At 42.9% G+C, this 144,179-nt stretch overlaps 1 protein-coding gene across 1 annotated transcript; it reads right to left on the reverse strand.

The window, feature by feature from the left end:
- Nucleotides 1-59,654: 59,654 nt before the first annotated feature.
- Nucleotides 59,655-60,125, reverse strand: LOC133088541 (large ribosomal subunit protein uL23-like). The gene has a single exon (XM_061186527.1). The coding sequence runs from the start codon at nt 60,123-60,125 to the stop codon at nt 59,655-59,657; it is 471 nt and encodes a 156-aa protein (XP_061042510.1).
- Between the last annotated feature and the right edge of the window lie 84,054 nt (nt 60,126-144,179).

Genomic DNA, 144,179 nt, shown 5'->3' on the forward strand with positions numbered 1-144,179 from the left:
TAATTCACCTACTGCTTAATTTGCTGGAAGCCCTATGAGTAATTAGGCTGCTGACATCTTCCAAAATTATATTCTTAATTGTTACATTCTTTTGCATCACAATGAAGCTGCCCAGTCTTCCTCCTAGAGTGCCTTCCTCCTCTGCCTGCCAGAGCTTGGCTCTGGGAAAGGAGTGAGTTTGCATTTAGCACACTACCATCCTGCACGTAATTAGTGGGAAATATTAATTAGAAACACAAGACCACCCTGGAGATCCAGCAGAATATTTGAAGCAATGCATTTGGTGGTTATCTTTCTTTCTTTCTTTTTTTTTCTTTCTTTTCTAAATCTGGTCCTGAGCCCTGAAATCCTACAGCTGTTATTTCACGAGGGTGAGCTCCTATTTCATGATATTGTTTTGCAACAGTTTCTAAGTGCTTTACTGGAGCGGTGCTGCCTGGCTTTGGCTTGTAACCCACAACACAATATTTCATTCTTGAGATGTTGCATCCATTTGTCATGGTAAATGTGTGTGTGTGTGTGTGTGTGTGTGTGTGTGTGTGTGTGTGTGTGTGTTTATTTTTATGCTTTGGGAAAGAGAGGCATCTTCCTTACTCTTCCTTACATAAATAACACTATTCTGGGGAAAATGTCCACTGAGCCATTTCCCAGAGAACAACCGCAAGCACATTTTGGGCTCACTGTAGCTAGATTCTCTAATTGCTTTGATTGTACTTGAGTACTTGAGGATGGCTTTGAGGTGATTATGAAAGAATAAGGAGGCTTCTACAAGGAGAATTTAGAAAGAAAATGCTCAGGAGACATTCTATTTGCAAGTTTCTGTATGAGCAAGTCTCTACTTGCTGATGAGTGGCAGTGACAGCCCTTCCACCAGAACAGCGGGACTGGGATCCTCCTTAGTGACTCTTATTTTGGTACAAGTTCAACTGTGCCCTCACTGCCTTGCTCTTTCATTGCCTGGGAACCTCTGTTACTCTTGCTGTCCTGGCAGCTGGAGGGCTGTTTAGCATTCATGTTTGTACTTCGGAAGGCAGTTCTGCACCCAGGCTGTGTTCTCTTCTTCTCTGTCCAGTGAGTTCATTGGCCGCCTGGGATTCCCATCATTCGATGCCCAGAATATGTTGGCCAGATTCCCACACCCACACCCCGCCCCTTGAATTTTCAAAGTGGCTTTAAATAAGGAGATTGCTCCTGTGTTTGGGAAGGGACGCTTTCTGGTCGTCACTCCACCACAAGCTTTCTGCATGGGTTCAAACTAGTCATTGAAGCCCTCAAGCATTCTGTTTTTATTTAATATGTTAAAGGTCCAGGCTCTTCTCAGCTACAAATTGTAGTGAATGTGTGCACCTTGTGTGTCAGAAATCTGACTCAGAGAGATTGAGCATTTGAAGGATTATCTCTCTCTGCATTTTGCTTTCCTAAGAGAGAAAACACAGTGACCTAACTGAGTAAGAGAATGGGCAAGAGGCTTCAGGGCACAATGAAAGAGGTGGGATTTGGAGTCAAACAGACCTGGCTGCAAACCAGCTTCACAACTTAAGAGCTCTGCGACCTCAGGTCCCCCTCCTCTGAGCTTCCATCTCCAAATCTTGGCAAAACAGGGCCGTAATACCTACCTCAAGCCCAGCCGCAGAAATTAAATGAGAAAATGTTGGTAAGAGGTACAAAGACAATGCCTGGCACACACAAGACTTTCAAGAAAGGTTAACTCTCATCCCATACTCTGTTCCATCCTCTCTGAGGGAGGAGGTGCCAGAAGAAGTCATAAAAGAGAAACTAAAATCAGTCCCCAGTAGCAGAAGGCAGTGCTTGTAAAGAGCAAGTGGGGAGGCATCTGACTTCATGATGGTAGAGAATTTTGCTCTCTTGAAGGTAGCTTTGGGAAGACGAGGTATATACCTTCTTCCTCTTTGGCAGCAGGGTTTCTTAAAGATACTAAAACCACAATGAAAATACTAACATGAACCTGCTTTTTGAGTCAGGCTTTGGGCTTGCTGTATGATGTACATAGACTAGCTCCAGTCCTGACATCAGCTTGGTGTTGCATTTTATAAAGAAACAGACATAAAGTCTGATACCTAAGAAGGAACAGAGCTTGGGCTTGAATGGTTTGATGATAAATCCACCACTCCTGTTCTACCACAATCATATATAGACTAGAAAAGCACAATGGTCATTTAAGTGAACCACATGGTTGATCCTTTTGCTTAATATTGGCACTTTACCTAAAACAGGTTCTGGTCTAAATGGCAATTCACCTTTGCATCCCCAGCATGCGGTGCATGGTAACTGCCCACAAGTGCTAAGTAAATAAATGAAGGAAGGGGTAAATCGAACTTAAGTTGGCCACCAGGATAAACCCGCAACTCACCTGAGCAAAGAGCCAAACTCTTTGACCTGAAATGAACTTTTTTATTACCTGGAAGTGCTTCCTGGTAGGTGGAATACGACACCATCATCCAGGGCTCAGGGACAAGAAATGAAGGTTGACTTCCTATCACAGAAGAAGAAGATTTTCCATTAACCACAATTAATTCTTGGGACTGGATTTTGGCCTGAATGCCAGAGTTAGCTCTCGCAGAGGGGCACTGGAGAACTTCCAAAGAGAAGATGCTAGAACTCGAACCTCACCCTCCTCTGTGCTCAGACCTCACAAACCCATGGTGGCCAACATTGAGTTGGTCAGTCGCCTTTCTCTGTGGACCAGTGTTCCCATCACCAAAAGCCTGTTGACAGTTGATCCAAATGCACTATGTAGTTAGCTGTTCCAGAGAGGCCAGTGACAGGATGGGTTTTCAGAGCCACTTCTTTTACTGCCAGCCAGTTTGGACATTTTAAAATAAAGCAGAGAAGTAAGTGAGGCAACGGAAAAGAAACTTATGTTCATTGAACAGTATTATGTTTTAGGCACCACCCTGGGCATCATTAATAAAATAACTCATGTAATCTTTACCAAAAACTCATGACACATATTGTACCCATTTTACAGATGAGGACAATACTGCCTGTTCAGTCAACAAGGTTCATTTGCTCAGTACTGAATTCATGTCAGAGGACAATAGAGATAAAGGAAAATTCTAATGTGGTTTGCCATGTTTTTCAGGATAACCATGATACTGTTTGGGCAAGGATGGGCACACACAGACAAAAAATATACAAAGCCAAGATATTGAAGAATTACAATCCTCTACACACAAATACGTGGTCTCATCACTGAGGTATAACTATTGCTAACAGTAAGCACTTCTTCTACCAGCATTTTTCTAAGGTTTTTTTTTAAAAATGTACTAGATGAAAAAACAGCCTCTTCAATAAGTGGTGCTGGGAAAACTGGACAGCTACATATAAAACAGTGAAATTAGGGCTTCCCTGGTGGCGCAGTGGTTGAGAATCTGCCTGCCAATGCAGGGGACACGGGTTCGAGCCCTGGTCTGGGAAGATCCCACATGCCGCGGAGCAACTAGGCCCGTGAGCCACAACTACTGAGCCTGCGCGTCTGGAGCCTGTGCTCCGCAACAAGAGAGGCCGCGATAATGAGAGGTCCACGCACCGCGATGAAGAGTGGCCCCCGCTTGCCACAACTAGAGAAAGCCCTCGCACAGAAACGAGGACCCAACACAGTCATAAATAAATAAATAAATAAAAATTAAACTTTAAAAAAAAAAAAAAAGAAACACCATGATGGTAGAGAAACAGACCCTTGGGAAAAAATATCTTTAAAAAAAAAAAAAAAACAGTGAAATTAGAACACTACTTAGCACTATACTTAAAAATAAACTCCAAATGGATTAAAGACCTAAATGTAAGACCAGACACTATAAAACTCTTAGAGGAAAACATAGGAAAAACACTCTTTGACATAAACCACAGCAAGATCTTTTTTGACCCACCTCCTAGAGTAAAGGAAATAAAAACAGAAATAAACAAATGGGACTTCATTAAACTTAAAAGCTTTTGCACAGCAAAGGAAACCATAAACAAGACCAAAAGACAACCCTCAGAATGGGAGAAAATATTTGCAAATGAAACAAAAGACAAAAGATTAATCTCCAAAATATACAAACAGCTCATGGAGCTCAATATCAAAAAAACAAACAATCCAATTAAAAAATGGGCAGAAGACCTAAATACACATTTCACCAAGGAAGACATACAGATGGCCAAGAGGCACATGAAAAGACGATCAACATCGCTAATTATTAGAGAAATGCAAATCAAAACTACAATGAGGTATCGCCTCATGCCGGTCAGATTGGCCATTATCAAAAAACCTAGAAACAATAAATGCTGGAAAGGGTGTGGTGAAAAGGGAACCCTCCTGCACTGTTGGTGGGAATGTAAATTGATACAACCACTATGGAAAACAGTATGGAAGTTCCTTAAAAAACTAAAAATAAAAAAAAATTTTTTTAAATAGAACTACCATATGACCCAGCAATCCCACTACTGGGCATATACCCTGAGAACACCATAATTCAAAAAGAGTCATGTACCACAATGTTCATTGCAGCTCTATTTACAATAGCCAGGACACGGAAGCAACCTAAATGTCCATCGACAGATGAATGGGTAAAGAAGATGTGGCACGTATATGCAATGGAATATTACTCAGCCATAAAAAGAAATGAAATTGAGTTATTTGTAGTGAGGTGGTTGGACCTAGAGTCTGTCATACAGAGTGAAGTAAGTCAGAAAAAGAAAAGCAAATACCATATGCTAATGCATATATATGGAATCTAAAACAAACAAACAAAAAATGGTACTGATGAACCTAGTTGCAGGGCAGAAATAAAGATGTAGACATAGAGAATGGACTTGAGGACACGGGGAGGGGGAAGGGTAAGCTGGGACGAAGTGAGAGAGCGGCATGGACATATATACACTACCAAATGTAAAATAGCTAGCTAGTGGGAAGCAGCCACATAGCACAGGGAGATCAGCTCGGTGCTTTGTGTCCACCTAGAGGGGTGGGATGGGGGGGTGGGAGGGAGACACAAGAGGGAGGGGATATGGGGATATATGTATACGTATAGCTGATTCACTTTGTTATACAGCAGAAACTAACACAACATTGTAAAGCAATTATACTCCAATAAAGATCTATTAAAGATGCAAAAAAAATGTATTAGGTGATGACTGTACACACAATCTGGAATCCTACTTTTTCACTGATCATTAATTCATTTTCCATATTATTAATTCAAACTCTGTAAACATAATGCTTAATAACTGGTAATATTATAACCAGTGGCTGTCTTTTCTATTTATTCTCCTCTTCCTCCCCCAACTTCACCACGACCACCTTCTCCTCTCGCTTCCCATTCCCTCCTCCTCCCCCTTCTTCCTCCTCCTCCCCCTCCCCTCCTTCTCCCCTCCTCCTTCTCCTTCTCTTCTTCCCCTTCCTCTTCTTCCTCTTCTTCTCCTTCTCCTTCTTCTTCTTCTTCTTTCTCCTCTTCTTCTTTTTCTTGTCCTTTCCTTCTCCTCCTCCTCCTCATAATACTACTACTACTAGTAGTACTTCTAGTAGTAGAACTTATTCTTTAGAGCTTATCTTTATTAAGAGCTTTTGGTGTGTTAGACTCTGAGTTAAATTCTTTCTTTACAAAATCTCATTCAATTCTCTACTAACTCTATGAAGTAGGTTCTGCTATTATCTCTATAGATACAAATATAGAGATGAGACAATTAATGCACCTAAAGGTTAAATAATTTTCCTAAGGTGACACAACTATTAAGAAGTAGAGCTAGGATTTTGTTTTCTCTGATTCTACAACTGAAGTTCCTAACCATTGCCACTGAAGTTCCTAACCTTATTGTTTGGTATTTAGGCTGATTCCAATCCTTCCCTGTAATATCTCTGTGTGTGTGTGTACGTGTGTGTGTGTGTGTGCATGCATGTGCAGTCACTTTTGATTAATTTCCTAAAAGAGATTTACAGAAAAGGACTAATTAAGTAAAAGAGCGTGAATATTTCGCAGACTTGTAATACATACAGCCAAATTGCTTTCCAAAAGTTCCATCCACTTAGATTTCTGCCAGCAATGTATGAGAGAGCCCATTTCATCAGACGTGTCAGAAATGAAAAGGGAAACAAAAGAAGAAGCAAATGACCCTACATGACTGAGAGTTTCAGACATACACAGTTTCTGAGAGTTCTGGAGCTCCTGGCTATTATGGGTTATGAGTGTCTTGGGGAAGGTAGAGAGAGAAGCAGCAAAGGATGGGGGCAAGGAAGTGTGTTAGAAACATTTAGAATCAGAATATTTGGGCTTGAGACCCATCTCTACTACTTCCTAATTTTGGCTCTGAAATTTCAGTCTCCCTGTTTGTTAATTTACTTCATTTATCCCAGTTGTTGGGGGCAGGACATGGGTAGAGTGGAGATTTGGGAAGGCTTTGGAAAAGTAAGGGTGGTTCACCTGGACCTTGGATGGTGGGGTGGGATTTCAGTTGATGAGGGGGTAACAGAAGGGCGTTCCAGGTAGAGGTGACTTCTGAAACACACCTGGAGTCCATGGCTTGTTCTGGCAACAATGGGAGCAATGAATACTCACAGCAGGGCAGTGGCCGGAGTTGGGGTTGGCATGGCAAGCTTGGGTAGGACCTCAAGAACCTTAAATATCATTCCAAGGAGTTTGAACTTGACTTATAGGTAAAGAGATTCCATCAAAGTTTGCTCCTGCTTTTGCTCTCAGGGGAGTGACTTGATCAGATTTGTGTTTTTAGGAGACAGCTCTGAGTATAGGAAAATAGGAAACAAGACTGGACAGAAAGGCAATAGTTAGGTAAAGTCAAAATAATCCAGGCAAGATAGGAGCAAGTGCTAACTTTTAGTTCAGAAAATGGAGTGACTGTAGCTATAATAAAAGTACATATATTTTAGGGGGAGCCCGGCAGAGGGATTAATCAATTTCTACATACAATAGGGGTAAAGGGAAAGTGTTTTGGAGAAATGAAATGTATTGGATGGGATGCACAACCATCCTCTAAGGAGGATAATATTATCTCCATTTTACAGGTGAGTGAAATGAGACTCAGGCGGGTCAGTCAACCTACTCAACATTATGCAGATAGAACGTGAAAATGTTGCACTTAAAGCCAAGTGTAACATACCCTAAATCTCACTCCTGTCAAGGCATCCTAGAGGAAGTGGCCTTTCAGCTGAGCCTTGAAGAAGACACAGTCTATCTCCAGATGGACGATGATGAAGAGAAGTCCAGGCAAGGAAAACGGCCTGATCCAAGGCATTGCAGGAGGAGAGCCTGTGGTCCCTTTCAGAACGTGCAAATCTGCCTTCAGAGATATGTATACACTGGAGTTAGTACTCACTGAGTATTTACTAGGTACCTAGTCTGGTTCTTAGCGCTCACCACTTACTGAATCTTGCAATCTTGTCTATTGCTTCTATGTAGACACTTATTATAGTGCCCACTTTAGAGAGAGTCAAGCTGAAGACACACAGCACTTAAGTGGATTTCCCAGATTCATAGAGCTAGTTAAGTGGCAGAGCCAGCCTTTCACGTAAGATGCCCTGTATCCAGAGTTCTTAACCACTTTGCAATATGGCCTTTTATGTACAGTGTGGAGGCTAGGAGCCATTCTTCCATGGCATCAAAGTGGAAGGAAACAGTGGAATCAATTTATTTTTTTTTTTCTTCCCCTGAAAAAAGACATGGATGCCTTTGATGAAGACAGAGATCAACCAGGGTGACCTGGATTAGCACTCTAGTTTTTCATAATGAGTATGACAATAATAAGGACAGCTGCCACTTCTAGAACCATGCTGTTGACCAGACACCATGTGTGATGCTCTGTACATCTTCTGTCCTGTGCAAACCCCACTGGGAGGAGAGGGTGTGTTGCACCAGGAAAATGAAGACCAATGGGCACATAGGATGCTGGTGTGGAAATGGAAAAAGAGATAAGCATTGTCAATCATGCTAAAGAATGTGGACCTCATCTTTAGGGCAGTGGGGAGCCCAGGAAGGCTCTGAAGACAGTGACTGATAAAATCCTACAGAGAGTTAATAAACTCCATCTCTGGTGATAGTTTGGGAGAGGAAAGGGAAATTGATTAGGAGGGGTTAGGACATCAGAGGCAGCTGATCATGGTAATGATCAGACTGGAAAGGGCCTAGACTAAAACAGTGGCAGTGGGAATGGAGAGAAGGGAATGATCTCAGACTCAACAGGACTTAGTGTCAAATTGCATGTGAAGAGTCAGGGAAGGAGCCTTTAGGGATGGCACCTGACTTTCTATCTTATCTTACTAGAATCCACAGATTACTTATTTTCTTGCTTGACTGGAAAACTCTCTCTCTATAAAGAAATGTGTCTCATGTTGGGGCCAGGAGCAATACGCTTGTTTTCTTTTTCCCGAGCAGAGAAAGCTAAAAAAGTGTCACTTACTGATATGTACAAGTAATAAAAATCCAGATTCCCTCCTCCCCTCCCCACTTAAGGAGAAAAATTATTTTGCTCATAACTTGTATGAGCTTGATGAACGTTCGTATAGCATCCCAAGCACGCAAACCGCCCAGGCTCTGGGGAAATTATTAATATTTTACTGGTGGCCTAGGTTGAGCAAACACAATAAAAACAGGCCTGGTGTCACTGCACGCTGGAAAAGCAGATGGCAGTCAGAAGCAAAGCTGCATCCGGCAGTTTGAAATTTCAAATTACATCAATTCGAAGCTTTGCTCCTGCTTCAGGCAAGATTTCCCCTCAAATGAAGGAGACGGGAGGCGAACCCTTTATTCCTGGGCTGGGTGGCAGTGGCTGCTGACTTCTATAATTTCTTTGATGCTGGGTGACCTGAGAGATGGAAAGGAGATGGGCTACTTTCTGTCCCAAGTTCCAGAGTACAATCCAGGGGAATGAAAAACAAGAGAAGTCCTTGGGTCCCTAGGATCTCATCAACCCAGACCCTGTGGTCTGGGGCATCTAGTTTCAAGACTGTAAGGGCCTATATCTGGGGGCCTTGGTGCTCTCTGACTTGGTCTTGACAAGAAGTGGCCCCAGCTTGCCCAGGTCAGGAGTTCAATGGATAGTGACCCAAATGAAGGAAAGAAATCCAAGATGTTAACAGTGCAACAGTTCTCAGAACTATTACTGACTATCGTAGTAGATAAGAATGAAATGGAGGTTGCCTTTGGAGTTCTTAAGCTTGTCCACATTTGCAGTTTTGTGGACTGGCTAGCTTGGCTTCTGTTCCTTCAGTCCCTTTATTTCTTTTTTCTGGAAGCCAGCAGTGTGAGTTCATCTAGATGAATGGTTCTCAACCCTGTCTGGTTAATCATCTCGGGGGGTGGAAGGGAGCTTTATAATAATACGTTTCATCAGGCCCTGCCCCTGGAGATTTCAGTGTCATGAGTCTGGGATCTTGTTCTCAGCTGTATTCTTAGGAACCAGCACAATGCCTGAGCCATGATAAGCAGTCACACTTACCTGTTGAATAAACGAATAAAATGAGTAACATGCAGGTCCCTGTACAAACCATATATTCAATATATTCTTGCATATTTTGTTCCCATAACCTCAAATACTCTTCCCCTTTTCATTCCCTCCTCCCAACCTAGATAACTTCTACCCTTTGGATATACACTTTAGATCATACAAGGTGTTGTAGGAAATGGTAAGGAGATTTATTGGGAATAATTGAGAAACCATATTGGGAGGGTTTAAAGTAAGAGAGTAACATAATCCCATTAAGGATTTTAAAAGACCACTGTGGGTGTTGTTTGGAGAAGTCATAGGGAGGCATGAAAGGTAGCAGAGAGACTGGAGGCTAATCTAGTAGTCTGGGAAATATGTAGTAGTGACTTGAGGAGGATGGTTGCAGGGGAGGTGGAGGGAAGTGAATGGATTGGGGATATTTTGGAGGTAGATCTGGCAGGCCTGGTTAATGGACTAAGCAGGTTTGAGGGGAAAAGAGAGATTGAGTTTAACACCTGGTTTTTGAGCAACTAGGTGAATGGTGGTGCCATTTTCTAGGGTATTTATAAGGGGGGTTTTCAGGGAGATGTGTTTATGGTGTATAAGGGCTTTGTGCATTTAGAGTTGATATACATTTGATATGCCTGTGTAATGTATACGTGTAGAATATGTATTGAGGAGAGGTATATTATATATGTTTCCTGTGACTGCTGTAACAAATTGCAACAAACCTGGTGGCTTTAAAACCACAGAAATGTATTCTCTCAACAGATTTCAAGGCCTTAAGTCTGAAATCAGTTTCACTGGGTAGGAATCGAGGTATCGGCAGGCCTGCAGTCCCCTGGAGGCTTATGGGTAAATCTGTTCCTTGTCTCTTCCAGCTTCTAGTGGTTGCTAGCATTCCTTGGCTTGTGGTTGCATCATTCCAATTTTCAAGGCCAGCATCTTCAGATCTCTCTCTGCTCTGTCTTTACATCACCTTCTCCTCTGTGCGTGTGCGTGTGTGTGTGAAATCTCCCTCTGCCTCCCTCTTATTAGGATTTATGTGATTGCATTTAGGGCCCATATGGATAATCCAGAATAATCTCCCCATCTCAAAATCTTTAACTTAATCACATCTGCAAAGACCCTTTTCCCAAATAAAGGAAACACTTACAGTTTCCAGGAACGAGAGCCTGTGTACATTGGGGTTCAAACCATACAGAGAAGAGTCCAGATTATAGCTCAGTGGTGTGTGTGTGTGTGCGTGCACACACACACACACAAGTCACATGCACACGTGGCTGTTTAGGACTGTATGTGAATGTGTGGCCCTCTCTGTGTGGTATGCACCTCTTCTCTCCTATGCCGCCACATCAGGAGACTCTGTCAGTCACTTGGTTACTGCTGAGAAAGTGTTTATATACAACATCGGTCTTTCTTGCTTTCCCTGCAAATCCACGTTAACATTATATCCTCAGGCTACCCCAAGAGGAAGCCTTCTGTTTTGACTGTATAACTGGTTATGCTTACTTATAACCTTTGGGTGTCTAATTTAATTTTGAAAATATTTTAGAGTTGTTTCCCAACATCTAAGTTTATGAAGCCCCCCTTTAAAGTAAAAAATGATGTGTTGCCCCCTACCACCATAAGAAGAGCTGAATGTGCTTAGTGGCCATTGATTGAGAACTCTACACTAACAAAAAGTTAATATGAATTTGCTTATGCTTTTGAATAAATGTATACTTTATTAAATCATAATGGCATCTACTTACATTTTAAAATACTACTATCTGGATGTACATGGCATTTACAGGTGATAGGTAATGTTTGGTATTATATGTATTCATGTTGTATTGAAATAATTCTAAAAACCCTTGGGGGATCTGTAGCCCATGATTTGGGAGATATTATAGTGGAAATGGGATTCACAAACTGGTGTCCCACATGCCCAGTTTGACCAGCAGATGTGTTTGGATTGGCTAGCAGATGATTATTATTGTGTAATTAAAGCATAATGCCTTTGATGGGACCATCAGTCTCCTATGGATTCTGGTCCCACCGCTCACAATTTTACTAAACCTGCCTGCTCCACCCCTTTATAACCTACATGTCCCTTGAAGACATTTGATTTGTGATCCCTGGTATAAAATGATTTATACCTTTGACAGAATGCTGGTATCTACGATTGGTACAATTTGATAATCTCTGACCTCATTTCAGCTTCATAATGCCCACCCCCCCAACCACAGCCCCCTGTGATAGAGATAACATCATTCCTGTCTTAAGATGAGCTAATTGAGACTCAACAGTTTTTTTATTTATTTATTTTTATTTATTCATTTTTGGCTGCGTTGGGTCTTCGTTTCTGCGCGTGGGCTTTCTCTGGTTGCGGTGAGTGGGGACTACTCTTCGTTGCGGTGTGCGACTTCTCTTGTTGCGGAGCACAGGCTCTAGGCATGCAGGCTCAGTAGTTGTGGCATGCGGGTTCAGTAGTTGTTGTGCACGGGCTTAGTTGCTCTGTGGCATGTGGGATCTTCCCGGACCAGGGCTCGAACCTGTGTCCCCTGCATTGGCAAGCAGATTCTTAACCACTGCACCACCAAGGAAGCCCGAGACTCAATAGTTTTAACACCTTGCCCAGTGTCACACAGATCGTAAGTAAAATTGCTGGGGCTGGAATGTAGGCCTCTTGACTCATAGAAAGATGTTCTCTCTTCCTCACCCTGTACTGTTTGCTTTGTAATTTGCCTGAAGTCTAGACAAACCAGCTATTACTGCGGATGGATAGCCATCAAAATCAAATCTGAGCAAACAGGAGTAAACAGCTGACCTTCAATAAAAAACAAGGGAGGAAATCTACTCAATTTCTGCTCAAGACACTCCTAAGTGCAGATAGGTAATACACAAGGAAGCAGATAAGGGAGTTTGTAAACAATAGAAAAATTCTATCCAAGCCAAGAGAAAATCAGAGATTGCTGAAGGCAGAGAGCAAAGAGTAGCAGAAAAAAATACAATTGAAGAAGCCAGAAGATCTAAGCCTTCACTTGCTTGTACCTAGACAAAATCACCTCTCAGAGTATCTGTTCTGTTTTGTTTTGTTTTTCATCTTTAAATAGGGATGATCATACAATACCCACTTCCTTGTGTTGCCATCATGAAGATCAAACAGAATCATGGAGGTAAAAATGTTCTGAAAATAATACAGTGAATAATAACTCTATGGTCTGAAGCCCAGGAAGCTTTCAGATAACTTTTTTTCCTCCATGGGGAATTAATTTTCAATCTATGTAGTCACTGAAGGTTTTCTTGTCTCTCATAGAAAATTGTGGGTTTCTTGGAAGGCCCTGGATCTCTGTGCCAGACCTCAAGGACACTAATAATTTGAAAATTGCATAGTGAGTTTCCCTAAAGACCATTGGCCCAGACATCTAATATAGCCAAGTTCCGGATGGATAAAGAAGTATAAATGTTTACTTTAGGCAGTTAGATTCTGAGAGGTTGGATTTCAAACTGAATGACTGTCTTTGTCCATTCGAGCTGCTATAACAAGCTTCCATAGAATGGGTGGCTTAAACAACAAACCTTTATTTATCATAATTCTGGAGGCTGGGCAGTTCAAGATCAAGGCACTGGCAGATTCAGTGTTTGGTGAAGGGCCACTTCCTGGTTTATAGAGGGTTTATCTCGCTGTGTCCTCACATGTCTGAAGGAGTGATGGATCTCTCTGTGATCTCTTTCACAGGGTACAAATCCTATTCATGAGAGCTCTGCCCTCATGACTTAATCACCTCCCAAAGACCCCACCTTCAAATACCATCACAATGGGAATGAGCTTCAACATATGGGGACACAAATGCTCAGTCTATAGCAGTGACTATGCGCTTTGGATTTGAAAGGACTGTATTTCTTATTCATGTTGAGTAAGGACCAGTATCTTCTGGGTAGTCTATTGATTTTAGCTGAAATGCTCTCCAAAGGTGACAGGTATCCAGCAATGGATATCCTTTTTTTTTGTGCTCTGGTTTCTAGATTTGATTGTGGCTTCAGGACATCTCAGCAAGGAGCCTTGGGAAAGTCAGTGAGAAACATGGTGGAATTTTCTGTGTGTTGCACGGGTTTATGGGTAATCTGACTGGCTAAGCTAAACCTCTCAAAGAGAGGAACATGGGTTGTGATATTCTCTGCCCATACTTTTTTGACTACTTCTGAAGCAAAGCTCTCTCACCTCTAGTTGGGAATCTATTTTTCTTTGCAATCTTAGGATTTATTGTCTATAATCCCAAAGCACAAAACTGATCTAGAATGGAAAGGTAGTAAATTTCCATTTTTCCAGAATCCAACCAGGCGGAGAGGCAACTAGGAAAAATCTCTCAGAGGTGCTCCATGATTATTGTTGATTTGATTGCAAGAATTAAATGAGACAACATATTTTTATGTACCTTGTAATCTTGTATGTAAAGAAGCAGTTCTAACGTATCTTAGACTGAGGACTCCTTTTAACATCAAGAAGTTTTGTGATGTGTAGTAACTATTTGGTATCTATTAGATGAGAAAAGACATGATGACTAAAAGCTACAATGAATAGCATGGTGCCATTTTTAAATGAACTCAGATGTTAAGTATATACAAATGTTAGATAAAGAAACATGCTTACATTAAATTTATGGAGCTATGCACACACATTTGAAAAATACTGATTTATATATTGCCAAGATATTCTTTTTTCAACTTACAGAAATATCTGATGGATATACAGATACTTGAACTCCGTGTAAAAATTTCATCATTTCTGGGCTCTGTTGCCTTCTGGTTGACAAATACTGAATTCTTAAATTAGTTTTGCTAACTCTTTGAAAAGTGAACATTCATGTAAAATATGTACAGTGATTAGGTGAGCAGATTATTCAGTTTATTCCTTAATTATTCCAGATAAATAAGAATGATGGGGACAGGTTTAAGAACTTACATGTGGCATTTCTTTGCCTCCGAGCAGACAAAAATTCAACAGTATGCAAATGACACAACACTTATGGCATTGGAAGGGGTTTGAAAGATGAGAGGTCTTATGATGGAGTGGAAGAATTCAGAAAGACTTAGATCCATGGCTGCTTGGATTCCATTGTTTCCAAGCTGTGCATCTTTGAGGAAATTGAGCCTTCTAAGTCTCAGTGTCCTGATTTGAAATTTGGGTATAAAAATACCCACTTCATAGCATTGTTGTAAGGCTCTGCATATGATAGATACTGACAAATTGTAGCTATATTCTAATCCAACCTCCCTTTTATAGATAAGAAAATTAAGGGTCAGAAAGATTGAGACTTAAAGGAGATTAAAAAAAACTAGTTTGTGACAGCTCAAAGCAGAGACCTCTTGACTCATGCATCTGTATTCTACCACAATTTTAAAATGCATATTTTCATGCCAATTTTCTAGGCTGTAATTGGCAATGGGATGACAGACAGAGGTTTGTTTTTAAAAGAGATGAGAGAAAAACTTGCAGCATCTTTTGTCCAGATTCTCAGAATGGTTTCCAGTAAGTGCTACTTTATCCCAAGAACTCAAATGGTAGGTTTCTGTTCCTCCCGCCTTCTCTGATTCTGTTACTAGTTGGAAAGCCCTGAGGTTCACAGCTAATTAAAGAGAGATGGAAGGAAATTATACCTCTGTTGATGCTATTGTTTTAATCTATCTCAATAGCTTCTTAACAGCGAAGGCAACAAGCAGTGGACCGAGAGGGAGTTCTCGCTGACGGAGAGGGCACAGGAGACCCTAGAATGATTTCCATGAACCCATTATCATTTCATTAAGTGACTTTTATACTTTCTTTTGTTACAGATTCACACAGACACACACACACACACACACAACCCAAACACACATACACATTCTTTCAGCTAATATTCCAGGATCTGCTAAGTCTTAGGAAAACAGGGACTCCCAGAAGAGAATAAAATAACATTTATATTATGTATTTATTATATGTCTTGCACTGTGTTTTCTCTTTTCATTTCTTCATCTAATCATCACAACAAGCCTGTGTCCCCATGTTATATAAGAAAATACCAAAACTTTGTGAAGTTAAGGTCACATAGCTAATAAGTGTCAGAGCTCGGATTCAAAACCATATCTTTATTGTCATCATTATAATCCGTCATTCTAATTATCGTTCACCATCTTCATTAAAATGCCTAAAAACCTTTATTGGGCACTTATGGATTGAGCCCTCTTCTAAATACCTTTAATATATTTATTTAAATACATTATATATGTATTTAACAGTCTACTCCTCACAAACAAACCCATGAAGTAGGTATTAATATTATTCCCAAATTTTCCCAAGGTGATGTAGCTGATAACCCAGCTAGTTTAATTCCAGAAGCTTCACTCTGAATTGCACTGCTCTTTCTGAATCCAAACCAGGTATTTTCCAACTCCACACCTTGTCTCACTAGGGCTTTCAGGACTGAGAGGTCTTTCAGAGGCCTCATGGAAATAAGGGAGCACATCTGCTTGAGAATATGATCCAATTCAGGCATACCTAGATTAAAATCTTCCGATATTCATCACAGTGGGCAATATTGTAGACAATAGTAGGTACTATTCAGGATCAAACAGGTGGGCAATCCTAGGTCATCTGGGTCCCTTGTTGTTTAGCAAAGCAAGACATTTTTAACGTGATTTAGCAGTGTGACCAAGTAACTACCTATAAGAAAAGGACAGTGCTAATTAATCAGAAATGGGCAACACAGTCAGCACCTCGGACAGCTCCAGTGGTACTGTGGCTCCCAAAGAAGACTGAACTGCAATTGGCAGCTCTCTGCTGTGTAATTGGTCCTGCCCTAAAGCTGGAACTTTAAAAGCTCTTGACATTTTTGCCCTAGACTTAAAACAGTGATTATTCACCTTCTTTGTGTATACAGTGACCTAAAATGACAACAATGTATTATTTCTCATGATTTTCTGGGTTGGCTAAGCAGTTCCTCTGCTGGTTTTCCTGGGCTGTATCATGTAGTTGCATTCAGCTGGAGGGTCACAGAGCTGAAGGTCCAAAATGGCTTCACTCACATGTCTAGTAGTTAGTACTGTATGCTGGCTGGGCTGCCTCATTTCTCCTCCATGTGATTTGTTATTCTACAGTAAGCCACACCAGCTTCCTAACATGGTGATGATAGAATAACATTCCTCCTCTTGCGACCTAATCTCCAGAACTCACAAAAAGTCAGTTCTCACACATTCTAATGGTCAAAGTCCATTCTAGTGGCAAGTCCATCACAGATTCAAGAGGTCAGAAAATTGACTCCACTTCTTAATGAAATAAGTTGCAAAGAATTTGCAGCCATATTTAATTTATCATGGCCTCCTTAACTACTCAAGATAGACCTCAGTGAGAAGTAGCAAAAATTTTCCCTGATCCTTCAATACAATCCCACCTTAGCACATTCTCCATATAGCACTGCTGTGCTTTGTATGTACCTCTATTATAATACTAATCCATTGGTGCAGTAAATAAGCAATTATTGAAGATCATCTGTGAGCCAGGCGAGGTGCCAGGTTTTGTATTGTTTTTAGTTTTATGTTAGCTCATCAAGTTATTATAAGACTCTATCAGATTTTATCATTCCCCTCCACCCCCATTTAAAGATGAAGACACTGAATCTCAGAAAGATGAAGAAATTTGCTAAATGCACAGTCAGCACATGGCACTCTTCCATTTTAGTAGTCTATTTATCATTTGCACTTAGCCTGCGGTATTGCAGTTTTCCATTTACCCGTCTACCTCCCCTAAAGATTGTGAGCTTCCTGAGGACGAGACTGTCTATTTCTCCTTTGCATATTACCAGTTCATAGAATGCTGCTAGAGATGGCATGTAGGTTCTCAGTAAATGTTGCTGGATAGAAAGATGAATGGACTTCCAAATTGTGGGTGCTTTGCTCTTTCCTCTATGAGTGTCTCCTGTTTATGTTATCTGAGCTCATATGGCTGAGAATAATATGATGGGAAAAATAATCCACAACATTTATCAAAAAGTTATTATATGCCAGAAACTATTAAGAATCTTTGCATATTTATTTCATATATTCTCACCACCTGTGAGGTAGGTACTATCTTCTTGATGTTACATATGAGGAGCCAAGGGGTTAGAGAATAGATTTAGATTGCCCAAGGTGATACAACTATTAGAACTTGTACTCAAAACTGTCTGACTCCTAAGGCCATGTTCTTCATTGGATTATTCAATTCACCCAACCCTGTTGCCTTTCTGCATTCTTTTCTAGAAGAAAAGTTTACAAGTTTATGTGAACGGAAATTTACATGAGATAGACCTCTGCATCCCCTACTGAATAAAATAGAAGGAAACTCAAGACTCTCCATGATATGGCCCCAAACTGCCTTTCCAGCCTTATTTCCTACTCTGCCTATCAATAGTTCTATATTTCTACCCTATTACTCACTATTCCTATGATATGGCCTCCACTACGGTATCTCTTTGCCTTTACTGATAATGTTCCCTCCATTTTTCGCACATTGAAATTCTTAGTCTTTATGAATAGCTAAAGTGACTCCTCTTTGGTAAAACATTCTTTTTATTCGTCTGGTAGCCATTGACCACCTATTCGTCAATGTTTCTCCAAGCAAATAATGTGTACCTTTATTTAGCGCAGTTCACTGTTTACATGCCTGATTTCCACTGAACAGTTACTCCTTCCTGCCTCCATCTCTCCTCCCTTCCTCTCTTTTTCCAGTAGATTTCACATTTCTGCCCTGTCCCAGGCACTGTGCTGTAGCCTAGAACTATAGAAATAACTAAGACATCAATCCTACTCTCAGGAAACTCACAGAGAAGCCACTGAGTACACATTAAATAAATAAATACAGAAGCTCGCCTAGCGGTGAAGTCAGGGGTATAAACAATTACAATATCAACTCTATACTAGACATATGGGCAGTGCCTCACACTCAAGACGTTTGGTACATATTCATTTAATTACTCTCTCTAATGACATAGGTTCAGATCTTATTCTCACTCTCTTGGTAACTTTGAGCAAGTCCCTTTAACTTTCTGAGGCTCAGATATCAAGTATGTGAAAACAGTCAATAATACTGACCTCGTGGGGATTCCGTGAAAATTAAATATGTAGCAGATGCCTATAGTAAGAGCTCAATATATTTTAGCATTCTAAACTCACCCCTAACTTAAATCCAGAAAGAATATTTAGCGATTCAAGATACATTGCTTGCAACTAAGGAGCCCGCCTGCCGCAACTGAGACCTGGTGCAACCAAATAAATAAATAAATAAATAAATATTTTAAAAAAATACATTGCTGGATGGATGGATGAATGGATGGATGGGTGAATGAAAGAGGCAAGACTTGAGTAAGACTTCAGGACATGATGACACAGACAGACCCTGTGGGACTAGAGAGTATCAACTCCCTTCTTAGGGGCTCTGAACCACTAAAGCCCAGGAAAACACCTTCTTCTGCTACCCTTACCCCCCACCAAGGGTCATGCCACTGCTCCTCCCCTTCACAGGGGGCCCAAACAGCTTGTTTTTCTCCTCTTTGTATGTTGGAGATATGTGATTTTACTGTCAGCATGGTGCTTCTAATGAAAGGCAAATGGTGTCCAATGTGACTTGGAAAAAAACGTACAAACAACAACAAAATTATATGTTCTTTTTTCCTGTAGTGTTCACAGGGAGAATATGTGACTTGTTTGCTGTCAATACCGCTTATAATGACATGGTGCACAGAAGCACTGCCAAATGTGTGCAGCATTCATTATACACATGTATTAAATGTTATGCGATATGAGTTTGGTGGCAGAGCAGATGAGAGCTGCCCTGGGCCTAAGTTGGAGTTACAGCACTTCTTCCCATGGGATGATTAAGGGGGAAAGGGGAAGTGGGCAGCAGCATAGGCATGAAGCAGGGTGTCTCTAAGATCAGAATTTTCTGGTCTGATCCTGGGGTAGGTTGAGAGAAAAACATTGGAGCTCAAAGGGTCCTTAAAGATATAGCAGCAACAGCAACAGAATCATTTAATAATCAATTCTGGAGTCCCTACTAAGTGCCAGGCTTGTAACAGGCTCGGAATAAGATGCTTCACTAGCTTTCAAAAAGTTCACAGATTGGTAGTAGAGAGAGAGAATAACAATATACCATGATACATGCAATAATAGCTACAGACTAAGTGTAATATCAAACTGCAGAGGAGGATACCTCAACCAGAGCAATGTCACTTGTTCTGAGATTCTGTCCCTGATCCCTCCCTATAGGACCACATCACCTTGTTATGTGCTCTCATGGCACCCTGGGCATTTCCTTCATGGCATTTATCATGTTCTAAAGTTAGTTGTATGTGTGATAACTTCATTAATGTCTGTCTGACTTTTAAGACTCCAAGCCCCATGAAGGCAGGGACCTCATTTATTTTGCTTACCTTATGTCTCCAGCACCTAGCACAGTATCTGGCACATAGTAGATGCTCCAATAATGTTTGTGGTTGAGTGAATGAGTGGATACAGTCATATATGAGCTTTATCTTGAAAGACATGGGAGAAATAAGCCAGGTAAGAGGGTGAGGGGAAAGGTGAGCCAAAGGGAGGAGCATAAATCATTTATAGAGGTATATAAAAGTATGGAAGTGAAAAAGTGCAGGACAAAATTAGGAGAAAGGCAATAAGAGTGGACCGTTGAGATTCTTAACTGTAATATTCACATTTTCTCTAGTAAGGCAAAAACTTAGGTGAGAGGCCAAACGTCACTGCTAATGTCTGGGAAGAAACACAAGAAACGCTGGACCTGATGGAGATGTAATTTGGGAGGCAGATGGGAGATGAGACATTTTGGTGATGAGCTAGGCAGTAAAGGCATAGTGTGGCTAATGAACAAACCATGGGAGAAGGAGAGTTTAGCTAAAGAATGTGTAAGAAATTCTTCTCTAAGTGGTGAGATGATAATAGGAAGGGGCACATCCGTCACCTAGTTGATGAAGCTTATTGGAGGAAATAGCTAGACACATTGTTCCGAATGAAAATGTCTCATTAAACGTACATTCAGACCCATGGATAAATAAGAGGAATAATATGAACAGTGACTAATGTTTTTTGAGAAATGATTATATACCAGAAATGTACAGCGATAATCAGCTTCCAAGTGCTATCACATTCAATATTCACAACAAAACCCTGAGGTAGGCACTAGGAAGATCCCCCTTAAAGATGCGATAAGTAGAAGGAGACCTAGTGAGGTTAAGTAACTTGTTCAAGGTCATCCAGCCAAGCAGAGGCATAGCCAGGATTTGATTTGAGATCATTTGACTTCTGAATCCACTCTTTTAACTACCAAGTTGCTGAACCAGACTTTAAGACAGCCGCAACAGTCTGAGTCCTTCTCTGTCTGGACTGAAATGTAAGCCTGTGAACTCAGCATTCAATAAAGACTATGTCTTGCCCATCTATTGACCTTTAATTTGGGTCTTAGTGCCAGTTCTTTATGGACTTCTGATGTGCTTGCTGTCATATCCACCCTCATGATTTGGAGATTTCCAAAAGTTTCAGGAAGTGACTCTTGTAAACCTTCAGGTCTACTATGGTTCAGCATGATGGGGTTGGGGGATGGGGATTCAGTTGGTCAGAGATGGTACTGGAAGTGGGTGAGTCAGATCATGGGAAGCCTGATGTGTCACAGGGAGGACGCTGACCCAACTGATAACTTAAAAAAAAGGAAAGTGAAAAGTTTAGAAGTTAAGGGCTTTCCACAGTACTTTGTAAAAACTATATGTGTATGTATATACATTATATACACATATGTATGTACACATATGTACATATGTATATTATACATATTTATACATACAATATATATTATATATGCACCCACATAATATATATTACATAGACATGGTATATACAAATATACATTATATATACTCATGCATATATATCATAATTAAAATATATGAATACATGTATGTACATATTTACCTCGAATTATACCAGCTAACGTTTATTGACTCTCATGTACTAATACTATGCTATGTCTTCCCAAGCATTATGTCATTTAACCTTCACAACATCCTAAGGATGTAATTGTTTTTATTTGAATTTTTCTAACGAGGAAAACAAGACTCAGAGAACTTAAGGCACTTGCCAAGACCACAGTGTTAGTTACTAGCTGAGCTAGTATTTGGTCCCCAGTCTGTCCAACTCCTCCAGGCCTGTTCCATTAACAGCCACGTGATGCTGTCTCTCTCACCTGCCACTACCTGTTTGCAGGTAGCTCTGCCAACAGGTTTTTCTGTGAGCTGGCGGCTCCTTTGTGAGTTCTGAAGGCTGAAATCTACTCATCGGTGCCGCCATGGCTTAGCCTTCACCCATGTCAGCACCTGTGAATGTTTGTGGAGTGAGTGAAGGAATGAATTGCCTCAGTGTACGCGGATGTTAAGTGGTAGAGCTGGGCTAGAACCAGACTCCCTAAGTAGAGCATGAGGATCTCTGTTCAGCTCCCAAAAATCTCTCCCTCCTCGGAAGTCTAGCACCATTTCCTCTTTCTGAGTCACCACGTACTGTCCTATGCCATCTTTTGCACTACTGTATTGCTTAATATTTAACACTTGCATGGATTTCCCTTTTTGTGAGTTTGCCTCTTTTTCTTAGTGGATCAAAAGTGCCTCAGTAGTTAAAGGGAGATAAAGGAAATTCACATTTGTTGAGCTTGTAAAACATGCCAAGCGCCATATCAAGGCTGTCACATATATGAGTTTATTTGATCTTCATGACAATTCTTAGAAACAGTTATTATCTGCCTTTTACAGGAGAGCCGATTTGGGCTCAGAGAGTAACATAATTTGAATGACAACACACAGCAAGTATGCGGCAGAGCTGGGATTCAAGCCCAGGTCTTTCTGACTCCAAAGTGCATGACATGGGCACCGACTTTCGACTTTCCCACCTTAGTCTTAATTGCCACATGGCCCAGGCTTCCTCTGCCAAAGACACCCCCTCCCTCCTGTCCCACACACTTCTCTGTAGCAGGACCTGATGGCGGCAAGCCCGGGCAACGTGGAGGGCTGCAGCAAAAACGCACTCTGGCATCTTAGAACGTGGTACAAGGTACGCCAGCGAGAGGAAGAACAGTTGGTGAACAGTTGGCGAATGGATATTTTTATGCAAGGGTTGCCTAGAGAGGGGGGGAAAAGAGTGAAAAAAATTGTTTATAAAGGAGCCACAATTAATAAGGTCTTTGTTAGCTTTTTGGATTTCGATTTTCAAGTCCATTGCTTTGGGTTTGAAAAGGAACAGAAAGGTCCCCAAGGAGTCAAGCTCCCCAGCTTCCAAAGCGTGAAAGCGTTTAGGAAACCAGCCCAAGCCTGAGTGTGTTGAAGATTTTAATTATTCAGCAAGGAGTGCAAAGATGCTCTGAATTCCTTTGGACAGCTTCTCGTCCTGACTGTTTATATTATGGCATGTTTGGTATGTGGGCTTAAGAGCTATAGGATGACAACGGAGAAAAAAAAAAGGAAATGGAAAAGAGAGCACCATGCTTAGGATATCTGAAACGCTGCAGCCACTCTAATCCCTTGCCTACCATTTTACATCCCTGTCTGAGCCTCAGTGTTCTCATCTGTAAAATGGGAATAATAGTATTCATCGAAGTGGCTTAGTGAGGATGGGAAAAATGCCCTGTAAACCTTAAGACCATTTAGAAGTAAGAATATTGGTTTTTGTAGAGCACTTTTTAATATAAAGACCTTCACATCTCTTTTTGCATGTAAATTTATTTTGCAAGCATGTATAATACTTACAGACTAATGGCTACCATTTATCAAGTACTTGGAATATGCAAGGTTCATATTTTCCTATATTTGACCTTGCAATGATCCTATGACATAGCTCCCATCCTTCCCTCTCTCCCCTCCCATTTTTCAGAAAGCTTAAATAATAAACCCAGGTCAGTAAGAAGCAACATTAACACTCAAAGACTGTTCTTGAATGGACAGATTGGTCCAGAGTGAGTGCCAACCACTCTGCTGTGTGCCTGGAGCCCCATAGCCATCCATAGAGCTGGCACAAGGACAAGTATTCTGTCATGGATTGAATTGCATCTCCCCCAAAAAACAAGATATGTTGAAGTCCTAAACCCCAGCACCTCAGAGTACACCGTTATTTTGAGATGGGGTCTTTACAGAGGTAATCAAATTAAAATGAGATCATTAGGGTAGGCCCTAATCCAATGTGACTTGTGTCTTTATAAAAGGGGATATTTGGACACAGAGATGGATACACATGGAGGGAAGAGACACAGGGAGAAGACAGCTATCTACAAGTCAAGTAGAAAAACCTGGAACAAATCCTCCCCTCACAGCCCTTAGAAGGAAACAACACTGCTCACTTCTTGATTTTGGACTTCTAGTATCCAGAATTGTAAGACAATACATTTCCGTTGTTTAAGTCACCCAGTTGGTGATGCTTTGTTATGGTCGTCCTAGCAAACTAATACATATTCTGAATCCCCTTTTCTGGATGAGACGTTGGGAAAGGAAGAGACGAAGGTGACTTGCTCAAGTTGTTAAGTGGGATTGCCCAGATTTTTCACCCCGTTTCCCCTTTCACTCCTGCACATGGATTGCTAGAAAGAAAGCTCTTGGGGGGCCTGGAATTTCTCTTGGCTTTTGTTTATTGCTGTGTCCCCAGCATTTGCATCAGTGCCTGACATGTCATAAACTGATAGTTGTTGAATGAATGAATGAATGAATGCTCTTTCTACCAACTTACCCAGAACCTTGCAACTAGCACATCACATTGGAACAAGGAGTTCCAATCACTGGTCGTAATTGCCACAACAAAGCATTTCATACATTGTGTTCAAATATTCTTCTGACAGTCAGATACGATCATGAACAAGTTTTCAATCAAATTCCTGCGAAGTCTAGCTTTATAGACTGTCAGGTACAAAACTCCAAGGTCCTAATTCTTATTTATATTTAGAAACCGTGGACTCACCTACCTTCCTTCTTCTCCAGTTTCTGCCCATGTAGCAGTGTCATCAGATGATTTCCTTTCTACCTCATCAGCTATTCCTTGGTTTTCCTTTATTGGTTCTTCCCCGTTTTCCCAGATTCTAAACTCTGGAGTGCTCCAGGATTCTGCTATTCTCTGTCAACCCTCATTCTCTTGGCAGCCCTATCCTGTCTGTGGCTTTAAATACTATCTATGTACTGACGATCCCCAAATGTATATCACCTGCCTAGGTTTCTACACTGAACTCCACACTTATATATCCAGTGACCTACTTGACATTCTCACTTGGGTGTCTAATACATGTCTTGACGTTGATATGTTCAAAATCAAACTCCTGATTTCCCCCCTCACCTCAAGTAAAATACTGCTTCACCTACAGTGTGGAGTCTCCCCTGTCATAACAAATGGCAACTTCATCCTTCCCACTGCTTAGGTCAAAAACCTTGGGTCTAGGGGCTTCCCTGGTGGCACAGTGGTTGAGAATCTGCCTGCCAATGCAGGGGACACGGGTTCGAGCTCTGGTCTGGGAAGATCCCACATGCTGCGGAGCAACTAGGCCCGTGAGCCACAACTACTGAGCCTACGCGTCTGGAGCCTGTGCTCCGCAACAAGAGAGGCCGCGATAGTGAGAGGCCCGCGCACCGCGATAAAGAGTGGCCCCCGCTCGCCGCAACTAGAGAAAGCCCTCGCACAGAAACAAAGACCCAACACAGCCAAAAATAAATAAATAAATAAATAAAAAACCTTGGGTCTCGCTTGACTCCTCCTCTGCCCTCACACCTAACGTTCAATCACTCAGTGAATCTCATTGGTATTACTTACAAAAAGTCTTTGGAATTTGGCCACGGCCACCTATTACCACCTGCACTGCTACCTGGATTATTGCAGTAGCTTCTTAACTGGTCTTCCTACATCCATCCATGTTCTCATACAACCTCTTCTCTACACATTTTTCTGGACAACCCTATTAAAAATGTAAGTCAAGTCACACAATCCTCTATCCAAAATCTTCTGACATACGGTAAGCAGCTCTTTGCAGGCAAGTGCCCTCAGCAGGAAACCCCTTTTCTTGTCACTTTAGCAAAGCTACATTGTAACTAACTTTTAAACCAGGAACCCTCATGCTCTACTCACCTCTGGCCCGCACACACGTTTCACATCTTTTGATCACATCATACCATGCCTAACTTGTCGGGTTCTTTCCGTAGATCAAAAGAAGTAGGATTGAAGAATAAGTAATTAACAGATGACCAGGTCTGTTTCCTAGCTTCCCTTTCAGTAATCTCGAGAACAAATTGTGTGACCAAACTGTGTGAACAGGATAACATCTAGAGGAAGATCAAGAGGACCCGACAAGCCTACCTGCAGTAGGGGATGGCGATGTCTCTGACCTCCCCATCTCAATGATTAACTGAGATTACTTCCCAGCTTTCCTTTGAAACTTTCATGGCCGAGCAGAATATTCGGAGGCAGTTCTTTGGGGACACTGAGTCCACCGTCTCTCCACGTTGCCGGCATTCTGACTAAAGACAACTTTCCCCTCTTCCAACGTTTATGAGTTTGCTTTTGTACGCGGTGAGCAGCAGGGCCCGATTCAGTCGGTATCAGTACTAGATGATTTAGTTCCTCACTACCTCTAGGACTTTATTTCCTCATTCGCTAGATCACATTCAGTTTTATTTACATTGACTATGTTCACGTTTGCAAAGAAATGAGCATCTGGTGGACCCAAGGTTTTTCTGAGGGCGTAATCTCAGTTTAATCCCGTGAAGAGCCAAGCTCTTCTCCACATCGCTGTGCCAGGGCTTCCCCAAATCTCCCCAGGCTCTCCCCCAAGACAGGGTTTAACTAGATCACATGTTGCCCACATCTCATTAAAATATCTGCTTCATTTGCATGTGATTTTTAAAATCATCCTATCGCTAACAGGAGGAATAGCCAACCTAGAGTGGTTCAAGTGTCCTTCTAGCCTCTTATCTATTTGGGTCAAACTTCATCTGAGCGAGGCTTACCTCACCCTTAAGGTTGCGAGAAGGTAAGTCAGTTGCAGTCTCCTCCTTACCTTGTCTGTTTTTCTGAACTTCTTGTTATGCTGGATGTCTTCTCTTAACTAAATTGCCTTTCAGTCCTTCTCTACTCTGCCCCTGCCCCAGGAGACTGACCTACATGAAGCACCTCAGTGGGCTCCAGTGCCCTAAGGCTTCTGGATGAAGCGGGGAGAGAAGAGAGTGAGGTCAGGGTATTCTTTTTTTCTGGTTCCCTCCCTGTCAGGTCACCTTGGGCTGGCTGTGTCCCAGATGTCAGTAATCCTTACAGGGGCGCTGCTCTACAGAACGCCCTCTCATTTAGGTTCTGATAATGGCTCCCTCTTACCTCTTCCCTTCCAGCCTGGGGGTGTTAACCTCCACTATTATCACCTCTGGGTTCCTTCCCCATTCCTTAAGTTTCCCTTCCCTTGTCTACACCTTTATAATTAGTCCCTCACTGAGCTATTCTCATTTGAATGTGCCACCAGTTTCTTGCTGGGACCCTGACAGATATACCTGGTGATCTGTAAATGTTTCCCTGACTTAATACACTTTACCTGTGGTAATTAGATCTGCTATATTCCCTTCCTTTGACAAAACAGATTCTTTTTCTGATTCATATTACTCAGCTGAATACAAGTCAGTCTTACCTTTGGGGGGTAGGGTTATGAGGCCAAACTGACCCATCTTGTAATCTTGGATTAGACCATGGCTAAGTGCCTTCACTTCTTGGCATTTCACTTTCCACCAGCTCTTGAACATTATTAAATGGGATTTATATGAGTGATATAGACTGGTGCACAGTAGGCACTTTGCAAATATTAATTCATATTCCTTCCTCTTCACCTTGGTGCATTTGTTTTTCTAGGTTTTGTTGTTGTTGTTTTGTTTTTCCTGCTTCATTTTGATTAATGTAATGCCTTAAACTTCAGTGGCGCTCGTGGCGTAGCACAGCGTGTAATTTGCAGTCAGATAATTTCCTCATCAGCGGGAGTTGCTTTGGTGCTAATCTGGGCTGTATCCTCTATTTCAGTCCTTTGTCTCATTTGTAAGGAGCATGCTGTATTGTTCCGACTTCTACACTTTTCTGTATGAGATTCTACACGGCGACTGAAAGTGAGACTAGAAAGTCCATTCCACCCCCAGACTGTTTGACTGTGGGGCATGTGCACAAAAAGGCACTGTTATTGGGGAACATCTAAGTGCACCGATTTCTGAATGGCAGAGTCTTTCTCTGTCCTTGGGCACATCCTTGATTTGCACTCAGTGGACACACCGTGCAAAGGACACTGGGCTAAGTCAGGTTAACAGGGATGCCTGATTCCTCAGCTACCTGACCTTCCGGGGCTGGAGTCCAGTTCACACCAAGCAGTGCCCATTAAGCCTGCTCAGAGGAGCAGTTTAGAGAGAGATGGCTGAGCTGAAGCAAGAGCGGTGGAATCAGGAGGGAGAAAACCAGCCATGGACCTCAAGATCAACAGCACATCACAGAGGCTAAAAGCTGGAACACCAAGTGCCAGAGTTCAAGCCGGAGGTTTTTGTAGACCAGATTGTATATCCTAAGCTCAAGAGCATAAAAAATATTTTCAAACCTAGAGAAGGCAGTGGCAAATGAAGTGTGGATATAAGCAAGGTCCAGCGGGGAACAAATTGTCTGAACACAGTCACCGTGCCTCTCTGAGGGAAGGTTTGGCATGGCCCCAGCAAAGTCAAAGGCCAAAACTAAAACTGGCTTTACCTCTGGCACCTTTGCCTCTCTGAACCCTAGGACTCATGTCAGTTACTAGGGGATAATGCTCTCTGCCCTATTTGTCACCCAGGGCTGTTGTGAGGATAAAATGAAACAATAGGTACGAAAGCATTTTATAAACCACAAAACACTACACAAAAGTGAGGATCCAGCAGACATTTCACCACGTAGAGCTGAACGCTTCTCTAAGAGGTCTTGTACCTGGTCAGTTGGAGTCAGACCAATCCTGAACTCCATTTCCATGAGGAATGCATTAATTGGGAGAGAAACTATACTCAAGGAAATATAAGCAGACTTCCCGGGTGGCACAGTGGTTAAGAATCCTCTTGCCAATGCAGGGCACACGGGTTCTAACCCTGGTCCGGGAAGATCCCACATGCCACGGAGCAACTGAGCCCACGTGCCACGACTACTGAGCCCGCGCACCTAGAGCCCGTGCTCCGCAACAAGAGAAGCCACCGCAATGAGAAGCCCGCACACAGCAACGAAGAGTAACCCCTGCTCGCCACAACTAGAGAAAACCCGTGCCCAGCAACGAAGACCCAACGCAGCCAAAAATAAATAAATAAATAAATAAATAAATTTATTTTTTTTAAAAAAAGGAAATATAAGCAAAAAAGTCAACCAAAGGCAAACTGCAGGATGTCTGGTGTGTGCCAGGCTTTCAGGATGAGAGGAGGCTGGTCTTCAAACACAAACCAACCTTGCTCCTTTTGGACCCTCTACTTCTTCCTATGATTCAGCTTCATCAGGCTCCTATCACAGCCCAACTTTCTCCTTGAGGCTGAAACCTGGTCACTGCAACTCCCAGACCTTCCACTTCCCAGCATCACCATCCAAAAGGAATGGACCCTCTTCTCTCATTTCCATTTCAAAAACATCCTGAGAGAACTTTTTCTGGCTTGGGTCACATGGCCATTCTGTGACCAGGGTGAGGGGCACTATGATTGGTCCTTCTACATATTCTGGATCAAAGAAGAAGCTATTGTTCAACTCTTCCCAGAAGGGAGGGTGCTAAAAGGACAGAAAAATAGACAACCACTACAAGCATCTCATTAACATTACATCCTATAAACTACGTTTTGGCGACTAAAACATCTGGACTTTTTAGGATAGACCCCACTCCCCACTGGAAGCACATCAGGAAGAGGGTTGAGAATGAGTTAGTCTGGGTCCCCACAGGGAACGTGGTATACTCGGAAGGAGAATCTGAGGAGGCTTCAGAGAAGGTTCTATTTACAGAGGTGTGGGAAGGGTTAAGAAACCAAAAAGGGATGGTGAAGTATCTGAAGGCTATCACCAGTGGGAAGCCATTTCTGTTCCTTGGCCTGAGAGAGAAAGGGTGGGGGGAGGGTTATCTGAACCCACTGAGACAGGTAGCTTAGGGAAGGAAGGGCCCGCGGATAGGAGCTGTGGCCTTCAGCCCTGGGAACCAGCCCCTGCACCTGGCAGACCAATAGGGAAGGAGCAGGGAATACAACCACCTTTCTCTCCTCCCACCTGCCCACTCCCTGCTGTGCCTCTCCTTGGCCAATCCCAACTACAAGTCGGAAGTCAAGGCACTTAGCTTGACGCAGTCCTTAACAGATCCCCAGGGCAAGGTGGGAAGGGATGGCAAGGGGATCTGGAGGGGCGTACGGAGGACACCCAGCACAAGGATACATCTGCTCCCTTTGGCCCAAAAGAATGGCCTAGTTCGAGTGCACTCTGTAAAATGGGACAGTTTAAAAGAGCCATGGGATTTTAGGGCGAGAGGGGCCATGAAGCTCGTTCAGACCTGAGGTCACACACTTGCCTATATCTAGCCTTCAGGTGTGCTTCGCATGTCTGACACAGCTTTAAAGTCAAAAGCAAAAACAAGCAAACAATAGGCAAAAAACCCTCAGATCTTCACACTACTGTCCTTAAGTTAAGGACGCACTTTCCAGCTCTCCACAGTCATCACCATTCCCCGCTGTCTAATGCCTGCCACTGTATACATTCATGTTTCCTACAGTATTTGATGTGAGGACCTGTGATTAGAAAAGTCAAGTTTCTTCAGTTTTCAGATAGAGAAACTGGGCCTGGAAAGGAAAGCTTCTTGGCCCCTGGCTACTCAGCTTTGGTGGGAATTCTGTCTGCACAGACAAAAATAGGAATATGTAAATAGGAGGAGTGGATGAAAGAGTTGTTAGTGTCCATTAGATGGTATAGCCGAAATTTGGCCTCTGTACACTGGTATCAAGTTGAATGTCAGAGACAGAGTTTTGGGTGGAGTAGAAAATAATAACATTATTGCTTTGCCAGGGAAAGGGGGCCACAGTGCCCTCAAAATTGTGTTGCAACCTGGAGGGGATAGTGAGTTTTATAATAATGGTTCAAAGAGGAGGGCATGATCAGCTTGTGGACATTCTTCTGATTGGTTGGTGGTGAGGTAATTGGGAGTCAGCATCATCAAACTTCTGGTTCCAACCGGTCTGGGGTCTACGCGCGCTTGTGGGCAGTGTACAGTTAACTTCTTCCTGCTGGGGATTTCAGTATCTGCAAAAGGGCTCAAAGATATTGTTATGTATATCCCTTGAGGGGGAACCGGACCCTGCCCCAAGGCTGCACTGTTGTTTCTTTATTGCTCCTCCCTTGTGTGTACATCCCTCCCCCCCCCCCATTAGCAACTGTTTGAACCTGCCCTTTGGAACTCAGGGAAGGTCATGGAGGCTGAATGAAGCCTATTTCCTATAAACAAGAAACAGGGGACACAGAAAGGCTTTTGTGCCCAGTAGCCCCATAGGATCCTGCTCGGTTTCAATGGGAGCCACCTTCACACATGGAAGTATGGATTATGCAAAGATTCTACTCACTTTGTGTGGTCCCAGGAGGTAGAGCTAGGACAATAGGGTGATTATGGTAAGTGCAGGTCAGAGCTTGCAGAGGGCTCTTCAGAATGGTTGGTCTCTTTGACCTGGTTTCCCATCTGTGCAGATGGTCTATTAACAGAAAATGGACTGCCCCCTTGGTGAGGACGTGTTGGATTCTGTCCTCTGAGCCCCAATCCTACTCTATGAATTGAGCTGATGCTGGGTTGAATGGTAATGAGAGGACTGTGTCTGCTTGGCTCTTTTTCCTGGATTATCTTTAATTTGATTCCATTCCTTTTTGGTGGCATGTGGGTGGGGAGGCTTTATTTTACCCTCAATTCGAAATTCCTAGCCTTCCTCCCATGGAGAATCTAGAAGCGAGTATCCTCTCCTCATCTTTACTCATTCCTCTCAGATACTCATCCTCTTCTCCACTCAGACCAGTCTCCTCTGTCCCCACACATTCAGGCTCATTTCTTCCTTCACATATATCCCCAGGGTATGGTTAGTTAGGATATTGGTTTGGTTGTAATAAAAGAGATCAAATGGCAGTGGCTTAACAAGAAGAAAGATGCACTGCTCTCACGTGTAAAATTGAGCTGTTGGGTTGTCCAAATGGGTAGGGTGGCAGTGTTCCACAAGGTCACTAGGAACCCAGTTCCTTCTGTCCTATTGCTTTACCATCCCTCACTGTCTGCAAACATGACCAAAGATGACTCTACCACACCCCCATGCCGTTTCTCACAAAGGAGGATGAAGATGTGTACTATAAGCAAATTCATCTTAGGAAGTGGTCCACAGCAACTTCTTGTTATGTCCCATCATTCAGAACTTGTGGTCATGCCTAGTGGTCATGCCTAGTCAGAGGGAAGGCTGGAAATAGAGTTTCTAGTTGGACAGCCACATGCCCAGTTAAATAAAGGAAGAAGTATGTTAGTAAAAGGAAGATGGAATGAATGGATGTCGGAAGCCTGGTAGCACATTCAGGACATATTTTCTGAACAGAATGTCCTCATTTTGCCCTCTATGAAACCAAAGCACACCGTCTTTCAAATACCAGTTTAAATCTGCCTGCTCTTAAAGCTTTCCCAAGAAAACCATCCTCCAAGATCGTCTTCAGCATTGTAAGAGGACCAGGCTGAACGTCGTGCCTGCACCCAAGGATTACGTGAAGATTTGGTTCAAATGCTAACCACCTCCACCGCCACAATACCACCCCTGCCATTGTCCCCAGTTCAGCAAAAGTGAGGAATGGTACTACACGCTAACATTTACTGGGCACCTGCCAAGTACCAGGTGATCTGCTGACTGTGTTATGAGCATTACCTCATCCCATCAAAGGGTACCCTTTGAATTAGGTACTCTTGCCAATTGCCAGATGAGAAAACCAACACTCTATGAAGTCACTTTCCCAAAGCTCTGCAGCTACAAAGTGCCAGATTCAGAATTCAAACATAAAACCTTCTGGCTCCAAGGTTTATTGCTCCTTTCATCGCATTGCAACTTTTCTGTAAAGAGCTTTGCAATAGGGAAGCTTCCCAGAAAGGAAACAGCTGGGTAACTCAGAGTTCCTACACTGGTCACATTGGTAATATGAATATGATACACAAGACAAAAAATTCTAGCCAATTTGTCCATTGTGCTCATTTAACTTTCCAAGTAAGTGTATGTTTCCTTATGAATCAGGCTCCTCCTTCTCTCTGATACAGAGGACTTAATTTTCTCCCCTCTGTTTCCATCCTTTCTTAATTCCTTTCATGATTTTCTCTTGGGGGAAAGGAACAGATTGAAAACTGTGGTTATATATCTAACCATTAAAATAGATGCTCTGCCTATAAAAATGAGCTGTGCCAGGGTCTAATAAATTACGTGCTAATATGCCAGCTCCCCAGTCTGCAAGGAAATTGCAATCATTCTGATCAGAGTAGCATAATTCCAGCCTCTCCATTTGTTAGTTCCTTAACCCAGCACAGCTGAGGACTTCATCTTGACAACATTCAGCATTCTTGAGTACCACAAGGTGCCTGGTTATAAACTAGCAATTGCAGACCAGAAGTGGAGAAAACACAGACCTTGCCCTCAGGGAGGTAAGAGTCCACAGGGGGAGAACAAAATAAGAGAAACAAATAACTGTAGTGCCCTGAGAGTTACCCAGGGTGTTGTTGGTTTAAAAGAGAGAGCTTTGCCTCTGAGTTGAAATGAGGAGGGGAGGTAATGTCTGAGCTGACTTTTGAAACATAGGATGTAATCAGATGCAGGAGAGAACATTTCAGGCGGAGGGAACAGAGTAGGCAAAGAAGGCATGGAACGCATCATGTGTTTTGGGAACCAGAAGCAGATAGAGAATATTGCAGTATAAATTGATCATGTTAGTTTAAGGACCTTACTTGATTGAAGAGAGGAGTTTTAAGTAGGAGAGTAAAGTGGCAACATTTATGTTTTAGAAATATCCCTCCTGGCAATGTCACGAGAGCTTGGAGAAATTAGGGAGACCTGTTAGAAAGCAGTTGCAATTATCATAGATGAGAGATGATGAAATATAAGTGTGTGATGTCTCAGAAGTAAAGCTGGAGAATGGATATAGAGAAGCAGCTGACATGTATTAAGGATTTATCAAGTGCCAGGTGCTGTTCTTTGTTCTTTGCTATTATAACTTATTTCATCCTCACGACACTCCAAGGAGGTAGATACTATTATTGTCCCTATTTTACAGATGAGGAAACTTAGGTATTGAACCCAGCAAAGAAACAGCAGAACCAGGATTTGAACCAGGTCTAGCCCCACAGCCTTGTCTCTTAAGCACTGAAGGGGATGCTTTCGTTTGATTTTCTTATTGAAATATTAGGCTTCCTAAGTTTCCCTTTGAAGGTAATAAAGAAGAATTGTCTGGCAGTGAATTAGGAAGAAGATGAGCAGGATATCCATGAAGTTTACTAGCTTGATAACCTTGAAAACATGATAATCTATGTCCTCATCTGTGACATGGATATAATCATATACCCGTCACAGAATTTTTCAGAGGATTTAAGGGACAGTGTACATACAATGACTACCATGGGGCCTTAGAAAACAGTTCTCAAATGCTAGTTTCTTTTTCCTTCCTTCCCTTTGGAGGATGCTGGCAATTTGCAACTTCCATTAAGGTTCTTTATAAAGAGAGATGAAAATTCTTAGAGTGCTGAAGATAAATGAACTACCACTACCTGTAACAACATAGATGAATCTTGGAAAACTAATGTTGGAAAAGAAAAGCAATTCTCAGAAGACCACATATGGTATGATTCCATTCCATTTTTATGAAGCACAAAAACAACCAAATTTATATAATGTATTGTTTAGGGATATGTGCATATGTGGTAAATTATTTTTTAAAAAGAAAAGGATTGCTTAACACAACATTAAGGATGGCAGTTGTTGCTGGAGGGGAAGGCAGGGAAACAGGATAAGTAGGGGCACATAGTTGGTGCAATGGTAAAGGCAGCACAGTGTTTTTGTTAAGCGAATGGTTGTTTATTTTATTATTATTACCCTCTTGTAGGTATTAAATATTACAAATATTTAAACAGGTAATGAAAGGAACAGGGTATCCAAGGAGGTAGAATAGGCTTCAGGCTTGGCTTGACTCAGGACCCAAACAAGGACCCAGGGCTCTGTCGCATGGCTCTGCTTCCTCTAGATTAACAGCTTCCTTAATCTGGACAGTGTGGCTTCCCTGGCAGCTGCAGAGTCACATTGTTCTGGTACCCAGTCCAGCAGAAAGCATCTTCTGATGCTTGAGCTGATGGAAACATCAGCTCAAGTAAGTGACTCAGAACTGAATCTCATCCTCCCTACTGGCCTGCTGGGTCACGCTCAGTGCTGAAATCAATCCCTGAGGCTAAGGCTTGCACTGATTGATTTAGTCAAGGTCATGTGCTGGAATCACATGGCCTGGGCTGGAATCGACTTAAAGCACAATGGTTAAGAATGAGGACAGCACTGGCTCCTCCAAAGCCAAATTGAGATGTTAGTGCCACACCAAGGATAGATGTCGGTGGTAAACACAGCCAATGCCCAGAGGAACTAGTTAAAATCCTATGGTTACATAATAATGCATGTTTACTCTATACATTTTTGAAAGTTGAGAAAATTATAAAGGTAAAAATAAAGGTCACCAGCCATCTCACAGTGTTAATGTTGGAAGCTATTAATGAAAAAAAAAAAACCAGTGTTAATGTTGGAAGCTATTTCCTTCCAGTCTTTTTTCGATTTCTTTTGTTGCATTGGTGATTGTAAATTCAATGATGTAACCTGTCTCCTTTTCACTTAACATATACATCATTGGTGGTTTATTAGGCTATTAAAACTTTATGTGACTCTTTCATTCATTTAGTTTTTATTTATTAGCCATTAGTGAGCCCCCCTTAAGTTCTAGGTGTTTTATTAAGTGTTTGGAATACTGAAAGGATTGTCGCAGTTCTTATCCTCAAGCCTCAAGCTAAATTCATAATCTACTACTGAGTAAGTAGTCATGGGGGGGATATAAATATATGTGTACTTAGTATGATATACAAGTTTTAATATACATGTTTTATTTATATGTATATAAATTATTATGAAAGCATTGAACGGGGCCTCCTACCCAGGCAAGGGTTTCCAGCCATATGTCTGAGCTCTGTCTCTAAGGAAATGTAGGATTTCAGGAAGCCTAGGAAGCAGGTGAGAGGGTGAGGTTGCAGAGTAAAGGATCCAGGCAAAGATGATAGCATAAGCAAGGACATAGCGGTGAAGGTGCCATAGTGTTTCTTGAGCCCGAAGTACAAGGCACAGAACAAAGAGAGACGAAGCAGGAGAAGAGGGAGCGGGAAGGCCTTATACTCCCTGCAGGAGAAGCTGGACTTCTCAGAAAGAGGCCACAGTTTATTTTATTGAGAGTTTGGGGATGCGATCTGTGCTCCTACTCAGGACACACCACGACCTGAATTGCCTTTCTTACAGGCTCTCTGTGTGCCTGGCAGAGTCTTACACATTCTTTAAGGCAAACTAATGGGCTGCCCTCTCCTTGCAGCCTCCTTCCCCCCAGCTAAGGGGAAGCCAGCTCCCTCCAGCCTCCACAGGCACGGACCTCTGCTGCCCTCTCAAGCACTTTGATGCTGGGTGTGTTAGGGTGTGTGTGGGAGTTGGTTGTGTGCCCACCTCTAGATTGTCCTCCCTGGACAGAAGACATGCTGAGGGCCTGGTTTGAATCATCTTTGTGTTTCCTGCCCTGTCTGACATGTGGAATGTGAGTCAGTTAAACAGTATGGAATTGAACTACATACTAGTAGCTTTCAACCGAGAGGGATTTTTCCCTCCATGAGACATCTGGCAAGGTTTAGAAATATTTGTAGTTGTCGTGACTGGTGAGGGAGGTATTACTGGGCATGTAGAGGGTGGACCCAGGGATGCTGCTGAATATTCTACCACGCACAAGACGGCCCCACAGCAAAGAATTGTCTAGTCCAAAATGTCAATAGTTCTGAGGTTGAGAAACCCTGAAACATGCTGAATGAAGTATAGTGGTCGCTGGGTGGGTTGTCCAGAGCACTCATTTCTGGTCCTGGCTCTGCAGCTATTTCCCTAGGTGACCTTGGGCAAGTGTGTGCTCTCTGGGTCTCTGGGCCATCATCTCTAGGATGTCTAGCATGGAGATCACATGCTATGAGTCAGATGAAGGTGAGCTCAAATTTTCATTCAACTCTCTACCCTCTGTGAGGTCCTGGGCAAGTTAGTCTTTATGTCCTGGTTTCATCTTTTATAAACAGGGATTACAGTGCCTACTTTGGAAAAGTATGAGGAATTGAGATAATTTCTGTAAGACCCGACACGTAGAAGAGGCTCAATGATCAGCGCTGTTATGACACCACTGCCGTTACTATTAATAGGCTAGAGGGCTTGGAAATGGACTCTTAGATTTTTTCCAACTCTTATAATCTAGGACTTCTCCATTTGTTTTCTCTGCATGTAAATATTGAATGTTTTTGCTCAGCTTGAATAAGGGTGGGGGCCAGGCATGGGTATCAGATGGGGTCCGAGCGAGTAACATACGGCACACTCAAACTGGGAAACTTGAGGAAAGTTTATTAAAGGGATTATTATAAAGATGTGGGGAGAGTTTAGGAAACCAACAAGGAGTAATGCAGAACCCCTGAGCTACACTGCCTGCATCTGAGAGGGTAAGGAGAGGAACAGCTATCAGAATCCAGAGAAGGTAGTTTGGGGGAGAGGGCCCCCTTTTAGGAGCTAGAGTGAACGTTTGTGGAGAGAGCCGGGGAATAAATTTCAGGCTTCCTCTTCTTCCTCCTTCTCTATGTCTTGCCTGTGCCTCCCATTGTCTGGAATCCAACAGCTGGAATCCAACAGGAAACCAGAGGGCAAAAAGCCTGTTGATGCAGCTGTTATGTCAATTTCTGAGGACATGGATCCTACTAAGAAGGTAGGGAGAGTGGGTCTGAAGAGGCAAAGAAAATATCAGTTACAGCATAGTCTTAGGGTCTGTGGGGTAGCAGCAGTCTGGGATTTGGGCATCGTAGCCTGCTCTCAGATCAACATGTTAGCATCAATACTTTAGCTCTTCACAGGGGAGAGATAGCACCACGTGTGACCATCTGTCTCACTCGGAGTGCATCTCACTCCCCAGACTCAGGGGGAAACACAATTCTGTTCTGATAAAGGCTGCTGTGACTTCTCTGAGTAATGCCTGCTTCAGAGAAGAGAAATGTACAGAGAATCTCCACACTGGGAGGTGGAAAATGGTAGGGGCTGCTTTGGGAAGCAGCGTGACTTAGTGGAACCCTGGTGACCTGTGTCCCAGTTCTGGCTCTATCACTTTCTGGCTTTGTGATCTCTGGGACTCAGTTTTTTCACCTGTAAAATGGGGGTAGCAGTCTCTAGTATACAGACCTGTTTTGTGGATTAGGAAGACTTGAAAGAGTGTAGTCCCATCCTTGGCACCTTGGCACACTCACTAAGACCAGATTTCATTTATTTAACATTTATCAAACGACCAGTTACTCGGTGCCAGTCTTGTGCTTGGAGTAAAATCACAATGACTAAGGTAAAGCCCCAAACTTTAAGGAAATCACAGTCTAGAATAAGAGATCCTATCCTGGGATTGATAGGTAGGCTTTGGAGATTCTGTACTCTTGAAATTGAATGCAGAGATTTGTATACATATTATGTATGTATGTATGTATGTGCATTTTTCTAGAAAGATTTCATTAGGTTCTCCAAGTTAAGAATCGCTGAAGAACTTTTAGAGGAGAATTCCTGAGAGAACCAAGTTGTAAGCCTCTGATTCAGCGGAACAGCGATAAAACAAACAAACAAAAAACCCGAACAGTATTCAGTGTTGAGAAAATACAATTAGAGGATGCCTCCATAATCACCTCTTTGTGGCTCTACCTGGAAGAATTTGGGCTTGAGGATGAAAGTTTCAAGAAGGAGATATAAGCTCCACATAATAAATCAGTTTCCAATAATCAGAGATGTCAGGAAGTTGATTGGGGGGGGGGTCCGACACAGATAAGATGATGCTGAAAGATCATTTACAGGGCATTCTACACTGGAGTAAGTGACCTGTAAGGTCCCTTCCAACTCTCAGGTTTCAGTATCTCACCAAGACAGCATGTAAAGATGATGATGGTGACCATGGTAGAGAGAGAAGAGATATGTGCTTGTATGTGTCTGTGCTTGCTCTGTCCCATGTGTGAGATGACACGATTACATGTAAAGTGAGATGTAACAAGCTGTGGAGGTGGGTCGCTGACAAGGTACAGGGAGATAGATGAGACAGCACTTTTTGGAGTGTCCTGTTGAGCTCACAGGTGTGTCCGTTGTTTACACAGGCAGATATTATTAGATACTTTCCAAGCCAACTGGATAACCTTGACTCTGACTAAGGCTAGATTCCAAGACTAGGTTCCATGGAAGCTTCTCTTCTGGGAGGTCCCCTAGTTCCAAGGTCTGGGGACAATGATAAGTAATATCTATAAAACATCTTTACGTCATAAATTCCAAAATCACAGATGACTATTGATGTATTCATTTATTGGATATTAATTAAGCACATATCACCTGGCAGAAATTGTACCAAGCAGTAGAGATACAGGTTTGGATATGGAGGAGGGATCAAGCTAAATTTATTGAATGAAAGGTACTTAATAATTATTATCTGATTTAATCAGGATACTAATCTTGCAAGATGGACATCATATTCATTTTAACATCTACAGGAAACAGACTGAGCAACTTGTCCAAGGTTTTGAAGCTGTTGGATGCTGGAATTTAGATTTGACTTCAAGGTGGAATCACTCTAAAGCCTGTGCTTTCCCCCTTCTATTAAGTCTTTGCACTTAAGGTGCCTATAGCATCATGTGGGGCACACACACAGGTAAAGAAACACCTGCTGGCCTATGGGGAGTGGCGTAACACCGGGGGGTGGGGGGTGGGGGTGGGCTGAGTGAGTGCTGAAGGGCCAGCCAGTTCTAGAGTTACTCCCATCTCTCAGGCAGGAGCAGGCTAGGTCCCTGTCGGCCTTCCTCCTTCCACGGCAGAACTCTCACTGGCCGTTTCTCTCATTCTGAATGTCTCCTTATAAATCAGGAGAAAATGCCCCAGGGCCCATGCATGGCTCTCTTGTTACCATAAATCTTGGGTGTGAGTGTGGTGAATGGTGGGTTTAGGTAATTGCATGATATAAAACAGCTCTTGCCTTTCTCAAATCTAAAGAATTTCTATCTGTGTATCTACTTCTGCAATTTATGGCCATTCTAGATGAGCGGGAGCATTCTCACAGCCGCTGCCTATAAATTACGTGCTTTCCCACTGGTGAATATTCCTGATGGTTAGTGACTATTATTTCTATTTCTATAGGCTGTACTCATATATACATAATAAATATAGGCATGTTGGATGATGAGGGTCAATTTATCATGACTCCTTATTTAGAGGGCAGGTCCAATGGGGGCAGGGACAGGATTTGTGCTTCTCTGAACGGCCCCTTCCAATGGAATACGGGCCTCTTCCATGGGGTCCTCTGGAACCCTTTGCCCTCCAACACATACCAGCCCACTTTAAGGTGGTTCAGCTGTAACAGCTCAAATAATAATTGCTTGTGTTGATTTTACCACATAATTAACTGTGGGATTGGGTTTACCCTTGCATTATATTCTCATTGTTTCTTGATTCTTAATCACAGCATTATTTCTCAAGATGAGGACAATGTCTTCATGTCTTGTAATTCAGCATCCCCAGCTCTTGTCTGGCGCTATGTAGATATAGTGGAAGGAGTGTAACTTATTTTAGACAGTCGGCAGGTTTTCATTTTAGTCCCTGGTCAGTCCTTTATTAGCCGTGTGACCTCTAGCAAGTTACTGTATGCCTCTTGGTCACCATCTCCTCATCTGTATGTGAGGATGGCAGTAATCTTTGGCTCTGTATTGTTTAACTGTGATAAAATATGTGAGAGTGCCTTGCACAGCACCTGATACTTTATAGATGCCAAATAAATGTTTAATGAATGAGTGAATGGATAAACGGTCCCTGATTGTAAGCTATCTATAGCTTAATATATAACAAATTATGTTAAAGCACAGCTAAGCCCAAAGAACAATGACTCGAGCAAGGTAGAACTTTCTCTCTCACCTAGCCAGAGTGAACAGGCAGTTCAAGACAGTAGATCACTCTGTTCTATGTCTTCCAGGACCATTATTCCTTCCATCTTATTGCTCAGCCATTCCCCATGGTAATGTTCTCTTCTGAATGGTCAAAGTTGTCTCGCCACTGCCACATCCAGGTTCTAGCACACAGGAAAGAAGAAAGAAAAAGTGCAAGGCAGGCAACTTCTTTTAAAAGATTGAGATCTGGAAAATGCGTACATCATTTCGACTTCTTTACTGGAACTTAGTCTTATGACCATACCAAGCTGCAACACGGCTGGGCAATGGAGTCTTCTGTTGGATGGTCATATGCCCAGGTGAAACTTGGGAGATTGTATTAGTAAATACAAGAGAAAAAGGAATATGGGGGTGATTAATACTCTGTGTGCCACATACCTATCATCACTTCCATTTGGAGGTCTTAACTCTACCTGAAGACAGAGTACTACCTTGTGTAGTTACTTGTAGTTTCAAATGCATCTGTCTTAGGACTTCCCTGGTGATCCAGTGGGTAAGACTCCGCGCTCCCAATGCAGGGGGCCTGGGTTTGATCCCTGGTCAGGGAACTAGATCCCACATGCATGCTGCAAATAAGAGTCTGCATGCCGCAACTAAGAGTCTGCATGCCGTAGCTAGGAAGTCCTCATGCCACAACTAAGAAGCCCGCATGCTGCAACTAAGATGTCCACATGCCGCAACTAAGATGTCCACATGCCACAACTAAGAAGTCCACATGCTGCAACTAAATGATCCTGCATGCTACAACGAAGATCCCACCTTCTGCAAATAAGACCCAGCGCAGCCTAAATAAATAAATAAACAAACAAACAAATAAATAAATATTACCAAAAAAATGCATCTGTCTTATCTCCTCTCTAGATTAAAAGCTCTTGAGGGTTTGGCTCTTACTTAACCTCTTTGAGTATCCTCCTGAGCTTCATACAGAATCTGACCCATTGCAGTTGTTCAGTGTTGGTTGAAAGGCTAACTGATGGATTACAATATGCCCTGGGATGGAGGCTAAGTCATCCTACAGTATGGCTTGTGAGGAATGATGCAATGGTGTGCATTGACAAAAACATGGGTTCACCATGGAGTTAGTTCACCCTGGTCCAGAGGACTCTGGCTGCCAACCAACTCCTGGTTATATATTGAGTATCTGGGTAACATCTGTCTACTTTTTTGCCTCTTCCCAGAAAAGAAAAAAGCAAAAATGAAAACACTTGACCTATTCCATTTTACAGATGAGAAAACTGAGGTCCTAAATTAAGTGACTTGCCCAAAGTTACCTGAAGAGTTAGTGCATCACTAAGATCACAATCCAGTTTTCCAAATTCATCAGGAACTTTTTCACCACCCCATTAGATTTCTCATGCCAGATTAAAAATAATTTCAACAATAGCAAGTGCTTTGTTCTTTATAATTTCTACCATCGTTCACATCCATGATCTCATTTAATCCTTATAACAGCTGTTAGAGATAGTATTGTTATTAATATCCCTCTTTCACAGATGAGGAAACAGAGACCCAAAGTGTTGATAAAATATTCTTTGCAGTAAGTGAGGTGCTAGAACCTCAAATTAATTGTTTGTAACCCGATGTTGCCAGGCCTCTTTTCTGTGGATAAAAAGATAAATATCCAAGCGCCTTGTAAACTGCACCTTCCAAGCACCTCCAGCGTCAGGCACTGTTACTGATGTGTTATTGCCGGGAGACCCAAGTCTGCGCTTGAGTCCACAACTTGGAAAGCCTGCAGTATAATTTAATTACAGCCACTTGATAATCCTGAGGTGTTGTCGGGGGCAGGGAGCTGTCCTCTGTCACGCCTGAGTCCTGAAGGAGGGGATTGTTCCAGGTCCACGAACATTCAATGTTATGCTCAACCAGGGGAGCTGCATTTTCCTCCACTCACAATCAGATGCTCACTGCATCCCTGGACCTTTACAGCCATTAAGCAGATGGATCAGAAGCAATTTTGGGGCACCTCTGTTAGGGTTTTCTCTCCTCATCACATGGTGATTCTAGAACCGAAAACTACCCTGGAGAAATGAAGAGCTACCGTGTCCTCGCAGGAAGGTTGGCAGGCTACTGTTGACAGAAAGCTTCACATTCCCCATAAGGGCTTCTTAAATTGGGCATTGCAGGACTCAGTCCTTTGATTCTTCATTTGCCTTTGGTTTTTACACTAGTGGGAGAAGTGTGGGGAAGAACATAACTGTGGGTAGGACCGTGCTACCCAAATGTGGTCCCTGGGGTGTTGGTGTCACCTGGGAGCTGGTTAGAAGGGCAACATGGCAGGCTCTACCCTAGACCCACAGGATTAGAATCTGCCTATTAATAAGGTTCCCAGGTGATTCCTTTGCACAGTAAGTTCGAAAAGCATTAGGCTAGGAGTTGGAAGTTCTCATCCTCTACTCTGCCTGCCACTGGCTATGTAACCTTGGGCGAGGCGCTTAACCTCTCTGGATCTCTGTGGCTGCCCTTTCTGTAAAGTGAGAAGGTAGGGCACAGGTGCTAGGGGTCCTGAGTTTGATTCAAGGAGGTGATTTCCTCACAAATCCAGTGCAGCAAATATCAGCAAACACTACATCTTCCTTGAAATCTCTAAGACCTCCTCTTTTTGGAACAGTTACTCAGCCAACAAATTATTTACCGAGTATCAACATGCAGCAGGCAGCACGACCCTCAATCCCCTGAAATTTGCTGCCCTGGACTTAGAAGGACCTGTCTCCCTCACTGAAACCAAGCCCAGAGTCTCTAAAGTTTGTGCACCAAAGCTAAACATTTAGCCTTTCCTGAAGTTTTGCATCCTTCTGTGGTCTTTTCAATATTTGTCTTCATCATTACTATCATGGGATCGACCTTCTGTATAAATAATAGTAATAGTCCAACCTTTCATGGTGCTGTGTTAGATTTGTATAAGGTGGATAACGTTTCTTAATATGTTGTGAGGCTGTTTGCTCATCCAACATTTATTGGAGCCATAAAGTGCTCTCCAGACACAGTGCCAGGTGGACGGGACAGAGCAGTGGAAAGGCACACGCCTGGCCCCAAACCCGACCTCAGTGGGAAAGCTGGCTCCAGTATTTACCAGATGTACACCAGGCATGGTGTACATGAGGTTCCTTGGCCTCATGTGGCCTTGCTTTCCACATCTGTAAAAGAGGATGAAGATGCTTTGTGGAGAACAGCACAAATTCACTCAGCACCTTTCAGGAGCTTGCAGCCCTGTGGGGAGACAAGTCCAGGTGGGGAACAAGGCTATGGATTCAGCCTCCTCTGACCTGCAGTGTCAAGGTTTCCTGGAAGCAGTGACCTCTAGGCTGAGACCACAAGGACAAGGAATAGTTGGCTAGATGAAGGCAAGACTGGAGAGCAGGTGGGGTAGAAGGGAGACTTTTTCCGAAAGGATGCTCAGCATCTCAACATTCTGAAGATGAGTGAGAACATGGTGGGTTGAATAGAGCCAAGTCCCTAAATATACACTTGGCTTGTTAGATAGTTCTTATGGGGCATTGATTGCTGTGAACTGAATGTTTGTGGCCCAACAAATTCCTATGTTGAAGCTTAAATCTCCAATGTACTGGTTTTTGGAGATGTGGCCTATGGGAGGTAATTTGGTTATGAGGGTGGAGCCCTCGTGAATGGGATTAGTGTCCTTATAAGGGGATGAGGAGACCAGAGCTCCCTCTGTCGTGTGAGGATACAAGAGAAGACAGCAATCTGGCCATCTGTAAACCAGGAAGAGGGCCTTTGTCAAAAACCCAGCCTTGCTGTCACCCTGCTCTCAGACTTCCAGCCTCCAGAACGGTGAGAAATAAATGTTTGTTGTGTAAGCCACCCAGCCTATGATATTCTGTTAGAGCCATCGAACTAAGACACTCACCTTATAGAAATTCATTTGACTAATACTGTTTGAATACTGAAAAGTAATGAGTCGTTAGGGGACACTGAACAGATTTAATAACATTTGGTTTGGCCCAGCACGGAGTAAGCAAAGGGAAGCAGAAAGAGCAAAAGCTGCGACCTGGCCCTCCAGCTCCCTAAGGCAGGTGTTAACCCTTTAGTCACTGGATGTGAAGAGGTCCTGGGGAGGGACAGTGCCTGCCCTGTGGCCACTGCAGGTGAGTAGGGCCTAGGGTCAGGAAAGATATGAGGCCTGAAATTAAAAGTAGGTCTTTCAATGATTGAACCCATCCTTTGCTTTCTTTATCTTTCTTGAACGTTACGCTCCATCCATGGAACAGATGGTATGGAAATATTTCAGTATTGTAAGAACCAGTGTGATCCTGCCAATACTTACTGCCTGGAAATCAGTCCTGATTGTTAACTGTATTTCACATTCGTTTAAATCCCTGTACTGAGCATGACTCAAATACCACCTGTTGTCTTGAGAAATTGCTCCTGTTCTCAAGAAGCTCATAACCCAACAGAGAAGACAGATTTGAGAGCAAACATCTCAGGAGCAATGTGATACGTTCAATAATGGAGCACTTCCCATCTCACGACCACCGTAGGAAGCAGATGTGTGAGTGTCATCATCCTGATTGTACAGGAAGAGGCAAGGGAAGTTCAGAAGTGTCCTGTGCCTCGCCCAGAGTCACAGAGCCAACAAGGGGTGAAGCCTAAAGACCTCTAACTCTGAATCCAGAGGATCCCATGAAAAGGGATTTCCATAACAGGAGGAGCTGATTAATTCTGCTTAGTCACAACCAGAGGCCCAGAATGTTCTCTGGACAGGCACAGTCAGCTGGCCCTCGCTTTGGGACCATCTGAACAGGAGCTCATCTCTGCCCGTGGGCAATGTCATGCACAGGTCCCGCGGCCACTGAAGCAGCTGACCTTGAGGCTTGACAGCAGTAGGGAGGGTCCTGGTGTCCTCCTTTTCCCAAGAGAGAAGGGCACTCGGGAAGTGCATCAGACTGGAAAGGGCAGGGCCTGCTCCATGACGTCAGCTGTTCAAGAAGGCAGTAAGGAGTGGCCACTGAGAAGCAGGAAAGGAAGATTTGAATTCTTCAGCCCACTGACCTGGCCTGGGTGCTCTTGAATGATCAGCAACAGGTTTTGAAGCTGTTGGTGTTTTAGGTTAGGGATGCTGTTTTGCTCAGAGCACTTGAAGTGGCCAGGGGACCTATAAAAGCTCCACCTCTGATTGCTGGCCCTTGTCCTGTTATTTCTCTAGGTCACCTCCCATCTCCCTCCCTCCAGCCTTCTCTCTGCACCCCCACCTGCCTCCCTTGGTATCTGGATTCCCAGGGGTCACCACAGTTGCTATAGACTCTGATGGCCTGTTATGGACATGCAACTCTAGCTCATTTTCCTCCTTCTCTCATGAGCAGTTTTGCTGTTTTTCTTCCGGTAGTAGTGGGATGCTAGCTAAGAGGCTCCAGGCTGGACTGGATTGGCAGGTGTAACTGACTAAATTGATTTCAGGCAAGCCCTCCCTCCATCCCCCCCCCCCCACCCCAGCAACCAGAGTGATCATGCAGGAGAGTCATGTTGGGCTCCTTCTCCATGTGAGTGCCCCCATTATCAAACAGTTCCAAGATTAGTAATATTTATTTGTACCTTCCATAAATATTGACCAAGCACCAACTATGTGCCAGGCCTGATTTTAAGCACAGGAGTGCTGAGATACTAAGAAAAGGCCTATGCTCTCCTGGAACTTACACTGTAGTCAGGCAGGGCAGCCATCAGAAAGTAAAAGGAAAAACTGACTAACCCCAAACGATATCAAATGGTGACTACAGGGCTTCCCTGGTGGCACAGTGTTTAAGAATCCGCCTGCCAATGCAGGGGACACAGGTTCGAGCCCTGGTCTGGAAAGATCCCACATGCTGTAGAGCAACTAAGCCTGTGTGCCACAACTACTGAGCCTGCGCTCTAGAGCCTGCGAGCCACAGCTACTGAGCCCACGTGCCACAACTACTGCAGCCTGCGCTCCTAGAGCCCATACTCTGCAATGAAGAGCAGCCCCCACTTGCCGCAAGTAGAAGAAAGCCCGTGCAGCAATGAAGACCCAACACAGCCAAAAATAAATACATAAAATAATAAATTTTTTTAAAAAAGAAGGAAAAAAAATGGTGACTACAAAGAAATGAATCAAGGTGATGGAGTTGGGAGTGAGCTGGGGGCTAATTAGCGTTCATCATGGAGGTCCTTTCTGGGAAGAAGATATTTGGGCCAAGGCTAAACATGAGAAGAGGCAGCCATGTGGAAACTCACGGGGAATGCATCACGGATGGAGGGAAGAGCTGGTGCAAAGGCCCTGAGGTAGGAACAGCCCGGCTGAGTCACAAAGAGCAGGAGGCCAGTGTGGCTGGAGCAAAGGGAATCAGCAGCAGATGGAAGGGTGTTGGATGAGGTTGGTGGGGTCTGCAGGGCCCCAAACATGTTGGTGTTTCAGGCCCTTGAAGAGAGCTTGGGTTTAATTGTGAAAGCACCTGGAAACCACTAAGAGGTTCCAAGCAGGTGGGTGACATGATCTACCTTATAGTGGACTGAAGAGGCAGAGGGAAAAGCAGGAAGGCTGGTTGGGGCCTAAATCAGTGACCTGGGCAAGAACTGATGGTGTCTTGGACTGAGAGAGGCAGGGGAATGGATCCATTCAGAATATAGTTTGAGGGGGCTTCCCTGGTGGCACAGTGGTTGAGAATCTGCCTGCCAATGCAGGGGACACGGGTTCGAGCCCTGGTCTGGGAAGATCCCACATGCCGCGGAGCAACTAGGCCCGTGAGCCACAACTACTGAGCCTGCGCGTCTGGAGCCTGTGCTCCGCAACAAGAGAGGCCGCGATAGTGAGAGGCCCGCGCACCGCGATGAAGAGTGGCCCCCGCTCGCCGCAACTAGAGAAAGCCCTCGCACAGAAACGAAGACCCAACACAGCCAAAAATTAATTAATTAATTAATTAATTTAAAAAAAAAGAATATAGTTTGAGTTAAATGTGACTGGGGTCCAGGCTCCAGCCAATGATCACAGACGGCAAATCAATTAGCAAATGTGAGTTACAGAAGTACAAGCCTTTCTCTCTCGAGGCTGATTATTTATTTAAGGGCTGCTGTCTTCTTTGGAATAACCTGCCTATAAGGCTTTAGTTTTCACTATACAGTTGCCTTTGGGTTCCTCCAAAAGTGTGCCCACTTTCTAGATAAGAAAACCATGGTTCAGGATGATTAACAGCCCCAAGGTCACCATTTAAGAAAGATATGAAGCCTGAAATTAAAAGCAGGTCTTTCAATGATTGAGCCCATCCTTTGCTTTCTTTATCTTTCTTTAACATTACACTCCATCCACTGCAAAAATTGAGATCTGTTTCAAGTTTCCTTCTCCACCTGCCAAGTCGAACAGAGTTAGTCCCCAGCATTTCCAGCAGCTGTGGATAGCCTGATACAGCGTCTGCCTAGGACAGTTTTTTATGCAGTCTTTTTTTTTTTTTTTTTTTTCTGATGGTGATCCTGACTCTGACCTCCTTATTGCCCTTGTTAATGTTACTTAACCACTTTGTGACTTGCTTTCCCCATCTGTAAAATGGAAATATTAATCCCCTCTCTCAGAATCATTATAAATGTGAATATAGTTAGTCCAGCATCTAGTTGGTGAAGAATAATTGTTCGTTCTCTTTTATTTCTCCTAACATTGACCTGTAGACTGCTCACTACCCCAGCAGTAACACTCACTTTCATTTGTTAATAATCTCAAATGAAGGGACTTCCCTCGTAGTCCAGTGGTTAAGACTCCACATTCCCAATGCTGGGGGCCCAGGTTCGATCCCTGGTCAAGGAACTAGATCCCACATGCTGCAACTAAAAACCCCGCACGTGGCAATGAAGATCCCGCATACTGCAGCTGAGACCCAGTACAGCCAAATAAATAAATATTAAAAAAAAAAATCTCAAATGAAGACAGACACCATTAAACAATCATCATCATCATAATCAACATTTCTTGAGCACTAGGTCATGAACTGTGATGAATAGTTTAGTCATTACCTCGATTAATCCTCGGAAGAGCTCCATGATGTATGTAATAGGATTATTATGCCCATTTTACAGATGCAGAAAGTGAGGCTCAGCAAGGTGCAACACAACTTACCAGAAGTTACACAGCTAGAATGTGATAGAGTCAGGGGTCAAACGCAGGCCCCTCTGACTCCAGAAGAGATGGTCCTAACCCCTGAGCCCTCCTGCCTCCCATGCGAGACTAGCTGTGCTGTCATAAGTGCCAGGTTACCTCGCTAATTATCCTCTGCAGCAGACATGAGTCAGCATAAGGCCTGAAGCTGGTGGCAGGAGATGTATGTCTCAATTCGGCTTTGAGTTTAACTTCCAGAGAAGGAACAGGAGATTGAGTCTCAGAAGTTGCTAAGTGAATGAAATTGGAACAGCCAGAAATGACTTGCCTTAGGGGAGAGTGGCTTCTTGGGTCACAGAAATTTTGTTTCCTCTCTCTGGCAGAGCGCTGAGCCTGCAAAAGTCGTACCCCTGACTTACAGTTTGCTCAGATGGAAACTTTCAGGAAGCTTGGAAATTTGAGCAGGGAGAAGGGTCCAGCACAATGTCTTCCATGTCAGGGTGACCCCAAGGCACAGTGAAGAAGTGCCAAGCCCGAGCGTGGGTCTTAGAGTTAGATGGATGTGGGTTCCGATCCTGGCCCCATTCTTTACTGGTCTTGGGCCAGCCAGATTCTTTATCTATGAAAAATGGCATTCAAAACTGACTTGGCAAAGCTGTAGAGAAGATTAAGTTAGCTCAAGTAAAGTGCTAGGTACTTAACACATAGTAATCACTCAATCCATGGTAGTTACCGGGAGTTTATGCATGTAAAGAGCTTAGAAGGGTGTTGTTGGAACATAAGCATATTCTATCAGCTATACTTCTTATTATCTTTGTGCTTTTGACGTTGACAGAACATGATTTTTTTGCCCTCTTAACCCTCTACTTCCACACATCCAAAAATAATACAATTAGAAATATTTGTATTTCTAAAAAATTCTGGCTCAAAGATGTTTCATTTATTTTCAGATAATTTTGAGTCTTTTAAAAATCAGTTTTCTCACAAGATACCACTATACACCCACCCAAATGGCTAAAATTAAGAAGACTGACAACACCAAATGCTAGCAAACGTGTGCAGCTACTACTGCTCGTTGGTAGGAGTAGAAAATGGCACCACCTCTTAAAGAGGAAAAACAGGGAAAAGGGCCTGTTAGTTTCTTATAAAATTGAACATACACCTAACCTATGACCCAGCAGATGTGCAACTTGCCAATTACCAAAGAGAAGGAAAACCTACATCTGGAAAAGACTTTTATAAGAATATTCATAGCAGACTTGTTCACGCTAGCCAAAAATTAGAAATAGGTGTCCATCAATGAGAGAACGGATAAGTAAACAGTGGTATATTTATACAAATAAATACTGGTCAGCAATAAAAAGGGACAACTTATTGTTACGTACAATATCATGGGGGAATCTCAAAAACATTATGCTGAGTGAAAGAAGCCTTGCACAAAAGAGCACGTGTCGTATGATCCTATTTATCTGAAGTTCTAGAATAGGCGAAACCTACCATGAAACAAAAGGAATAGTTGTTGCCTCTGGATTCTGAATGAGAATGGGCTTCTGGGGTGATGGCAATGTTTCATATTTCAGTCAAGGCTTTGGTCGTATAAGTATTTGTCAAAACTTATTTAGTGAGAATCTTCATGTAAGATTCATGCATTTAATTGTATCTAATTTTTACCTCAAGAGAAAAAAAAAAAAAAACAAATGTTGAGCTTTAGTTAATGGTATTCATGCTAAAGTATTTAGGGAGAAAGTATACAGATGTCTTCAATTTAATTTAAAATGCATCAAAAAATAAGATTGGTGGTTGGCAACAGGAATGGATAGATGGGTAGATAATGTGCTGAAATAAGCATAGTAAATGTTAAGTGCTAGGTACATGGGTGCTCATTATAAAAGTATTCAGTGTGTTTGAAAGTTATAACAATGTTGGAGAAAAAGCAAAAAAAAAAGAAAATCCTTAAACATTTACTAGCCTTCCAAATAAAGAGACAATCCTGATGGTCCTATTGGAAACCTAAAACTTGTGCACCATTTAAAGGAATGTACTTTTAGGTTCGTTGTTAACTTTTAAGTTGGTAAACCCTGACTTACAGGGCACTTAGGATCAGAATGAAATGTGATTTAGTGAAAGAATTGAATCGACGGTTCGCAATCCTGCATTCTACCGCCACTAGAAAAAATTTTAAGACTCTTTTTGAGTAGTTTTAGGTTCACAGCAAAATTGAGCGGAAGGTACAGAGATTTTTCCATATAACCCCTGCCCCACACATGCATAACTTCCCCTGCTACAACATCACTCCCCAGAATGGTGCATTTGTTACACTGATCAACCTACATGGACTCCTCATCATCACCCAAAGTCCATAGTTTTCATTAGGGTTCATTCTTGGAGTTGTACATTCTGTGGGTTTGGATAAATGTGTAATGACATATATCCACCTAATTATAGTATCACACAGAGTAGTTTCACTGCCCTAGAGAAGTTTTGCCACTGGCTTGCTCCTGTTAAATCAGGAGGGGACACTGGTAACTATGGATGGTTTCTTTAAGCCTGATGATTATGATTCACTTACCCATATGTAGAGTCAGGAGGGGGACTGAGGCTGGAGCTCTCACCCCATGGGGCAGCTGACCTCTATCCCCAAATCTCTGACTCTTCAGGAGAGATTGCTGTAGAGCTATAGAAATTTGCCTTCTTCATGGAAAATGAAAAGAGTTAGCAAGTTCTTCACGTATAAGAAGGGAACTATCTTGGGTGTAATACTTGCTCTGAGCTTCATTTACTGGCCACAAGGTGGTCATCATCAATTGCATTTCACAGATAAGGAAAACTGGAGATCAGAGAAGTTAATTCATTTGCCTGTAATCACTTAACTAGGGGAGTAGCAAAGGTGGGGCTTGAACCCAGCCTTCCTGGTTCCCAAGTTTGTGACCCCCTTTCACTTAAGGCTGTTGGGAAGGAAGATGTCTTCTGGGGGACTTAGAATCCAGAATGCATTTTTCTTGAGAAACTGTATTATTGAAGGTGATTAGGTATAATGGAAATGGTACCTTTAATCCTGTTGTTTTTGTTTTTGCAATTTGGGGTTAAGTGGGATTCTCTCTCTCTCCCTCTCTCTTTTTTTTAATATTTATTTATTCATTTTGGCTGCACTGCAGCGGGATATTTTTTAGTTGCAGCATGCAGACTTCTTAGTTGAAGCATGTGAACTCTTAGTTGCGGCATGTGTGTGGGCTCTAGCTCCCCAACCAAGGATCGAACCCTGGCCCCCTGCACTGGGAGCTCAGAGTCTTACCCACTGGACCGCCAGGGAAGTCCCTAAGTGGGATTCTATTAAGCTTGCCTGGGAACCTCACTCCTAAGCATGACATTATTTTGAGGAGTGCTGGTGTCCCAAGATTTCAGCCCATGACTTCCAAACTTTGGAGACAAATTTTCCATAAGCTAGAGACCATCTTTAATAGTCATATCTGCTGCTCATACCTGGCTTTGCTATTTGCAAAGTACCTTCATGTCTGTGTCTTGTGTGAGCCTCACATCCATACTGCAAGGCAGGGAAAACAAGGATAGGATCATTATCTCCATTTGATGAGGGCCAGGGAGACCAAGAGAGAGGTCTAGAAGTTTGCCCAAGGCCACACAGCAGGGCAAGGGTCAGAGCCAATTTGAGAACTCAAGCCCCCTGACACCTGGTTCACCGTGCCTCACACCTCCCCAACTTTTTATCCCATTTTGGCTCCTAGACCCAGGCTAATCTACATGTGAAATCTTGCAAGTTCTCAGTAGGTGACCAATAATAATGTGTAGCTAATGAGATAAAGTACAGTTTCACTTTAGTTTCAAAGGAAGGGGAACTCTCAAAGGGATCGTAATAATCGGGCCTTTCTCAGCGGAACTCAGAGAATTTTATGGGCCTGGAGAAACAATCCATCCTCACAATGGACCAGTGTGCCTGGGAATTCCCATTGTCCCCACAATTCTGCGGAGGACAATTGGCCCAGGGTCACAGACACCCAGGTCGTCAATCACACAGTCTCAGTGGCAGAGTAGGGAGTGGAACCAGGACTCTGTGTAACCATCCATGAGAATGTGCTCCAGCTTACACATCGTGTAATGTATTTTTAAATACCCCAAGGAGCTCTTGTCAAGGAGCAGAAATGGGCATCCCCTATGATAGCCTTGAGACTCATCCGCAAGCCCCATGTCGAAGGTCAAAAGGAAATCAGGGTAGGCCCCAGAGAAACCTCAGACCTCTTTATGTCATCAGCCTATGAGCATTTGTATTTGATCATGCCTTTGCTTAAGACATGTAGTCAAGCCTGCCGTTTTCTTACTCTGTGACCTTGGGTGACTCATTTGACATTTGGGGGCCTCAGTTGATGCCTCTGGAAAGGGACAGTTGGACCAGATGACCTATATTCCTTAGAACCATGAAGAAAGAACATTTTTACCCAGAGAACTTATTTTTTTTTAGTCTGAAACTCTCTGAGAGCAAGGACGGTATTCTGTTTTCTGTGGTCCCAGTGTTTAGCCCTGTTCCTGACACATAAAGGCTGCCTGATGGGGCCTCCCTGGTGGCACAGTGGTTGAGAATCTGCCTGCCAATGCGGGGGACACGGGTTCGAGCCCTGGTCTGGGAAGATCCCACATGCCGCGGAGCAACTAGGCCCATGAGCCACAACTACTGAGCCTGCGCGTCTGGAGCCTGTGCTCCGCAACAAGAGAGGCCGCGATAGTGAGAGGCCCGCGCACCGCGATGAAGAGTGGCCCCCGCTCGCCGCAACTAGAGAAAGCCCTCGCACAGAAACGAAGACCCAACACAGCCAAAAATAAATAAATAAATAAATAAATAAACTCCTATCTCTTTAAAAAAAAAAAAAAGGCTGCCTGATGAATGCTGAGTGAATAAAAATGGCACAGCCCCTCTGCTTAGGATGAGCAATGTTTCCATAAATTCTGTACATTGCTGGCATGTATTTCAAGTGTGACCCATTTCATGCTGGAAACGCAGCTTGTTAATCATCCCACAGACGAGTCAGAGTATAATCACTGGCTCCAGAAGGTTCTCATGATGTAGAAGGCGAAGGCTTGCTCTTGGTTACTCTAGAGGTCTGAACAGTGACTCAGAGTGACAGTGGGACTCAACTCAAGGCATACTTTTCTAATTGTCCTTAAGGGTTAATTTTTAAAGTAGGGAGTAAAGATCTTGATGAGAGGCGGGATGACCACTAGTCACTAGGAGGAAAACTGAAGTTCATGATCACTGAGTTTCCTTTCAGACCCACGATTCTGTGTTTCTCAACCTATTCTGTTTTGACATGGAAAGTACACAGATATTCATCTGAGAGCATATGGCTTTGAATCCCATTCTGAAACTTATTAATCGTATGACGTTAGGTAAAACTACTACTAGAACTCAATAATAACATGAATAAAACTCAAGATGTTAATATGATCACTGGCATTTATTAAGGGGCTCTACATGTCAAAGGCTTTCTTGACTTATTTTTAACCTTACAATAAACTCACTTAATCCATTTGAAGGAGGGCTCATTATTATTACTATCCTTCAGATGAGTAAACTGAGGCACAGAGAAGGTAAGGAACTCATGGTCCCAGGTCCCCCAGTGAGAAGGTGGCAGGCCTGGCGATTCACACTCCTGTCTGTGTAACTCCAGCCTTGGAGTTCTCAATTGGTAAATCTCTGTCCCTCAGTTTATTAGACTGTGAAATTGATATTGTGATGTCTCAGCATTCTTACAGGTAGTTACAAAAATCAAACGAGATAAGTTTCCATTTGTTTGTCTCTTGCATCAGACAGCCAGCTCCTGGAGGTGCTTGGTTCACTCCTTCGAAGTGGAGGACCCCTAAACAGCGCTCATTAACTATTGTCTGAATAAATACGTGAATTAATGGAGAGAATAATAAGAAACTGCCTTATGAAGGGTCAAGATACTATACGAGGGTTATTTATTTATTTTTTGGTGTTTCAGATTTGTACTCGGCCTTGTTTAACACATTTTGAACTTGCAGGGTACGAATAGAAAGAAAGCTCCTTGTTAGTCTGGTGACTTTAATGCCCAAATGTTTGTCTGTTAGGAATGTTTCTTTCTAATTCTTCTCGCCTCACTTGGATTGTGTTTGATTTGCATTTGTATGAAATGTGGAAGTGAAAATTATGGACTGTGTTTGCACTTTCTCCATTCCTACTAAAATTCCATTCCTTATTTGGGAGGTGTTTATTATTAACGCTATGTCTGAGAAAACAAAAGGGTTTAACACTTAACAACCTATAAAAGCCTCATAATAACCCTGTGAGGTCCATGGTTTGCCCCATTATACACAGGATGACCCTGAGATTCAGATTCATTCACTCCTATTGTTCACTCCTTCATTCATTCATCCTCAGGGTTTGTACTGGGGTCCAGAACATGACATCACTTCAGACTTTGCCTCTGCCCTGCCCTAAAAGAATTTTGCAGAGGACAGCTTAGAGTTCAGTGAGGGGGCAATTTTTACCTTGTCTAATGAATTGCTAACTGCCAGTTGTAGATCCGGGACTACACACATGACTGTGGCCTGATGTTTGTGACTGTTGGTGATCATACACCCTAAAATGAAGAGGTGTGTTTGCCTACCTGATGCTATCAATTTGGTTGTCCTGTCCTTCTCATGAACTGGCTCATGGGTGTTTGATCACACATGGCCAACCCATTTAGATGATGCACATCCCACTCGTCACTGGGAGACACACTTCCTCGCTCTGGCTTTATTTTCAGGCAAAGTCATTTCCTACTTCTGTTTTATAACAGTGGGACATCCATATTTCAGTTCCTGTGTGCAAAACTGACAGAAGCCTATAATCCTCTCTTGTTCTTCCCATTCCACTTCTTTACAGACAGGGGAGTCACGCTGAAAGCTTCAGGAGATGGTGACTGATTGGACATGGATTAATCTAGGGTTTCAGCCTGAGTCTCTGCTCTCTGTCTCTGTTCTCTAAATTGTCTTTTCTCTCTCCATTCAGACAAGAAAGAAGGAAAGAAAGAGAGAGAGAGAGAGGAAGGAAGGAACGAAGGGAGGGAGGAAGGAAGGAAAAGAAAGGAAGAAGTGCTATAGTCAAAAGAAAGCTTGGGAACACTGAGATAACAGGGCCCTTAACTATAAAACTTCTCAGAACTTTATTATGCTTGTGGGTGGGCATCATATATTTCCACGGGCGGTTCATCATGATGTGCATTTCTCAAAGTACTTGTCCCTGGAAATTCTTTCATGGAACAAATAGGACCATTTCATGGATGGTGGTTCCTCAGGGCAAAGCCACTCCAGACATTCGGCTCTCAGGCTGTGTACTCTACTCAGCTTCTGTTTTCTGTCTTTATTTTAATTCCTTTCTTCCTCTTTTTCAGTGATTCCCAAACATTTCTTTCCTTCCTTCCTTCCTTCCATTCTCCCTCCCTCCCTCCCTCTTTCCCTCCTTCCCTCCCTCTTTCCCTCCCTCCTTCCCTCCCTCCTTTCCTTCCTTCCTTCCTTCCTTCCTTCCTTCCTTCCTTCCTTCCTTCCTTCCTTCCTTCCTTCCTCTCTCCCTCACTCTCTCTTTCTCCCCCTCCTTCCCTATCTTTAACTTCAGGCCTATACCATCTGCTGCAGAGACTCATGATTGACACCAAGCCTATGACTTTGAGGGTCTCATAGCCAACGAGGGAGGGTTGGCTCCTCATTTTTTGTTGAGGAACATATATTAGTATTCCATAGCACACACTTTAGGGAAATCTTTCTGACACTTAGAAGTACTGACAATGGAGCCCTGTGACAACCTCCTGAAACCACCAGGGGCCTAGAAACCCTAGGCTGGGAGCCATTACTACCATCTGAGGTTTAGACAAGTGAAAAGATCTGCTTGATGTCATCGGGCATAACTAAGCAAGAACAAGAGTTCAGGGTTCAGGTCTCCTTTTTCTGGTCCAGTTCTCGTTCTATTGCACTAATAAATGGCCCAACTAAAGTCATCAGGCATTTATTAGTAACTCCATGGGTCTACCATTGTGCTTTGTGCTAAGAACGACGTTGAAGTTCTCACTAATGGGGGAGATGATACTATACAAACGAATGAACAAATAGTGTCAAGCGGGGAATATTGCCATAGAGAAGAACGAGGCAGAAGGAGGGAATAAAGAGTAATAGGGGTGCTATTTTGTAAAAGTGGGGAAGGAAGGGATAGGGTGGCATTTAGGGAAGTGAGAGCCAGGCATACAGCTCTATATGGGGAGTACCTTACAGGCTGAGGAAAAAAGTGGTGCAAAGGTGGGAGAAAGTTCTAGAAACACCAAGGGGCCAATGTGGCTGGAGCAGAACGAGCAGGGGAATGAGGTTAGGAGATGAGGTCGGAGGGGTGGCTGGGGCCATAGCCGTGTGGGTCCTCAGGGGCGGTGGTAGGGACGCCTGCACTATTTGGGGGGGTTGAGCAGAGAATTGATGTGATCTGAATTAGGTTTTCAAGAAGTTCAGTTGGGCTCTTTCTCTGTGGGGAAGAGACTACAGAGTGAGAATGGAAGCCGGGGGACCAGTGGGGAGGGTAGCACAGAGGTCCGAGGGGGAGGAGACATTGGACCAGCCCAGAGAGGAAGCAGCAGAGGGGCAGGGAGTGATCTGATTCTGGACCTGTGTGAAAAATGCAGCAGATAGAAGTTGTTGATAGTTAGATATGAGAGAAAGAAGAGACACGACAGTTCTGAGGATTGGCATGGGGTGGCCGTTTTTGTTTTGTTTTGTTTTTTATTTATTTATTTTTGGCTGTGTTGGGTCTTCGTTGCTGTGCGAGGGCTTTCTCTAGTTGCGGCGAGCGGGGGCCACTCTTCATCGCGGTGCGCGGGCCTCTCACTGTCGCGGCCTCTCTTGTTGCGGAGCACAGGCTCCAGACGCGCAGGCTCAGTAGTTGTGGCTCACGGGTCTAGTTGCCCCGCGGCACGTGGGATCTTCCCAGACCAGGGCTCGAACCCGTGTCCCCTGCATTGGCAGGCAGATTCTCAACCACTGCACCACCAGGGAAGCCCTGGGGTGGCCGTTTTTTGAGATGAGGAGAGTGATGTGCTTCTGCCCCTTAAAACTTGATTTATGGTTAGAGAGTCAGCATCTTTATAGTGCTTTTATTTCTATTCCTATAAAAGGAATACATATACTGGCAAAAACAATTAAAACAGTACAAAATGCATCCAGTAAAAATCAGTTCCCTGATTTCTTTCCCAAGAAGCAACCACTATTACCAACCTCTTGTGTATTTTTTCCAAAGTCTAAGAGTACACATGTGTGTATGTGTGAGCATATTATATCCGCTTTTCTTTTTTAATATAGTGGTCCAGACTACATATCCTGTACTGCAGCTTACTTTTTCCACTAAATAATATATCTTAAAGATTAGTCCATACCAGCACGCAGAGAAAGAATTCTTTCTCTTAACAAGACAACAGTGTATTCCACTGTATTGCCATATTATAATATTTAATTAATATTTAATTAATTCCCTACTGAAGGACATTAAGATTGTTTCCAGTATTTTTAAATTACTAATGATAAAGTGATGAATAATATTATAATAATATCTTTGAACGTATTATTCACATGTAGAAGTGGATCTGTAGAATAAATCCCTAGAAGTAGAATCTGCAGCTCAAAAAGAATGTGTATATTTAAATTTTGGTTAATGGGGCCACTTTGTCCATCAAAAGGGTTGTGCTAATTAATAGTCCAGCAACAGTGCATGATGATACCTGCCAAGTGAAAACCTTTATGATAGTAGTGAAACTAATGATAACTTAGAAGTATGTGTTGCTTTATATTTGCCAAAGTACTTTGATACCTATTATTTATTTCGTTACCAAAACAACTCTTGGAAGTAGATCTTTTGTATTCTAATTTTATAAATTTATTTATTTTTTATTTATTTTTGGCTGTGTTGGGTCTTCGTTTCTGTGCGAGGGCTTTCTCTAGTTGCGGCGAGCCGGGGCCACTCTTCATCGCGGTGCGCGGGCCTCTCACTGTCGCGGCCTCTCTTGTTGCGGAGCACAGGCTCCAGACGTGCAGGCTCAGTAGTTCTGGCTCACGGGCCCAGTTGCCCTGCGGCATGTGGGATCTTCCCGGACCAGGGCTCGAACCCGTGTCCCCTGCATTGGCAGGCGGATTCTTAACCACTGCGCCGCCAGGGAAGCCCCCTGTATTCTACATGAGGATATGGAACTTGGAGAGATCGATCATTTGCCCCGCTAGTGAATGGTGGGGCTGGGATTTGAACCCAAGCATCTCAGACATCAAGCCCAGACTGCATCCAATTTAGCCTTGCCAGAAAAGGGTTTCCCCTAGCCCGTACTTAGACTTCTCTCTCTGACAGACTGAACCCCCCGTCCCCAGAAGCATTCGGACGTTAGCTGGATAAGGCCTTGGCAAGAATGCTGTTGAAGGCATTGTAGCCCCAGCATGAGGGTCTGACTAAATGACCTTCAAGGTCCCTTTCTGCCCCACCAGCTCCATGGACTAAGCAACTCTCCTCTCACGCTTAATAGCTGCATTGATAAAATGAAAATAATACCACCTGCCTCTAACTGCATCGGAATGTCATAAAGCTAAATCAAAGAGTACAGCTGAAGCACTTAGAGCAACTTAAGAAAAATAAACTCTATAAATCTGTGTTAGGCTGGGGAGGAGGATGGCTGCAATGACATGGAGCCATTGAGTCCACCTAGCTTCCCCTGGGCCTTGATTAGGAGTAAGTTCCCTTAAATGGATTTGGGTTTTTTTGTTTGTTTGTTTGTTTGTTTTTATAGTGAAAACTTTTATATTCAGAATTAGTCAGCTGGACTCAGTTTAGATGATCCCAATTTTGTTGGCAACATCCAAACCATCACAGTCAGGAGCCAGTGGAACATATGCCTTCTTCTCTCCATCAGGCCTGATCAGGGTGTTGACCTTAGCCACGTCAATGTCATAGAGCTTCTTCACAGCCTGTTTAATTTGGTGCTTGTTGGCTTTGACATCCACAGTGAACACCAGTGTGTTGTTGTCTTCTATTTTCTTCATGGCTGACTCGGTGGTGAGGGGGAACTTGATGATGGCATAGTGGTCAAGCTTGTTTCTCCTAGGGGCGCTCTTCCGAGGATATTTGGGCTGCCTCCAGAGCCGCAGTGTTTTGGGCCGTCGGAAGGTGGGTGACGTCCGGATCTTCTTTTTTTTGTGGCTGTGTACGCCTTTCAACACTGCTTTCTTGGCCTTCAAAGCATTTGCTTTGGCTTCGGCTTTCGGAGGGGCAGGGACTTCATTCTTCGCCTTCGGCGCCATCTTCGTGAAAAGCTGGATTTGTTTTAAATACAGATACAAGTATGCACATGTGCTCATACACTCACACTGAACTACTTCTTCCAACTCCCTGGTATATTATTAGAGATTCACAGATCTTTTTTTTTTAATTGAAGTATAGTTGTTTTACAGTGTCGTGTTAATTTCAGGTGTACAGCAGATTGATTCCGTTATATATATATATACACACACACACACACATATATATATATGTGTGTGTGTATATATATAATGTTCTTTTTCAGATTCTTTTCCCTATAGGTTACTACAAAATACTGAGTATAGTTCCCTGTGCTATTCAGTAGGCCCTAGTTGGTCACAGATCTTTGCATTTTTATTTTTATGACTCCCCCTAATCTGACATCTAGCTTGGTCCCTAAATTCATTTGAAGCTTAGCCATCAAAACACATTTGTTCATTATCTCCTGTAAACTTCACAACAATCCTGCAAGTTGTGTTATTTATTATCTCTTTTTTCAGAACAGACATCAAAGCTCAGAGAGGTGACGTCTCTTTGTCAAGATCACACCGAAAATTGGAGCAGAGCAGGGATTAGAACCATGTTGTCTGACGTAGAGTCTGTGTCCTTTCATCTGCCAAGACTTCTCTCAAGCTTTACTCCCTCTGGGCCCTGAGAAGACATCCCTGACTGCCCTTCACTCCATATTGTATCTGGTGCCCCATCTCACATGCTTTGCTAGACTTGTTTACCTGCCCCATGCTGCTGTATATGTACATATAGAAATGTACATTTCCATAAGCTCCAGTAAACTGGGAAGCTGCGGGCAGGGATGCGGGCTGCTCCATTTCCTAAGCCACCATGCTGGTGTAGGAAGGAAGTGCCAATTTTGAGTGCCTATTTGTGTCAGGCATATTGTGAATGTCTTGAACTTTAACCCTCCCAACAAAAGGAGGCAGTCTCATCACTATTTCTCAGCAGAGGAAATTGAGACTTAGGGAACAAAGTCACATGTCCAGGGACACTCTATGAGTGGAAGGACCCAAGATTCAAACTGAGGTCTGTCTTACTCCACGTCCTGGGCTCTTGCCAATATACCATCGCCCCCTGCAACCACCCCATGTGATTAGCATGAAGCCTGAAATCAGTTGTGGGTTGTTGGTTTTTTTGGTATGTGACCTTTTATTGGAACATAACCACGCCTACTTATTTACACATTGTCTATGGCTGCTTTCTCTTATTTATTTATTTTTTTTACAGAGTCACAGATTAATTAATTAATTAATTTATTTATTTTTGGCTGCGTTGGGTCTTCGCTACTGCGTGAGGGCTTTCTCTAGTTGAGGCGAGCGGGGGCTACTCTTCGTTGTGGTGCACAGGCTTCTCATTGTGGTGGCTTCTCTTTGTTGTGGAGCATGGCTTCTAGGTGCACGGGCTTCAGTAGTTGTGGCGCGTGGGCTTAGTTGCTCCGTGGCATGTGGGATCTTCCCGGACCAGGGCTCGAACCCGTGTCCCCTGCATTGGCAGGCAGATTCTTAACCACTGTGCCACCAGGGAAGCCCTGCTTTCTCTTATTTTAAAAACAGCTTTATTGAGATATAATTCACATAACACACAATTCACCCATTTAAAGTGTAAATCCAGTTTTTAAAAATTATGTCCCATTCTTATAGGATAGGAGGACAGTAGGAAACCGTCTCTGGATGGGTGTCTGGAGACCAAAACCACGTCACATTCACATGGGCGGTGTTGAACAGGGGCAGAGGGTGTAGGGAGGGGAGGGCTGGGCACATTGCAGTCAGCTCCTGACGCAGCATTTCACCCTAAAGACTTTAAGGACAGCAGCAGATGAGCTCCCACAAGTACATGGACAGCTGATTTCAGAGCACCCAAGGCCTCCCCCCTTTGCAAGGAAATATACCCACACAACCCACTTAGTGATGTGCCTGCCTCTTTAATATGCAGCTGGGGAGGGGGGCCTGGAGAGGAACCAAGATGCTAATAGGCACAGTGAAGGGAAAAGGAGATGTTAGTAAAGCATGCTGTGGGAGTTCAAAGGAAGATGCAATCATAAGTTTCCAAAGCCGTTTTCACCCTTCTCTCACTGAACCTTCTTTCCAACTATATGGGGCAGGACTAGTCTCTTCATTTTATTACTGAGGGGCCTGAATGAACCGTCCTCTTTCAAGATTCAGTAGGGAGCCCATGGCCCTGAAGCACAGTCAGTCAAATACAGGCCCCTCTGGGCTCCTTTGGGGGCACCTCCCTCCATCCAAGGCTGCCCTATGCTCATGTCTGGCCATGGGCCTGGGGACCAACACATCACGCTTACTCAATGGGGAGGAGGGACAAGGGGAGTAGGGCAGACACATTTAGAGAAAAGTGTTCAGACCGGCTCGGCTGGCAGGGGCACCATTCCTTCCAGGGATGACTGGAAGCATGGGGGTTATAGGTGTGCACATGTGGGCTGTGTGTGAAGAAGTCACACTGCTGGGTTCCAGCTCTGGTTCTCCCACTTATTAGCTGTATAACCTCAGGTGAGTTCCTTGACCTATTTAATCTATCTGTGCCTCAGTTTCCTCATCTGTAAAATGGGGCTGATTGTTTTCTTATTTATTTATTTATTTATTTTTAACTGAAGTATAGTTGATTTACAGTGTTGTGTTAGTTTCAGGTATACAGCAAAGTGATTCAGTTATACATATATATTCTTTTTCAGATTCTTTTCCAGTATAGGTTATTACAAGATATTGAATATAGTTCCCTGTGCTATACAGTGGGTCCTTGTTATCTGTTTTATACATAGTAGTGTGTATCTGTTAATCACCATGGGGTTATTTTGAGAACTAAATGAATTATTTTTTGTAAAAAACCCTAAGAATATTGCCTAGTACATAGTGAGCACTCAAGACAGGTTGATTGCTATTATTATTACACATTAAAAAATACTGGTTGGAGCTAGAATATGAAAGGACTTGGATGCCAGGCTGTGAAATTCGTCCTCGATTCTGTAGCTCTTGGTTTTTGAACCCGATGAAATCTGGGCTTTGGGGAGGTTTACCTATGTTAGGATGGATTAAAGTAGCAGGAAAATCGGAGTGGAGACCAGCGAAGGGGCCGTTGCCAAGGTCTTTACGGTAGGTAATTTCATTGTCTGGGAGAGAGGCGGGCTGGCCTGCTGACTGCACTTGGGCTTTGTCAGTGCCTGTCAAATCATCTGCTCTGAGGTGGTGCTTTGGCTGTTATGGCCTGATTCTGCTGTCAGGGAGCACTTTTGCCTATTACCTTATAGGAAATCAGGATCATTTTCTTCCACCTGCCTGGGAAAGTGACTGTCTTTATGGAGCGCTGAGGATGAAGGCCTGTGGTCTCTGTGCAGAGTTGCCAGCTCAAGAGCTGGCAGCGGGCTGGAAGCATCGTCCCCAGCCAGCAGCTCAGCTGAGCTGGACTCTATTTTAAGGATGTCAGAGGGCTCCCCTAAAATTCTCCTCCTGGGAGACAGCCTAACAGTGTGCCATTATGCTGCTCCTGGATAATGGTAGGCTCCGGGCTTGGCTGCAGCGAGAGTCTCTCCAAAGATTAACACCGGCCATACTTGCCGTCTTTTCGCTTCCTCCCATGACAATAACTGTGCAGTCTGTCAGGAATTGGACTCAAGGGGCTCTGAGGGGATCGGCTGCTTGGTTTCTTTTTTCCCTCCACGTCACTTGCATACCCAAGCCTTTAATACACTGTGCGTGGGTTCTCTCCAACTTTGCCTCTCTAGTCTGAGCAGGGCTTTGGCTAAATGTGGTGCCCAATAACTTCAAGGGATCAAGTGCTTCTGAGAAACTTCTCTCCTGAGAAGATGAGCTGGGGGGAATTGAAAGCAAGGCTGCCAGCTTTGATGTCTTAAGTATGAAATTTCAATGGCTTACCAGCTGCCAATCTCTGCTTTTAGTGCAGACGGGGTAAGATTTAAGGAAATGATCACATCACATGCCCTATGGGTGACAAGTAATGATGGAGAAACAGCCCAAGGAACCCAGGGAAGGAGAGGTCAGAGAGCCTGACCTGGCGTTTTCAGCTGGACTGGGTGATCTGCTGAAAATCTCTTTTCTTTTTTCTTCTCTCTTTTTTTTTTAATACATTTATTTTATTTATTTATTTTTGGCTGCATTGGGTCTTCATTGCTGCACGCGGGCTTTCTCTAGTTGCGGCGAGGGGGGGCTACTCTTCCTTGCAGTGCGTGGGCTTCTCATTGCAGTGGCTTCTCTTGTTGCGGAGCACGGGCTCTAGGCATGCGGGCTTCAGTAGTTGTAGCACATGGACTCAGTAGTTGTGGCTCAAGGGCTCTAGAGCGCAGGCTCAGTAGTTGTGGTGCGTGGGCTTAGTTGCTCCGTGGCATGTGGGATCTTCCCGGACCATGGCTCGAACCCGTGTTCCCTGCATTGGCAGGCAGATTCTTAACCACTGCGCCACGAGGGAAGCCCTCTTTTTTTTTCTTTTTAGAGATGATTTGGTTTGGTATTTTTCCATTGCAAAATACGTGCCAATTATCAGATATTCAGAAAATATGGAAAATCAGAAAGACAAAGACAAAATAGTGATTTTAGCCCTTCCCCAAAGAAAAGTGTTTTGGTATATTTCCTTATAGTTCTTTTTCTATGATTTTTTTAAAAGTTGTTATATTAGTTTTTTGTTTGTCTGTTTACCTTCCTACATATCTACTTCTCTGTTTATCTAATTGAATTATATACTTGTCCTTGTTTTTTGTTTATTTGATTGGTTGGCTTTACTTTTGTTTTGCCCAACCAACATGGTAAAATACATTTTTCAAGTTAATGCAAGATCTCTGCAATTTACATGAATCCTGGTTGGTCCAGGGATTCCCAAAAGTCAGGGTGCATGAAAATGACCTGAAGAGCTTATGAAAATGTGGGGTTGGTGCTTGGGAATCTGAATTTTAACAACCATTTGTGGCGATTTTGAGGAATGTGGCGCATGGACCACACATCAAGAAACCTTTATATCAGGCTAAATATGGTGGTTATGTTGATCCATTGAATGGATTCTTCATATGCTTATCCACTTTCATCATAGTGGGTATGTGGGGTGTTTATTGCTTTTCATTAAGTATAAACAATGCCACGATGAACATCTTTGGCCGTTCATTTTTTTCTGAGCACCTGTACAAGGTATGCCTTCCCAGGTGCTAGAAAGACCAGTGACCAAAGAGACCCAGTTCCTGCTCTTATTGAGCTTTTACCTAATGGAGCGAAAGACAAATAGAATCACAACATTAGATTATTGCAAATCATGATGAGTATCGTGAAAGAAAGATTCAGACTGATATGGCAAGGCAAAGAATTTAGGTTCAGAGGCCAAAAAAGCCTCTCTGAGGAGGTGACATGTAAGTGAAGCTTGAGGGAAGAATGGAGTTAGCTGATGTCACTTTTAAGACTTGCAGAAGTAGAATTATTGGATTAAAGGGTGCTGTCTTTCAAAACAACTTCCTTAATCTCCCCTCCCCCTCAGGTTTCAGTGTCCATGTTCAAATATGCAGGGTGTACAGGGTGTCAGGGTCCAGTGGGAAAAGAGGGAGTTTGATACAGGGGATTCGTTATAAACAGTTTGAAAGGTTGAAAGAACAAAAGGGAAAGGTGAGGTAGGTCAGAGATTAGTAAGTACTAGAAACAGCTACCACACCTAGGGCTGAGTGAATGGAAGGAAGGCCAGGCAGCCCCCTCCAGCTGAGCTGTACTGCCACGGGGCTGGGGGAGCAGCCCATGCTGGAATCAGTGAGAAGGGATTGCTGAGGCTGGAACCAAAGAGAAGTCACAGCATGGCTTGTGCTGGGACATCAGGTGCTGGGCTGTGGTGCTGAGCTGTGGAAGAATTCCATAGGTTGGTGATGAGAATGCAGAGCTAATACTGTATGGCTGGTGCTGGGGTCTCAGGGGCCACCACTTGGCTGGTCCTGAGATTGTGGGGGACCTGCTTAGTTCTGGCCCCAGGATCCAGAAAGAAGCTTTGCACTGTAAGAGAGGAAACTGCCAAAAGATGCTGGAGATCCTAGCTCTACACTGCTGCTGGAAAGATTCTGGCAGAAACCGGAAGCCGGAAGTAAGTTCCTTCTCTCTTCCTCCTGCTTTGCAATGTCCTACCAGGTCTTCTGTTGATAAAACTGAAGCAAAAGCCACCAGGCAAAAGGACATGAGAAAAGCAGGTTTTGGGGTCCTAGGCAGAGAAGGGCAGAAATGGGACCTGAGACGAAACAGGCATATGGCCAGCACACAGAGAAAGGAGTCCCCCTTCCTCCCCGTCCTTGTGTACTGCATCTAGGGGGAAATTAAACCAGTTCAGTGGTTATCCATTCCATGGCTCCACTATCCTCAAAAATCCTGTCTTTTCCAAATGCCTTTGTGCATAAATCTGCCTCTGAATAATCGAAGTCAGCACTCTGTAAAAGCTGATTGTGTGGATGGATGACGAATGAATGAATTGTAGCTGCTCCTAGATATCACTAAGAATCTGGTACTATGCTAAGTGCCTACATTTGTTCTTTCAATCAAGCCTCACATCTGCCCCTATAGGTAGGCACTGTCACTCTCAGGCAGTGAGACTGAAGCTCCAAGGGGTGAACCGACTTGCTCACCATCACACATCTCCTAAGTAGTGATGAGATCCAAACCCACATCTGTTGGCCTCCATAGCTGCTACTCCTTCAGAAACTTCAAATAATGTAGGCCCACATTTAAAGGCCATTTTTCAGTGATCTTTACAGGCAGGTAGAGAGTGGCTTGTTGAACATATCTGAGTTTCCATAAGGGTATACTGGTAGTAGCCTAGAAGTGAACTGACCCTGGAATTCCAATGGAAATGACAGCCTCGCCATTCCAGGCCATGCTGTGGCTCCAGGCTCCTGTCTGAAAACCCTCCCCTGACCTTTTCCTAACACTTGGCATTTTATTGTTTTGTTGATTACAGATCACTTATGTGCAGCACACAGTTGACTGTTTGTTAAAATGAAAAGTGGAAAAAAAAATAGAAAAGAAAGTACACGCTTGCCAGAGCAGTGCTGTAGAACAGTTAGTTGTTCCCTAGGTATTCATCTCCATACGTCTAAACACCTATAATTAAACTAGCTTTGGAGCAGTGCCTCTTGGTGAGGGCGGAAGAATCAATTCTGCAGCATTTGGATCTTGTTCTTTGTATACACTGCTTAGCAGTGAAGGTGTTCAAAAAAGACCAGACGCTGTGACTCAAGAATGCAATTACCCGCCTATCAGGGTGAATGGATGATGGTCTGGTCTTGGGGACATCCGAGCTCAGGGTAGCAGAGGGAAAGAGACAAGTGATGAATATGGTGACCTCCAGTTCTCTGTGTCTGTTCCGCAGTCTCATTTCCTTGCTGGGAATTTTATATTTGTACCCTGGATACAGTGATCGCTGGATAGCTTTGTGTTAAACAGCTAATTAATGGCAATTCAAGTCAGCTCTCCTATTTATGAAACTCTGGAGCAGGCAGAGACACTTCACTCATCTGGAAAAATAAGTTGGGATCAAGCTGCACCTTCTATATAAATATGTGAGGCATTGCTGTCAGACACCAGTACCAGCCAATGCTGTCTGGCTTCACATGAATCATTGAAATGACCCAAACCTTCAGTCTGAGCTGATTGTAGCTAATGTGTGCTATATAATCTCATATGCTCAGAATGTCTTGTGAACCACGCACGCTATCAAGATACAGTTTTAATTAACATTTGCTTTTTAGATAATATACGCAATTTATTTTGGCAAGAGTTCATTGAATGTAAAATCTACATAATTAAGATACTAAACCTGTAATATTTTTTTTCTTTGCAGTATTTTTTGCTAAATGACACAGATTCAGCAACATTTATTACCCAGTAGATAGCTGCAATGGGCAATCACAATTTCATACTTCTTTTTTTTTTTTTTTCTTCTCTAACCAAAGGATACAAAGTCATAGAGTTGATTTTGTTCACTCTTTAGATTCGAGGGTATCAGATCTTTTTCTTAGTTCAGTTTCACATTAAAAATAAAGCAAAGAAAACACATTATGATTCTCTTGCACAGAAATCTGTTATAAAATAAGGTTTATTTTAGAAGTTAATATTATTTTATGAGCTTATTTCACTAAGTTTTTCACTACTGTAATGGGACTCTAGGTTATGATCAACTGAGAATAGGCATGCCGGGAGAGACCGCAAAGGTTTTTGAGGTAACTGCTCATTTTACGAAGACAGCCCAGGTCCCTGAGTTTCAGCGTGGAGATGTGACTTGCCCAAGGTCACACAACACAGAACGAAGACTAAAACTCATGACCCCTGACGAGTCTAGCTTGTTTTCTACTGTTCTAGCTGTGTCCCTTTAAGAAATATCTGCCCTCCCTCTGCCCACAAAGAGCCTCGTCCTCCTTCATCAACTCCGTCTTCTAAACTTAGAAGTGCCTCGGTATCGTGTAAAATAGGCATATTTGGAGAAAAAAGAAAAAGGAAGATAGACCTGCATCCCCAAACCCTCCCCTAAAGTGAAGAGCAGCACAGTGGCTGAATCCCAACTGCTTTGTTCTTTGTGATAATCCATATAATTGGGTCAGAGGGCTAATGACTTGGCTTCAGGAATCTGAGCCATATGCCTCTATGATTTGCAGCCAGCTGCGTGCCCGGAATGAGAGCCGTTCACCATGGAAGCCCAGGGCCGCAGCTGATGGAAGCCGCAGCCAGACCAAAGCTGGGAGTGGAAAACAGAACGGCCCCCGGTTATGAGGCCATTTTCTAGATCCTCCCTCTACCCCTTCCAATCTGCTTGGTTTCTGAGCTGCCAGGTTCTTCCCAGATAGGCCCTTGACAAGGGCCTTTCCTGAAGACTCTGCACCTAGAATGTGGTAGGCAGGGATTACGCAGTGTCTCTTCCCTCGGATCTGTAGTAAGCTGCTAATTAGTGTCAGTAATTGCTGGGGGAGAGGATCGCTGGCTGCCCATCAGCACCGGGAAGCGGTGGGGTGCTAGCGCCTGCCTCCCTCCCTCCCGGCTCCCTCCTCTCTAGCGTTAAGCAGTAAATCTATATCGGTTAAATCGGCTGTTGGGCTGCTTGTTGAATAGCATGTCAGTGGAGTCGTGTCAGGTTAATGGGTTTAGCTAATGTATGGGCATAAGGATGAGTAACCCCATCAGGCGTCATAGCTAAAGGCGGGAGGCTGGAGGTCTCTGAGAGAGTCATCAGAGCAGAGGGCACACACATAGCTTTTGAGGCCCTGGTTTTCTGGCAGAGAAGTCCCAGACAAGCTGTTTCTTGGGCAACTCTGTTAAAAGAAGAAAGTAGCGCTTTATACCTGTGAACGACCTGCCAACAGATGGTGAGGAGGAATAGAGGGCTCAGATTTCACGCAGCTCGAGGTCCCTCTATGGTGCTGCCATTAATAGCTGTCACCCAGGGCAAAGGATGAACTTCTCTAAGCCTCAACTTTCTCATCACTACAATGGGGCTAGGAAGAGCATCTAGCTCACAGGGTCGTTGAAAGGCTGAAATGAGCTAATACATAAACAGTGCTCACTGCAACACTTATCACTGTTTTGAAAGTGAGCATTTATTAAATACTATGAATTAGGTTAAAATAATAACATAGCAGGGTGCTTGTGTGCTAGTCAATTTCAGTGTAATTTCATACAGACCCTGGCGTGTCTTTGCCTCAGGTCAGGAGACCTGCTGGTTTCTAATTACCCCATGGTCAGTTTTCTCTTCACCAGCCCTATTCCACCTTTTCAGCATGGGTGTGTGAGGAAGAGGTGGAGGAGTTGTGGCCACCAGATGTCTGTGTTATGTGCAGCCTCCCACATATGTACATGCATCATGCATTAGTGCCCAGTGTGGCAGTACTGAGAGCCCTGCTTATGCCCTGATAAAGCATTCTAAGACCTACTGCAAAGCCTCAGTCATTTGGATACAGAATATCCAATGATATGCAGCAGTTGTGTTTTTGCTTTATGTGATATAATTATGAAATAATGCTATTGATATGTGTGTCTGTATGTTTCCCAAAGATGTAGGTATTTTCTTTGCCTACAATATTCATTTGCCTAGCAAATATATAACATATATTACATTCTTATTTTTATATGTATGCTTGCTAAGAAAATGTGTATTGCCTATGTGCATACGCATCTGTTCATTTATTCATTCAACAAATATTTATTGAGCACCAAATGAATTGTAGGATTTTAGAGCTAGAAGGGACTTAAGCAGTCATACTATCCAGGGCTGTCAACTTAAAGAAGAGGAACCTGGGATCTTAACATGACAAGGCCCACCCTCCACCTGGGTACCCTCCTCGCCTGTCTTCACTTAGATTCCATTGTCCATCAATATAGTCAGGGGAGTAACAGACCTCAATAGCTTTCCCTCTCCCTCTCTGTCCTACGGTGCTGTCCAGACCACAGTTCTGGGGAGCCCAGCTGTCTGCCCCTCTGCCTGGCACCAGAACAGCTGCATGCAGCTGGATAAAAGCACACAGTCAGTCAGCCTAATTGTACTGCATGCCCCCAAACCTCCATCTCAGGGAGTATGGCAGAGTAGTTAGGAACAACTAAGCCACATTGCCTGAGTTTGTATATTAGTTCTGCCATGTTCTAGCTGTGGGACCATGGGCAAATTACTTAACCTCTCTGTGCCTTATTTTTCTCACGTAAAATAAGGATAATAATCTTTATTTCATAGGGTTGTTTTAAAAATTAAATAATTCAAAACATATAAGGCATTTAGAGCAATAACTGAGACTATATTGGTATGTGTTCACTATTATTATTATTATTATTTTAATTTATTTTATTTATTTATTTATTTTTGGCTGCGTTGGGTCTTTGTTGCTGCGCGCGGGCTCTCTCTAGTTGCAGCAAGCAGGAGCCACTCTTCATTGCAGTGCGCGGGCTTCTCATTGCGGTGGCTTCTCTTGTTGCGGAGCACAGGCTCTAGGCTCACGGGCCTCAGTAGTTGTGGCACGTGGGCTCAGTAGTTGTGGTTCACGGGCTTTAGAGCTCAGGCTCAGCAGTTGCGGCGCACGGGCCTAGTTGCTCTGTGGCATGTGGGATCCTCCCGGACCAGGGCTTGAACCCGTGTCCCCTGCGTTGGCAGGTGGATTCTTAACCACTGCGCCACCAGGGAAGCCCTGTGTTCATTATTATTATGCGACATTCTACATTGTTGTGCCAACTCCTCTACATACACAATGGCTGCTGTGGTACCAATCCTCTAAACCACATTCCAGGCAGCAGGAAGGGAAAAGGGCTTCTGCCTGTTGAGTCAGCTCCTTTAAGGATCCTTCCCCGAAGGTTCTCACAACACTTCTGTTTACAGATCCTGGCTTCATGGTCACCCTTAGCTGTGAGAGAGACTGGGAAATAAGATCTTTATTCCAAACCATATGTGCCCCGATGGGGATGCTGTGACTAAGGAAGAAGGGAGAATGGAATATTTGTAGGTAATAGAAGACTCTGTTACATCCACAAGGCCATGTTTAATGGATTCTTCTCTCTTTTCCTCTCACTTAACTGCCCAGGAACTTATCTATCTTGGCTTCTGATACCATACCCTCTTGGTTTTCCTCCTACTTCTTCTTGGGTCACTGTTCTTCCATCTATTTTTCTGACTTCTCCTCTTCTTCCCAATCTCTAAAAGTGAGTGAGCCCTAGTTTTACCACTGAACCTTCCTCTCTTCTCCAGCTACACTCAATCCCGTGGTGGTGAATACACCACTCATGCTGGTGATTCCCAAACTCCCATCTCTAACCCAGACTTCTACTCTGAGCCCTACACTCGTACGTACTTGTTCATCTCCTCCCTGCTTGTTTATTGAATAGCCACCTCAAAAATTACATTGGAACATAACTCTGATTTCTCATTCACCGTGTTTCTCTCCCAGACTTCCCCATCTCAGCACATGGATACACCACCGATCTGCTTGCAGTCCAACACTTTAGAAGCCATTCTTGATGGCTCCTTGTCTTTTAACCTCCCCAAATAATATTTAAATCTGTTTCCCTCTTTCCACCTTTGCTATCACTGCTCTAGACCAAGCCAGCAACATTGTTACCGAATGCAAATTCATGTGTCTATCACACAGTGAGCCCAAACAAACTGAAACATCGGAGTTTGGAGCAGAGAAAGGTTTATTGCAGGGCCATGCAAGGAGACCATTTGCTTGCACCCCCAAACCCCGAACTCCTTGAAGGATTTCAGCAAAGAACTTTCAAAGGCAACGTAAGGGAGGGGCATGGTTAGTTGTTGCAAACTTCTTGGTATTGGAATCCTTTGTTCTTGTAGCTGTGCACATAGGTCAGATCACGATGTTCCTGTAAACCTCCAACAAGACCAATGTTATTCTCTGTTCTACAACTTTTTATCTTTATATGAATGGATTCTTAAAGGTCAGAGCCCTGAGAATAGGCTATCCTGTATATTTCAGGCTGTAGGCAACATTGTTTTGCAAAAGGTGCAGAGCCAGGATGACTAAGCACAGGCAATAGAACAGATCTAATTTGGAGTCATGTTTGTTCTTCCCTATTACAACATCTCCCACTTTGACTGCTGCAAGTCTGCCCTAATGAATTACCCTGCTTTCATGCTTTCTCCTGAGGTAGAATAGAGTGATGTAGTGCCAGAACTCTGGAGCCAGACTGCCTGGGTTCAAATCGTAGCTCCAACATGTACTAGCTATATGACTTGGACAAGTTTATTAACTTTTTTCTTGTCTCAATTTCATCCATAAAATGAGAATAATAACAGTACCTGTTTCATAAGGTTATTGAGAGCACTAAATGAGTTAATATATGTAAGCACTCAGCAATGCCTGGTGTATAATAAGCACAATCAGTAAATGTTAGCTATTATCATTAGCTGTTATTACCATACATTTTTCATGAAGCAGCCAAAGTGATCTCTTAAAACATAAATTAAATCTTATCATTCTTGTGCTTAAAACTCTCCAGTGATTTCCCATTTCAGTTGCAATGAAATTCTAACACATCACCAAGGCCAAAAGTCTTATATGACCTAGCCCTTGACTCCTCCCATCTCTGCTCCAAGCTCCCTCCCCATCTCTCACTACCTTTAAGTTACAACTGCTTTATTTTAGGTCCTTTAACATTCCAAGCTCTGGGGCTTTGCCCCCGTTCTCCTTCCTCTGCCTCAAATGCTCTTTCCTCCCTCCAGTTGTCCATAGGGTCAACTTATTCTCTTTTTTCAGATCTTACCTCAATTATTTTCCCCCCTGAAAGTTCCTCCCTGGCCACGTGCCTAAAGGACAACCCATCCCTGGTCATTCTCCCTCTTCATATACCATGGTACCTACTGCAGTTGTCACTGTTCGTGTTGGTTTGTGTGTTTGCTTATCTTACAGTCTCTCTCTCTCCCCCCTAGAGTGTGGGGTTTCTGAGAGGACACACCACATTTTTCTTGTACACTCATGGATCCTAGGACCTAAACCAGCAATGGCACATAGTAGGTGCTCACAGACAAGTGGCAAAGGAAAGAGGAGATGACCCTTGAACAAGATTTTAAAGAATGAATAGGAATTTTCCAGATACACCAGGAGAGGCAAGGATTTGAAGCAAAGAGAACAGCATTTACAAATGCATGGATATGAAGCAGAGTAGTGCCTTGCTGTTACAAAAGTGCAGTGCGGTCCTCAGGGTAGCGGCATCGGCCTCACCTGGGAGCTTGTTAGAAATGCAGAACCTTAGTCCCCAGCTCCGACACACTGAATCAGAATCTGCATTTTAAAAAGACTCCTAGGTGATTCCTTTGAGAAGCACTGGAGTAGTGTGTTCAGGGAACCAGAAATAGCCATCATGACTAGAGTATAAAGTACAAGGGGAATGTGATATCTAGGATATAAGTTCAGCTGCATGTGACAGACCCAGAATGACAGTGGCTTAAAAACACCAGATACTTTTATTCACTTCTCACGTAAAAGTCCGAGCTAACATGGCAGCTTTTTGCTAAGTTCATCAGGGACCTGGCACAGTCTAAGTATTCTGTAAAGGTGAATTTTCCTTCCCTGTCCTCTAATAAAGATTGTCTGAGATTTTGAGCCGCTGCTTTGTACTTGGCTGAAGCAATCATTCCTGGGCTGCCTTCACAATAATCAGTGAGCACCTACTACCTGCCAGGTACCATGCTGGGTGCTGGGGACACAGCCATGAGGAGCTGTGACCCCATCCCTCAAGAAGCTCAGCATGGAAAGAGGCATCATGACATAGTTCCAGATCCTTCTGTGTGACTTCTCAGATTTCCCTGTCAGGAATAAATGTCAGCAGGGAATAGGAGGGATCAGCAAGTGAAGCCTCACATGACTGAGACTGGGGAGAAAGAGGATGAGAAGGAGCTAGAAGACTTCTTAATATTTCTCCTTCCAAGACACTCAGTTAGAGCAACAGAGAGAAGAATGACAACAAGGAATTCTAACACACTTAATAATACAAAAAGGAATCCATGAGTCTAGAGTGATACTAAAGATTGAAGAGTGAAAGGGAAAACTCTTTTTGCAGGAAAAACTAATGTATGTGGAATGATAGCATCATAACGCTACTATTTTGCAACCACTGTTATAATAATTGATTTAGGTAAGTATTATCAATGGATGCTAAAGCCATCGTATTAAAACTTGTTTGGGAAAAGGATATTCATATGCTCTCAAATAGCTTCCCACAGAATACCAGTTAATTACACAGTATAAAAAACAAAATTCAACTGAGTACATTTTAAACATCTTATTGGCTTTATTCATTGACTCATGAATCAGGCAGCATCCCATCTAGCAGATAGAAAGGAACTCTGAGGAGCTGTACACAATGAAAGAATTTTAGAGACAGAAGGGAGCCGTGACAAAGAAGTTATACTAGGCAAAAAAAAGCACAGGGCTTCCCTGGTGGGGCAGTGGTTGAGAATCTGCCTGCCAATGCAGGGGACACGGGTTCGAGCCCTGGTCTGGGAGGATCCCACATGCCGCGGAGCAACTAGGCCCGTGAGCCACAACTACTGAGCCTGCGTGTCTGGAGCCTGTGCTCCGCAACAAGAGAGGCCGCGACAGTGAGAGGCCCGCGCACCGCGATGAAGAGCGGCCCCCGCTCGCCGCAACTAGAGAAAGCCCTCGCACAGAAACGAAGACCCAACACAGCCATAAATAAATAAATAAATTAATTAAAAAAAAAAAAAAAAGCACATTGGTTATTGCAAGGTTATTGTCTTTAGGGGATGGCAGGGGTCTAGGCAGATTACCTACCTAGTGCTGATCCGGCAATTGCTTATTGACAGATTTAAGATTCCATTTCTGGGAGAGCCAAAACTGTAATTAAGTCTCTGTTTGATGATGTGGGGCGTAGCATAAGTGACTCCATTTTGGGCCTGCTGTTTTGTTTTTAACAAAAGGGAAAAGGTACTTTTACAGTGAAGAAATCTGATACACACCTATTAATCATATGATAAATTTAATGTCTCCAGTGATGGGGTGAACTGGAATCATGTGACTCAAGTTGAAGATCATTCTGAAAAAACAAAAACAAAACAAAACCAAAAAAACCTGGCTTATGCTGTTCAGAAGTGTCAATATCATGGAAAAGAAAGAAAAGGCTGAGGACCAGTTTCAGACTATAGGCTAACAAGAAATGACAATTAAATGCAGCACATGGTCTTTGACTGGACCTTACATGGGAAAGAAAGGTTTGAAGGACATTATTGGGACAATTGGGGACATCTGAATATAGACTGTACATTAAATAACAGTTATCTAATGTACCGAGTGAGATCATAGTATTGTGGTTATGCAGGAATATCCTCTTGTTCTTAGAAGAAACATGCTAAAGAATTTAGGGGTAAAGGTTCATAATATTGCCAACTTATTCTCAAAGGGTTTAAGGAAAAAAGAAAAAGTATATAGAGAAAGAGATAAAACAAATGTGGCAAGATATTAAGAGTGGGTGAGTCTAGGTAATGGGTACTCAGTTATTCCTTGTGTTATAACTGCAACTTTTAGGTAGCTTTAAATTTTGTTTTACAAGAGTGTTTTACTGTCCTCGGTGGCTGATCCTATATAAATCAAGTTCAGTACTATATACAATGGATTCCCCAAACTCACATCATTTGAGATTCGGCTTAGTCTGGCCACTGGCCCATCAGCCTGCACACCAGGAAATGGGGTTGGCTCTGAGCAGGAAGGACTGGGGGAGCTGGGGTTCTGAGGGCTCAGATTTAGCCTCTGTCTGAATCTTACATCATCTTCCTTCTCTTTGGAGGGTCTGTAACTAACAAGCTATGAATACAGCGCCTGGCAGACGGGGAAGCATGGAGGATGAAAGCCTGCTTTCCTTTTAAACAAAAATTGAGACCTAAAGCTGCCACTGGATCTTGGCTGACTAGAGAGGGTCTGTGAAAGAGGAGCAGATCAACAGGATGGAATGGGGTTCTGGGGTTTTATTTTCGGGGATGGGGGTGTTAGTATGGGGAAGAGAGATAAAGATGAGATGGAATTCTAACCGTGAGAGTTGGGGAAGAGTGCATTTCAAAGAACATTTTTAGTCACAGATGGTTGAGGAGAAATAGAGAGAACAGGCCCCAGCACCTCGTCTTCCTGGCTGATGGCAGGGAGGGGGAGCTTGCTAATGAACACATTGATTTCCCAGCTCCTCAGAACAATAGCAAATGTTTTTTGCAGTTATTAATTGGGATCCCACAGCAGGTGCGGGGGATGGAAGGCGCTGGTGATTCTAAGTCTATCTTTGGGGGTTAGGCAAAGAGAAAGAGAATTTAAAGAGCAAGGAGAAAAGAGCTGGGCTGTGTGGTCCCAACTTGATTAACTCTCAACCTTGCTACTGGCCAGTTTAACTGCTTTAACCTGTCGTTTTCCTCTGGTAAAAATTAAAATAATACTCTTCCTTCACATGGATCATGTGAGAACTAAACAACATAGTTAATACATGTAAAAAGTACTTTGTAAGCTTTCCAGGACTATATACTATTTGTTTTTCTTGTTTATTTATTTTTTTATAAATTTATTTATATATTTATTTATTATTTTTGGCTGCGTTGGGTCTTCGTTGCTGCGCATGGGCTTTCTCTAGTTGTGGTGAGCGGGGGCTGCTCTTCGTCGCGGTGCGCGGGCTTCTCATCGCAGTGACTTCTCTTGTTGCAGAGCGCGAGCTCTAGGCGCACACGGGCTCCAGTAGTTGTTGCACGTGGGCTTCAGTAGTTGCGGCTCTCGGGCTCTAGAGCGCAGGCTCAGTAGTTGTGGCGCACGGGCTTAGTTGCTCCACGGCGTGTGGAATCTTCCGGGACCAGGGCTCGAACCCGTGTCCCCTGCATTGGCAGACAGATTCTCAACCACTGCACCACCAGGGAAGCCCTGTTCATTTATTTTTAAAGTGATTGATTGATGATTGATTGATTTTAAAAGTGTTTATTAAGCACCTACTGTGTACCAGTGTGTACACAGTAGGTGCTTAATAAATACTTTTAAAATGAACCTAGTTTGTGCTAGGTTCAAGGAATATGGCAATGAATTGGAAAATATAGTCCCTCTCCCTGTAGAACTAGTGATCTAGCAAGGAAGAGGGGAATTGACCAAGTGATTACAAATGCACTAAGATATACCAGTTGCTATTCCAATAGGAAGCTTAAAACAGACTGACCCGGGAAGTCAGGGAAGGCCTCTGAAGAAAGGAACATCATTACAGAGACCCGTCATAAACAGTGATACTACTATCCCTCCCCATGGAGCAGGGCCAGAGACTTAAATGCTGACCCAGGTTGGCCAGATGGACAATGGTGTGAAACCTTATGAAGGATGGATTGACTTCAATTTCTCCATTGAGGAGAGACAAGCCAGTGTGTCCTCAAGAGTGGCCCCTACCGTCCTGCTAAGCTGGCTTCGCCTTGTCTGCTGTGCAAACTCCCCGGGCACTGGCTGGCATCCTAGAACAGGGTGTTCCTCATTCTTGTGAGGCTGATACCCTGATAGCGAAGCTCAAGCTTTCCATAAGTGGCCAGGGAATGTCTCCCTGCTCCCAAATAAAGAGGCAGCAGGGAACTGCTGTCTTCTCGGGTCCACCTAACATCCCACAGTGCACAGCCTCTATGGGAGACTGCCCCCATCCCACTAACTCAGTGCCTGCAGTTTTTCCTGATAGCTCTGCCGTGAGCCTGTGCCCCATGGCACTTGTAGTATTTATCTCTAATTCTAGCTCAACACTGGCTTTTATAAAACCACCCTTGAAAAACAGGACTTTTGGAAGCTGGCAGGGTAGTCTGGGATAGAAAGCTGGTATCAGAAGATTGGAGCTCTGCATTCAATTCCATTGGGGATATACTTCCTGAGCAACCACTGAGGGAGAAACCCAGTGCCGGGCACAGATCATTCGGAGGTAAATATACTTCTAGTCCAGTTAGGGAGCAGGACTGTGAAACAAATGTTGTGCGTTGTGCAAGAGTTTAAATAAAGGTTGGATGAAAGTATCATGAGAGTTCTGAAAAAACTTTTTTGCCTGCCATTCACTCTGTGGGTGACTTTGTGAAAATCAGCACATAACTGCCATTTTATGGACTTTGGTGCTGGTGGTAATGCTGGAGGTGGTGGTAATGATGGAGATGGTAGAGCTGGTGGTAATGATAGAGGTGGTGGCAATGATGATGGGGGTGGTGGAGGTGGTGGTAATGATGGAGGAGGTGGTAGTAATGATGGAGGTGGTGGTAATGATGATGGGGGTGGTGGAGGTGGTGGTAATGATGGTGGTGGTAATGATGATGGGGTGGTGGAGGCGGTGGTAATGATGATGGGGGTGGTGGACGTGGAGGTAATGATGGAGGTGGTGGTAATGATGGAGTTGGTCTTAATGATGGAGGTGGTGGTGATGATGATGGGGGTGGTGGACGTGGTGGCAGTGATGATGGGGGTGGTGGACGTGGTGGTGGTGGTCTGTGCATGTGTGTGGTTTTGGGGTAGGGAACGGGTTGGAGTGGGGTGAGTTGAGCCCAGCAACACCTAAGACACCTTCAACGGCTTTGACCTTTATTCTGTTAAACGTAATTATTTACCAGTCTATAATATAGGTACAAGTACTGCTTGTGTTCTTTAGAGAGATATTTCTTGAACAGGACAAAATGAGAGAATTTTCTAAGGACTTCCATATCTAACAATGGGATCAAATCACTTTTTATTGCCTCCAGGATCCAGAAGCAATCCCCATCCCTGTTAATTTGGAACACATAAACTATGCACATAGATGGAATTAGGAAATAGCTTCTATTTCATGAGGATTTTTTAAAAATCATGTGCTCTCTATTCAAGACTTCAAAAAAAGAAAGGAATAAAATTCACACATTTGCAAGAAACTGCTGGTGTCTGAATATCTTCCCATAAGCAGGGAAATCTGGTATTAAAAACAAAAAAAAGTTGAATTTTCCACGTATGAAAGAAAATGTTTATAATTGATATGGATGAATAAAATCATTAAGTAAATGTTGTATAGGTTTAAACAAAAAAACTGCACCCTTATTCTGAGTCTCTGAAACAAACCATTCCCCTCCCCCACCCTACCCCCAAAGGGCAAGGAATAGGTGGAAAATGATTGAGTTTTTGTTTCCTGAGTTAGTACACTGGCAAAAAAAAAAAAAAAAATGTAGATACATGCCAAGAATATCAACGATCAGCTGAATATATATTCTAAACACTTTATGTGCATTAACCCATTTAATCCCACAACAATCCTATAAGCAAGGTGGCTATGATCACCGTTTTTTCACAAGTGTGGAAGCAGCGAGACCCAATAACTCACTGGGGATCATAAAGCTGAGAAGTGGTGGTGCTGGATTTGAACCCAGGCAACAGAGCTTTAATGCCTCCAAACTTAAAAAAGAAATACGAACTACTTACAAATTTAAGACTTGTAAAGACTTATAAGGTCTTATAAATCTGGACCACTATATTTGCTGCCTGACATTTTTCTTTTTATTAAGTCCCCTTGGTCCAGAGTCTTTCATAAAACTTTTATCAAAAAGTTGACTATCATGTATATGGGACCTCACTATTATTTCTTACAACTTCATGTGAATCTACAATTATCTCAATAAAAATTCCATTTAAGAAGAGTTGACTAGCACCATACATGTCTCTAAGCAGTTTCTAATGGGCAAGTGGATTAAAATTTAAGGTACAAAACTACCAATTTTAGATTTAAAATCAGCTTGTAAATGTAAAGAAATATTTTATGTAAATATCCCAGCCGTTGGTGGTGGTAGGCTTGAAAATCAGACATGGGTCAAAGTCCCAGTCAAACTTTGTCTTGGGAAAGCTCCTTGACTTGTCTGGGCCTGTTTCCTAAATGTGTAAAATGGGATAGTGATGCCTACTTCATTGCATTGTTAGGAAAAGGCAGATTTGAAGTCAGGTTTGTCTGAATCCAGAGTCGCTTGCTCTTAGCCACTCCGTGCCACCCTGAGAGGAGGGGCAGTGGGCACCAGCTGCAGGGAAGAGGGCCTAATGGGGCGTGTCTGTAGCCCCTGACAGTTACCCCTTCAGCCCCTTTCATCTACCAGTTTCCCCAGAACCCATTCCTTTCTGCCAGGCCTGACCTCAGATTGTCATGTCAACTGCACTGAATCTTCCCAGTTCAACTTGCTTCTCTTTCTGGATTTGGAGTCAGAAGATCTCAGTTTAAGACCTGCTTTTGCTGGGTAGCTTCTGGCAAGCCACTTCCCCAGCTGGGTCTCAGGTTTCCCACCCATAACATGAAGCATCCATAACAGGGCACCAAAGCCCCTCCTCCACTCAGTCCTTTACTCCACACAAGGAATGAGAAATGGCTCCTCCATCTCTATGTGCAATCCCAAAGCTGCACTCCCTTGCCATTTCCCTACCGCCTTTAAAAAATATTGTGCCTAGGGCACATGAAAAGATGATCAACGTTGCTAATTATTAGAGAAATGCAAATCAAAACTACAATGAGGTATCACCTCACACTGGTCAGAATGGCCATCATCAAAAAGTCTATAAATAATAAATGCTGGAGAGGGTGTGGAGAAAAGGGAACCCTCCTATACTGTTGGTGGGAATGTAAACTGGTGCAGCCACTATGGAGAACAATACGGAGGTGTTTTAAAAACCTGAAAATAGAGTTACCATATGATCCAGCAATCCCACTCCTGGGTATATATGCAGAAAAGATAAAAACTCTAATTTGAAAAGATACATGCACCCCAATGTTCAGAGCAGCACTATTTACAATAGCCAAGATGTGGAAGCAACCTAAGTGTCCATCAACAGACACTGGATAAAGAAAATATGGCACGCACGCGCGCACGCACACACACACACACACACACACACACACAATGGAATACTACTCAGTCATAAGAAATGAAACATTGCCATTTGCAGCAATGGATGGACCTAGAGATGATCATACTAAGTGAAGTAAGTCAGACAGAGAAAGACAAATATTATATGATATCACTTATATGTGGAATATAAAAAGATGATACAAATGAATTTATTTACAAAACAGAAAAAGACTCATAGACATAGAAAACAAACTTATGGTTACCAAAGGGGAAGGCGGGAGGAATAAATTAGGAGTATGGGATTAACAGATAAATACTACTATGTATAAAATAGACAAACAACAAGGATTTACTGAATAGCACAGGGAGCTATATTATCTTGTAATAACCTATAATGGAAAAGAATCTGAAAAAGAATACATATATATATATTTATATATCCCAATCATTTTACTGTACACCTGAAGCTAACACAATCTTGTAAATCAACTATACTTCAATTTTTAAAAATTGGCTTAGGGGAGGAGGGGGTACAGTTATGAGGCTGTATTGTCCAGGAAAGGGCACTAGCTGGGCAGTGTGAGGTTTCCATCACTAAGGCATGAGGCAGCCTCTAGCCTAGGGAATCGAGAAGAGGCTATAATTGGAGAGACTCACTGTTGCTAAACTGAAAATTTTGTGAAATCAATTGAGAGAAAAATCAATATGGGATTTTTTTTTTTTTTCCACGATGAAAAGACAAGATTCCCACACAATTAAGAACTGGGCCGTGGTTTCCACACTCTGCCTGTCATGTTCTCGTGTTTCAGTGCCACAACTGTTCATCAGAAATAATTAAACATTTTCCCATGGGCAACAATTACTTGCTTCAAATATTATGAGTAAGGAGAATACATTTATAATTACCTAACCTTTCTGAAGGTGAAAATATATATTATCCTTTGATGGAAGGGAAAAAGGAGTTTCTGGATTCGCCAGTACACTGTGCTGTATCTGTCCTGATTACGCTAATTGCCCTAAGGATCGGAACAATAACTTTTTACACATCCCAACCTTCCCTTTCATTTTCTGTAACTTTTAGGCATCAAATAACGGTTCCTTTTTCTTGTTGTTTTTGTAAGTCATGAAATAGCCAGCCTGTAGCTATTAGGATGGCCAGACAGCATCTCTAACTGCCCCAGTGCTGTGATATAATGAGAATGGCAACGTCTCACTTTTCTTCGGAGTCGGTTTCCTTGTGAGCCACAGGCAGACACAAACCAGGAGCCCAGCGTTTCATGTTGTCACTAGTTTCCTGATTTTGCGTTAAATACCCACACAGTGGAAACGACAACATAATAATCACAGTAGTTAACACTTACTGAGTGCTCACATCCTGTTAGGCGAGTCTAAATGCTTTATGTATACTATCTCATTTAATGCTCACAATAATTCCATGAAGCAGGTTACTATGAACACTCCCATCTTACAGATGAGAGAACTGAGGCCAAGAGATGTTAAGTAACTTGCCTAAGGTCACACAGCTAGTAAGTGGTGAAGCTGGGGTTTGGTCTAAAGTCTATCCCTTTAACCATTATACTAAAATATCTCTCAGATTTCTCTATCAAGTCATTTTGGTCCAGTATTTTCTTTTAACTGACAAGGAATATATTTCCTATAAAATATTTCTCAAAAACCAGACTGCAATCATGCTTTTATGTTAAAGGTTTTATTTTTGTAACTTGTTTGGCCTTACTGCTGGTTTTCAAATCTACAAGCATGTGATAGTAGTAGTAGCAGTAGTAATAATAATTCTTTCAGCAGCAGTTATCACTTACTGATTATATATCCTGGGCTAAGCACTAAGATCTTCACTTCCATCCTGTCCCTTCCCTCATATACACAACAAAGATACAGGGAAGATAATATCATCCTTGGTCTACACACAGGTAAACTGAGGCCCAGGAGAGTAAGTGACATGACCAAGGTCACACAGCTAGTCAACTGTATGGCAGGGGCTTCAAGGGATCTGCCCATCCCACTCAGCCAGTTTTATCCCACGTATTGTGTGCCAGGTACTGTCCTTGACTCTGGCAATACCATTGTGAATTAGGCCTCATCCCTGATGCCAGGCAGGGCTTGGTTGGCTCAGCACCCACTATGTTTGGGGGTCAACAGTTGGTGCAGCTACATGCATGCTTTCCTCTGGAATGTTCTCTCGCTTATTTTAGAAAAACTGAGTTTTGGTACCTCTTCCACAGGATCTAAAGTTACATATAATTTTGTTGAGATTCTGCGGAGTCTTTTAACAACATCAGTGTGCATTTTTGTGTTTGCATATGTCATTGGTATGAGGATGTTATCGTAGAACTCAGTTCCTGTCTCTGATTTTGTGTCTTTTCTTTAATAGTGGGCAGTGAAGCTCAGTATTCAGGTTCAGCTCATCTTCAGAGCTAGATTATTCTGTCAGGAATTATGCTAGGAATACAACAAAATTTAAAATGTGGGGTCTCCCTTTCAATAAATAAAGTTATGTCTCCTTATTTTGCAGATTCTCTAGAAGCAATAGTATGATGATGGTTAAGCCCACAACTCTGGAGCCAGACAGCCCAGTGTCAAGCCTCAGTTTCAATAGTTAAGGTCAGTTCAGCTGTGTGACCTTGGGCAAATTACTTACCCTTTCTGTGCCTCAGCTTCCTCATCTATTAAATAAGAACCATGGAATCATAGTGGCTACTTCATGGGTGAATTGAATAAGTAAATATGCATCATCACTTAGGACAATAGGGCTTGGTGCATGGGCATATGTAAGTGTTGGCTATTGTTATTGATGGCCATCCATAGACTTGAATTTCATTATAATTTGAAAAGGACTTATTTTGTAAGAAAGGAAAATATCACTTCACTATCTGCTTTTTTCAGCTCTCAAGGGCCCACTGTATCTTTAAATCGTCCCTTCTGGGGATTATACACAGCCATTCTGTTAAGGATGCTCTCAAAGCAAGTCTTCTATGGACTTTTCAGCGAGCTGGAGGTCTGCATTGCAGCAACTTGCTACAATTAGCCTAGACCAGTTTAGCATGTTGTCTTTAAACAGTGCAATGCAAAGTAGATTATTTGAATAGGATGTAAAACTTTATACTGGTGCAGCTTATAAACCTCTCCCCACGCCCACCCTCCACCAGCTGTTAGGTGTTTCAGGTAGCCCATTGCATAGAAAAATTAACTCCTGACTGATCCTTTCCCTTTTGCTGTTGCCCCTTACAAACCTTTCTCCACAGGGCAGCCAGAGTGATCTCCTTCAAATGCAAGTCAGACATGACTTTCTTCTGCTGAAATCCTTCTAGCTTCTTCCTATTACACTGAGAATGCAATTCGGAATCTTCCCTGTGCGATACAAGGCCCACCTCATGCCTATGCTCCAGGCACCCTGGCCTTTACTGAGCTCCTTCTAATACCCAGGGTGTTCACCTTTGTGATTTCCTCTGTCTGGAATATTCTTTCCTGGCTATTCACAAGGCTGGATTTTCTCATTCTTATGGGCTCAAGTAATAAGATATCACTTCCTTAGAGAGGCCTGTACAATCACCCTACCTAAAGTGAGTACCGCCCTCCCCCCTGTATTCTCTCTTAGCACGCTGCTTACCTTACTAGAACATTTCTCAGTCTGTATAATTATTTCATTTCTTTATACACTTGCTTGTTTCTTGCTGCCTTTCCTGCTAGACTTCACACTTCCCGAGGGCAAGGACCAGGCCTGCCTGGCTCTCACTGTATCCTGAGTGTCTGGTGCAGAGAATCCAAGTCCAAAGTACACAGTACACCAAAGTTGATTTAATTGCCTCTGGATCATCTAAAACCAAATTCTCCACTTGCTTTTGACTTCTGCTTTAAATGTCACTTGCTAATTCACCTGATTTCTTTTTTTTCGAATAGAAAATAAAACCAGTTTCTAGCTGTGTTGTTAGTAAAATGCTATGATATTTATTTTATACTTTTTTCATGCTCCTGAATAGGAGAGGTAAAAATTCCTTTTGGTAGCAGATTTTTTTGATAATCTATTTCTGAAACCCCTGTTGAGTGCTTTAGGATCTTTTGTGAAAGAAAACTTAAGAATTTATGAGCAGTAAATAAAACAGTGGTTTTGAAAGTGTGGTCATCAGACGGACAGCAGCAGCATCACCTGGGAACTTGTTAGAAATGCAGGCTTTCAGCTGCCACCCTAAACCTACTGATGCAAACTCTGGGGGTGGGGTCCAGCAGTGAGTGTTTTAACAAGCCCTCCAAGTGATTCTGATGCTAGCTAGTTTGAGAACCAGTGAAATAAAGTAACTTTTGTCAGAGAGAAGTGGAAAAGTTGCTAAGTTCTATGAATGTTTATGCAGGTCAATAGTTTAAAAGCATGTAATTAACATCTACTGTATGCCAGGAATTGCCTGGGGTGCCTGGGATTCAGAATTAAACCAGAGAGGGCCTGATGTGGAGAGAATGGCAAGTAAACAGTCTATTGCAATATATTATTGTGCGTGTTGGGATGGAGGAAAGCAGAAAGAGCTGAGGAGGCGGGGGCAGGACTCTGTCAGCTGAGGATCTTTGAGAGTAGCATAGGATAAGGGTACAAAAGTGTGCGCTTCAGAGACAACTGGCCTGAGTTTAAGCCAACGTCCATTATTTACCAGCTGTGTGATCCTGAGTAAGTTACTTAACCTCTCTGTGCTTCAGTTTCCTAGCTTAAAAATGAAAGTGATAATACTAAGAGTAACCTACTTCATAGGGTTGTTGTGCTGATTAAATGAGTTAAAAAATGAAAAGCACTTCAAACAGTGCCTGGTTCATTGTGAGTACTCAATAAGTATTAATTGACATTTCAACATCATCTGCTTGCAAGCAAAGGCTATCAGATGTACCTAATCATTAGGGCGGTGAGTGAGGGGAGGTTATTTAGGGAAGGTCTCCACTGTAATCGTTGGCAGATCTTGCTACTCAAAGTGTGATCCCTTCACCAGCAGCGTCAGCAGCATTTGTGGGCTTGCTAGGAATGCGGAATCTCAGGCCCCACTCCGAACCTCCTGAATCACAACCTGCCTTTTAACAAGATCCCCAAGTAATTTTTTTTTTAATTCATTTATTTTATTTATTTATTTTTGGCTGCGTTGGGTCTTCGCTGCTGCGCGCGGGCTTTCTCTAGTTGCGGCGAGCGGGTGCTACTCTTCGTTGCAGTGCGCGGGCTTCTCATTGCGTTGGCTTCTCGTTGCGGAGCGCGGGCTCTAGGCGCGCAGGCTCAGCAGTTGTGACGCACGGGCTTAGTTGCTTCACGGCATGTGGGATCTTCCCGGACCAGGGCTCGAACCCGTGTCCCCTGAATTGGCAGGCGGATTCTCAACCACTGCGCCACCAGGGAAGTCCCCCTAAGTAATTTTTTTTAAAGCAAATTTTAAAAATGGAGAACCACTGGTGTAGAAGAGTGATTCTGAGCCCTGGCTGCACATACCTGAAGAGGGAATATACAGGCAAAGGCACTGACTCCTGGGACAGAAACGCCTACAGGTCTGTGTTGTGCGACAGGAAGTGGTGGCGGGGAGGGGAGGTGTACACGAGCAAGGCCATGGCGGGAGGGTTGGACCTCATCCATGGGCAGGTTTGCAGCAGTGAGGCCAGGGCTCAACATGGCGACCCCGCAAAGGCTAGCGGAAGGAGGGCCTTAAAACTGCCCTGAAAGAAAAGATGAGACTCGGAGGCAGTGAAGGTGGAGAGGAGGAAATGAGGTTGAGGGTTATGAGAAGATGACGCAGGCAGGCAGGACTAAGCATGGGAAATGAGGAAGGCAGAGGAGTCAAGCGTGACTCAGGCTCTGAACTCACGTGACTAAGTTTAAAAAGCTGCTCTTTGGAAGTTTTTCTTCCTAACTCCTTTCCAGGGTTTCTCTCTAGTTCAGTTTCCCAAAGACTGCCCAGTGCAGAACCTTCTATTCCTAGCCACCTAGGGATTTCTTGCAACACATTCAACAAGCATTTGGCATTGCCTCCTGCCATACGAGGGTTTGGGACAAAATGTCCTATTGGATCCCAGGAATGATGGTGGGATCCTTCCATCTTTGTATCATGTCTCTAGCCGTCTGTTCAATTATAGCAAAACTTCAGTTCCCCAGGCCCCTTACAGAATGAATCATCTCATGTAAGCAAAGTTTTCACGTAGCTGAGGACTAATCTTTAATGTGTGGGAAAATTTTATTTAAAATATTATACTGTTTTTGATATATTTTAATGCATTCGTTTTCATACTCTTTCTTAAAGCAATGGGGCCTTTTTTTTCAAGTAGAGTTATAGAATCTCAATATATAAAAGAGAATAAAGAGTTACTTTAAAGAAGTAAGGAGCAGGCCAAGCCCCTGGCACGTGCTTTCTAATTTCTCCATAATTTGTTTCCTGAGAGTCCTCCACACATACCTTGGACCCTGTCAAACAGTTTGAACACCTTTGTTTTAAAATGAACTTATTCTCTACTGATTTCTTAAACAAAAGAATCAAATGTAATGTTTTTGTATGACTGGGGACTTTGTCTTCAATATCATTAATGTGATATGATTGAGTTGGTACAGATAACTTCCATTGCAAGTGATAGGAATCCGACTCTAACACCGGCAAAATGATGAATTTATTGGCACATGTAACTGGGAAGACTTGAGTGATGGTTGTATATCTGGCCTGGCTGTATCCAGGTGCTAAAATGCCTTCATCAGGGTTCATCCTCTCTCTTCATCTATCGATTTCGACCTCTCTCTGTTTCTAAATGTGTCAACATTTAGCAATATTCACTCCTGCCAAAGGGAGCTCCAGACTTCCTGCAAACAAGATAATTTTGTTAGACTCAGGTAAAATCCTTATAGGTCTGGGAACAGAAACCCTCTTCCTCAATATCCATGTAGCAGTTCTTGTGGGAGCACTCAATTACCCTGCCTGGGTCACATGCTGACCTGTAAGGCCAGTGGTCAGGTAAGTCATCGTGATTGACAGTTGTTCTAGAATCCCATAGGATGGGCCAGCTATAAAAAGGATGCTGGGCAGATGACAGCAATATGTCTACTACTGTGCTGTAGCCTCCTTTAAAAAAAAATACTGAATTCGTACTGGGTCCTGTGGCAGAGACCAAGGATGAAACAGAAAAACACCCAGAATTGAGCAAGCAAGGCATACGCATAAACCACAGATTATTATAATGTGATGAGTTGTGTCTGAGGGGAACACATAAAGTGTTCTGGGAGAAATGCTCTGGACTGAATAGATGAACAGTAAACTGTGCTGGAGGAAATCAGGAAAGACTTCACGCAGGAGGTGATATTTGATGGCATTTGCGTGGTGGAGGAGAAAAGTGATCTCAGGTGGAAGGAACAGAACATGGAAAAGTATGGAAGTATGAAAGAGGTTGGGGCAGTCGGAGGTGAAAAGCTGGGGCTATAGACCTGGCAGCAGAAGTGACTCTCTTCCCTCAGTTTACCCGTACGCTCCCTTCCCCATTCACCCCTTGCTGGTGCTTCTCCCTGGTCCTGAGAGTGGTGTTACTTTCTCAAGAGCTGGAGAGATGGTGTGTCAGTCCATGGCTACTGTCCAGACTCTCCTCCCCCAGATTGCAGACCTGCTCTGGCCCCCATCTCCCCGATCCTCAGGGCAGCACCACCCCCTGCTTTAGTTACCATTTACCCCTCCTCCCCTAACCACGAGATCCAGACCATTCTTCCTGCTCTCCATCTCTTCTTCTTTCATGTGTTCTGTTTTTCCTCTTGTTGCTTCCACACTTTTCAACCTTCTTACGTAAAGAAAGACCACCAATTTTAAAGACCATCAGCCAGTCAGAACATTTCTTTACTCCAGTGAATTTTTGCAACCTGGGCTCCCCATTGCAATAACCTGGAAAGCTTGTAAAATTTTTCTAATGTATAGGCTCTACCCCCAGAGACTGATTCACTAGGTCAGGTGGAGCCTGATATCAGTAATTTGTAAAGTTCCCCAGGTGACTCAAACATGCAATTTGAGAACCACTGCTTCACTCTATGTGCACAGTGCCTCATGCCCTCACAGGAGCTTTGGAACTTTTTCACAGAAGCCTTTCTGTGGCTCCCCTGCCTAAAGATCCTGCCACGGCAGAAGCCTGGTCCCTTGATGGTCACCAAGACCTTACTGTAGTTAGGTTTAATAAGCTAGTCCCAGGCTTGTTACGCTGTGGTCTTGTTCATAAAAAATTATGTTTTAGCCTTCCGGACATCTAATTTTGCAAATCAGTGTCAGGTACAGAAAAGATCCTGTCACTTGAGAGCAAGGCATTCAGTAATTTTAAAGGTCAAAGACCCACGTGGAAATTAGCTTTCAGCTATTGAAATACATTGACTTACACACAACAGAAAATGTGGTCTCAGGGCACACCGGGTATTTACACATCTGTAAATTAGTCCATTAGTTATATGGATCCTGATATCTCAAGTACTCACTGATGATCCTGGTAGTATGGTGCGAAACACTCGTAAATGAAGAAAGGGATTCTGTTTAAAGGCTATTGTAAAAATAGCTCTCATTGATGGAGCGTCTACTTTATGACAGGCACTGCACTGCAGGGTATTTACCCCAAATCCTCACAACAGCCCTGCAAATAGGAAACTCAGGCTTATGAAAAAAGGGAATTTACCTAGAATAATACAGTTACAAGTGCAAGAGCTAGGATTCCATGCCAGACCATCTGAGCAAAAAAATGCTCCCATCTGTGCCACACGTCCCTGATCAGTTCCTGATCGTCAGTGACAACAGTATGCTGGGGGTACGCTGCGTGTGACCCGGCGTCCCGGGAGCAGGGCTACCTCCAATGCAGGGGAATCTGTCCCCAGAACCCTTGCCCACACTGTGTATTATTTTTTAAAAGAGTATTATTGATTTGACCAATGGAATATGATGGCTCATGTTAATTTTTTTTCAGATGTTGGTTCTGATCAATTTCCTTAATTTTGAATGATCTGACTCGAGTACATTGTATTGAAAGTAATTCATAGGGCAAGGATGTGTTGGTTTGTTTCTTTGAACTATTAACCGAGGAAGGGGAAAAGAATCGCAAGATTTCGAGCACTGATTTTAGTATTTATCAACATACCAGTCATCAAGGTAGAGAAGTAGAAATTTCCAGTCACCCTCACCAAAAGATTACAAAGCATGTTTTGTTTGTTTCGTTCAGTTGGTCAAAAATTGTGTCTCCTAACTGTTCTGCATCCGGGGGTAAAACTGAGCTCACTAGCAAAATCTGTTTTGATAAATCGGGAACAAAAAGACCAAAACTAATGACTTCCACAGTGGAAGGTGCCCTGGGAAATATAATATAGAATAGTGGAATCAGGGGCTTGTTTACCATGATTCTGTGTATCCATCTGATGGGGAGTATAAATAGTTTTCTTTGCACAAAGGGACCCAGGGAATAGTGAATCAGGGAATAATTGACTTGTCTTGGTATGTTTGTGAATGTGCATTTTTATCTGATGGCAAATATGCTGTTGGCCTTTGAGTCAGTCACCCACTGTAAAATTTCCTCAGCATCATGTGCACTACGATAGCATGCCCATCCCCCCAAAAACACACATTTGAAATTAACATTAATCAACCAATGTTGTATTTGGGGCCCTATGTGAAAGCCACCTACTGCAGCTGACTGCCATTCAGCAGGCAAGAAGTGATTTGCAATATAATTTAAATGAAGAGTTGGTTTCCTTTCCCATTTAGAACACACCAGTATGGAAAACTGATTGTCAGCCATTCTGGTGATGTGCATCAACTTGGCTATTCACTCAGAAAATGAAGTTTCCTGAGACACTGGCACATTTAATTTATTTTTTTTCGCTGTGAAGTTAACTTCAGCTTGTTAAATACAATGATGATCCAAACCACAGAAAAGCCAACACCATTAATTTTAATGCTCATAATGTAGTGGAAAGAGATTATATTCATTTGGGATTTTTTCCCTTTTAATAGAATGTTTACTTGCCCCTCTCCTTACGAGTTAATTATTATTTTCCTTCCGTAATGCTCTACTTATATCTGAGCAGCCAGTGTGTCTATTAATGTCTTGAGTTTATGAATTGCTGGTGAATCTATCATTTTGCCGTGTCTATCACTAAAATATCAATAGCTTGGCAGTGTGGTGAGTGAAGATGCAGGTGATAGGGATGCGATGGGTCCCTTTACAGAACTTCTCATCTATTTTTATAAAACATTTACTTTTAGCAGAGTTTCTTTTCTATGCTTTGATTGGGAGATTGAGTGACTTTTCAGTGAATTATATAGTAGTGAGTTAAGAATTTGGTAACTTTCCCTTGTTTATCATTCAGGGGTTTTTTGTTTGTCTTAAGATTTTTTTAACTTTTTTAAATTAAAAAATTTTTTAATTTTTATTGAAATATTGTTGATTTACAGTGTTGTGTTAGTTTCAGGAGTACAACAAATATGTATCTAACTCTTTTTTTTTTTTTTTTTGCGAGGGCTTTCTCTAGTTGTGGCAAGCGGGGGCCACTCTTCATCACGGTGCGCGGGCCTCCCACCATCGCGGCCCCTCCTGCTGCGGAGCACAGGCTCCAGACGCGCAGGCTCAGCAGCCGTGGCTCACGGGCCCAGTCGCTCCGCAGCACGTGGGATCCTCCCAGACCAGGGCTCGAACCCGTGTCCCCTGCATTGGCAGGCAGATTCTCAACCACTGCACCACCAGGGAAGCCCTAACTCTTTATATATATATATCTATTCTTTTTTAGATTCTTTTGCATTATAGGTTATTACAAGATATTACAAGATACTAAGATCCTCAATGTCTTGTAATAACCTTGTATCTTGTTCCTTGTGCTATATAGTAGGTCCTTGTTGGTTATCTCTTTTATATGTAGTAGTGTATATATTTTAATCCCAAACTCCTAATTTATCCCCCCTCCTTTCCCTTTGGTAACCATAAGTTTGTTTTCTATGTCTGTGAGTCTATTTGTGCTTTGTAAATAAGTTCATTTGTATCTTTTTTTTTTTTACATTTTTAATTCATCTATTTCTTCATTTAATAGACACAGAGCAGCCAGTTATGCAAGTAGTGTGCTAAGTATTGGGGATTAAAAATAACTAAAGCGGCTTCCCTGGTGGCACAGTGGTTAAGAAACCGCTTGCCAATGCCGGGGACACGGGTTCAAGCCCTGGTCCAGGAAGATCCCACATGCCGCAGAGCAACTAAGCCCGTGTGCCACAACTACTGAGCCTGCACTCTAGAGCTCGGAGCCACAGCTACTGAAGCCCGCATGCCTAGAGCCCATGCTCCACAACAAGAGAAGCCACCGCAATGAGAAGCCCGCGCACCACAACAGACTAGCCCCCGCTCACCACTGCTAGAGAAAGCCCACGCACAGCAACAAAGACCCAACACAGCCAAAAATAAATAAATAAATAAGGCATCATCCCCATCTTCCAGGAGCGCATAGTTCTGAGCAGGACTGGCAACAAGGAATTGTAGCACAGTGAGATGAGTGGTACAGGTGAGCTGGGCATATGGTAATAGAGGGTGGGATGGAGGGAGCTCTTGCTGCAGAGGGGGCTATCAAGGGAGGCATTACAGAGTAGGAGATGCTAGAGCAAGATCCCAGTGACCTGGGCCTTGAGTTCTTCAGGTTGGCAGTGAAATGATGGGTGAGGGTGGGAAAAGGCAGTACAGGCAGAGGGAATAGCAAATCCGAAGTGGTGACTGGGAGCCTTTTACTGGAAACCAGCTACCTGCTATTTAAATAATAATAATAGGAGCTGATATTTAAGTGCTCACCATATGTCACACACTTTCAAATTCTTATATCTGCAAACTCAATTAAGCCTTATAATGGCTCTTTGAAGTTGGTATTATCAGCATCCCCTTTACAAATCCAAATCAATGCCTGGAGAGATTTGGTAATTTGCTAAATATCACACAGCTGATAGGATCAGGACCAACACTGGAACCCATGTTCTTTGACTCCAAAGCCTACAAGTTTAAGTATTATGCTCATGGCCTCTTTGCCCTTTAGGGCCTTCAGTCCAGCTGTGCAGGTAAGACATGCTAATAGTGACTGACAGGACTGTCTAGGGGGGATAATAGCAGTACCTATCTGTCACCTGTGGACAGGACTAAGTGAGATATAGAAAGTGTTTAGAACAGTGCCTGGTACATAGGAAAGCATTTTTAAACTAGTATTATGATGATTAATGTCTTCAAAGTAGTAGAGCCCAATAAATAGGAATTCAGTAGTACTCAGGGATTAAACCACTTAGGGGTAGTTTACTGCAGAGGTCATTATTCAAGAGACACTGTGGAGTTGGTGGCATTTGATATAAACCTGGATGGCTTAATGGTAGAATTCCTATAGGTAGGACCTTGGGACAGGGAACTATTTCAACAAGAGAGAAAGGAATGCAGAAATGCAAGCAGACTGGAAAATTCCATCATGCTTGAGAAAAATGAATAATCTTCTGAAAGCAGAGGGTCTGTAAAGAGAAACAGGGAGAATAAAATCAAACAGGTAGTTAGAAATTGCTTATAACTAATGATGTTTGTTGAATGTTTGGCACTGTTTATATTTTGTATTATTGAGTCATCGTAAACATTTTCCTGGGATTATAGACTCATTGTTTTCATTTGAAGAAAATGAGGTTCAGAGAAGTTACATAATTTGCTTACCATCATCCAGCTAAGAAGTGGTAGAACTTGAACTCGAACCCAAGTCTATGGGTTGGGTTCTTAAGTCTATGGGTAACTTAAAGTACCATGTTCATTTGACTACACCACGCTTTCATCTTTGTAGCTCTGACCTTTCTACACATCATGAATTTTGATAGAATAATTTTTCTAGTGAGAAGAGTAGGAGAAAAAAGTAAGAATAATGTGTCAACGTGTTCTTCTTAGAATTTTGCTTATCAACCACTATAGCCCAACATTTTCCCACTTAATAGGCTGTGTCTACTTCTATTAAGATGGAAAGAACTGGTCTCCCTGATTCCCTTGATACATACCCCCGCTCCGGTTTCCTATTTGTGTGTACCTCTTACAACAGGAACCATAGATAAACACCCCACCTCCTAGCATAAGAGCTAATGGTTAAAAGTTTGGGTGTTGAAGTACTGCCAGGTGCCAGGGCTAGAAGCCCAGCCCCACCCTTCATAGCTGTGGTCAAGAACAAGATACTTACTTTCTCTATGTTTGTTTCCTTATCTATTTAATGATGACAGTATGGTACCTATGTCAGTGGGTTACTGCTGGAAATAAATGGATTATTCCATATAAAGACTAAAAACTGCTCTTAAAATGCTATGATCGTTCGTTAAATATTAGCATTATTGTTGTCATTATTATGCCTTATATCTTGTGTCTCCCCAAATAAAGACCTGTGACCAGCTCTGTTGGGGAGGACATGGGAAAGTTGTCGTTTCATAGATTGCTGAAGAGAATGTAAAATTGCACAGCCTTTGTAGATGGTAATTTGACAATATCTATCAAATATTATAATACATGTTTTCTTTACCCAATAATTCCACTTCTAGGTATTTATCCTACAGATAGATTCATAGAAGTGAGAAATGTGGAATTTGTACCTTTTGAATTTTAACCTGTGTATGTATAACCTAGTCCAAATTTTGTAAATACAGATCGATGAATATGTTATGCTTTGTTTGTACCCTCCACGTAGTCTGACACAACACTTGGCACAGAGACACTGACAAATGCCCTTTTGTTTAGCCTGGTACAATTCCTTCGGATCCCTGTGCCCCAAGCCCACCTACATGCACCACGTACACTTTAGATGATGCTTCATCCTGAGCCACTCAACTCTAAACGCCGTTGTGACTGCTGACTCTGGTTTGCTTTCAAAATTGACATATACTTCTTTCATTATAGCGATGTCCTTGGCTTCTCTCCATGACTATTCCTGACTCGCGGCCCTGGCAATCTTGGGAAAACATCATCCAGTTTCTTGGATCCAGATCCTGGGGCCTCCATTTCCCCAGCATCACCCCCACCCAGCCTGGACACATTGACCCAAGCGTTTCCTAGGACACGTGTGAGTAAAATACTTGACTCTTCCATGAAAATAGTTTAAATCATCCCCTCCCCTCCACTGTACACTCCACTTTGGAGCATGATTTTGTTTCTCTGAGATGCTGTTCCAATTCTCTCCCTTTCTGGAACTAACTGCCTGTCCTAAAGTTTATACCCTCAGGTTCAGTATTTGTTTAATCACTGATTATTCAAGGAGCCGGTAGGCAGTAGAATCTGAGAACTGAAAGGCAGAAGCCTTTGTTCTCCTCCTGTGTGGTTCCATTCAGGTTACTTGTCTCTGACTTAGATTGGAGACTAAATGGATTAAAATAAAACCAATTTAATGGAAAAAAAGAAACGTTCACAGACACAGAAATAGAGATTCCTGCTATCTTGGCTGCCTGGAAGATCTGCAGGCCTCACCAAGGAATTTAAAAAGTAATGTTTCTTATCATAAGTGACAGAAATATGCTGCTTTCTGCATCAGTAGATATGAAGATTAAAGGGTCTGACCATATTAAACAATTTTGCACAGCACCAGGCACCCTGGGCTCTGCTCTCTGCCTTATTACCCTTCATCTTGTGGCTATTTCAGGCCCAATTTAAGAATACAATGCGGTCTGGCTTTGCAAATTGACATCCTTTAATTTAAACTGTCTTGTGGGAGAATTAAGAAATTATGGAACAATTATATGCCTTGAGTTGAAAGCTGGATGGCATCCCGAGATCCTTGTACATCAGCCATTTGAATTGATTAAGTCACATAATTGAATTACACCTTTGCCCCCCATAATATCTTGTGGCAAATATGTTGGTATTTCGTTCTGGGAAAATGCTTCCATAAAAGTAAAATAGGAGTTGGGGTTGCAGATTGACCTGGGTGTCAAAGGAAACCTAGGGGCAGGGTGGGCTGACATTTTGAGATTTTGTGCGGGAGGTTGATTAGCAGAGCAAGTGTTCCATTTGAAGTTTAAATGGGAGTTCGCAGATCAAAACTCTGTACATGATACACGGGGAAGTATGCTTTCCCCAGTCTCCCTTTGCGTTGTCCTTCAACCTTCAGCTTAAGCGAGTATCGCTTATTCTCAAGGCTTTTTTTAACATCTCCCATGAACAAAGATGCTGGGTTTGGTATAGCTTCCTTTGTCCCCCATGTTTTCCCATATACCTTTCCATCAGAGCGCCTCCCACAGTGATGACAAGTCTCCTTTACCAGGCCATGTGGCTGAGCAGGGAACTGTGTCCAACTCGCGTAGCATGGTCGTAGTACTCAGTCAGTATCTGTTGAATGAGGCTTTACTTGGAAGCTTCAGTGGTTAGGTTCTAAACTCAGTCTTCTTTTGTAGAATGGAAATCAGAAGGATGTGGAATCTGATAGTAATTTTTAAAGCATTGTTCTTAAGTAGGGGTTTTTTGCCCCCACTTTTGTCATTTGACCCTTTTGTCAAGGATTTCTTAAACACCAACTCTGTCCATTTAACAAATGTTTATTAGGCACTTATTATAACAAAAAGCTAAGGTAGGTGCTGAGGGGGAAAAATAGCCAAAAATTATTCCTGTTCTTTCGAGGAGCTCAAAATCCTATTGGGAATTGGAGAGGTTGGTGTGGGAAATAGGCTAATAGCCTTGGTGACTGAAAGAGCAAGCAGGCTGCTGTTGAGTGGTCCAGGACTATGAAAGGGGGTGATGGTAAATTCCATTTTACTCTCCTCTGAAGCTTGTTCTGCCCTGCCCCCCCCACCCCCTCCCACATCATCCATTTTAGAACCCAGCAGAGAAGAAAACTCTTGGACGAATGGCCTGTGGTCAGGCAGAATGTGTGCCTTTCATTTGAAAACTCCTCCAAGGAAGAGAGCTTTTAAAGCACTGTTCTCCCCCACCTCCTTTCCCCACCGCCCCCAGCTTCCAGCTCTCCATCCTCCCATGCAGCCTTCTGGGTCTTCGTATTCTTTGTCTGTTCCGTGCAGCACAAGAACCTCTCTCTTTTTAAAAGCTCTTTACCTTTTCTTTACCTTTATCAAAGAACACTCTTGGAGCTTTAAAACCCAACTACAGCTATCCTCCTGAATATATTTGTGTGGAAGGGATTAATCAAGTCTGTCAAACATTGAGCTGTGAAACCTTTAATATTTCTAAAAGGTTTAAAGTCTGCATATTTATCACATGCATCATTGAGAATAATCTTTCTTTTTTTGTAAAAAAAAAAAAAGTTAAATGCTCACTGTAAAATATTGTGGTGATGAGCACAGTGGGTGACAGGCTCAAGCAGGGGCCCGTTTTTGATACTGGAATGAAGTTTCTGGTAAAATCTTTCTCTGACATCACTCCCCTAGAGACCACCCATCATCTACCCCTCATCTATGTGTATGAATGTTTTATATTGTGGAATTCTAGAACCTTGGTGCTCAAAGGGAAAGGAAAGAAGGAGAAAGGGACTGGTCTTTGTGGAGTGCCTGCTCTGTGCCGGGTGTCGTGTCTGTGTGCTTTGAGTGTTGTCACGTGGTCATTTTCACAGCAGTCCTTTATAGCAGGCAGTATCACCACTGATTTATAGACAAGGAAACGAAGATTCAAAAAGCGAAGTGATTTTCACACGATCACGCAAATATTCATTTGCTGACCTGGGACTTGACCCTAAACTAAGCCTCTTTAATTCTTTCACTCTGTTTATGTGGCATAAGCTTGGAAAATGTTTAATACAAAGTAGGCACACATGAGAGGGTCCCCAAAGTTGGTTTTTAATGAAGAATCTTTGTTCTACAGACAGAGAGACAGTGTAGATTATTGGGCATGGTTCTGAGAATCAGAGATGTTAGATTTAAGATGTTTAATCCAGAAATGGTGGTAGTTTCCTTAGAGTAGGGAGAGAGCCATTCAGGGCTTTTTATTAAAATAACTAATAGAAACACCTATTTATTTATAAAGTGCTTTTACATGCACAACCTGATTTAATCTACTCTGCAGCCTTGTGATGTCACATCAGCACTTTCGCCATTTGACAGATGGGAGAACTGAGGGCCAAAGACATGGTTAGTCCTGCCTAGGTCACTCAGCTAGAAGCAACTCAGTTGATGCTCCAACTTTGTTATTCTGGTGCCAAAGCCACAGTCTCACCGCTATACTGTACCATTTTTAAAGCATTTGATTATTATTCCTAAGAATGCAAAAAATAAAGTTTTGAAAAGAAAAGCATGAAAAGACCTTAGAGACCCATCAGTCTTGTTTTCCAGATTTGACAACAGAGGCGCAGACACTGAAAATAGTATAAAAGAGGCCCAAGCAATGTGTCATGATAACATTGAAGAAAGGTGAATGTATTCATATGGAGTGTAGAACCAGGGAGGGCTGCCCTGAGGTGGTGACCATTAATAATGTCCTAAAATGAGGAGGATTTTAATAGAGGGTGAAAATTCAACAAATGATGCTAAAATGGAAGAAAGGAATGATTGTGTGGCAAAATGACAATATGGTGGTCCCATGGGCAGGGCCCCTTCAAGAAAGCTCGAGTTTGTTGTTTCAGTATAATTAGTTGTGTAACTTGCATTGCCAGAGTGCCACCATAGCTCCACACACACGTGTAATTAAACCCCCTGCCAGCCAGGCAGTGTCTTCCTCATGCCTCCACTTCATGCCCCAGCTTTGCATCAGAGCAAGTGACCAAAAGAAAGGCCCTGAGGTTGGGATGATTTGCAATTTCAAACTCACCTTGTCTGTGAGTGGACCTCTTTGTGTTTACCTGTCTGTGTCGTACTGGGAGGAAAAACAGATACAAGACTTAGAAGGAGGAAGAGCTTTCTGCTCCCAGGTTACTGTGAAGACAACAGGCCCATTTCTGGAACTCTTTTGGGTGGGCGAGATGTTTCCCCAGTTTACATTTAGCAAACTGTAATTAGCATCAGCGGGGGAAGAGAAACAACTGTGTTGGGAAATACCACTTTCCTCTGCACAACAGCCTCTGTTCCTAAGGGTGGCCCCCAGCATTGGGTTTTTCTTGTTGGGAGGCAGTGTACAGATGCCCTGTGTAGCTGAAATGGGGTTATTCTGGGGGTGAAGCTCTTTACATAGAGACCAGATGATGATCCACTTCAGCTGGCAGAGTGTACCTTGCTTACATATCAGCCAGTTGGAACTGTGAGGTTCTTGTATGTTTTCATTCATTCCTTGAACACACATGAACCCACACCCAGGTAAACCTTACTAGATGCTGAACAGTAGGTTAGATGCTAGGGGCTACACATCACCCATGCCTCTCTGAAAAGCCATGCTGGTCAAAAGCAGATTCGTGGATGGATACACAGAGAACCAGCTGAGGCTTTTTGGTTTGGGGACTACTGAGTAAATCAGACACTCCCTGTGGATTAGTTAGGATAAGTAATGCTAGCTGCATTAACCGTAACCCCTCCCAGCCTGGATGAACACAGAGTCTTGTCTTGACATTCCCTTAAACTCAGTTCCTACTCAAACAAATGCAATATCATCTGAAAGATTGCCCTTTGCTACCACTTTGAGGGGACCTTCCAGGAAAAATTATCTTCCAGTGTAAAATGGAATTCTACTGGTGAGGATTTAATTAATAAAAATCATCTGGAAGAGCCTGAAATGTCTTCATAACTTTTGACCTCAGAATTCCTCTTTCAGTGTTCCATCCTAAAAATAGAAATTACAAAGATGTATGAACAAACAAGTTTATTTCCACATTACTTGTAGTTTTGAAAAAGGGAAAACAACCAAAATTTCCAAAAAGGAGGAAAATGCTTCACCGAAGTTTTTCATATTCAAATAATGTAGTCATTAAATAAAACATTCTAAATAATTTTTTATTGTTCTTAATGGCATAGGACATGAAGGTAAGCTTCAGGACTTTATGGACAACACAATTCCAATTTTGATGCAAATGTATCTCTAGGTGTATAGGCATAGACCCCTAAAAAGGCTGAAGACAAGGCATTAAGATATTAGGAGTGAATTTCTCTGTGTAGTAGGATGAGGGATTTTATTTCCCTCTTTATATTTTTTCTTCTAAATCTGATATTATGATTGAGTATGCATCACTTTTATGAATATAAAAAAGTAAATCATTAAAAAAAATTTTAAGGTGGAAGAAGAATGGCTTTGGATCAGGACTGACTCATGTAGGGGAGATCTCAAGTATCTCAGGAGGGAAGAGCCAAAGGGCATGTGCAAGCCGTGTTCTAGAACTGTGTCAAGTCCAGGGAGGGAACAGTGGGCTGGAGACCAGAGGACATCATAAAGGTCAGGATTTCTGCAAACTAAGGGGCCCACAACTGGGCTAGAGAGCATAAATGTCAACTCTAACTGGTATTCAAAATGGGAAAACTGAACCGATTTAAAAATTTAAGATTAGGACAGTGAGTTCAAGTCCTGGCTCTACTGCTTACTAGCTGTATGGCTTTGGGCACGTGTCTTAACCACTCTGAACCTCATTTTTAGAATGCAAATAAAACCACATTCTTTATAGTATTGCTGTGACATTAAATGTGACCGTTATTTTCAAATACCATATGTGGTAAGGGGGCACTTGGGCTGTGATGCTGCACAATACTATATATATATATATATATATATATGTGTATATATATATATATATATATATATATATATATACACACACACATCATACATATATATATGCCAAGTAGGGCCCGGGGTCAAAATATGAGGGGCTTCAGTGGTTGGACCTACGAACACACTCTCTTCAAATAACTAGAAAACAAGGAGGTAAGGATGGAATTGCGGTGTGGTGTTATTGACAGCATTGACCAACACCTGTTATTAGCTGCGATCCTTTTGGCCTCTGGGGAAACAGAGGAGACAGAATCTAGCCTGACTTACAGAAGCTTGGGGCAGATTATCTGTAACACCGTGGAAGCTAAAGCCTGGCTTCTCCCACCGCGCTGAAAGGGGCGCACCTTGGGATAAAGCCCTTTCCTCATGGCAGCTTTTCATAGTCCTCTCCTGCCTTCATTCCCCACCCTGTCCCTGCCCCCACAGGACCGTCACCAGGACCACCTGGAGCCTTAGTCTGAAGGAGTCTCTGTCACTGTGACCCTCACCTGAAATTTGGGGGTGTTCATCCTGGGAAGTCTCCCCCATCTTTTCTTTGCGTGTTCAGCTTGGCATCCAGGCGGTCAGGGCCCACTTCATGTCCAGCCGGCACCTCAACCAGGAGAAAGGTGAAGCGTCCTGAATGAAATGTTCTAAGGCCTTATCGGTTCTCACCAGATGATTCTGGGTAAGGGGGCACTTGGGCTGCAACACTGCACCATTCTACAGAATCAAAGGAGAGGAAAGTCAGCCAGCCCCGGAAGCCGTGACTTCACCTTTATCTTAGCTCAAGCTGCTGTACCAAAAACACCATAGACCGGGTGGCTTAAACAACAATTATTTATTCCTCACAGTTCTACAGGCTGGGAAGTCCAAGATCAGTGTGCTGGGAGATCCAGTGTCTTGAGGGCCCATTTCCTGGTTTGTAGGCAGCCATCCTTTCCTTGTATCCTCACCTGGCAGAGAGAGCAGAGAGAGGAAGCCAGCTGTCCTGTCTCTTCTTTTATTTCTTTTTTTTTTTTGGCTGCGTTGGGTCTTAGGTGCGGCTTGCGGCACACGGGATCTTTTGTTGCAGTGCGTGGTCTTCTCTCTAGTTGTGGCATGGGGGCTCCAGGGCTTGTGGACTCTGTAGTTTGCGGCATGCGGGCTCTCTTGTTGAGGTGCACGAGTTCAGTAGTTGTGGCGTGCGGGCTTAGTCGCCCCACGGCATGTGGGATCTTAGTTCCCCAACCAGGGATCAAACCTGAGTCCCCTGCATTGGAAGGTGGATTCTTTACCACTGGACCACCAGGGAAATTCCCTGTCTCTTTTTTTTTTTTTATTTTTTATTTATTTATTTTTGGCTGCATTGGGTCTTCGTTGCTGCACATAGCTTTCTCTAGTTGCGGTGAGAGGGGGCTACTCTTCGTTGAGGTGCGCAGGTTTCTCATTGCGGTGGCTTCTCTTGTTGCAGAGCACAGGCACTAGGCGTGCGGGCTTCAGGAGTTGTGGCACGCAGTCTCAGTAGTTGTGGCACATGGGCTTAGTTGCTCCGCGGCATGTGGGATCTTCCCGGACCAGGGCTTGAACCCGTGTCCCCTGCATTGGAAGGTGGATTCTTTACTACTGGACCACCAGGGAAATTCCCTGTCTCTTTTTTTAAAGGCACTAATCCCATTCATGAGCACTCCACCCTAATGACCTAATTACCTCCCAAAGGCCCCACCTCCTAAACCCATCACATTAGGGATTAGGATTTCAACATATCAGTTCTGGGGAGACACAAGCATGCAGTCCATATCAGCATCCCTGCTGCTTAAGCAAGGGGTCCTGAATCATTTTCCCACTTCTGTCTGAAGCCAGTCTAAATGGATAGTCACAACCATCTCCTCTAGTGATGAAGACATCTATGTGCCAGATACTGTGCCCAAGCATTGTCACACGCGGTACATCTGGCTCTCATTGTATTGTGTTTCCTCCAGCAAGAAGAGTTTTGTTTTTCTCCTCTGCTGACTGCTTTTTTCCCCCTCCTAGGCACACCTTTGGTTATATGGCTACTAAACTGAGCAAAGGTGGGATGGGAATTCCTGAAGGTGCTATGGGATGTGTTATTTTGGGTGTCTACACCCTCTTTCCCTGCATAGTTGAGGAGGACTAGTTTGCTGGGATGCCCTTGAAATTCAGCCCAAAGATTTTCAGCTTAACTTAAATGGTGCTCAGTGACTTCTAAGAGAAAAGAGCGTGAAAGGAAATGGCTCTGTTTGCAGCTTAGTGACTCCCCCAAATTCTAGGCTGGTCTGTGAGTTATGCTGCCAAGAAGCCTGTCCTGATTATGCTGGATGCCCCATGAATTAATGAGGGCTGGACTTGGAGGTGACAACGATCACAGAGTCTCTGGAGCAGAAAATGCAACACTAATACATATGTTTCAGAAATGTCCTTTTGTCTATATGTTTGGAGGAGAAAGTGCTGATGAGGATCAATTTCATATTGACTTTAAATTTTTCAATTGACCCAGAGCCCTTTTTATTAAGTAATGTGCACAAAAACATTTCATCCCAGGCCAACTTGATGGCTTGGAGAATTCCCTTCAGAGTACGGCAACCTGGAGAGAATTAGAAAAGCAATTCATTCATTTACTCTTTTATTCATCCTTTAATAAATATTTATTGAGTACCTGCTACGTGCTCAGTTCTAGAAACTACGCTAGACAGTGAGCAAGACCCAATCTGCCCTCAAGGAATCTAAAATCTAATGAGCTTGACAGACAGACACATCGATAAATAAGCCTGGCCTAGTGTGATGTGTTTTGTTAGACGTAAGTGCAGGGTATGTGGAAGTAATGAGGACGGAATCAGAGACATCCTGTGTACTTGGTGAGTACTTAGCTCTTGTTGATTGAATGAATGAATGAGTGAATGAATGAATGAGTGAGTGAGTGAATCAGATGGCCCTCAAGCTGAGATTTGAAGAGAAGTAGAAATGGAAAAAGAGGTAAAGGGCATTTGGGGCTGAGGAAAAGCATGTGCCAAGACAGGGGGGCGTGATGTTTTAAACGTAGCCCAGCTGTGAAAGGAAGCAGAGGTGGGCTCCAGGGAGTCAAGAACTGGACATAAGGACCTTGGGTGTTGAGCCACTGCCTGTGCAAATAGACATCCTCATAGAAGGCAGAGTGGACCCAAGGGGCCTTGCATCCCTTCGGAGGACAGGTCTCACCACACAGCAGATTCCTCATCCTGCTACATTATTTTCTTTCTTTTTTTTATAAATTTATTTATTTTATTTTATTATTTATTTTTGGCTGCGTTGGGTCTTCGTTGCTGCGTGCGGGCCCTCTCCAGTTGCGGCGAGCGCGGGCCACTCTTCGCCGTGGTGCACGGGCCCTCATTGCGGTGGCTTCTCTTGTTGGGGAGCACGGGCTCTAGGCGTGCAGGCTTCAGTAGTTGTGGCACATGGGCTCAGTAGTTGTGGCTCTTGGGCTCCAGAGCGCAGGCTCAGCAGTTGTGCCGCATGGGCTCTGTTGCTCTGCAGCGTGTGGGATCTTCCCGGACCAGGGCTCAAACCCGTGCCCCCTGCATTGGCAGGCAGATTCTTAACCACTGCACCACCAGGGAAGCCCCTACATTATTTTCTGTGTTTAGAGAGTAGATCGTACATGAAGGAGGTAGTTGCCCATGGGTTCCTTTGGACACTTTCCTGAAGAGGCACAGCCCTAGAACCAAAGTGCCTGCTCTGAGAAAGATCTAGTTTCAAATCCTGGTCCTGCCATCCTACGCTGAGCAGATACTGCCGCTTGCTGCAAAGCCAGCCTCTATCTTCAGTTCTGACTGAATGTTGGGCAAAACAATGTGAAATCTCCCTCTGTTTGCTGCCTTCCTGTACTTTTCTCAGCTCGTCTTTCCCACATTCTTGTTACTGTCTTCCTGTTCATTGGTGTTGCCATCTTGTTTTCTTTTGTTTTAATCTTGTTTGGATCGTCAGGCCAGTCTGGGGAATCTTGAGTATCACTCTTCTGAGCGTGTACCTCTGGGATGTGGTCCCTGGGCCTTGACTTACAGGTTAGAAATTCTGTCGCACTCCCCTGAACTTGATTCAATGGCTGCAGTGGCCTGGCTGATTTACGGCCGTTTCTTTCCATGTTTGATCTTAGCAAACAGACAGCTGTTATAGAGCAGCTTCATTTTACTCACCTGCTGGCATCTTCATGTTTGGTCTAATAGCTTGTTAACTGTTCTGAGGACAGGCACTGCCCTTCCTGGCTACCATGGAGAGAGTGGTCTCTATGGAAACCACATCACATCGGGGACCATGCTCATTCTTCAAGGCTTTCCTTCTCCATTTTTCTCTGGTGGCTTCTGGGTAACCTGTAATGGTTGGAGCCCTGCCTCACCCTGCCAGGAAGCCACTGCTGATTTAAAGCCTCTCAAAGGATCTTAACAAGACACACTGCTTTCCTCTGGCCTTGTTGCTTATTCTGTGTCACACTTGGTCCAGGCCTGCAGGGAGCTGTCATCTCTCCTTTATCATCTCTCTTTTTGGCATTCCCCAGGTATTGTTCTCACTCTCTCTCAGAAAGCTTTGACACAGTTTCTCCAGATCTCTTTGCTCATTAATGTCTTGCAACAATCCCTCTGAATCCTGGCATTCAACATGTTCTTTTTTCCCTCATTTCTTTTTGTTTATACTCTTTTACTCATCTTTTCAGAAATGACTCCCAAGCTGTTTGGTCTTCGTCTGTACCAAAGAGATTTGTGTCAAAGAGACTCATGTAGACTGTTCAGTTATAATATATGGAGAAAGAACTGATTTATGTGTAATAGGATTCTGGAGTGTTCGTTCTGCTGATTGCATTCAGGGTTCAACAATAATACTACTGGTAATTGCGAGTGTTTATGTAGAGCTGGTTATGTGCCAGGCATTGTGGTAATAATCACCTATGTCTTCACAATAATCCTGTAAGGTAAGTACTCTTATTGTCTCCATTTTACAGATGAGGAAACTGAGACACAGAAAGTTAAGGAACATGCCATAGGGCTCCCAGCTGTTAAATGGCAGAGCTAGGACTTGAGCCCTGGCCTCAGAATCCATGCTCTTCACCACTGTACCATACATTGGGCAGTGACTGTTGATCTCTGTACACATGTTCTCAGAAATGGCCCATTTCTGCGAAGCTAAGTTGTACTCATCAACAATGTCAAGATTAAATGTCACCTGCTCTGTGAAACTACCCAACTTCCTCCACATTCACGATGTAAGTTCATTTGTTCATTTGACAAACATCAAACATAGTGGTTATAGCCCATTCATTCATCCATTCAGCAAGATTTTATCAGGTGCCTTCCGTGTTACTGTGCTAGGCATTATGGCTACAATGGTGAGCAAAGAGCAAACAGACCCTGCTCTCATCCTACTTATTATTTTTTTTCTTAACATCTTTATTGGAGTATAATTGCTTTACAATGGTGTGTTAGTTTCTGCTTTATAACAAAGTGAATCAGCTATACATATACATATATCCCCATATCCCCTCCCTCTTGTGTCTCCCTCCCACCCTCCCTATCCCACCCCTCTAGGTGGTCACAAAGCACCGACTGAGCTGATCTCCCTGTGCTATGCGGCTGCTTCCCACTAGCTATCGATTTTACATTTGGTAGTGTATATATGTCCATGCCACTCTCTCACTTCGTCCCAGCTTACCCTTCCCCCTGCCTGTGTCCTCAAGTCCATTCTCTACGTCTGCGTCCTTATTCCTGTCCTGCCCCTAGGTTCTTCATAACCATTTGTTTGTTTGTTTGTTTGTTTGTTTTAGATTCCATATATATGTGTTAGCATATGGCATTTGTTTTTCTTTTTCTGACTTACTTCACTCTGTATGACAGACTCTAGGTCCATCCCCTACTTATTTTTGAGAAAAGAAAAATAAGCCAGAAGATAGACAGACAGGCAGATAGAAAGACAGAAGGAGTCAGAGATAGCTGTATATATACATATCTATAAATTATATCTATGGATCTACATTTATAAGCCTCTTTATCTATTGATGAATCAATCCACTGATATTAAGGTTTTTTCCCAATCAATTTCTTCTGCCTCTTTTTATGATAAAGCTCACTTCCTGAGCCTCACATTTAAGATCTTCCATGATCTGGCCTCAGATAACTTTCCTGGCTTATCTCCTACCAGTTCCTGCTTCCTGTTCTCCAGTGACCCACTCCAGACCCCATCTCCCAGAAAATGTTTCCTCATTGGAAACCATCCAAGCACAATCACAGCACCGTACTTTAGCTCAGCCTTTTTTCTCTGCCTCAAGTTCCCTTTTCACATTTCCCTTCTCACATTTCTCCTTATCCAAGTCCTTTCCAAACACCAAGGCCAAGTTCCAGCACCCTTCTCTGTGGAACTGCTCCAACATCCCCTTACCCACATTCCCACCAACAAGGAATCGGTCAGTATGTCCTCTGTGCTCCAGGGACACTGGACACACCCCTCTGTGACAGCGTCTATGACTCCAAGCCCAGCTGTTCATGTGCACGTTTGTTCTCCTGACTAGGACTGCAGACCCCTTGATGGTGAGGAACAGGCCTTATTGCTTGCTGTATTTGAAGAACCTAGGACAGTGCCTGGTAGATACTAGACTTCTATTTTTTTTTTTATTAAACTATTATTAATAATAGTAACTTTGAAAGCGTCTGATTGCCATCTGTATCTGACACTCTGCTAAGCATTTCACTTGTTTTATTACATTTTTCAATCATAAGAATCTTATAATGTAGATTATGATAGAGAAGCTCCAGTTTACAGATGAGAGACTAAGGCTCAGAGAGTGTATGGTACCCGCCCAGGTCGCACGCCCCGAAGCAGCAGAGCCTGTCTAGATCCCGCGGGGACTTGCTGTACGGCTTGTGAGAGCGGAGTCTGCTTGTTCTCTGCTCCCCATTGTTGCCCCAGCACCGAGCACAGTAACCCTGAGGACACTGGATCAAACCCTGTAGACTGGATGAATGGATGTTCTGCAGCCAGTACCCTTTGATGTTGGTGGAATGAACAGTGAACTTATATCTTGAGTCTGGAGTAAAGTAGGGATCTAGAAGTGCTTTCACTTTCATATATAGTCTTACACACACACACACACACACACACACACAGAGACACGTACACACACACACATACACGGAAAAGGAAACCAGAGAAGGATTCTGTAAAATTCTGATAAGATGACCACTGGCTGCAAGCTGTATGTTTTTATTTTTTGTAGCAGTTGCCTTTGGGTTTAGGTGAAGTTGCTGGCAGATCCAGAACAGTCTTTTAGATGTTTGCAGTCCAGAAGGGTCAGACTTTGTAGTCAATAAAGCCGGTATTAATTCCAGCCTTGCCATGGCCTCTGTGTGACTTTGGGCCACTTAACCCCTCTGAAGTTCAACATAGTGATTAATGTGTGAGAATCAGATGGCCTGGCTCTAAGTTTACTATCTGTGGGATCTTGAGAAAGATACTTAACTTCTCTGTGCTTCAGTTTCCCTGCCTGTAAAATGGTTATAATAATATTTCCCTCATAAAGCTGATGTGAGAATTAAATGAGTCAGTTCATCTGAAGCCTTTAAAATAGTACCTGACACCCAGAAAACTATAATTAGCTCTTAGATAATTATATCTATTTCAGAGGGATGTAGTGAGAATTAAATGTTTAATACATTCATGAAGCATCTAGACTTCTAAAGCTTAGGCTCAGAACTGGTACTACGTCACTTCCGCCATATTCTCTTGGTTAAAATTGCAGAACAAGCCCAGATTCAGGGCTGTGGAGGGGACGAAGTAGGGATCTAAATGCAGGAGGAGAGATTCATCAGGGGCCGTGAAGGGGTAGCCTGTCACAGCATTAGTAGAAGAGGTGACATGGGCTATAGATCTGAGTTGGTGTCAGTGGGTATTAAAGAGGCGAAATGGATATCAGTAATTTCGCACATTGACACTCACCTATTCTACTCTTGGAAGAGCCCTCAGGCCCTCCCCTCAGAACATGTTCCTCATTTCTACAACATTGTAACCAAGTGTTAGTATACGCTTCACACAAGAAATCAGAAGAATGTTTGCGAGATGGAATTGTTTCTAGAGACAGGTCCCCTGGCAACAAAAAAGGGAAAAATGACAAAAGACAAAACATGAAAAACTATGATAAAATGAAAAAAAAATCCTACAATGAAGGGGAAATGAGGGCGTTTGCCACAGACTGGCATACAGACAAACATGCATTTTGTATGTGTGCTGTTTCGTCGGAAGCTGGATTGATATTACGTACCCTAGCCTTTCCAATCCCTCCATCGGTGATGAGGAGGAGGAGGAGAAGGGGTTGTATTGCTGATGGTCCTCCAAGGAGGCAGGGGTTGTCTCCTTCACAATGGAATCCCCATGACTGGCCCTTAATTGGTGCTTTGTAAGCATTCGTTAATGGTATTGTCAGCCATTTATTTGAACGGTTTGCTGTTTGCTGGTGCTATACTAAAGGTTTTCCAAATATCATGCAATTCCACTTTATAGTTTAAAAATCCTTTTCACCAATATCAACTCTTTTATCTTCATTAGGATCACCTTTTTATAGATGAGAAGATTGAGACTTGGCAACATGGGTGTTTGCTGAATTGGCCAAGTTGGGATATAAACTAATATGGTTCTGTCTCCTAACCCAGTGTTCTGTTTCCTTTCACCAGACATCCCAGATTATATAAGTAGCTCCATCCAGATCATTTACTCATTGACCACATTTACTGAGTCTGTGCTAAGTGCCTAAGAGTCTTGGACCAGTCTCTGCTGCATACTCATTGATTTTGATCTGACTATGTGCTGTGCATTTTGATATACATGATATAAATTCATTTTCACAATTGCCGCATGAGGTAGAGACCCTTGCTAGTGCTGCCAATGAGAAAATTGAGCTCAGAGAGGTTAAGTGAATTTCCCTAAGTCCTGAAGTTGGATGGTGCCAGAGCTGAGATTCAAACACAAGTCTTTGTAATGCCTAAGCCCATGGTCTTTCCATTATATCATGCTACTTCCTTCGTCTTCCTCCTACAAGATGGCCTTTCAGCTGTACTCCAGTCGCCTTCCCATTATGCTGGACCCAGAGCTCTTTCCAGACCCAAGCACAGAGCCTGGAATCGAGGCTGAAGATGTGTCAGCACTCACAGGCAGGGTCAGCGTTTTCTGTGCCAAACGCCTAGACCTATACATAGGTATAGGCTAACACTGGGCACCTCCTGTATGCATCTAGCATTGGGCGTGCCATTTACATACAGTATTGCATTGCAACCTCACGTCAAACTTACAAGGTTGATACTATTGCCCCATTTTACAGAGGAGGAAACAGAGGCTAAGAAGGGAGAAGTACCTTTCCCAAAGTCATTTAGTCTGCCCAACTCCAAAGCACTATTTACTCTCTCAGATGCCTCAGAGAGGGTTTGAATTATATAGAACACTGTCTAGGAAAACTTTATGAAAAAGGTGAAGCCTGAGCTGTACCTTGGAAAACGTATCATGCAGACAAGATAAGTCTGCTGAGGGCCAATGAGCCTGCTATTACAGTTGTGATTAGGTTTCCATGTGTTTCTCAAATCAGATGTGTAAATATAATCAAAAACATTTCTCTCTGCAGCGCAGACCTCCAGCAGATTCCACCCCGCATCGTAGTCCTGAGGAAAGATAATAAATTAGCTCTAATTAGCTTTCCCGTGCATCGAGGCACGTTTCTCCTGTTGCCGCTTTGCAAACAGGAGAGAGAGGGACTCTGCTGGGCTTCTCCTAAGGAAAATGGTCTGCAAGGGGATGGTAGTAGCGGGTTTGGCACATGGCTTTCGGTTCTGTATCACCTTGTGCTGCTGTGCACAAGCCTTTTGTACTTCCTGGCCTTTGGTTTTTCCCTCTTGTAAAATGAGGAGCTCAGACTAGATTCTTTCTTCTCTTACACAGTAAGAGTCCATGAATCTACTGTCCTGGAGGATTTCCCAGCTTGAAGCACCAACTGCTTTTGTATATGCAGTAGAGTTATTGAGTATCCACTGTTTATCAGGCATTGACCTAGATACTGGAGGTATAAAGATGAGTAAGAACTGGTCTCTCTCTTTTTTTTTTTTTTTTTTGACCGTGGCAGAACCTGCCTCATGATTTTATTTTTTTTTTGAATTTTATTTTATTTATTTTTTTATACAGCAGGCTCTTATTAGTTACCTATTTTATACATATTAGTATATATATATGTCAATCCCAATTTCCCAGTTCATCCCACTACCACCCACCCCCCCGCTTTCCCCCCTTGGTGTCCAAACGTTTGTTCTGTACATCAGTGTCTCTATTTCTGCCTTGCAAACTGGTTCATCTGTACCATTTTTCTAGATTCCACATATATGCGTTAATATACGATATTTGTTTTTCGCTTTCTGACTTACTTCACTCTGTATGACAGACTCTAGGTCCATCCACGTCTCTACAAATGAGCCAATTTTGCTCCTTTTTATGGCTGAGTAATATTCCATTGTATATGTACCACATCTTCTTTATCCATTCATCTGTCGATGGGCATTTAGGTTGCTTCCGTGACCTGGCTATTGTAAATAGTGCTGCAATGAACATTGGGGTGCATGTGTCTTTTTGAATTATGGTTTTCTCTGGGTATATGCCCAGTAGTGGGATTGCTGGGTCATATGGTTGTTCTATTCTTAGTTTTTTAAGGAACCTCCATACTGTTCTCCACAGTGGCTGTATCAGTTTACATTCCCACCAACAGTGCAAGAGGGTTCCCTTTTCTCCACACCCTCTCCAGCATTTACTGTTTGTAGATTTTTTGATGATGGCCATTCTGACTGGTGTGAGGTGATACCTCATTGTAGTTTTGATTTGCATTTCTCTAATAATTAGTGATGTTGAGTAGCTTTTCATGTGCTTCTTGGCCATCTGTATGTCTTCTTTGGAGAAATATCTTTTTAGGTCTTCTGCCCATTTTTTGATTGGGTTGTTTGTTTTTTTTAATATTGAGCTGCATGAGCTGTTTATATATTTTGGAGATGAATCCTTTGTCCGTTGGTCTCTGTTTTTAAGGAACTCTCATTCTAGTAGGGAGAAAAATAATAACTGCTACTTATTCCTATGTACCAGGGACTTGGCCATGCCCATCAAATATGTTATCTCATTCAATTCCTGCAAGAGACCTTTGAGATAGTATTGTTATCTGTCTTTTAGAGATGGAAAAATAGTCTCTGAGACATTAAGTCACTTTTCCACAGTATCACTGCCAATATGAATGGAACTCTAATTTCAATTCAGAGCCTGGTCTCTTAACCACTGGATTAGATCATCTCTTTCAGAAAGTGTTAGAAGCTATAAAAGTAAGAGACAGCAGATCATAAGGAGGCCATGGGATGGTGAGATATATTCCATGTGGGTGATCAAGAATAGCTTTAGTTATGATGGTGTTTGAATGGAATCTTGAGGGAAAGATGGGTTTTTAATCTGTCAAGATGGAGGAGGAAAATATTTTAGGTGGAAGAATAAGGACATAGAGGTAGGAAAGACAAAGAGTGGGCATGGGTGAGGAAGAGGATGCTGTGTGAAAGAGAGCCTAGTGGATCATAAGACTGGGTGCTATGCTGCATTCATTCAATGGCGAATTGTTATTGAGTGCCTACTGTGTGTCAGGCACAGTTACAGCCTCTGGGAAGGACACAATGAACAATACAAATTCCAATACTCTAGTGCGGGGGTTCTCAACCGAGGGCAGTTTTGCCCCCAGGTGACATTTGGCAATGTCTGGAGTTAGTTTTGTTTGTGACAACTGGGATGGTATCACTGACATCTAGTGAGTAGAAGCCAGCGGTGTTGCAAAATATCCTACAATGCATAGAACGGTCCCCCACAACAAATAATTATTGGTCCTTTTAAAATGTCAGTAGCCCTAGTGGAATGACAAGCTGGGGACAGCTCATGAAGAACCTTGCAGGCCAGGCTGAAGAATTTGCCCGTGCCTTCTCCAGAACAGGTGACCTCATGCAACCGAACACAACAGCAGAAATGACAATAGCAAACCCTTTCCATTGCAAATGACCTCCCAGCACAAAAGACATCATTCCAGTTGCCTCAGCTATTTTATTACAGGCCTGGGATGACCTGAAAATGCAATTCTACCACCTCTGGTTCAGGACCACTCACGGCTTATGAGAATATACGCTCGCACTCCCTCACCCCCAAAGGGATGGCTTCTTCCTTCTTAATCAAATTAAGTAAATAGTATCTCTGCAGAAACTCTGCACAACTAAGGGATTTATTACAAATGACCCAATCTCATGGTTCTCCCCTGAAAAGGAAATAGACTAAACCATGTCTAACCCTCTTCACCCTGAACATTTTGAAGTACTGGAGCTGGGCCAGAGTCTATTTATTAAGTTAAGCAATATTTACTGGATCTACCTTGTGAGTGTCAATATGGTGGAACTTAACTGCCTTTTAAAATGAAAGTCTACTTTTCATGATCATCTCTAGTATCCAGTGCTATTTTGTTTCTCTACTGCTGGTTAAGAGGGAAACAGGGATTTAGTTGTGGCTTCGAGGAAACTTCAGATGGCAGTCCAAGAAAGACAAGATAGCTATCAGGCACTTCGAGGTGGGCATCTCAGAAACAGCACAGGCTCTGCAATCTGGCATGCCCATTCGGACACCAGCTTTGCCTTTCACTCTGCAACCGTGGACAAGTCTCTTAACCTCTCTGAACCCTAGTCTCTTTACCAAGAAAAACGGAGAGCCAAATGCCTCTTAGAATTGTTGTTAGGATAATTGTGGTGAGGAAATGGGCACGAAGCACCATGCCTAGCCCAGAGCAAGTCCTCGGTAAATTGTAACTGATGTTGTCAGATCATTTTCCCACCCAGATTTGTCTGCAGGGCTGTGGGGTCTGGCAGAAGAAATGAGGATATGCTCTTGAGGTTTAGTTACTTTTCTTGTCAAGGGCAGGAGAGAGGGGAGATTTCTTGTGCACTAGAGGCTTCTTAGCAATTCATACAGTTCAGGCCAAGTCTCTGGGTCCAGGCAGAGGCTGGCAGGTAAGCTCTCCGCCAGGTCGGAGAGAATAAGAAAGAAAATCAATTAAAAGGGCCTTTCAGGGAATGAGGGGTGGCAAACGCCCAGGGTTAATCCTGATGGGAGATCTGTATTTCCATAACAGGCGAGGCTTTCTCTTTAACCCACTGGCACCGTGAGTTGGAGTTTTCCAGGGTGAAGTCCATTACTGGCAATGGGTGTGCCACGTGTGATTAATGACCCTGGTTACGGGCCGGTTAGCAACGGAGAGCTCCATCCATCTCACTTCATGGAAGCATCACACACCATTTATTGTCTGCAGCCAGGATGTGTTCTTTTGCAATTAGGTAAATGCCTTCTTTCAGAATAGACGTGATAATTCCTCCATTACTGCCCCCATGCCTCTGTCCCACACTCAGTGGCGGAGAGGGAAGGCAAGGCCTGGGACAAGTCTGAGATGGAGACTGTATCAGGTGCTATTTCATGACCTCAGATAAATATGGTCCAGGAGCTTTTGCCTGCTCTCAGCTACCTCTTTTCAAAGGAACATACAACCCAGCGAGTCCGCAAATATCATGGCTTTAAAATCCACCCAAGGGAAAGAAGGAAGGGCAAAGCATGTGAAATGAATCCCGTGCTCATTTCCTGGTGTCAAAAGAAACCCTCACAACTAATTGTTTTAAATAGCAACTATGATTTCTGGGGGGCCTCCTCTGTGTCAGGCACTGTTCCCCCCTCATAAGAGCTCTACAAGGCATGCCCGATTATTATCTCCAGTGTACAATCAGGGAAACTGAGGTGTAGAAATGAGAAGAAAATTCCTCTGTGTTGGACCCCTAGGAAATAACCAAGTTGGGCCTCACAGGCTCGTTCCAAAGCTGTACACTTCACCACTCGGCTATCCTGCAATTCTGTCTCATTCATAGATGAACATGGGCCAGTGCAGGAAGAGTGACAAACCACAGATACATGTTTCTTTAAGGGAACCCACCATACACAAGGAAAAGGAGAGCATTACTTTATTTCACAGTTATTTAGGGAATGCCCACTATGGCCAGGCACTGTGTAAGTTCTGAGAATATAACAGCGAATAAGATGAACGGTTACAGAGCTCACCCTCATGGCAGTAACAACAATGACAGCCACTAGTTATGGTTTATTATACACCTTGGGCTACACTAAGTATTTTACCTACCTCGTCTTGTTCAATCTTCACTATAATCAATGAAGGATGCATTATAATTATCCATATATTTCAAATGAGGAGATGGTGGCAAAGAAAGTTACACATAACCTGGCCAAGTATTAAGACCCCACCAGTTGATTGTAGATGGATGCTTTGAATCCACAGCCTGATTCTAGCTGTGCTTTCAGAAACTGAATAAGTCATTGCAAGTGTGTTGAGATTTCCTGAGAGCATGGCAGGGGGCAGATAGAGGGGTATGGAGATGGAGGTGATGAGTGCTCAGGACAGGAGGAAGTAGCCTAGTCTGGGGGTACAAGGAGAGAGCCCAAAGTGAAAGGGAGTGAAAGGAAATCCCGTGAAGAATGGGAACTGAGGAAAAGAGGAGGAAGAGGGAGAGTTTATCATGCTCAGTGAGCCTTGAAGAGCGTGACATTTTTTAGGCCTAGCGAGACCACTGTCACTGGAGTGTTGAGACCATGGGGACAGCCTGATGTAAAGCTGGGTATGTGGGTCAGGAGGCAACTTACATAGGCCTAGGAGGCTGTGTTAAAATTTTTTGAATTTCATCATATAGAGCTTAAGCCAAAGCGGGAGGGGCTGTGTGAGAGCATCTAGTAAGCCACCAAAACTGTGTGGTCCTCACTCCATAATATGGGCTTGGCCCTGTGGGCAGCTGTCTAAACAGGGACTGCCTTTTCTGCCCCACCCCCTTGCTTTCAAGATGTGGGCACATGATTATTGCCTGACAAGGAATGTGAATGGAAGTGATGTATATCCAGGCTGGGGGTTTGAAGGGGCAGGTATGCCTTCTCTGGGCTCTTTTGATGTTTCCACTTCTCGAAGAAGGCAACTCTGAGTCACAAGGTAGAAGGAGCCTGGGTCCCTAACTCACCATGGGGCTCGTAGCTCCGTGAGGATGGGATTGCTTTGTGAATGAGAAATAAACTTCTGCAGGCTTAAGCCACTGAAGTGTTGAACTGTATTTGATACAGTAGGTAGCATGAGGATAACTAATTATGGGGACCTGATTTGTATTTTAAAGGGATTACTCTGACACAGTAGAAAGAATGGAGAAGAACAAGAGAGAATTGGAAGACCCGTGGTCCAGGCGAGCAGTGATGGTAGCTTAGGCCATTCCTAAGATTCCAGCAGTCCTGTGCTCCACAACAAGACTTCTTTAAATTCTCCAGCCTGATGGTACATGAAGCAGAGGGAGTGACTTGCAAAAATGTCAAATTCAATTTTTCCAGAGTAATTCTAGGTATTTTATCTTTATGTAGTATGTACTTTCATGATTCACATGAAAGCAGTGGAACATGAAACCATGACAAAGCAACGTTTCATCAGAAATGAGCAAGGAAGGAACTGGATACGGGGCAGTTAACTGTGAAGTAAAAATGACTCATCCCAAGTCCACTGCTGGGGCTTCACGAACCGATGCACCCTGACGTGGCTACTAGGTGATTATGAGCTCGGGGTCGAAGGTCAGACAGATCTGGTGGATCTGAGTCCCTTCCTCAGGTGACCATTACCTGTGGGTGCATTTTCTGCACCTTACACGGTCTCAGTCTCAGTTTCATCAGCGGCGAAATGCGAGTAACACGAGCACCTGCCTTGTGGGGTTGCTATGAGGATGAAAGCACTTAGTCAAGATCATGGTGCATAGGAAAGACTCAATAAGCAGAAGCGATCATTATGTTATTGTTATCAGTATTCCATTATGGAAAGACTTATTGAGCCCTAGCTTCACCTTCAGTCTCTTATGAATTATAGCCCTTATCCCTTCTTCTCCAGAAGGGAGTCTTCTTCCTCAATTCCCACCTGGCTCATTCTGGTTTTTACCAACCTCAAACAGTGCCTGGTACCACCACCGCCCCCTGCCCTGCTTTACTTTTTCTTCCGAGCAAACGTCGCTCCTGATTTTATACGTCTTCCTTGACGTATTGATGTTCTGTCTCATTCCACTGGAATGTGAGCTCTGTGAAAGCAGGGATTTTATCTCTTGCTCGCAGCTGTATCTCCAGCATCTAGAATACTGTCTGCCATAGCGTAGGAGCCCAGTACAGATTTGATGAATACAGAGAAGAATTAATGATGATTTTATCACACGTGCACTATGTTCCAAGTCCTAGCTTTACTTCAGATCTTCCTGTTTCCTTTTTCCTCTGTGGTGCCCTAGTGGATCACTTATCAACCGAAAGCCTGTGTACAAATTTATTCTTTTTCCCTTCTCTGGAAGCTACGCTCCCCACCATCTCCAGTTCCTAATCTGCTTCCACAGAAACCCCGTGCCTGAGACAAAGAATCTGCAGCCTTACCAGAAGGGGTGACAGACCCTGTCTTGAGTGCCTAGCAGTTCCCTGTGGCATTCAATGCTGGTGCTGTGGAATTTACGTGCTTCCACACCATCCAGGTTATCAAAGCCTGCAGATTAGAATTATGGCTCAGAAAACTGCCCTGGACCACAGGGCCATCTTGTTATGTGATCACATGCTTCCACCAAAAAAATGTTAACAGTTTTATTGAGGTATAATTGGCATATAATAAATATACATATTTAAAGTGTACAATTTGATGAGTTTTGACATATGCATCCACCTGTGAAACCATTACCACAATTAAGATAATCAACATTTCCGTCAAAGCCCAGATTTACCTTATGCTCCTTTATAATCTAACTCCCCTCATTTCAACCTCCCATTCCCCCACGCACACAGCCCCCATACCCAGGCAACCACAGGTTTGATATCTGTCCCTCCAGTTACTTTGCCTTTTCTAGAATTTTATAAAATTTGAATCTTGCGGTATAAAATCTTTGGATTCTTTCTTTCACCATAGTTACTTTGACATTCATTCGTGCCATCAAGTGTATCAATGGTTTGTTCCTTTTTATTGTTGATTAGTATTCCATTGTATGGATTCACCACGTCAGTTCATCCGCTCAACTGTTGGACACTTGGGCAGTTTCTAGTTTCTGGTTATAACCCATAAAGTTCCTATGAACATTTGCATAATGTCTTTGTGTAGGCATATGTTTTCATTTTCCTCAGGCAAATACCTAAAAGTGGGATTGCTGGGTTGTGTGATAGGTATATTTTGAATGTGGGTTGCTCTTATGGAAGTGTCACGATCTGTCACTGGTCCATCCATTCAAGTCTGGTTGCCAAATATTTCACTTGGAAGTATGTATATATATGTGTGTGTGTGTGTGTGTGTGTGTGTATGTATTTAGAAGCTAAGGGAGCTTTAGGAATTATTTGTTTACATCCCTGTTTAAAAGATTGGGAAACTATGGCTCAACACGTTTAAATAACCTGCCCCAGTTTCCTGGTAGCTTAGAGAACTTCCATTCCCATAGTGGATTCAATAATCTGCTTGACTTAGTAGCAGTAAAAAGACAACTAACTATCTGTACAGATGAACTCTGAACCACTTTTCTTAGTCCAGCTTTGCAGAGTAAGGCACTTATGTGCACTATTGGTCTTAGCTGCTCCATGAGTTCCCTAAGCTCTGTGATGTGGATAGGTGATAATGATTCTCGGGGGCTGGCTGCAGTAGCCAACCCAGCCAGGAAGCTGAGACTTAGGATTGAATGACTGATGGAATTCATTTCAAGTTCTCTCTCTCTTTGCTTCGAGCAACTCCTTCGAATCAGGCTCCCTGAGGTAAGAAGTCAGGGAGACAATGGCCAAAAGGCATCTTAGTGTTAACCTGGTTAAGAATAAACTGAATTCGGGGAAACTGGTCACTCCACTAACCTGAGGGGTACTTAGTCACGTGGGCAATTCTTAAGGGCAATCCCGTTCCCTGACATTCAGGGATTGTGATTCCAAGTGCGGAATGCAGACCTGTCATTGCTCAGAACCCTGTGCCCAGAGCACCCCAGCCTCCTCTCTAGCTAACAACCTATTTTCCATCAGGCACTTCTGCAGGGGGTTGTCATTTGAGTCCTGACGGAGAAAGAGATGGCCTGTAAAGGCAAAGACATGAGGACAAAGCTTCCCTAAGTGGCTGACACATCTGTCCTGCTCTGTGCCTTTTAACTGGGATTCCAAAACGTGGACCTACTTCCTGGCCTGGGCTCCAAATTATTTATCTCCACCAGTTCACCTGCTGACATATTTCTCATCTCCCTGCCTCTTGACTCCCACATTTATTTCCTCTTAATTGTTCAAATTTGCTGCTTAGACCAAATATGTGGAACCGTTCCTCTGCTTGGGCTCTACTTTCCTTCTCAACTATAGTTATTATTGCCATTTTAATATTGTATTTAATACGTATTATATATTAAGAATATTCTATTTGCCAACCAATTTAATAGGTACTTTATAGTCACTGCTCTCATCCTTTCAACAACCTTGCAAGATAAGCTGTAAAACACCCACTTTGCAGATGTGAAAACTGAAGCTTATTGAGGTAAATGATTTATTCAAGTCCTCAGAGCTAGGAGACAGTAGACCAGGGGGCCTTCAAGCCATGTCTGCTTTGCTCCAGAACTTTGCATAATGCTGTATAATTCACATTCATCCTTTGGGTCATTCTGCTCTTGGTTTCTCCAAGCTAACTAGTACAACTACAACCCCTGGAACACTTTTACCTGCCCTGACAATGAGCTCTGTTGGTATTAGGAATGGGAAACATTTCCTGAAACCAACATAGAGATTAAAGTGAAAATAAATAAGGGGGGGTGGGTAGATAAACTTCAACGTGACTGCAAATATCCATTTCACCAATATGAATACCAGGGCCATACCTAGATGAAGGTAAAAACTACTATTAAATAAAGGTCTCTAGTTAGCATCCTAGTATGCTAACGTCCCTTCAACTAAATATAACGCCAGCAATATATTTAGTTTACCTCTTGCATTCATATTCTGATATTCAGAGCTTTTTCATATCCCTAATTTCAAGTGGGCTCCAGAACAACACTTATTATGGTCCCCATAATTCAAACAAGGAAAATATTTCAAAGAGAAGTTAAAAGACTTCCTTAAGGACACAGCAGTTTACTCTGTAGTCAAGTAAAGGGTAGAAGTAACTAGATCCTGGTCCTTCAGATGCTTAGATTTGTGTTTTTGTCAAATGTAGCACAGAAAAAAAAAAAGTATTTTGAAGGGAACTAGTATTCGTTGAATACCTACTTAATACAGAATGTTGTCACTTGTATTTTATTTTCATGCATTACATTCATCCATTATGTTCAGAGCATTAGCATGAAGTAGGTACTGTTATTGTTCTTCATTTTCTAGGTCAGGAAACTGAGGCTCAGAAAGTTTAGGCAACTTGCCCAAGGTCATAGGAGTCAGAGAGTCAGGGTTACCCAAAGGAGTGTCCGACTCCAAAGCCTCAAGGCTTCCTCATGGCGTGGCATGCTTTTATTCTCCATAGTATCCAAGATGCCTAAAGAATTGCACTCAGAACACAAGGGCGCACCCCAGCCTATCCCGCTGGTTGCTAGGTAACGTCTGTTTGGCTCCACCTGGTAAATATCCTCATCGTTATCTTGCCAACAGGTGCGGGTAATCAGGATGGTGGTTAAGTAGGCACTGGTTTTCAGAAGACCAGGCCTGGTTTTGAAAAGCCACAGAAGTATCTTTGGGTGATTAAGATCCAGGGTCCCACAGCTTTACAATGACAGCATAAATATTGTAGGCTGGACGGACAAGCACCAAATGGGGATATTCCCTACTGCCTTGTGAGAAAGCTGCCCCTAGTGAGGACTTCCAAAACAAATAAACACCCCATATGCCAGAAGAAAAAGCCCAGGAAAGGCCTGTTCCAGCTGGAGTTGGTGAACGTCATTCCCCCAGGAAGCTGGTTGTGCCTGGTGGAAAGCAATCCAGGTGGCTAACCTCCGGCATGACTGCCCTGGTCCTGGTCTTTGGCCACTTCACTGGGTGACCTGCTGAGCCAACAGAAGAGGAATCCTGCAGCTGTGGACCAAGACCTAAATACTTATGCCCACTGGCTCAGAGACATGCTGCAGTGGGGCTGGGGCACAGGTGTTGGGGACTCGTTTGTTTCAGCAGCACTTGGCTACGACTATGCAGAAAGAGGCTGGCCACAGAGTACCCGGGTTGCAAGCATGGACTGAACGCAAACGCACCTGTGCTCAGAGATCTGCTCCTCCAAGCTGCTTGTTATTGGGCAGGTTATTTACCACGTCTGAGCCTGTTTTTCTCATCTATTGAATAGAGATGATACCTTAGGTGATTGTGGCAAGATTTAAATAATACTTTTTAAGTCTCAGCACAACAGTATATCCTTAATAATAATTTATTACATTACATATAATATACATTATATATGATGTATGATATACCATATATTATAAACACTATCTTATGCATTATAATGTGTTATATGTGCTATAAAATATATACCCATGTTATTATTACCATTATTAATATTAATAATAACAATATATTGTTGTTATTATTATTACCATCATTTCTTACCAGAAGTCAAAGATTTTTTAGGAACAGGAGAGACACAGAAGTCCAGGATTTTTCTCAAGGTAGCAATCATCTCTTCTAGAACTTGACCAAATGGTTATTTTCTCTCTGCTTAAATGCTCCCGTGGATGGGCAGCCCAGAAGCTCATGTGGCCATTTATTTCATTCCATTTATTGGACAGCAATGGAAAATAATTCACTAAACTGAGACAATCTGCCTCCCTATGATTTCAACCCTTTGGACCCACTTCTCCTCCCTCAGATAACAGAATAAAATAGTGCTAATACTTATTAAACTCTTACTCTATTCCTAGCATCGGTCAGAGAAATCTATTCACATTCACTCACTTAACTCTGACAACAATCCACTGAATTAGTTAGTTATCTTGATTTTACAGATTGGAAAATTGAGGAAACAAAGTCACCTTTCACGTGCTTGGCTTGAAGTATTTAAAGTTAGAGCTTGTTTCATTCATTGAACTGAAATTTACTGAATATTTTCAATATGTAAGATTGTTGTGTTCTAGTTTCTAGCAATATGGAAGGGAATGCAAGAAGACTGCTCCACTCAGGGAACTTGGAAAAGAGATTGAAAAGGCAAGTCACAGACTAGAAGAAAAGCAAATTTATGATTACCAAAGGGGAAAGGTGGGAGGGAGGGATAAATTAGGAGTTTAGGATTAACATATACACACTACTATATATAAAATAGATAATCAACAGGGACCTACTGTATAGCGCAGGGAACTCAATACTCTGTAATAACCTATAATGGAAAAGAATCTGAAAAAGAATAGATATATGCATGTGTATAACTGAATCACTTTGCTCTACACCTGAAACTAACACAGCCATCTGCCTCTGGAGATTGTAAATCAACTATGCTCCAATATAAAATTTAAAAAGCTGAAAAATATCATAAAATAGAAGGGAAAATATAAATACATAAATACATAAATAAATAGATAATATCTGTAAAAGGTTTATCTGACAAAGACCTTGTATCTGGAATAAGTAAAGAAATTCTTAGCACTCAAAAATATGATAATCCCATAAACTCCACCAAAGAAAAGTTAAAGATGACAAACACATGAAGAGATGCTAAAAATCATTAATAGGGAGCTACAAGTTAAAAGCACAATAAGATACCATTATAACTCACTAGACTAAGAGTAAAGAGAGTAGACAGACTAATCGTACTAAGTGTTGGCAAGAATAAAGAACAACTGGGACTCACATACACTGCTGGTAGGAATATGAAATGGTACAACTACTGTGGAAAAGAGTTCCCTCTTGATAACTCATGTTATCTTTCCAAACTGAGAACAAATGAAACATCCTGCACGATTAGAGAGTTGAATGATCTTGTTCTGTCACTAATCAGCTGTGCCAGTGAGTAAGTCACCTCCCTTCTCTGGTCTTCAGTTTCCCCATTGGTAAAATAAGAACCTTGGACCAGGTAATGTCTAAGATCTTTTCCTACATGAACTTCTGTGGCTCCATGTTGACAAAATTGCAATACTTTAAAAATACTTTTATCTTGATTAATGACTTTTATCAAACCTTAAACGTTTCTCTATAAAGCCCAAGTCCAACCTTTAGCATAGTGCCTGGTACACAGCTAGTACTGAGTAAATGGTAGTTGGGTGAATGGATAATTCCCACCTACATCCATCTTATATTTTTCACTTGCTTCAACTTTCTAGCTGTGTGACCATTAACAGATTGCTTAACTTTTAAACTCAGACTAATCGTCTATAAAATGGAGGTCATAATAGTACCTGTATCAAAGGATTGTTATGAGGATAAAATGAGTTATTATATGTAAAGTGCTTACAACTGTGCCTGGTACACAGAAAGCCCTATATAAGTGTTAACTATCATCATTGTCACCATCATCACTACTTATTCTATTATTCCTCATATATTTCCATTGCTTTCAGAACCCTTCTCCAGATGTCAGTGTTATTGAGTTAATCCAGATGTTACTTTCTTGAGATTCCTCATGATGCTATGGTCAGTGTTTCACTTTTATGGTTAACCCTCTTTAGCCATATTAAGAATTAAACCTAAGATTTTTTCTCAGCACTTTTGGAAGTGAATTTTTCTTTGTCTGATAATACCTACTTGCCTTTCTTGCTTTTCTTAAATTGTTTCCAATTACAGTGTCACATAGTTGCTTTACTCTCAAGTTTCTCATGCCTTCTGTACTTTTTTTTTTAATTTACTTTTGGCTGCTTTGGTTTTCTGTTGCTGTGTGCGGCTTTCTCTAGTTGCGGCGAGCGGGGGCTACTCAGTGCGCGGGCTTCTCATTGCGGTGGCTTCTCTTGTTGCAGAGCACAGGCTCTAGGAGCGCGGGCTTCAGTAGTTGTGGCGCACAGGCTTAGTTGTTCCACAGCACGTGGGATCTTCCTGGACCAGGGATCAAACCCGTGTCCCCTGCATTGGCAGGCGGATTCTTAACCGCTGTGCCACCAGAGAAGCCCTATGCCTTCTATACTCTTACCAGCTTCTTTCTTTGGCTTAGACAAGGCCCTTCCTTACTCCCTCTAACTTCTGAGACAACATCAGTGACACCAGTGAACACCTTTAGAGATGCTTATGTTTTAGCTGAGTGGGGGGCTCCCATCAAATATCAAATATCTGCATGGGTCACGTGAACCCAGCAGCTTTCATTCAGTCAGTGAAAGTGCATTTATGGAGCATCTTCTTTGTGCAGGCTCTGTTCTAAGTGCTGATTATTAGCTTTACACCCCGAGTGTATCATCCAAAGCCCCTCATAGACCCAGTCCTCAGACGAACACATCCCCACTGAGACCCTTCTGTGAGAGGTATAATAATCACTTTTATAGATGTTGGTCATAAGCTTTTTGTGTGTACATTAGCTACTTCATTGACAGGGGAGAGGCGCTGGAAATAAAACACTGTATACAGCATGCTGGTTGCCCTTGAGTAGCTCTTTGTCTCATGGGGCGGGGGCAGATTTGTGGAAGGATTGCAGCATGCCATGGTAAGCGTCTTGACGTGCAAGGTGCTTCTGGAGGAACAATTTTCATGGCTGAACAGAAGCATCCTGCTTATCTGAGGTCACCTTCTTTAATCGATAAAGTGGGCGTAATCTTACTCATCTCCTCGATTCTTGTGAGGCAACCCTCGGCTTTTGCTCTCCTCTGCCTACACTTCCTGTCTAGGGGATCTCACGCGGGCCCATGGCTGTGGATACCAACCCGCTGTGGATGCCTCCAGCCCAGCCCCCGTTCAGGCCTAAGTCCTTGTAGTCATTCTTCGTGCTTCTCTTCCTTCCACATCGCACGCCAATCCAACAGCAAATCCTGCCCACTCTCCTGATTCTTACTGTACATCTGACATTCTCATCCACCTTCGTGAGATTATTGCCGTACCTCCGGAGTCTCCATCCGTCTGTCCTTGCCCACCTCCTGTCAGCTCTCTACACAGCAGAGAGAAAACTTCAAGACTGAAGTCAGATGGCATCATCCCCTTCTCAGATTTCCTTGTGGTCGCCATATTATGCCCAGGAGAGAACCCAACACACTGTAAAAGGCCCTACAAGGCCCACGTGGTCTGGCCTCCACCTACCACTTTTCTCCTTTTTTCCTTAATCTTCCTGACACATGTCCCCTCAGGTGTGCACACCTTTTCTCTCTTCCTCCCTCACTTCCCCTCCACCTATTTGTCCGGCCCTCCTTTACTCCATTTCAGTCTCTGCACCCTTGTCACGTTCTCAGAGCCTAGTACCTTCCCTCACTAGTACCCCCATCACGTTTCATAACTCACTTACAGCATCTATGGCTGTCATCCATTATAGTAGTTGTTTATTTTATTTGTTTATTAAATGACCCTCAGCTAGAATATAAGCTCCGTGAGGACAGGGACGTTGTCAGCCTTGTTCATTCATGTGTCCCCAGGAAGATATGGCAATATGGTGGGCATTCAGTAAGTATCTGCTTAATGAATAAATGAATGAATGTGGATGAAATAAGAGCATATTTGTAAAATGCCAAGCTTCAAGTTTTGCGTTTATAGCACTGGTTGCTTACTGCTCCTGCCTCACTTCACCCCTTTCTGTCCCCTTTCAGTCACCGCCACCACCCCCTCTCCCGCCCCCAGGCCCGGCTAAGGGTACTGTGCATTCACAGATGCCTCACAGCCTTCTTTCCATTTCATGAGGAAGTAATTAAAATCCAGCCTCCTGTTATTCCTCTCCTCAGGCTCATTCACTCTGAAATCCCCTGCTCCTCTGTTTTATCGAGGCCGTGACATTTATTCCTCTGAGTTTAAGAAAGAAAAAGTACAGAAAAATGTAGTGATCATTACATTTTACAGTGAGTCGACAAGTCATCGGCTTTTCTTTCATTGCTTCATGTCTCTGGAGATTTGTATCCAAGGCTTGAGCATAACGATCCCACGTGAAGAATGCACATAAACGGCCACCTTCAGGGTCTTATTGTTGGAATTCCTGGTCTCAGCATCATGGCCTCCCTGGCCAGACCTTCTCCAGGTAACCCAACACATCAATCTTCTGCTCTCATCTTCTAGTGGAGCTCATTGCATTCACTTGCACACCAAGTGTAGTCTGTCTGTTAGGGACCAAAAGGCAACCAGGCCACCAGCTTGCAAACCCCCCTGACTGTTCCCCAGTGTGGTGAAAAGAGAAGGGCACCGGCTGCAGAGACTTGGGTTCAGATCCAAGTGTATCACGTTTATGATCTTGAATAAATGTCTGGGACCCTTCATCATCTGTAAAATCTCCTCAGGGTTGTCATGAAGATTAGAATAAATAAGCATTCAAACAGTGCATCGCTCAGAGGGACTTGACGAATGCAAGCCTCTCCTCCTTCCCACGATGGGCTCTTCCTTGGACCATGGTGACTTCACACTCCCTTTTTTTTTCCCCAGAAAAAGGGGCATAGGCCCACTCATGGGACCTTGTAGACACCCTACAGTAGTATACTGGGTAATAATTTTTACTCAGCTTGTGGAAGCATCAGTCTTAGAGTTGGAGTCTTAGGGTTCCAGTATCATTTGAAATTTTTTTAAGCTGAAAACTATTTTCATAAACAGAGTTGCAGAGCACAGGGAACTATATTCAATGTCTTGTAATAACCTATAATGGAAAAGAATCTGAAAAAGAATATACATATATATATATATATATATATATATATGAATCACTTTACTCTACACCTGAAACATTGTAAATCAACTATACTTCAATTTAATAAAAAAAAGAAAAAAAAAAAAAGACTTGCAGAGAACCAGTGCAGTATTTGGCACATAGTAGGCATTTAGTATTAACATGTATGTTGAATGAATGAATGAATATGTAATACAATTAAAAAATAGCTGCTCTGGTTAAAACAGACATTGAGGTCTGAGAAGCCTGCATTCTAGGCCCTCCCCCATCCCAGGAAATAACCTTTGAAGCACAACCCCTAGAATCTTCTAGGCTTCATAACATTTTGGAAACCACTATTCTGGTCTAATGCCATTTCTACTATAGACATTTCTCCTCCAACATTTTTGATGAGATGATTTTCCTGTTGCTGATTGAAAAAAAATAAAAGGGAACAGTTCATTCTAGTTCTGGACATTAGGGGATTTTAAGAAGTTTTTCATATTGAGACAAAATCCACACCTTTAAGTTTCTACCAGTTGGTTGTGGTTCATTTCATTCATTCATCCATTCATTCACTACATGTATTGAGCCTCAATTCTATGTCTTGCCTGAAGCTTCACTGTTGGGATATACAGATGGCCTTTCTTTTTCCTTTTTAAGTTCTTCATTCTTATGTGTCATATTCAGTGAAAATCAATGTGGATTTTTACTCAAGGTTTTCTCAAGCAAAGAGAGATTCCCATCACAATATGCAGCTAGAACTTATGAAAATCTACTTTCCAAATATCTACCTTAATAAACCTATACAATAAGTCAGCAGCTCAAGTAATCACCCCCTCCTGCCAGCCACCTGGATTTTTACCTCTCTTTTCTCATTTGTTATTCAAAGTGGCTTTTCTCCAGGTAGCCCCAAACACTTGCATATGTATTGCTATCTAATAGCCCTTTGGAAAGCTTCTGCCACATCCGTCATCCCAACTAGCCATGCAGAAGTTCCTGCTGGTAGTCTGTCCATTCAACAAATATTTATTGAGCACATACTACATGTCATTCACTTTTCTAGGTGCTGGGGATACTACTATGAATAAAACAGACAACATTCCCTGCTGTCACGGAGCTTACATTCTGGAGGAGGGAGATAGACTGATTAAAAAAAATAAATAGGTAAAAAATGCATCAGCGTGTCAGATGATAATAAATATAATAAATGCAATGGAGAAAAATAAAGAGAGGTTGGGGTTACGTCATTGCCTATAAAGCCCCATGATGATTAGAACCTGCTTGAGGGATGGCCTGTGTCTGTGTGTGTGTGTGTGTGTGTGTGTGTGTGTGTGTGAGAGAGAGAGAGAGAGAGAGAGATTATTTCTGATGGCCTCAAGCAAGATGGCAGTGGTGAGATGATGAGTGATGGGGCAGGGAGAGAGGTGGGGTCCATGGGTGAGCCATCTTTTTTCCTGCCAGTGGTGATACAGGGGCTGGTGAAGAGGTGGTCCTCTTTGGATCTCACAGAAGTCCTTGGATCCCTCGTGATTTTTACCAGTGGAGGGAAGAGGGAAACATGGGGGCACTATGGAAATACATATGAAAGTATTTGGAACATAGAGGTAGGAGGAGGCAATTAGGAAGGGTGCTTCAAGGTAGGAGACAGCATAGGAGTTAGCCATTTGTGGGATGTCAGGGCAAAATACATTCTGATGGCCAGAGGGAGCCATACCTGCAAAGACCTGCAGGGATGAAGGCATCTGGTAGGTTTAAAAAACTGCATGTGGTTCGCCTTGTCTGGAGCCCAGGATGCAAAGTGGAGTCAAGAGCTACAGCGGGAAGGAAGAGCTATGATGAAGGAATTCACATATCATGCTAGGATTGTAGCTTTCACACCTCCAGCATTGGGGGAACATTCCAAACTGAAGAATGAGATGACCAGATCTTGTGTTTCAGAAAGGCTCTTCTAGTATCCATGGTTTGCAGGGAAAAAAGACTCATTGAGAGGAAAGAAATGAGCCAGAAACAAGGGCAGAGGGCAGGTAGTAGGGAAGGAGAGGCGGAGACCAGCCCAGCCATCCAGAACAATCGCAGTCCTCTTCTGCTCAGCAGCTATTCCAAGACTTGCCTGGGGTCTTCTTTCCACCAGACAAAACGTCCCAATTGCTAGGGTCAGCCCACCTCAGAGGTGTGCACCGGTAGTTGAGGCTTTCACTATGCGCCGTAGATCATGGCAGCTGCCCCATCTCTTCCCTATCCTGTTGTCCTCAGGCAAAAGTCAATGTCAAAGTGAACAGGTGTTGCTAATGGTACGAGAGACTAGGAAAATCAGGAAACAACCACTTCGAGCCTGAAATAATAACATTTTAATTGGAAATCTGTGAAGAGACTAACCTGTGTAGATATATGCAAATCCTATGCAAATACACATGTGGTCTTTCTAACTATTGTCAGACCCTCGATCTGACCCATGGGAATTCATAACAGTAGATGCTAGCTTTCAGCTGAGGATAAGGGCTGCTGATGAACAATTCTAGGTTTTACCTATATTTAAACCATAATTAAGAAATATATTGATGGCAACCTGAACTTAATTAGCTTAACTGAATGTTGGAATTGATTGGGTCTGGAGAGAGCCCAGTCTCTGAAGCTAAGCCTTGGGGACTTCGCAGGGGGTAGAAAGAAAACCAAACTTGAAAGCACCTAGCAGAAATGAAAAGGAATGGGCGAGGAACCACTGGGAGCATTATTAAAGGGGAAAGATTCTTATCAGAGAGTTGAAAGAGGAATGCTTACATTTCAAATCACGCATAGCTGTTCTAGGTCAGGCCACTCAGTCAAATGGGAAAAAAAATGATGTTGGGAAGCAAGATTGTGTGAGATACAGAGGGGCAGCAGGCATCCTAGTGTGGGAGTGTATCACACTGAACACACAGTCGCATTAGACTGATGGGGACCAGGCCAGGCCACCAGGCTCCGTACAAGCACCTAGGGCGCCTAATGGTTAAAAACAAAGGATTTCAGCTATGATGTATGTCTTCTTCTGTCTTTATTAAGACCTAATTATGTAAGCTATCAAATTGTATTTTATAATACATGGTTTAATTTTCTTATTTCAAAACACCTACATTGTCTGGAGTTAGGTGATCTTGAGCTTCATCGCCAGCTCTGCCCCTTTGTACGACGTGACCTTCACATCTTGACGCCTCAGTTCCTTTACCAGATTTGATGGTACAGATCCAATGTGATGTGCTGGTAGAAAGGTGCTACACCCCCGGGCACTGATCAGTCCATACCTCATGTTCTTGTTTGGTCCTGTGGTTTGTAAGTGGTTGAGCTGAGGTGCAAACTGTGGCTCCTGGTTGTGTTACATGTTTCTGCCTTAATCCCCTTGCCCTCCACCCTGCTTCTCCCCTTCTCTTCAGAGAAGCTCTCTGAGTTGTGTCCAGAGGTGTAGTCTGCCCCACCTGTGTGCCCTCACCTCGTCAACAGGGACGTTCTAGCTAAATCCAGCATCAGCTTTGCTGTCTGCATCTCACCTTCCATGCTCAATTCTTCCCTAAAATCTCCCCCTTCCACACAAACGATGATGAAATAGAGCATGAAGTAGGATATAAAACATGAATGATATTTTCCGTTTTGCTTTTATAATTATGTACATATGCATGCATACACATCTCTGTACACAGAGAAAATAAATTACTGGAAGGAAAAAAGCCAAAATGTTACCAGATGTGAATTCTGGTCATTGTTGGGATTTTCCAAAACTGTCCACAAAGGATATATTATTTTTAATTAAAAAAAAATCAACGTTAAAAACATGACTGTATTTGCCTGGGAAGTCAGTTAACCTGGGTCTCAACCCTGCTTCTTACAGCCTGTGTCCTGTCCCTCGTGAGGGCACTCCTGGTGGCACGGTCCTCCAGGACTGGTATTTGAGAGAAACATAAATTCCTCTGACCATCTCTATTGTCCTGTCTGAAGTTTTAGCTGCACAAGAAGCAAGCTCAATTTCAGGAGAATAGCAGCTTAAATTTACAGTATTGTAGAAACCGAAGCCCCTTTTGTAGAAAATTCAAAGAGTCCCTGGAGGTAACATCTAACTTTCTAGGAATATCTTCAGGCATAACCTCCAATCTTGATGTGGCCTTCTCTTCCTTCAGGTGTGAGGATTGCGTCTTGGAACGGATGCTCCTGGGATTTCCAGGCCCTGTTCAGTGTCTAACCTCATGGGCACCCCCTTCACAAAACCAGATCATATAGTTGCCCCCACTACCTACATACACACAGACACACCCACCAGCACCACCCTGCCTGTGATGACCACGTAGAGCTTCAGATCCAGAGCAAGGCCTTGACCTTGATTTGGGACAGTCGAGAACCAACTGAGAAGGTTCCTTCAACCTTAGATTGTTTGGCAACTAGTCTGGCTTAGCCACTCCTGATCACTTCTGCATTGTTGCTTGTGTTTGAGTGGTTGTTTTTGGTAACTCATGTGGTATAACAGCCCCTTCTGTCTGGCCTCTGAACACCTCCAGCCCTGCTCACCATGTTATAAGGCTACAACTCAGTAGGAACAAGTGATCTATCAAGATGGCCATGTGGTTTTTTCCTTTGAATTACTGGTAAGAGGCATTATATTAATGTGTTTATCCCTGTAGTCCAGGAAAAAGTCACATTTGGTCATGATACTTCTTTAATAAGTGGGTGAAGTAGGTTTGCAAATGTTTGATGTGGAATTTTGGTATCACATTCCTACGATTAACCTACATGTGTGTGTTTGTGTATACATGTACATACACACATGTTCTATCTTGGTCAGGTTTTGGTGTTATAATGTCTTGATTTACTACATTACTAATCTACATTATTATGTCAGATTATTTAGACTATACTTTCTGTCCATTCTGATTTTGTTGAGGTTTTCTTTGTATCCTGGCATACTCTTACTTTGAATGATCAATGTCCTAGTTTGCTTTCAAAAGACATGCATTCTTTCTTTGAGATTAACATACTAGCTGAAAGGGCAGTCTCTGGGAATACCTGCTTCAGTTTAGAACGAGACTTAATCTCTTATGACAATGCAGTTGTGTTATAATCTTGGGTAAATTAGTTAACCTCCTTGTGCTTCAGTTTTCTTATCTTTAATACAGGGATAATTTCTAACTCACAGGGTTATTGCGAGGATTAAATGAGATAATAGTATACGTAGATATTTAGAACAGCACCTGGAACATTGTAAGTACTCAATTAAGTTAGTTTTTAGCAATTTTTAGAGATGGATACATAATTTAATAAAAGTGGTATTCTAGTTTTGTCTCTCTTGTTGTTAAAGTCAATTTCAAGAAGGTTATTTCTATCACTATCTCATATTTCTAAGAGTTTTTGCTTTATATATTTTGCCATTAGGTAACAGCACACCTCTTATTGCTTTATTGTAAAATGAGCCGTTTATCAATATAAAATAACCTTCTTTGTCTCATATGATGCTTTTTGCCCTGAATTCTACTTTGAAATGTTGCCAGTTGCTGCTTTCTGTTTGTTCGCTTTCTATGCTTGATAAATATTCGCCCAGCTTTTCCCCCCTTTTCTTTCTTGTTTTTGTTTTACTGTTCATCTCTTGTAAGCAGCATATGGTTGGATTTTGCTTTTAACCCAATGTGAAAGACTTTATCTTTTATTAGGGGAGATTTAAACCATTTATATTTACTGTCATAACTGATAGGTTTGGTCTTATTCCTGTCTTTTTGTTTTATGCTTTCTCTTCTTTATACTTTCTTGGGGCATCCTTTGTTTCCTGTCTTTTTTTATATGGGCTAGCTCACCTTCCTACTTTTTTTCCCCTTCTAGTGATTTAAAAGCTGAATGTCTGTTTTTAGCCAGTCCTGGGTGAACCTAAAAAATGATCTCTGAGCTCCAATAGTGACAGAAGTGTAATGGTGGCTGAGTAGCCAGGCCACTGAGCATGGAAGTCAATAAAATCGTTCCTAAACCTCAGAGGAATAGTGATGGTTGTTCCCTGAGCCACCTTATCGCAGCTGTATGAAGCCCAGGCTCCTTAAATCTGTGTCACATTCTTGTGCTTCACACTTGGGTCCCAGCCTACCTATCTGGCCTGATCTCTTGCCAGCCTTAGCTAACTAAGTACTCTGTGCTTCAGACACATCTACTACTAACCATCCCCCAAATCAGACCGATTCTTAAAACATCTCCACACGTTGGTTCAGGCTGCTTCCTTTTTGCCTGAAAACACCCTTCAAGACCTGATGCAACGCAGTGTGTGTGAGTGTGTGTGTGTGTTGCCTTCTCATTATACTGCCCCATTCTTCCATAGATACCATTAGGTAACAGAACTCACTGGATAAACCTACCTGGCTTTGAGTTTCAGCTCCCTTCCTTGTAGCTCTGTGTGCCCTGGATACAATTTCTGACTTAGAGCCAAAGTTCCCTCATTTGTACAATAAGGATGCTGACATTATATCTCCCTTAGAGTAAGGACCGAATGAGATAATGAGAGAAGCATGGGAAGAGCTTAGTAGAGTACCTGGCGCAGAGTAGGTATTCTATGTATTTGAAATAAACAAACGAAGAAATACGCGAGGGGGAGAGGACGGATTGATTTTTAAATATGCATGATGTCCTTTTTAAAATCAAGGTGTACGATATCTAGGCTCTCTTTAGAAAGGCCAAAGCTTGTGTGTGTGACTACCACCGCTGGTTCATTTTAAATGAGCCTCCCCTACTTCCCCTCCTTCTCTGGTAGGGTAGCAGTTATGTGGGCTGCAAAGCACTTCATGTGCAGACATCTTCTTCATTTATATTGCCTGCCTTGCAAAGGGCTGCAGGCCTAGGGAGAATTTATTAAAGTGGAGTCTATTTATTCAATTTATTAAACAGGAATATTTGAAGGGTTTTCATTTAGAAGAGTGAGTTGATTTATTCTGTTTGGCTCCAGAAGGCAGGTCTAAGTCCAATGGGTAAAAGTTAAAGGAGGGCAGATTTTACCTCAACCTAAGATAGAACAAAAGGTTTGTTGAAAGAGGATTTGTCTGTTCATTCATTCACTCAATCTATTCATCACTCAGGAGCCAGAGAAGAGAAAACTGCCTTTGATCTGGCTCTTGCTGTGTCTGGGATACTGTGGTCAACTCTCTCACAAACTTTAACATCATGACATTCTCTTTACTGTGTAAGGAGGCATATTATCCCATTATATAGATATCAAAAACTGGGGCTCAAAGAGGTGGTCGCTTGCCCAAGTTGAACAACAGCCTGATTGAGTATGGTTTAAACGCCAACCTCTCTGTTCTCTGCAGAACTCACCCTCTTTCCACTTGACTGTGGTGTCTGCCAAAACAGATAGAGGATCAGATCGGTATGACCACCAGAAATTGGATGCAAGACTGAAAAATCCATCAGCCCACTTTTCCCCCATTGTTCTTTCCCTTTTCCCTTCCTCCTGTCTATCCATCCATCTCTGCCAACCCCCAAACCAGCCCCAATGTGCTGCACAAAATTAGACACTTCACGATTCTAACCATCAGATGGTGAATGTTGTCAAGACCAATTCTCAAAGTGTTCCTGGGTGGGCACAGCTGCTGCGGATGAGGCTCTAAAGCAGAGCAGGAGAGGGGAAGAAATACCCCAGCCTGTTTTCCTTACTGCCCCTTGACCTCCCCTCAGAGCTTCCCATTGGCAGAACCCAGCAAAGAGCCGTAAGTCAAAGAAGCTCCCGTGAAGCTGTCCACAGGAATCCTGGGTCACAAAGCAGGGCAGAGATGGGTGAAGAATGGATGGGGCAGGGACCAAACAGAAAATAACCAACTCATGAGGGGAGATTGGATAAGTGATCTGGTGGGCTGAATTGAGGGGGAAAGCCCACATTGAATCATCATAGCAGGGACTCTGCTTCTCCGGGCCCAACCTTCAGAAAGGAAGGGGTTAGAGAATTCTGTAATGATTTCTTCTAGAGGCAGCCGCCATTCACATTGCAGCCCCTGCCAAATGCCAGGCTGGTTTCAGTGTGTCTGAGTCTCTCGCAGGATTACTTCTGGATGTTAGGATTCACTCATTCATTCACCAGAGATTTACGATGTGCCATCCTTTATCCTATATACTGGGAATACAGAGATGAGAAAGGTAGGACTCCTGTCCTTCAGTACGTCACAGGACACGAAAGGAAACAGATCTGGGAATCAATTATTTCAGGGTTTTAGATATAAGATGAAAGTATGAATGCTGGTCTGTGGGGTCGTAGGTAGAGTGAGTAACCCTCCCTGAGAGAATTTAGAAAAGTGATGCTTGGGTCTTAAAGGATGACTTGGAGTTTTAGAGTGGCAGGAGAGGGCAGGACCGTTCCTGGAAGACGGCATGGCACATGGCATGTTGTGTAAGATTGGAAAGAGATGGTGTGTTCAGAGAACAGCTAGAGAGTAATTGTGGATGGAGCTACCAGCTCACGGGGCTACAGAGCTTCCTGGGAGGTCAAACCTGGTCAAATTCCTGCTTCTTCCAATATAGCAAGTCAGGAGGAAACACGTCCAAAAAGGTCAAGCCCCGCTGTTCCTGCCTGTTTCCTTCCACAGCCTTCTAAGAGAAGGCAAAAAGGAAGGGTGTCCCAGGGCCCAGGGTGTTCACCTGTCAGGACAAAAGAGCTTGAAGGTACACTGGAGAGGCTCTTAGGTGAGCAGACTACAAAGCCAAGTTCATTCAATTTGACTGATCTTTCTCCAAAGCTTTCTGTGTGCAACGTTTTTCTGGAAAATATCAATACAGGATATGTCCCTTCCCTTAGGTAATTTCTAAATTGGTGAATCTTGAAAGGCTTCCTGGGAGAGACAAATTTTGAACTGATAACCTAAGTATAGAAGGAAGGAAACCAACAATTTTTTGAGTCTCTGCTATGTGACAAATAATACCCTGGGTGCTTTGATGTATTATTTTATAGAAGTTTCATGGTAATCTTATGAAGTAGGTATTATTACCCCCATTTTGCAGATAGGAAACTGAGGCTCAGAGAAGTGACTTGTCTAAGATCACCCAAATGGGTAATAACCAAAGCTGAATTCAGACTTAACTGGACATGAATCCAAAGTATTCTTGCCATTGTGCTATGTGGGCCACTAAAGGACAGGACAGTCAGGGGTAGAAGGATTAGGGCAGAAAGAGGCTTTTCTTCTGTTAAAGGGATGCTATCCACCTAGCAAGGTTGTTGGGAGGACTTCATGAAATAAGATATGCTCTTGTTTCATACTTCTTTGCCTTTGCATATGGTGATCTCACAGCCTGGAATATCCTCTCTCCCATCCCCACAGCTCCCCTTATCTCTTGCTGCCTGTTTTCCCTTTGTCTTTCTTAACTTGGCTTAGCTAATCCTTTCACTAGGAAGCCTTACTCTCACCACATAGCATTGGATGTACCCGAATTGTTTGTTTGCCTCCCTGACCTGATGCTGAGCCCCCGGCTTACTCTTCCATGTGGCTTCAGAACCGTCTACAAAGTGTGTCCTGTTGAATGAATAAATAGCCATCTGAGAGGGCCTACAGCGTTAACAGGGGCTCCATATATAATAGTTTCCCTTTTTTTCCCCTCCTTTTTCTGGAGGCAGCAGACATTTTTAATAATCAAAGGCAAACAGGAAAACAATTCTTTTATTTGAAATGAGCATCTTCAGGATGCTTGGGAATAAGGACAGCCTCCCTCCTTGAAGGAAAGGAGACCTGGAATGCTGTGCTTTTTCTGGGCGGACTCTATCCGACAGGTCCCAGGTCCCCTTAACCTCACACGGAGAGGCCGGGGCCCTATGGCTCCTGGTGGCTGCCTCTTACCTGGTAAGATGTGGTGGCCCTTCCACTTAATGGGGCAGAGGGCAGGGCTAGCTGATGGACTGACGCAAGCACGGTGGCACACAACGTAACAGTAAAACAAAATGATAATGCATTTCCTAATGGCCTCCTTCACAGCTGTGTACACTGATTTAATCTTTGCAAAGCACTCTATTGTTTATGAGGCCTCTGGGTACAATTTTATGCCTGACTGAAGAGGTTGCTAATAGCTGCCATATTGGTGTTTAAGGACCTGCAAAGGATTAAACAAAGTATTTTAGAGCAATGAGCCATAATAAACTAATAATATATTTCAAATAATAAATGTTTTTTAGGCAATAATTGACTACAAATCTTGTGAACCTTAAATGACAAAAATACTAATTATAAATGCAGTTGTTCTATGTATCCTTCAATGGGGATGGAAGATCAGAGAAGCTTAGGGGACCCGGGGTACTTCAGGTCACTGGGGACTGTGGTGTGGTCACTGATCTCTTCCCCTGGTGGCATGGTTGAGAGCTGTCAAGGTCACTTAGTGAAATGCTGGGTTTCATTTCCATCTTGTGGGGATGGAGCCAGAGTCTGGGGCCTAAGCCACCCACTTAAGTTGGTGGGGTTTGTTTTAACTTACTCATTTTCTAGTCCTAAGGTTTCCAACACTTGGTTTGCATTTGGGAGAATTGCAGAGACATCCCCCAGAGCATCTTGGAAACAGACTGGTTCTTAAGAAAAGGAGCTCATGGTTTTGTTAAGCTTCTGCAATGAGCCAGGTTATCTATTTTTTTTTTTTTTTTTAGTGAGAAACCTGAGACACAGAGAGATGAAGTATTTTGCCTGAGGTGTCATAGTTGGTAAGTGGCAAAGCCATAGAGCCAGCTGTGGAACTCCAAAGCCCATGCTCTTTTCCCCAAATCTTATTACAATTCTTTTTTGTTCCTGAGCCTCTTGTGGGGCATAGAAGGGAGATTCATACCCTTTGAAAGAGTATATTTCTCGAAGTTCTGTATCTCTCAGTCATACCAGTTATTTTTTTCTTTGCACGTGGGTAATATATAATCATGATCTAAATTTTAGATGTTTTTAAAAACTCAAGATGAAAATTAAGATCACCGGGACTTCCCTGGTGGCACAGTGGTTAAGAATCGCCTGCCAGTGCAGGGGACATGGGTTCGAGCCCTGGTCTGGGAAGATCCCACATGCCGCCAAGCAACTAAGCCCGTGCGCCGTAACTACTGAGCCTGCACTCTAGAGCCCGCGAGCCACAACTACTGAGTCCGCGTGCCACAACTACTGAAGCCCGCATGCTTAAAGCCCGTGCTCCGCAACAAGAGAAGCCACCGCAATGAGAAGCCCTCACTCACAGCAGCTAGAGAAAGCCCACACGCAGCAACAAAGACCCAACGCAGCCAAATATAAATTAAATAAATAAATAAATAAATAAATTTATTTATTTTTAAAAAATCACCCATAATTCTGCCATCCAAATAAATCACTGTCAACTTTCTGCTTGCATTTTCTCCAAGGATTCTGTTCCATGTAAATGTAACACAATATTGGGATTGTATTTTATGACTCTTTGGTATCCTAATTTTCTAAAAACAACATTATTTGATGGCATTAATGTTCCCTGAAAAATATTTTTTAATAATTACATAATAGTTCATGGTATATAGTCCTTATAGATCAGTATTTAGGCTGTTTCCAAATGTTTCCTTATAATTAAAAAATCAATAATTATTGAGCCTAGCACAGTGCATGGCATCTAATAGACACTTCTGTGTATTTTATGAATGAGCAAATCAATCTTTGCACATTTCTGATCATTTCTTTTGAACAAATTTCCAAAAGTGAAAGTTATTAGATCAAGTTATATAAATATTGCCAGACTCTTGATATATATTACCGAATTGCTTTCTAAAGGGGCAGTACCAATTTCCAGTATATGACAGGCACTCATAAATTCTGGAAACTGTTTTTTTTAAAGGATAACTTAGTTACTAATATGTTTGTACTTATCTTCCTTACTGTCATATATTGAATGAAACACAGTTACCAAGACTCATTCCTGAGACATTCCTTATTTAGTGGGGAAAAAAAAAAAGAAAAAACAAACAAACAAACAAAAATATATATATATGCACGCATGCACACACACACACACACACACACAACATTTATTGAAGACTTACCATATACCATGAATATACCATGAACTATTCTAAGCACTTTACATGTATTCGTACTTTTAATCTCTCGCTAATCCCATGAGTCAGACAATAAAACTCCGAGTGTTCATTGAGTTGCCTAGGGTCAGATAGCAGTTTTATGATGGGGCCCACACTCTACTTCACACCCAGTGGTTATAGGTATGAATGAAACAATCAGATAAAGAGTTAAGTATGATAGGTGTGGTCAGTGTTATGATAGAAGAATATAAACAAATCAGAAGAACACAGAGGACTCTGAAGGGTTCAAGGAGAGATTCACAGAGAATGTTAAAGGATAAATGGGATTTGCAAGGAAAACAAAGTGGAAGTGCGCAACAGGCAAAAAGAACAGCAGATGCCAAACATAGAATTTAGAAAGCAGCTGGTGGGGTGGGGCTGGGGGGCAAGGAGAAAGCACCCTAGGACATTTAAGGAGCTACAAGTAATAAAGGAAGGGAATAATAGTTAATATTCTAGGCTCTTGGTTCAAATCCAGCTCTGTGATCATCAGCCATTTGACCTTGTGATGCTTAATGTGACAAAATATGTAAAGGCTTAGCAGAGTACCTGACACAGAACAAACACTCAGTAAGTATTCACTGGTGGTGTAGGTGTGGACATGATCTAATTTGGAATGAGGGAGATACCTTAGGACAGGAATCCCTGAAATCCCATCATCTGGGCATCCACCCACTTTCATACATTAGAGGGCAGATCTGATTCGGAGCAAAGACTAACCATGTTTCAGGCCAAAGGAACACAGCCTGGAAGTTACCTTGGACAGGTCAAACAGGATGATATGAGTACTGGAGGGCATGGCATAAGGGTAGAGACATGAGGGTACAGGAGACGTTCCCCCTACAAAAAAGAGGAGATCTGGGGACACTTTAATGAATAATCAATGAAAAATACCTGGCCCAATGTCCACAGTGGCCCACACTGAATGGTAAGGACGGAAAGCAGTACAATCAGATTTGTGTTTTTTCAAAGATAAATGGACAATGGATGGGGGATGGTGGTAGGGGGAGGAAAAGAATGGTGGGGTGGGAGAGAGAGAGACCTGTTGTAGGTCTCTGTCCAAGGGAGAAACGCTGATAGTTTGGATGGTGGCAGTGAAGATGGATTTGAAAAATATTCAGGAGTTAGATTTTGATTTTGAGATGGAATTAATGGGATCAGTGAGGCTTGAGGAGCCAGGGATTCTTCCTAGGTTTCTGGCTTGAGGAGCTGGGTGGATGGAGATGCAGTTTCTGAGATGAGGAGACTGGAGGGAGATCATGTTTTGGGGGCTGTGATGAGGTGTTCAGTTTGTTGAATGAATAATGAGACTTTATGCCGTAGATCAAGGCATATTTCTGGCTCTTTTCGTGCAGATATGGGAAAGGTGTAGGAGGAAGGCGTGGAAGGCTCTGAAATGGGGTAAAAGACAAGACCTCTGTGAGCTATTACGTGCAGCAATAACCCTTGCTGTGTTTATTGCCCATTTAATAGAGTGTACATTACAACCCACAGTGATAATCAAGAGACGGGAGATATCGAATGAGATGCGCAGATACCATAGATGGGAAATTTGTTTCACTGTGAACAGGTTTTCATTTATGAACAGGGATTCTGGATAAATCTCAGCCTCTGCCTCCCTCCATCTCTCCTTCCCTCATCCCCCAAAGAGGGAGCACAGATGCTTTCGAGCCACAGTGTTGGGAGGCAGAGAACCATTTTGAAAAGACGGTTTTGCCGTAAGAGAGAGAGAGAGGCTAGGGAGTGACTCCCCAGGGATTGTAGAGTCAGTTATTTTATCTGAAGGCGAATGACATGCTAAGTATCGAAAGTCATCTTTGCTGCCATTTTCCTTGAAAGAGAACAGTGATGGAACCCTTCAGACCAATGGTCAAGCCCTTCTTGACCCAAGATGAACTGTATTATATTTTGATGCTTTTTTTCACTTTTCTCTAGCTTTGGTTTGCTCATTTGTAAAACAGGGATCATAATAACGTTTTCACAGAGTCGAGGTAAAGATGAACAGTCATTAGACACCAATTGTTAGACACCAGATGCAGTGGTGGTCATGTAGTAAATGTTAATTCCTTCCTTTCTTCCCCCACTCTTTTCTTCCCATACTTTAAAGAGTCAGACTGGGCCATGAGGCAGGACTGGCTTTGAACTGGGTTTGGAGGGAGGCTTATTGAAAGTGGGGAGTCCTCATATCCAGGAACGCTAATTATCCATCTTCCTTGGGGCCTTGACCAAGTGGGTGGAGTGTCTGTATCAGCAGAGGTTCAGGGTGGCTACTGATGAATGTCGTGGGGCTTTGCTAGCCCAGGTGGTCCTCCCCATGTGTCCTCGGAAGCTTGGCTGCTTTCAGGTGTCTTTCGGGGACAGCAGCCTCTGGTGGCTGGCCGAACAGTAACTAGGCTGCAAGCTTCAGGGGGAGCAAATCACAGCATCTGTGTTTCTCCAGCAAAACAGCAGGGCTATTAAAATAGCTCTTAGGCACAATCTATCACTGCACTGTCTCCCTTGTTTGCACGGGCTATAACTGGGGAAATGAGAGTCTGGAGGTCCTGATGTGTTGGTGGAGCACTAGAATGGGAATCAGGAGACTTGGGTTCACGTCCAGGTCTTGCCAACCACTGGATGATGTTGGCCAAGTCACTTGGACTCTGTAGGCCTCGTTTCCTGACCTTAAATGCCCAGACGCTGTCTTTGATTTATAATGACAATTGCTGCTTGGGCAGTGTAGGTGGGATTCATCATAGTAGGCTTCTTTATTATATGACATTGGAAAAATTGCTCAATTTCTCTATGACTTCGTTTCCTCATCTGAAAGCAGGAATGCTGATCGCTACCATAAAGACGGGTTCTAAAGATTGACTGGGATGCTGATTTTAAAGTCCTAGACATGATTCCTGACATTGTAATAAGCACTCAACAAATGTCAGTTGCCCTTCTATCCCTAAGTCATAATATTGCTTAATATCTGTGCTGAATTACAGGGCTACTAAACTGTTTAGTCTGAGCATAGAATCTAAAATCATGTTAGCAATCATTATGATCAAGTGTGATGCATGTATTATTCCCACCCTACACTCTAGCACATTAATTTCTCATTGGCGCTTCTGCACATATTGATCCATTTGCCAAAGAACGCCTCTCCTTCGCTTGTTCTTCAAGGTTGAGCACAAATGATTCTCCTTCATGAAACTTTGAACCCTCTCTAAGGAGATCTGATGGCTCATTTAGTGAAAATGAACCCAGACCCCTCAAGTTTAACAAAAAATGGAGATGGTAGACTTGAGAAGGAGGGCATGGATTATCCTGTTGCCTGAATACACGTCTGTCAACCACGTGGGAGGATGCGGGTGGGCCTCAGCCCTGGAAGACGCACTTGGCCACCTTTCTGTTTCTTCTCCTCCCCTGTATGTATTCCCTTTGTTCCTTTTTATGAATAACCTAGTGCCTGGTACATAGTAGGTGTAATGGGTTTAATGAATATTTGGAGAATGAATGACATATGTATCTAATTCCGTAGTACTTTTTCATCGAGCATCTATTGTGTCAAGGGGGCAAGCAACAGGAAGTTTCTCTTCATATTATTTAGCTATGTATATTTTATTTTCAAAATGAGGTTAATTGATTCTTAATGGGATGGTGGGAGTACAGGCAGCACAATTTATTTCCTTAAGGCTCCATTTGGTACCTCACACAGGCATTCCTTACCTCAGTGTGATATTGTAGTCAAAACTATGTGAATTTACTGCAATCTGAAATCACTGCATCACAATTACAGTGCTTATTATTGTTTGCAGTTGTTTAATGTACTTTATATTTCCACATTTTATATTCTAATGCATTAGACTGCAGAAGAGTCCAATTCATCTTCTTCTGCTTGGGATTTTAAATAGGTTAACAGGATGCAAATACAAGGCGCATATTTGCATTTTGTTACAAATATCGTACACAGATATTACTATGCTCTTTGGGCAAAATGTAATGAAATGTAATTTAATATGATACTTTCAAACACATAAGATTTTTCCTGAGGGTTTTGTGACCGCGGTCCTAAACTGTGTTAAACCATAGCTCAAACAAGTCTGAGCAAAGTGAGTTTCTTTCCTCATTTTATTGGCCTTTCCGAGTTTGATGACTTTTGGTTGCCCATGCTGAATGACGTTTGGGGTTTCATGTGGTTAGGCTAGGCTAGAAATGAGTTTGAAAATATTCAGCTCTCTTTGTGAGAATATATTGCTGTTTCTACTTTTATCCGGCTCCTCAATTCACCAACCATTCTATTTATTTATTAATTCACCAAACTCACTCACTCATTCATTTATTTATTCAACTCTGCATCTTGCTGTGTGCTCCTGGCATTAATCTTTCTGTTTCCCCACCCTATTCTCTGAGATGGAAGCTGTGTGGTCCTGGGCAAACCTGCCTGACTAGAGTGTAGGACAGTGCCTGGCTCTTAGAAGGGGCTGCATACCTGAGAACAGGAGGAATGGATGTGAGTTTTCTCTTTTATATAGTGAAGATTTCTTTATTTTAAGGATGAAATGAAATAAAGCTGTAAAGTACTTGATGCAACGTAAGACATGCAGCACTCAATGTTCATAGGGAAAATGCATAAATGAACCCATTTCTAAATGTATAACATAGGAACTAAACACCTAGGTTTGTTTTCAGAATTAAATAATACGCCATTAACACCTAGAAGAGTGCCTAGTATATAATAGGTATTTAATTTGATCTCTTTTCTGAAGAAAGATAGTAGGATCTACCACCCATAATATGGAATAGCAATGACCAGTTAAACCCATTAGGGGCAGATTTATAAAATCCTGACTTTTGCATATCCTGGAAGAGGAAGGAGCCCATCTCTTCTTTTGTCCCAGGCACTACTGCTTAGGAAGTCCTTCCCAGGCTCGATTTATTTCCCCTTTGCTCTACAGAGCTTCCCTCCTCCCAGCCTGACCTCACGTGACTATAGGATCAGGTATGTTATGTCAGGATTCACAGTGGAGAAGGAAAAGAAGGGAATCTTCACAGCTCTTCATCCCTCTCTCCCAAGCCCACAGTGACCCCCTAAGGCCAGTTTTAGATGGAATCCAGTCCATCTCTAGCCCCTGTCCTATCCCACTCCTTCCCCTTCCCAAATGCCCAGGCATCTGAGTTCAGTTCCCTTTGAAATATAGACAAATCTACTCCAGTCCTCTGAGTAACCAAAGACTCAGGAGAGAGCAAATAGAAAGTCTGCAGCTACTTTGACTCCCTCTATCTTTTTTTCCCTCTTTGCCGCTCCACAAATTGAATCCTCTCCAT

This window comes from Eubalaena glacialis, chromosome 3, assembly GCF_028564815.1.
Source record: "Eubalaena glacialis isolate mEubGla1 chromosome 3, mEubGla1.1.hap2.+ XY, whole genome shotgun sequence".
Lineage (NCBI taxonomy): Eukaryota > Metazoa > Chordata > Mammalia > Artiodactyla > Balaenidae > Eubalaena > Eubalaena glacialis.

Coding starts and splice junctions, on each gene's coding strand:
- LOC133088541 (XM_061186527.1), bottom strand. CDS start 60,125: ATGGCGCCGAAGGCGAAGAATGAAGTCCCTGCCCCTCCGAAAGCCGAA.